Here is a 144179-nt window from a genome sequence, read left to right on the forward strand (position 1 = left end):
CTTGGAACACCACATCCAAATATTCTTCTGGAACACCATCTGAAGCCATTTTTGGATCGACTGGCGGAGATATTTTCACTAGATGGATGTGCATGCGGATCATGAGTAGTTTTGATTGACAGGTTTCTTATATTATAAGTAGTATAAGTCCCACTTAAATTAATTTTTTCGGCCTCACGTGTGATTTGTGCTAAACGCCGATGTGTCTTTTATGTTAAACGGTTTTACATACGGAATTGTCTTGTTTTTAGTAGGATGAGATTTCAACAAAATATTGACTAATATATTTTGATAATTAATTTATTTGAGAGTGTTTAAATCATTTCATTTTGTGATTTCATAAGGTTGATGGAGATTTTTCACTGGTATTGGCGTTGAACCAATTTGGGGATACATCTTTATGGAGTTGTTTTCCTACATGGCATTGGATTGTGTGATTTGGAGTTTTATTGGGTAGCCTCACTTTTCTTTAGTTGAATAATTGTGCTCATTGATCTAGTTGTCTTCTCATATATGTTTGTCTAGTTGATCACCCCTTGATTGTATATTTGATGGCTATGGAGCATGCTATCTCATTAGGATATCCTTTTTATAGATATGTTTATCATTTTTGTGCTACATCTTATTCTTAGATGCTAATTATATCCCCACAAGAAGTTAGGTGAGGGTGTTTGCAAGTAGATGTTTACAGTTTCGGGTTTTTACTAACTTTTGCATGATGATAATGTATTATTAGTGTTAATAGGAGGGATGTTTTAGATGGTCCTCTTATATTGGATGTGTGGTGGGGACATTCTTGATGATTCGATGCTTTAGCATTTTTACTATCCTCTTCTCTTATGATATTGATATGGTTAGATGATATGTATTGTGGTACCCCACTTTTCCTTGGTGGGATTTCCCTAGATGACACAACTTGACGTTGTAACATTTACTAGCATTGCATAGGTGGAAATGTGTTTGATGATGTTAAGATTGTTGTGGATATAGTTGTTACTAAGTTGGAGTTACATGGGGGGTACTACATGCATCTTTGATGGTGAAGCCTCTCCTTATGGTTTAATGAGGTTTTACCATGTTATAGTCCTTTGGTAGCGTGCCCTAAGTTTAAACCTATGTGGAGCTTCTATTTTGTCATTATGTTGTTATCATGATGGGTTTGCTTAGGAGATCTAATTTGTTTCCATGGTACACCACTTATTGGAAACACCTCCCACACTCACCCCTGCACCATACAACTCATTGACATATGTGTTCATGTTGATTTAATTGGTTGGTGATAATTGGGTGGTTTGATTATGATTTTATTGAGCATTAAATTTTGTGCACACATGTTGAGGTTAACCTTTCAATTGTTTAAATGTATTTAATTATCTTGGAGATTAATAGCTTAAAGACCTCACTTGGTAGTAGTTGACACTTGAAAGTGTTATCTAAAGTTTATTTGAGCTTTTATGATGGGGTGCTCCTCTTTAGGGCATAATTTCCAATGATGACATGATTTTTTTTATTGTTAGAGAGGTTGGTGCACTTCTTTGAGGTAAACTTTCTCTTGTTTACATGGTTTTGGCATGGGAATTAATTTCTTCTAACCACCTTTGGCACTTCTTCCTAGAGTGCACTTCACAAGTAGATATTATTTTATTGTTGGGTGGTTAACATAATCACATTGTGGAATTTTCTCAGGTGCACCTCCATAAGTGCTCTATCATCTTTATTGCATGCATATTTAATCGATAAGTTGTCACAAATATTCTACTAGATATTCATCACAAAAGATCTACTAAAATATGTTAGAAAATCTCAAAACCTAAAGTCTAAGGGTTAATTTCTCCTTATATTTATGTATCTATTAATTATTATTTATTGCATATGCCTCGAAATTCTAAATGTGCAGAAAATTGAGAACAATGAGAACAATCACTCACAAACCACAATAATACAAAATATGACCTAGAAAATCATTTCAAGAGAAAATTTGGCTAGAAGTTGTGGTCACTTTTATCTCTCTTTCACTTTATGGAAATGGATGCAAGTACAAAGGAGTAAGACCTATGGCTCATGGGTTACTATGGTATACAAATCCTATTTGTTTACTCTATCCCTATCCACTCTTAGCTACTCTACTCATCTATGGAATAAAATGCACTCGAATGGAATGGAACCCCTTTTCCCCCTAGTGGCTCGGTTATAACACAACTTGATGGCTTACTAGTGGTTAAGTTTGAATCCTTCAATTATTAACTATAGTTATAATATTGACTCCTCTAGAGTATTTTCCATCATGATCATGTGGCTAGGTATAGTTTCATGAATAATGGAAGTGATGTAGGAATTTACAGGGTAAGTTCCACAGAAGAATACCAAAAGGACACCGCTCACAACCAGATCTCAAATCAATACACCAGTATTTTTGACGTGGTTAAAACCCTCAGAGTGCAAGGAGGGAAACAGTCCACGGCCTGTCCCAACGTGGGTACAGACAATTTATTAATCAAAGAATGAAAATTTACATAAGCTTCTCTCATGCACGGATTACCCGAACAATGACCCTCCATGCGCTTTAAATAGAACTCATGGACCAATCGGGTGTCAAGCCACGGATCAAGTGTCGGTAATACCGAGGTGAGAGTGAACCGTCGGATCACTACATATCGTGACCGTCGGATTGTAAGTTACAAAATGTACAACGGTAAAGACACACTTTACCTAACTCTAACCTAACTCTATACTAGACCAAGTTGAACTTAACTATATCCTATGTGTCGGAATATCCTAACATCCCCCCTTAAGAACAACTTGGGATAGGATTGAAGGATTTACAAATATGACACAATAGGAGAAGGAAGGAGGCACTAGAGCCTATCCCCCCTTAGTGACAACTTCCTGAACTCCAAGCATATATCGAAGTTTAGTGAACTTCGCCTCTGTGAGAGCCTTTGTGAAGATGTCTGCAACCTGATCATCTGTTGGACAATATTGCACTTCAAGAACATGGTCATGAATGAGCTTTCTGATGAAGTGCATGTGTAGTTCAATGTGTTTGCTGCGCTGATGCTGGACTGGATCTTTGCATAGCTGAATGGCACTTTGATTATCACACCAAAGTGTGGTTGGATGCTGCTGCTCAAAGCCAAACTCTGATAGGATCTGACGAAGCCACAAGGCTTCCTTACTAGCTTCCACGGCACCACGATACTCTGCTTCTGCTGACGAAAGAGAAATGGCAGCCTGTTTCTTACAAGCCCATGTAATAGGTCCTGAACCAAGAGTGAAGACATAACCGGCAGTAGACTTCCGATCATCAAGGTCACCAGCCCAATCAGAATCAGTGAAACCAACTAACAGAGGAGCTGCTTTGGCACTGTAATGAATCCCAAACTGTACTGTACCTCGAACATAACGAAGTATTCTTTTAGCTGCTTTCCAATGACTTTCACGGGGGTTTTGCATAAAACGAGCAACAAGGCCAACAACAAAGGAAAGATCAGGACGAGTATGGGTTAAATACAAGAGTTTTCCGACAAGTTGACGGTATAAGGTAGCATCAACTTCAGGAGAAGTACAAGAGACTGAAAGTTTGACTCCAGACTGAAAGGGAGAAGGGGCTGGCTTACAGTCTTCCATGTGAAAATGACGAAGAATATCACAAGCATACTTGGACTGGGAAAGGAAAATACCCTCTTGGGATTGCAAGACTTGAAGACCGAGAAAATAGTGTAAGTGTCCTAAGTCTGTCATTTCAAATTTCTTTTTAAGGCTGGACTTCACATGGTTTATAAGGTTGGGATCACTACCAGTAAGAATAAGATCATCAACATAAAGAACAAGGATGATAAGAGAGTTGCCCACTTTCTTGGTGTAGACAGTATTGTCAGAATGACACCTAGAAAAGCCAGATTCTAAAAGAAAGCTATCCATTTTGGCATACCAAGCTCGAGGAGCTTGCTTGAGGCCATAAAGGGATTTCTTAAGTCGACAAACGAGGCTGGAGTCTGTTTGTATGAAGCCAATGGGTTGTTCCATATAGATTTCTTCCTGCAAGTCCCCATGCAAGAAGGCAGATTTAACATCCATTTGATGGACTTCCCATTTTAAAGAGGCAGCAAGGGAAAGAACAAGGCGGATAGAGTTCATTTTGGCAACTGGAGAGAAGGTTTCAGTGTAGTCAATGCCTTCAACCTGTGAAAAGCCCTTAGCAACTAGACGAGCTTTATGTTTATCAACTTTCCCATCTGGTCCATACTTGGTTCTGTAAACCCATTTGCATCTAACAAGTTTGCGTCCCTTTGGTAGAGGAACAAGATCCCATGTATCATTTGTCATCAATGAATGATATTCTTCATTCATAGCTGTTTCCCAATGTGGATGGCCTGAAGCTTCTGCAAAAGTGTCAGGATCATGATTTACTGGAGCTTGAGCCAGTAAAGAAGAGGCTCTTTCAAACTGAGAACGTGTACGTCGCTGATCTGTAGGATCACCGGCAAGATCACCTGCTGCATCCCGAGTAGCACGGACCCATCTTGGAAGTTGAGGATCCTGAGAAGGTGGGGAAGGATTATCATCCTCGCTTTCATCATCAGAAGAAGAAATGTTTTCAAAGATAGAAGAGATAGGAAGAGGTGGCACATCCGCCGGACTAGGCTCGCAGGCCGATTTATTTTCATCAAATTTTACATCTCTTCTAATGATAACATTTTTGGACTTAAATGGAATAAGTCTATAACCTTTTACATCTTCAGAATATCCAACAAAAGTACATTTCTCACTCTTAGGTTCTAAAGCTTTATGCTTTTCATCTGGAATATGGGCCCATGCTTCACTTCCAAACACACGAAAGTGACTTACATCTGGTTTAATGGAACTCCAAGCTTCTTCTGGAGTGATATTCTCTAGAACCTTAGTAGGAGTGCGATTGATTATATAATTTGCACAATTAATTGCTTCGGCCCAAAAACTAAGACTGAGTCCTTTAGATTGCAGCATACAATTAGCCATTTCCTTTAAGGTGCGATTTTTCCTTTCAGCTACACCATTTTGTTGTGGAGTGTATGGAACAGTATGTTGCATTTGAATTCCATTTTCGGTGCAAAAGTTGATGAATGCATTTTTAACATATTCTCCACCATTATCAGTTCTTAGCTTAAGAATTTGATGTCCAGATTGTTTTTCAACGAATGCTTTGAAGGCCAAAAAGGTGGTAAATACTTCGCTCTTGAGTTTTAAGAAGTATACCCAAGTGCGTCTAGAGAAATCATCAATGAAAGTTAAGAAGTACTTGCAGCCAGAGAATGAAGCAACAGGAAGAGGACCACATAAATCACTGTGCACAAGCTGTAAAGGGGCTGAGGCGTGCCAAGAGGCACGTTTGTCAAAACTGTCCCGATGATGTTTTCCGAGTACACATCCGGAACAAACACCATCTTTGCAAGATACCATAGGAAGACCTGTCACCATGTTTTCTTTACATAGATGCTGAAGGGAGCGATAGTTTAAGTGACCATACCGCTCATGCCAAAGTTTGCTCACTTCATCATTATGAGCAACAAATACTGAGGGAAGATGGGATGACCCAAAGTTGTGAAACTTATACAACCTTTTGGAATCATCAGCAAGACCAGTAGCTAGAATCTGTTTAGGATCTTTTAGATCCTTGATTACAACATCATGAGGTGAAAATTCAACAATTTTACCTTCACCTGAATGAGTTATCTGATAGACAGATAGAAGGTTGCAGGATAAGTTTGGAACACATAATACATCATTGAACTGACCATTGTCTAGATGAACAGTTCCAGTCCCTACAACATTAAGAGATCTATCATCACCAACATATATATTTTTGGTGTTACAATCATTTAAAGAAGAAAACATGGCTTGGTTTTTGGCCATGTGACAAGAGGCTCCAGAATCAATGAGCCACTCATGAGAATGAGAAGAAGAAGAAGATACATTTAATGCATAACCAGACTGAGATGATTGACGATGACATGCAGAAAATGCCGTTCCGGAAGTTGAAGTTGAAGTAGGCTCCAGATGGATGTTATGTTTCTTCATTGCGGCTTCCAAGGCTTCCATCTTCTTAAAGCATTTAGATTCTAAGTGGCCATCTCGATTACAAAAGTTACAATGTCTTTCAGTCTTCTTCCATTTGTTTTTATTGGGCTTATCATATTGCTGAAATGATCTTTCATCTTGAGGCTGAGTTGGTTTAGGACCATTCCTTTGAGGATAAGACTTCTTAGGATTCTTTGAATTTGGTTGCTGCTGGGCGGCTAACGCTTTTGTGGAAGAGTTTCCAAGATTAAGAAGACCAAGGTGTAAGAGTTTTTCTTGTTCTCTTATTAAGGAATCACAAAAGGAGTCAAAGGAAGGGGGCTTGTAGTCTTTGCCTTGACAAATGAAAGCTTCCCTGGTAGAATGGAAAGTGGAAACAAATACAGAGTAGGCTGGCCCTAACTTAGTGAGGATGGAATAAATAAGGTTACCATCATCTTTCTTAACTTTAACACCTTCCAAGAGATATCTAAGGTTCTTGAATTTTGACAAGAAATCTTCAATGCAAGAAAAATTATTAGGATCCAAAGTAAGCAGCTCATTTTCAAGTTGATGGGATCTAATTTCATTTTTAATCCCAAAAACTTTAGCAAGTTTTTCTAATGCTTCATGAGGAGTTTCAATTTCTGCAATGTGGAATCTAAGATCAGGAGAAACAGACATTCCTATCAAGCCACGTGCTTGATCTTGTCGATTTTCCCATTTTTCGGCCTTGTCTTCATCTTTGGGTTTCTTCTCTTGGTCTGTGGCTATTCTGAAGAGACCTTTACTTCTAAGTAAATCTCCCATGTAGGCTACCCATTGGAAGTAGTTAGTGCTGTCAAGAATGACTTGGCATGGACTTTCCATTTTTGAAAAACAACTGAAGCTGAAGATGCTGAAAGTAAGTGGTCCAATGGATAGATCTCGAAAAAATAGGCGGTTTTAAAAAAAAACGGCTCTGAAAAAGGCTTCCGGATGAAGAAGTTATGGCTTTTTGAAAAAAAATTGTTGACGTTGCCGGCAAAGTGCGCGAATGTGCGGGAATGAAAAAATCCGCCCCCACAAAATGGAGACTTGAACCCAAGACCTCTACTCTCTTAAAAGGTCTTTGAACCAATTGATCTATACAAAAGATTTGAGAGAGAGAGAGAGAGAGAGAGAGAGAGAGAGAGAGAGAGAGAGAGGGGGGGGGGGGGCCTCGATTTGCGTGCTTGCCTTGGGAAGACTCTTTTCCCCTACAAAACACAAAACACAAAACCCAACACGAATATCCAAAGAAAAACGAACCTTACGGCTCGAAGTTAGCTTTAGCCAAAAAACTAGAAATTTAAAAAAAATCTCAAAGTTAGCTTTTAGCCGAAAAACTAAATATTTTCTCAATGTTTCTGATTTTCCGAGATCACACTAAGGTGCAGGGAAAAGAGCATACGCATGAGAAAAATCCTTTCTTTCTGTTTCTGATTTGCCCAGATCGCACAGAGTCGCAGGGCAAAGAGCATACGCAGAAATGAAAGGTATAGATCCGGGAAAAAAAAAGGCTAAATAAACCGAAACCGAAATAAGCAGAGAGAAAATGACAGTAAACTGCAAAAAAAACACTGTATACCTCCCGATCTGAAAAATGACGCAGCTAGGGCTACCGGAAACCTTTTCGCGTGAAACGAAAGGGGTTCCTCACTGAAACAGATGCTCCGAATGCAACAGAGCAGTCCTCTCGGCCCGAAAGCAGTCAGAAACAGCAGATCTAGGAAACGACAGCCGCATGCAGTTCTACCGGCTTCAGATTTGGATCACCAACGGACGCGGCCCTCAAATAGCTCTGATACCATGTAGGAATTTACAGGGTAAGTTCCACAGAAGAATACCAAAAGGACACCGCTCACAACCAGATCTCAAATCAATACACCAGTATTTTTGACGTGGTTAAAACCCTCAGAGTGCAAGGAGGGAAACAGTCCACGGCCTGTCCCAACGTGGGTACAGACAATTTATTAATCAAAGAATGAAAATTTACATAAGCTTCTCTCATGCACGGATTACCCGAACAATGACCCTCCATGCGCTTTAAATAGAACTCATGGACCAATCGGGTGTCAAGCCACGGATCAAGTGTCGGTAATACCGAGGTGAGAGTGAACCGTCGGATCACTACATATCGTGACCGTCGGATTGTAAGTTACAAAATGTACAACGGTAAAGACACACTTTACCTAACTCTAACCTAACTCTATACTAGACCAAGTTGAACTTAACTATATCCTATGTGTCGGAATATCCTAACAAGTGACATGCCATCCTCTTGAATCATGGAGGTAAAAATAGGAAGGTCAACTTCTGGGTGGCATAAATTTTGCATACAAACTATAACAAAGGCAATTCTTGCATCATTGATAAGGTATATGTGTTTAGAATAGTGCTAGGGGGAGTGTACTTAAGAAATAAAAGTTTACCCCTAGAAAATGTTGTCTTATTCCTCAAGTTTCTTCCAGAAGGTTTCAAACCCTAATTTTCCAAACTTGGACCTATCAATAAAAATGGTTGTGTGAATTGAGTTATCCACTTTTTCAACTCTGAAAGGATTTAGATGGATCAAAAATAATAAAGTGATCCAATACAGATGATACCTCCCTATTTTTGGAGGCTTTTGGTCCCAAACATGTTTTGCTGAATGAGGTAAGGAAATTTATCCTCCATCTTCTCTTAGGTGTACCATTTAGATTTTCCTAGAAGTTTTTCTTTCAACCCAATTGGTGAAGCTCATGCTTCCACTCTCTTGTAGTTCTAGACCTCCTTTTCAAAATGATATCCTTTGTCAACTCTACTTGAGCATCTCATATCTCCTCTAAATGAGGTAGGATATATTCCTCTTCCCGATCTAGCATGGAAGGATCATAGAGTTTCAAGTTCTTTAAATTCATCATTGAGTAAATGCACATGCACGGGGATGCACAATTTACCAAGGTGATACAACAGTTTCCCATACAAATGATAGTTTTCCACCTGTGAACCATCGGTTAGTTTTGCATAAATCTCCTTAAATTCATCATGGTTAGCATATTGTTCAGCGTAACTTTCAAAAGATAACAAAGAATTATGAAAAATAACAGAAACATAAATAGGAGGGCAATATAGCATATCAACCACTTTGTTGCTAGTGCCCTTATTATACTTTATTACCAGATGAAACTGCTGAAGAAAACCCATCCACCTGAAATAACGAGATCTCTGCAACTTGGTTTGTGACTGAAGATACTGCAAGGGCTGATGATCCATATGGATGATTGTCTCCTTGCTGATCAGGTAGTGTTTCCACTTTTTCACACTCTAGACCAAGGTATATAATTCCTTGACATAAGTGGGATAGTTTATCACAGCCTGAGAGAACTTCTCTGAATGGTAACATATCGGCTTATTTTGCTGCATCAGTGAAACTCCCATGGCAAATCTGTTGGCGTCTGTTTCGATCTTGAACGACTGTTGGATTTTGATTTGGTAAGGCCAAGACTGGTGCAGTGTTGATCTTTTCTTTCAATGTTTCGAAGGACTTCAGTTGCTTTCCTGCCCATTGAAAGACATGCTTTACACTTGTCAATGCATGTAAAGGTGCTGCAATAATAGAGAAATTGGCAATAAATCTCCTCTAATACTGTACTGCACCCAAAAAGCTACAAACCTCGGTTACACTAGTAGGCTTAGGCCAATTTACAATTGCTTCAACTTTAGAAGGATATATTTTTAGCTGACCATGATCAACAATATGACCTAGGTAAACCAAAGAGGTTTTCCCAAACTCACAATTTGACAATTTTACATAGAGTTTTCATTTTTCAATACATAAAGCACTTTCTTCACATGACATACATGTTCATTCCAAAATTTACTAAATACAAGGATATCATCTAGATATACAAGAACAATTTTGATCAATGAAAGGCCTAAAGAGATCATTCATGACCCTCATGAAAGTGGATGGAGCATTGCAAAGTCCAAATGGCATCACCATCCATTCGAACAACCCCTGTTTGGTCTTGAAGGCGGTTTTCCACACATCTTGCTCTTGAATTCGGACCTGGTGATAACCACTATGCAAATCCAATTTTGTGAAATAGATAGCATTCTCTAACTGATCTAATAATTCATCAATGTAGGGAAGAGGGTAACGATTTTTCACCGTGATTTTGTTTATTGCTTGATAATCCACGCACATCCTCCATGTGCCATCTTTCTTCGACACTAAGACAATTGGTGAGCCGCATGGAGAAGTGCTTGGTCTGATGACCCCTTGGTTCAATAGTTCCTGCACTTGCTTTTTGATCTCCTCCATCTCAATGGTCGACATCCTGTACATTCCAATATTCGGTAAAGGAGTGTCATGCTACAAATGGATCTCATGTTGGATTTCCCTCTTCGGAGGTAATCCCTTTGGTTCCTGAAACATCTCATCATAGTTAGAAATTAATTCACATAATTCCTTTTTATGCACATGTTCACAACCTTGGAAAGCATCAGATAATTCTACATCCTTTCCCCTTACAATCATAAGCATGCAACCCTTACTGGAATTCACTAACCTCTTCATTTGTCTTGCACTTACAAGGCTGGCATTGATTTTAGTTTGATGAGCCCTTACAATATATTCTACCCCATCTTTTGTGATTTGGTATTTTTTTCATGACGAAAGAAGATTTCCTTTCTATCATATAGATATGGACTCCCTAACACCATGCCACAGATATCCAATGGTATCACATCAAGTTTTACCACATCCACTAACTTAGAAGCGATCACAAATTTAACCTTACACTGCTTACTTACATTCAGTTTTTCTTTATCATGTATCCATCCAAGTGGGTAAGGTTTTGGATGTGGTTTGGTTTCCAAGCCTAGCTTCTTTACCAAGGACTCTGAAATTAAGTTTTCTTGTGATCCGGTGTCAAATAGAGTTTCCACTTTTGTTTGATTTATCATAACTCTAATATGAAATAGCTCAATTCTCTTTCGTTCATTAGGAAGAGATTCATCTATTGAACTAGTGCCTTCATGTGATTTAGAATTAACATGAGGTGTAAGAGTACCTTTTGTTCCTGCTGCTATGATCAATGCTTCATCTCCTGAATCAAATCCAAGGTCTTGCTACATAATTGCCACTATCTTCTGCTTGCCTTTTCCTCCATACTTCTTTGGTCTCTTTTCTAGGTATTGTTTCCAACAATGATCATCGTCATGACCTTCCTTTTTGTAGTGATTGCAACAAGGTATTTCTCCTTCTTCTTTCTTCGTTGATGTCATCCTCTTCTCCTTCCCCTTTCCTTTCACTTTGGGTTTTCCATTTGGAGGTTTAAAAGGTGGTTTCTTAAAATGACCATCTCTTTCATTTTTTCCCTTATTCTCAAGATGAATTGCCTTCACATTGGCGGAGTCAATAGTAGTTGGTTCAAACAATAATAATGAATGTCTAAGGTAACTATGTAATGATCCAATATACTTAGTTACTGATTCAGGTGAGTGAAGTGCAATGTCTAAATTAAGTGCATGTTTTCTAAATTCCTCTATAAAGCTTTGAACATCCTGACCTCTACTTTGCCTTAAGTATTGCCAATCCATTAAGGCTTTTTGTTTATAACCCAAGGGATAGAATTGTTCCTTTAATGCATAAATGAAATTAGGCCATGAGGAAAGAAGATTACCCACACTCTTACTACTTTGCAATTTTCTCTCCCACCAAATGAGAGCGGTGCTACTCAACTGAAGAGAGGCCAGCTGAATCTTTGCCTCGTCCTCTTCGATCTGTTGAATCCTGCAGTAGATTTCAATCTGCCTAATCCAGTTATTAAGATTTTTTGCATTACTTTCACCGTTAAACATGGGAAGATCAAATTTGACATCTAATTTAAAGAAAGGTTTCTTAGATGCATCCCTTGAATTTCTATGATGATGGTGATGAGAGGAAGAGGAACTTTCATTCGTGGAAGGAGAAGGAGGGGGTTCTTCTCCACCATTTCCATGAACTGAACCTTGTTCTTCTGGATTTCTCTCTTCTGCTTTCTCCATCCTTGAAAGCAACTGACAAACATTCTCAGACATTGTATAGAATGTTTTGTGAAAATTGCGCTCCTCTTCATGACGAGCCTCTTCATCTACCATGTTTCTCCTTCAACATGCACACCCGCTTCAGGATCGAAAGACTTTACTTTCCCTTCACCTCTTCGGAGCTTGTTTCATGTTAGCATACAAGCATGCAATTCACATCTAAAAAAGACCTGCTCTAATACCACATGATCCAAAATCTTTTGCTTATAGATGTGTTAAAGAATTACATGCATAAATTGTAGCTTAACATAGAAAAACTTAATGTGCACGTGGGAGAAGAGGAGAAACACATAAAGCATGAAAGAAGACAACAAGACTTGATAATGAAGTTCATCTAACCTGGACTACGTCTCCGAGCCCTGCTCGATCAATGGGGAGGCCTTCATTCATTAAGTGGCATGAGAAAGAAGAGTACAAGCATCAGTTAAAAAAAGGAGCTTTATATCTCCATACTGAAAAATGGCCGAAAAATGCAGAACTCTGATGGAGAAATGATCCGAATTGGATCCATGAAGATTATCAAAGTACCATGACTGTATCAAATCAGGACAGACTTCGAAATTATGAACACAGAGCGATCAGGAAGACCTCTGGACAGTGGTAGTTTGTGGCCAGCAAGGAACAATGAGGACCTCGGTCAAAGTGCACTGACCGAGGCCCATGGAGACTGTGTAGGAGGAAAAATTGGCAGTTGGGATGCCTGGATCGGGAAACAGAGGCAATTTCTGATGTGCGATTAGCGCTTGCCGCTAACCACGCATCGCTGGGCAAAACCCCTCGGGAAGGAAAAGCCCCGAAGCGCTTAGTTGCATGGAAGCTGGGAAACCGTAGGGAAGGCGCTAAGGTGAAAGGGGGGTCCCACGCTCCAAAATCGGTGGTATATCGGAGGCATCCTTGGGCGGTAAGTGGATTTGGCTGAAAATGAGAAATTCCATTCAGTGCACAAGACATGTTCGGCGGATGAGAGAGGAAACTGCCTCTCATCGCGTGCTAATAGTCAAACAAGTCAACCACGCGAAATGAGTGAATATCGTGGGATTAGGAGGCTCTAGATCTGATGGCGGAGATTGCGCCCGATGGAGAAATCCGATGTGACATGGGAATTAAGCCGTGGCATAGAGAAGCGTGAAGTCTAATTTGACCACTGAGTTGGCGGATGAGTCATTCAATAGTGTAACTAAAATACCGAACCGTTGAGGAAGAGCTAGTGCAGTTCATAAGAGGACACGTGGCCACCTCCCTGTGGACGTTGGTGATGATGCAGAGGCAGGGAACTCCAAACGAATAGAAACAGGTGATCCGAAGGGGTGGAAGACGAAGTGAATGGTCAAGGACAAATTGGCTTTAAGCCATGAACATAAAGAGAACATAACGACAAAGACAGAGAGAGTGAGAGCGAAGAAAAGACAGTGAAGCAAGAGGCAGAAAAATAGAGAGCCGAGCTGACTTAAGGCAGCATTGAGCAGACATAAAGCTTGAGAGGTTCAAGCAATCCATTTGAGGATCTTTCGGGAATTGAGTACCACATTGGGCTCCTCCCATTAAAGACCAAAAAGGTCAAGACTTGGAAAGGAAAAGAGTCTGTGCACTCTAGTGGCTTGGGGAATCCAAGAACCACCTACCAAGCATTATCTGTTTCAGGAGACTCAAATTGAGCTCCTCATTGTAATTCTCTACTTTAAAGACACAATAAAAGAAGGCCACCACTGAAAGCTGGACCGGAGACGTAGCCCTAGAGAATAGAGTGAAATCCTTATTAATTTGTTGTGTTCTTGTATTTATTACTATGTTTCTCTTACTATTTTCCATTTTCCAAGTGTCTGTGTATTTTGCAATCTAATCGATCTATTGCCTAACATGACATAGACACACACCAGCACATGAGTCTGTAATACCTTCATTCATTAATTATTTAACTGAGATCACTCAAGTGTGATTTCCAGGTCAAGTGGTATTAGAGCATTAGGTTATTAAGGTTAGACAAGATTGTGTTGGTTTAGCTGTTGAATGCTAACTAGATCAAAGCTCAAATTAGGAGAAGGAGAGTTGGTTGAAACTAATCTTGAAATTGGGAGAGTCTATCCTCGGAAGACAATGTCAGAGGAAGGTTCTATGGGGCCAGACCCTCAATTCATAGATAGTTTCCTAGCCATAAATTCCATGGTAGAAGAAATGTATAGGGACTTTAGAAAACATAAGGATGAAGATTCATCAGGCTCTAAACAAGACAAAGGAGAAGATGAGTCTCACTTCCATGACCATTCAAAAGGAAAAGGGAAAGAGGAAAGCTTTCTCACACCTCCTAACAACCCTGAACACAAAAAGAAATCATCTTTTATCAAACTAGATGTTAAATTTGATCTACCTATATATGATGGAGAGTTGAATGCAGAAAAGTTGGACAATTGGATTAGACAAATTGATGTTTATTGCAGAGTGCAGAATATCGATTCAGACGAGATCAAGATTTAGGTGGAAAGCCTATGCCTTGGAGGCTCTGCCTTGGTTTGGTGGGAAGGCAAAACCCAAGTTGACATGAAAAGACATGTTAAGACTATCTCTGTCTAGAGTGAATCTGTTTCTGGAATCAAAAAGCAGTTCTATCTATTGGCCTACATGCAGCAAGCCATGATGAGTTGGAAAACTCTTCGACAGTTGAAAGGGCAAAGTGTGCAAGGGTACACTCAAGAATTTAGAAAGAGAGCATTGGTTCTAGGAATCTCATTAGACTCACCTGAGACTCTGTTGAAGTACATTGGTGGTCTACACAGATACATGAGGCACACTATCCTCATGTTTAATCCCACTAGTATAGATGAGGTATCTATACAATCTACTCATCTAGAAGCTAGAGGAAAGAATGGAAGTCCAGAAGTTGGGGGATCATCCCAACCCACTGCAAGCAAGAATAAGGAGAAAAGAAAGTAGAAATGGCAAGCAAGGAAGGCTAACATTGCACAGAAGAGCAAGGTTTCATGCACTCACTATAAAAAGGATGGGCATGATGATGAGCACTGTTGGATTCTGCATCCAGAGCTGAGACCTAAGAAGTTCGAGGGTAAGAAGAAGAAGACGGTTGTAGCTATTCAGAAAGATTTGGGGTCGGACTCAGGAGATGAAACAACCATTGCAACCACAGGTATAAGAGGTAAGAACTATGAAGCATCTACTAGTAATTCTTCACAATCTACTATTGATGAAGAAAATGAGAGAAAAAGACATGAGCTTTTCCATATTCGAGTTATTTCCAAACATCAAAAGATTGATACTTTGTTTGATAGTGGCTCACAAGTAAATTTAATTTCTGAAGAAATTGTAAAGAAGTTGGGATTAGTAACTACACCTCACAAGAAACCATACCCATTAGGATGGTTGAATGATAAATCACAACTACAAGTGACTAGACAATGCAAACTCAAGTTTTCTTTTAGGTCAACATTTGTAGATGAGGTTGAGTTAGACATAATTCCTTTGGATATATGTGGAATTGTTTTAGGAAGTCCTTACTTGTATGATAGGAAAGCTATTTTCTATAGAGTTGAGAACAAGTATCTACTTGTTAAAGATGGAATCGAATACTTTGTAAGAGCTCATAAGCTCAAGAATAATTATACTCTCATAAACTCAGGGCAGATGAAAAGAATGATAAATTCATGCAAACAATTCTTACTGATGGTTGTAAAGGAAAAGAAACCTGATAAAACCAATGTATTTGAGGGCTGTAATGATAAACCGCAAGCAGATTTAGAAAAGGTTGTTTCAGAGTATGATACCTTGTTTCAAGAACCTAAAGGTCTGCCACCCAAAAAGGAAATAGTGCATGATATTATTTTGCAGCAAGATGCTCCATTGCCTAACATTGGAATGTACAGGTTGCCCGCTTTAGAGAATGCTGAAATCAAGAAGCAGGTGCAGGAGTTGCTCAAGAAGGGGTTCATTAGACCTGGCACATCAACATGTGGGTCACCAATCGTTTTGGTGAGAAAGAAAGATGGCTCGTGGAGAACATGCATTGATTATCGAGCACTGAATAAGATAACAATAAAAAATCCTTATCCCCTTCCTCGCATAGATGATCTTTTAGATCAATTGAAAGAAGTTGTATATTTCTCCAAGCTAGACTTTCATAGTGGATACCATCAGGTCAGGGTTGCAGAACAAGATGCATGGAAGGCTGCTTTCAAAATAAAGCAGGGATTGTATGAGTGGCTGGTTATGCCTTTTCACTTAACTAATGCTCCTGCTACTTTCATGAGATTAATGAATGATGTACTCAGACCTTTTCTTTTGTTATTGTGTATCTAGATGACATTATGATTTTTAGCAAAACATGGGAAGAACACTTAAAGCATGTTAAGCAGACAATAGATGTTTTGAAAAGAGAAAAAAATCATGTTAAACTCTCAAAATGTGAATTTGGCAAAACATCTCTCAATTATTTGGGTTATATAGTAGGGGGTGGTGAATTGAAGATAGATCCCTCTAAGGTGTGGTGAATTGAAGATAGACCCCTCTAAGGTGGCTGTCATTATAAACTGGACAAAACCCAAATCTGCTACAGAAGTTAGAAGCTTCTTAGGGGCAACACAATATTGGAGGAAGTTCATTTCTAACTTTTCCTTAATTGCAGCTCCCTTACATGCTTTAACAGGATTGAACAAGGTGTTTCAGTGGGGAGGCAAACAACAGAAAGCCTTCAACACCTTGAAAGAAAAGATTAGTACAACACCTGTACTAGCACCACCTGATCTTCAAAGACCATTTGAGATCCAAACAGATGCCAGTGACTATGCCATGGGAGCAGTGTTGACAGAGCATGGTAAACCCATATGTTATCATTCTGAGACATTTAATTCTGCAGTAGCTAACTATCCTACTTATGATAAAGAATTGTATGGATTAGTTCAGAGTGTGAAAAAGTGGAAACATTACTTAATGGGAAAAGAGACAATAATACATATTGACGATCAACCACTTCAATATCTACACGCCCAAACTAATTTGCGGCAATCAAGACACTATAGATGGATGGGTTTTCTACAACAGTTTCATTTAGTCATCAGATATAAAAAGGGCATACATAATAAAATTGCAAATATGTTATCTAGACCCATTATAAATGCATCTACTATGCTTAAGCATAATTTTGTGTTACATGAGAGTTACATTGAACAATATGCTCAAGATATAGACTTCAATGATGTATATGCAACTTTAAGTCAAGGCAAACGAGTAGAAGAATTGGATTATCATGTAAAGGACCGACTCTTATACCATTGTGGGAAGTTATGCATTCCACAAACTGGAAGAGTAAGGATAATTCGAGAAGCACACACTTCTCTAATATCAAGTCACTTTGGGGTAAGTAAAACAGTTGCACAGCTGCAAAGATTTTGTTATTGGCCAAAAATGAATGAGACAATTTCTAGATATGTAAGAGGGTGTACTATGTGTGCTAAAAGCAAACCCAACAATAGAAAACTAGGCTTGTACACTCCATTACCAATTCCTTCTCACCCTTGGGAAAGTGTTTCCATGGATTTTGTTGCAGAACTGCCTAAATCTAGGAAAGGTCATGATTATCTAGATGTTGTTGTGGATAGGTTTAGCAAAATGTGTATTTTGATACCTTGTAATAAACATATTACAACTGAAAAAACTGCAAAATTGTTCTTTGAACATGTATGGGTTCATTTTGGATTACCCACTTCCATTATATCTGATCGAGACACCCGATTTGTGGGGAAGTTTTGGTCAAGTCTGTGGGAACTGATGGACACCAAACTGAAGAAAAGCATAGTGTTTCATCCACAAACTGATGGCCAGATAGAAGTAGTTAATAGGACAGTGATCCAGTTACTTAGAGGATATTGTAGCAAACATCCTAAGCTTTGGGATGAACATTTGTGCTATGTGCAACATGCTTACAACAGAGAAAAACATTCTTCTACACAGAGATCTCCTTTTGAGACCTGTTTCGATTTTCACACCAAGGTCTCCTTTGGATTTTGTCTTTGGTAAAGACACCACAGTTGAGGGACACAGTGATGTGGACAGGGAAACTAGGTTCAATGAACAAATCCAAGAGATCCACCAGGCAGTACAGGAACAACTAGGAAAGAGCCAAGCCAAATACAAGGCAAGACATGACAAGCATTGGATGGAGCATAGTGTCCAAGTTGGTGACCAAGTCTGGTTGTATATCATCCAGGACAGGATGCAAGGTGAAGGTAAAAAGCTAAAGCCTATCAAGTATGGACCTTTCAAGATACTTGAGAGGATTGGTGAGAATGCTTTTCGCCTTGATCTACCAGCTTGCATGCACATCTACTCAGTCGTAAATGCAGATTGCTTGAGATTGTTTGAACCTTCACTAATTGAAGATCCTGAAGAGCAAAGTCAATTCCCTTCTATTGATGACATGCTACTTGAATATCTTAATGAATTGTAGGAAGACACAGTTCTGGACAGGAAGGTGAGGACGACGCACAGGGGAGATGTTGAGTACCTCAGAGTTGGGCTCAAGGGTTCAAAGCCGAGCAGTGAAAAGTGGATAGAGATTGGACAAGTGAGACAATTGTACCCTCACTCAGTCGATGCTTCAAAACCAACTTTTGGTGGTCCAAAAGCTTTTCAGTGGGAAGGTCATGATCTGAATTGGATCCATGAAGATTATCAAAGTACCATGACTGTATCAAATCAGGCCAGACTTCGAAATTATGAACACAGAGCGATCAGGAAGACCTCTGGACAGTGGTAGTTTACAGCTAGCAAGGAATGATGAGGACCTCGGTCAAAGTGCACTGATCGAGGCCCATGGAGACTGCGCAGGAAGAAAAACTGACAGTTGGGAAGCTTGGATCGGGAAACGGAGGCCATTTTTGATGTGCGATTAGAGCTCGCTGGGCAAAACCCCTCGAGAAGGAAAAGCCCTGAATCACTCGGTCGCATGGAAGCTGGGAAACCGTAGAGAAGACGCCAAGGTGAAAGGTCGGTCCCGCGCTCCAAAACTGGTGTTATATCGGAGGCATCCTTGGGAGGTAAGTGGATTTGGCCGAAAATGAGCGATTCCATTCAGTGCAAGATGCATGTCCGGCGAATGAGAGAGAAAACTGCCTCTCATCACGCGCTAACGGTCAAGCAAGTCAACCGCGCGAAATGAGCGCGTGGAATTTGGGAGCTCCAGATCTGACGGTAGAGATTGTGCCCGATGGAGAAATCAGATGTGACAGGGGAACTAAGTCACGACATAGAGAAGTGTGAAGTCCAATTTGACTGCTGAGTTGGCGGATGAGTCATTCAACAGTGTAACTGAAATACCGAACCATTGAGGAAGAGCTAGCGCAATTCGTAAGAGGACATGTGGCCACCTCCCTGTGGACGTTGGCGATGACGTAGAGGTAGGGAACTCCAAACGAACAACATCAGGCGATCGAAAGGGGCAGAAGAGGAAGTGAACGATCAAGGACAAATTGGCTTTAAGCCATGAATAGATAGAGAACATAATGACGAAGAAAGAGAGAGCGAGAGCGAAGAAAAGGCAGTGAAGCAAGAGGCAGAAAAATAGAGAGCCGAGCTGACTTAAAGCAGCATCGAGCAGACAAAAAGCTTGAGAGGTTCAAGCAATCCCTGTGAGGATCTGTCGGGAATCGAGTACCACATTGGGCTCCTCTCATTAAAGATCAGTGAGGTCAAGACTTGGAAAGGAAAAGAGTTGTGCACTCTAGTGGCTTGGGGAATCCAAGAACCACCCTACCAAGCATTATCTGTTTCAGGAGACTCAAATTGAGCTCCTCATTGTAATTCTCTACTTTAAAGAAACAATAAAAGAAAGCCACCACTAAAAGCTGGACCAGAGACATATCCCTGGAGAATAGGGTGAACTCCTTATTAATTTGTTGTGTTCTTGTATTGCTTACTGTGTTTCTCTTATTGTTTTCCATTTTCCAAGTGTCTGTGTATTTTTTAATCTGATCGATCTGTTGCCTAAAATGACATAGACACACACCAACACATGAGTCTGTAATACCTTCATTCATTAATTATTTAACTGCGATCACTCAAGAGTGATTTTCAGATCAAGAAACGGACAATGCCATTGTGTTCGTGGTGTTAAGAAGTGTGGAAACCATATAAAATTTGTCAAATTTTGACAAAGTGAAAATTCAGCCCTCCTGCAAAATTTTGCCTCGAACTCTGTGCACTGCCTCCTCTACCTGGGCGCACTGACAAACTGTGTTTTAGTATAAAATCGATGGTGGATTCTTCAAGGAAATTGTTGTAGGGTAGTTGGTGGAAGGTTTGGTTAATATGGAGGAGGTCGGGCGGTCAAACCCCGCCTCCTCCTTTTTACATACATTGCAAACGTTTTTTTTTTTTTTTTAAGTTAATGGTTGGGTCGGGCCCGCCTTGGGCAGCCCACCCACCATACCCACCTCCGTTTTGGGTGTTGCAATAAATGGTTCGTTGTGGGTTGGGTCCATGCCCCAAGGGCCGCCCACCACCCAACTCCCTCCTTTTAACATATAGTGGTTACGTGGGTTGTGGCTCCGTGGTGTGGGGTGGCGGGGTCATGGCCGCCCACCCCGGTTTTGTTTACATAGTTCCGTGGGAGGGGCCATGGGTAGTGGCTCACCTCTCCACTAATAATATATGTGGTATGGGTTGGGGTGGCATGGTTGGTGGCCCGCCACCCTTTTTTTAATATTTTTTTTGTTATATAAAATAATATGCCCATTTTGAAAATTTCGGTTTTGGATTGAAGGAGTCATTTTAATGAGGCCACGATTTTTCCCAGAATCTAGCCGAAGTTGGCCGGATTCCATTCACCGGAAAAGGCCAAATTGTGTCTTTGTTAAGCCTGCCTAGTCACCAAGAGTCAACCCAACTTTGACTGCTTCTATATCCTTCATCCGGACTCAGATTGGAGTGTCGTTCACAACGTTGGAATTAGGACAATGAGTACTTCAATATGATGTCAAGTTCATCATCTTTCCACCAATTTTAATTTTGAGCTTTTCCCATGCCACTTTATCTGAAGATCCACCTGGATCACTCTAACATTAGATTGAAGACCCACCATGTTCCAAAGATCGATATGAGGAAGTTTGATGGAAAGGATCCCATAACATGGAAACTACATATGGAGAATTATTTCGATCTCCATAATGTGTAAAACACACAAAAGGTATGCATTGCAACTTTACATTTGGAACCAAATCAATTTGTATGGTACCGATGGCTTTTCTCTCGCAAACAAATTATCACCTAGGTATTTTTTACCGAAGAAATAATAGCACATTATGAGGATACAAAAAGAAACACCTTTTTTAGCCAATTGATAAATATCAAACAAAAGGGTTCAATGATGGAGCACATTTAGGACTTCCAAAAATTGTATATAAGGGTAAAAGATATTCTAGAGGAACAGAGGATTGATGCGTTCATAGGGAATTTAAAGGATAACATCCAACATGAGGTTCGCCTTTGGGAACTTGATCCATTAGAGAAGGCATTCAGGTTGGAAAGAAAAATAGAAAGCAAAATTATGGCAACAAGGAAGCCTACCACTCACAACTATAAAGATGGAAGTGTTGTTTCCCCTAGCCTTCCACAACTTACAAGGTTGACACCACAACAATTGGAAGAAAACAGAGCAAAAAGGATTTGTTATAGTTGTGATAGAAAATACACTAAAGGTAATAGTAATAGTACTACAAAGTGAAGTGAGCCTCTCAAGAGAGAATTAATAGTACTACCCTAATGAAGACACACGTGAGAGAGAGTTTCATCTAACATCAAGCGAAATAGTTCACAAGGATGCAATGATCATTATAAGCATAAAAACACATTTCCAACAGGGAGCATTGAAGCAACCGAAATGGTTCAAATAATCTAGTACTTAATGAAAAAAACATGAACCATAAACATTCAAATAATAGTTTTAGAAACATTCAAAATCCATGTGTGAAAACGTGTTGGCTTGAAAAGGCTTCAATATTAAGAAAAAGTCCCAAGATACATATATGCAATGAACACCACTAGCTCCAATAGTGGAGCGTTAGAGCCATTACTTGCTCCCCAAAAGTACTAAATCTGTCTCTCTAATTCCTTATGGGAGAAGCCAAGGTTAAAATTCTTTAAATGAGGAATTAGGATCTATTAATAACTTGAGGAGTGACCTTTCACATCCTCATGAATCTTGACTTTCTAACATCTAATGACCGTTGGACATCTACAAACTTTGGAATTCCAAATGACTTTTGGAATTACATATGACTTTTGATACTACATGTCTTCTTGATTTCCATCACTCTTTAGTTCATACATACCCCTTGGCCTTCCACTTATTAGTAGTTTACAATATTTACAATAATACATCATGATATCCACATCATCATATGATGAAACTAGACATGTCACTATCTTGGATGACTGGGAATGAAAATGACTAATGACATGGATTTTCTCCAGTGGTCACATAGTTGCAACCGTATTTTCTCTTCGTTCATCTTATAATCATGGTGCTTTCACCCTCCAAAGGTTATTCAATCTTGGAGTCTTTAGGGTGCTCCAATCATCAACGTTCAGGTATATTCTTGGTTCTTTTCATGCTTCCTTTTTTCATCCTCTTTGGTCGATATTCCTCATGTATGCTAGCCATGAAGTACCTGAAATACATGTTTCTGCAGTCACTCATGCCGAGCAACCATTAACCTGAAAATATCCTATTCTACCATGTTTTGTGAAAATTTTCATGTTTATGCTTTTCGTTGCACTCAAAGGTGGTTCAAGGCACATGGGCGCACTTTAAAATGGTGAAGGGATAAAGAGGATATGATTCGAGGCTTCAACATGTGCTCATGTGCCCAAAATAAGAAAAAATTCAAAGGCAAGGCGCAAGTTGCAAGTGTGAAGGACGAAGGGGAAGGATTTGTGCTTCCCAAGTGCGTTGTGTGCTTAAGGGAGAGAGGTAGGGTGCATGCCGCACTCCTGAAGGCTAAGGATTTGTGTCTTCGGGGTGTGCTCATGTGCTTAAGAGGCCTCAATAAGAGCACATGACACACTCTTAAAGACTAAAGGCTGGGGCTTCGTGCCTTCAGAGTGCAACAGTGTGCTCAAGAAGTTCAGGAGGGAGCATGGCACATCGAGTAAGGGTGAAGGATTGAGATTTGGGTCTTCAAGGTGTGCCGGTGTGCTCAAGGAGGGTGCACTTCTTCAAGTCGAAGGAATTCTATCAAGGAGGACTTAGTCATTTTGGAGGGCGCAATTCAGAACAAGAAAGGGGATTCATGCTTTGAAAGTGCGCATAGATCGCATGGTGCACTTTTGAATGATGAGGGGCATCCCATCAATGCTTTGGAGTGTGCTTGTTTTCTTTTGGCCTTAATGGGTTCACTTTGAAACCAAAATTTGTCTAAGTTTAGATGAGAGGGCAAGGGGTGAATAAAATGATCTTAGACATAGAATAAAGTGCGACACACACTAAATAATCTATTAAACTTAGAAACTCTTGATCAATAATGAATATGCATCAAAATTCCACTTTTTACATGTTCCCCAAGTACTATTAGTGAAGTGTGTTTGACTGGGACCAGAAAGTGTTGATTTACGACAACAAAGATGTTTCGACCATAATATGCACCAAAAGCTGTTACAATCAATGTAACGACACTTGAGACCTTTGAACGACACTTGAAACACATATAATAACGTGAAAAAACATTTGATGAACAAAGTGACTCTAGATACGACAATGATACTAGGCTCCATAATTCAAATGTAGCGAAATTTTTGAAGGTGTTGTAGCAGTGACAACACTTGGTGATACAGTGGGTGAATTCAACTTATCTGTCGGGGAATAACTTTCAGCTGAGGGTTGGACCTTCAAGAAGTATTGATTTCCTAAGTTTCTCCCTTTCGACATGGTTTTATACATAAAATCTTCACTTTTATCTACATGGTTGGACACGTAGAAAGATACACCATATCACAATGGTTTCAATCTCGGAAAGGGTAATATGCATAACGAGTTTATAATATTCATACTATTGGTTTTCATCTTTGGTGTTGTTTTGTTGCCAACGCACCTAGACAGTACCCCGAAGGAGTTACTTCGGGAGCACAAACATTGCTTTGCTACCAGTGAGCCTAGGTAGTACACTGACAAAGTCACTTGCTTCACCTCCCTATGCAAGAATCCTTTCTCTTCCTTCACCCTTTATTTATTTATTTATTTTAATAGAATTGTGCATTGCCACTTATTATTTTCAATAGGCGGAGGATGGATCCCGACTTATTTAGAGCAGAGGAAGTTTCCCCTTCAAATAAGTATCTTTAGACCTATAATATTAATTTGGCCACATTAGATTTTCACCTTATCCCTTCTCTACTAGATTGGACAAGCATTAACACACAAGTAGACTTATAAAAAGTGGAGCAATTTAGATACCAGTATAAGTAAAAATATAATAGGTTTTCTCAAGGTTTTCCTATTGGACGAATCACGTTTTCCATCTATACTTAGATCAACCTATGGAATTTCCCAAATGAAGAAGGAGAAAAATAGAAAGCCAAGCATTATGGTTGTCACACTTCTCTTTTATTACACTACAAAGCCTCTTGATACATGCACTTTACAAAAGGGTCTTATTTATGTACACTGGCCAACAAAACACACCATGACATGACTACATAACATAAAAACTAGTGATGCGAATAAAATAAAAGAACAAAAAAGAAGAAACTCAAACAATATGTACAAGAAGCACAACTTGTAGTTGCTACTGGAAATAATGTTTCAAGTCTTGATCATTTACGGGAAGAGGGTAAATCTTCCTGTTTGAAGATTTCATATTGAAAGTGTTATGACTGAGCTTCTCTTCAATAAATGATGCTCTAATCCACAAAGGCTGGAAATTTTTGTGTTTACTTTTTTCTTAATGGGGTTTATACCGTTTTAGAACTAGGTCTCCCACGTCAAATCTCTTTTCCCCAACATATTTTCTATCAAACCAACACTTTACATGGTTCTGATGTACGGAAAAACGTTCTTTGTCCTTGTGCCTTCCTTCCTCAATTTTAAGTAATGTATCCATATTTCTTTGAACTAGGAGGTAAGGTTTACCTTATGGCTCTTAAGAGAATTTCAAGGCCAAAAGATATAAATTCAGGGGAAGGATCACTTCTTTTCCGTAAAATATGAAGTAGGTAGAGGTTTTGAGGGAAAGTTTTAGGGTAACACAATCAACCCAAAGAGAATTGGTAAAAGCCTTATGTCAGTTCCTTTTTCCAAAGAAAATGGTCTTCTTGATTATACAAATAAGATTCTTATTTGTTGATTCATCCATACCATTTCCCTAGAGATAATAATTTGATGCATGCTTCAAAACAATCCCATTCTCTAATGAAAATTCATAAATTTTTAACAATGAAAAATATGTTGCATTATCAAAGACAAGTGACGTAGGAATGCCAAACCTAGTTATGATGTTCTGTTGTAAAACGTGGATGACTTCCTGATCATTTACTTGTTTGAGAGGAACTGCTTCCAACCACTAGGTGAAGTAATATGTTGCTATTAGGATATACTTGTGCTACTTCGATGAATGAGGAAAAAATTCTCTGATCACATCAAGGCCCCACTGTTGGAATGACTCTTCAACTACTAATGGTAGCAGTTGGGCGACTGGCCTCTGATCGCATCCTACGCATCTATGACATACTTGGAACTTGCGGACATAAGTGTGAGCATCCTTAAATAGAGTGGGCCAATAAAAACCAACCCTCATAACCTTATGCACTATAGTGTCACCCGCATAGTAGCCACATGTCGGTCCATCATGTAAGTCTTTCAAAACCTTCTTTGTATCCTACGGCTTAAGGCACCTTAGCAGGACACCATTGTGGTGATTATGGAAAAGCACTCCATGAACCAATTGGTAAGATAAATAATTTAAACATATTTCCATTTTTTGTTTGTTTGATAAGTGCGAGGACAAGGTGCCATGCTCCAAAAATTTCCATGGTCTGCATACCAAGGCGCCATAGATGTTGAATGAGGAACATAATAAATATTGTACATTTCGATCTTCTGCTCCCACCCTAAAAGATATTGTTCCAGGGCATCTCTTGCTTTAGAGACTAGCTTACAAAAGCCATGACCTTTTATGGTGTGAACTAGCTTGAATTCCAGATCATACTCTTGAACACAGGTCATTGAGATAGCCCTCTTCTCACCTAGCTATTGTTGCACGAATAGTGTTCTTACTCTTGGATGAGGTACAAATATAGTCGTGCGAACTTTCAATATGTAGGGCCTGAAATAATTAACTGCCTTGTATACCGCATACATTTTTTTATCAATGGTAGGATAATTTAATTCATGTCCTTGTAGACTAGTGCTCATAAAAGAAGTAGGCCATTGATTTCCTTCACTATCCTTTGATTCAACAAAACAAAAATTGAAAAATCCAAACCGAACATATAGAGAAGGAAATCCTTGCCATAATCTGTACTAAAGAGTGTGGGTGGAGGATGATAACCTATTTTATCTGAGTGAAAGCGTCTTTCTCCAATTTGTACCACCTATACACTGCATCTTTCTTAATCATCTCTTGAATGGGTTTGACTATCTTAGCATAATTAAAGATGAATTTCCACAAGAAATTGATTTTCCCTCAGAAATACTGTATGCCCTTCTTAATCACCGAGAACGGGATCTGTGTGATAGCCTTGACCATATCGGGATCAATCATGATTCTGCTCTTTGCTATGATGTGCCCCTGTAAAATCGCTTCGCACAGACCAAAGACACCTTTCTTGGGATTGAGATAAATCCCCTACTTTTGGCACCGCTCGAATATCTGCTTCAGATGATGTACATGATTTGATCGTTTCTTAGAAAACATGGTAACATCATCTAAATAAACAACAACTCTTTGACCTATAAGGCTACGAAAGGCAATGTCGATCACTTTTTGGAAAGCGACAAAAATGAAGTTAAAGAGGAGATATTGCTTATTTTAAACAAAGTGGTGCTGAACCAAAAGGAGATGCAACCTTGTCTCAAGCACATATAAGAGCAGTTGCCTCAAGCCCCTAATCCAAGTGGCTATAACAAGGAATGCCTCAACCCAATTTAGGTGGATGCCTTGGGTTATCCTTAGTTTATATGATTTTTTTACTAAGCTGAGTTGGTCCTTTTGTTTAGGTAGGGATAGAGGTTTAGACATAAAAACCTACTTATGAGGCTTTTTCTAGACTTGTCTAGGTCTAGTTTATTTTTTGTTTTATATTGCAAGCAACTCTATCTATTTATGGCTCATGGATTCAAAACTATGATATTTTTAAAAACATATTCCCAAATATTTTTTTAATGGTATGAATTTCCCCAGTGAAAGATCTGACAGATAGAGCTTGAACTTGCTATATTTTCCTAATATAATAGAAGGTTAACTTACAAAACTAAAAACACCACATAAATTACTATTTTTTCCAAAACTTAACTAGTCACTTTAGTGAAATCCAATTAATACCCTAGTTATAAATATACAAGAACTAATTAATTTGTATACATGACCATCCATTTTGAAGACATGCATCTGATTTAAATATTACCCCATCAAAAAATTAAAATGAATATTATTTACCTTTTTAAATATCAATAAGGAATACTACTTTGTAAGTCCTATGTTGCTCTTAATTTCTTTTTGTCTAGATATTATTTAAAATCGTTTCAATATATCAACATAGGCTTTTGAATTCTCAAGATATTTTTGTAAACTAGATATGTGTTTAGCTATCAAATTTTAACTATAAATTAATGAAAACCTAACTAAATTCCTTTGCCCACTTCATGGAATATATTAATAAATTCTACCTTCCTTCCACTGCAAAAAATTAATATTGCACACATTTACGCCTCAACAATGAGCCTCCATTGTAATAGTTTAATAGTTTCAGTTTCTTAATTGTTAGACTTTTCTACTCACTCCTCATCTTTGTTGGTTAAGATTTTTGTTTAATGAAGTATTTTGGAAACTTAATAAACACTAGTAAACACAGTTTAAACCAACATGTAGCCATTTGATCAAAACTTGAAATTTGCATTTGAAAAAAAAAATTCAATAATTCTATTGTTTTAGTGTCCACATCAATAAAATCTCAACGCTCCATGGTCATTCCCTAAATCTAGAGCCACAACTGCAACCAACTATTGCCTTCCTTTGGAACGATTTTGACAAAAAATGAAGAGAACAAAACATGGAGCAGAGGACTGCTCTTCTTAGTATTACGAATCAATTAAATAAGATTAATATTGGAAACATCACTAATAAATGACTGGAGTGAAACTTGACTTAAATTGGATTAAGTGAAACTGAACTAGGACACTTGCAGGGATGGTTTTGAATCCTAATTGGTGGTTGGAATTAGATTATCCAACACTCCCCCTTAATTACAACCAGATAAAAATTCAATTAAGATACCTGCTGGTCAATGTCACAGCTAGGCTTACAATTTAAAAAATTTGAGATCATTTGGATTTCTTTTTCTTTTCCTTTTCTTCCAGATACTCTAAATTGTTTAACTTTTTCTTTTTGTTGTATGCTTCAAATTTTAGTTTCTTCATTTGCTGGTGCAGGTCTTCCATTGCTCCAAGCTATCGAAGCATGTGTTGGCCTTCTTCAAAAAATGACTTGTATGTGAGATACTGCCACATATTATCTTCTGTAGTGTTCTTTTCATCATCAATCTGCTGCAACATAAGATTATAATAAAATAATATTTCTTTAGGACTCTAATACCTGAAAATTTCATTGATTTTCTCATCATTGATATTGTCTTCAACATTCATTTCTGCAACTTCTATGCAGAGTTTATCAAAGCATGGTGTTGCAATCCATGCTTCAAGTAAATTTATCTGTTCTTCATAATCGTTTTATGTACCTAAAACGAAAAATGGTTCTGTGTACATCTGTGGAACCACATTGCTTCTATTCCTTTTGCTCTGCAATGAGAGCTTTCTTCTATTTCACTTCCTTATCTGTCTCTTCCTTTGTCATTGTTTTCTTTTTGTGGGCTTCCTTCTTTGTCTCTTCCTCTATATCTGTCTTTGTCTTTGTCTCTTCCACTTCTGTGCCAACGTATGCTGCTGCAGACAAGTTATCTTCCACTGACTCAAGTGGGATTTTCTCACCGAATAACATCATGTCTATATGATGTTGTTGCATCACCTTCAACCATTCATCATTAGCCAACAATTATTCATCAAATTTTATATCAGCAATATTAATTGTTGGATTCACCACAGAATTGACTACTCCAATAGCAACTTTACTGTCATCAAAAAGCAACCTCTGTTGCTGGATTCACCAAATTGTTATCAACAAGCTCTGATACTGGAATCACCATACCTTCATCAGCAAGATTCATTGCCAAAATCATCATATTTTCATCATCAAGCTCTAATGCTGGAATCACCAAGTTTTCGTCCACTTGTGACTGTGCATAATGGGGTTGACAAGCATCTACCTCATCCTTCTCTCTTACTTCTCCTACTTCTTGCACAAAATCTTTTACAAAAATATCACAATGTTGAGAGATGATTGGAATATTACACTTTAATCTCCTTTTCCAGAATTAAAAAAAATCTCATTTAACCAAAAAAAATACAACACCCTTACAAACTTTATGTGAAATCCTTTGATTTTATTTTACAAAACCGTTTTTTAACGATACGGAGGTTTTTCGTTTTAAAAAAAAAACTTAATTTTTGTTGTGATTGTAATAAACCTTTCCCTCAAACAAAGAAAATAGTTACTTTTAAAACAAATATGAATGCTATTTTTGCTTTATTTATTAAAAAAGCCTCACGTCTATCCCAAATATGTGTGTCCCAAGTTTCCTCACATATAAAAGGAACTTTGTTTAAAAAATTACCACACCTGCATCCCAATGAGATTCACAACTAAAGATGCATAACTTTTAAAAAAAATGGAGTGGAGTCTTTCCTTTGTAGATTTTTAAGTTAATCACTCTAACACACTAATAAGCTCACATGATTCATTTTTTTTGGCATGTGGTAAAACATAGTTTATGAACTTTTGGGATGCATTAATGTGTGGATAAATATTTGGAAATTGTAATTCTTACTTCTCTCACTTGTAATTCATTTTATCTTGAGTTTGTTTATATTACTTAAAGTTGTTATTATCTAAATTTTCTTAAATTAATGTATGATTGAAATATTCTCTCAACCAAATAATTGTGTGTCTAAAATAATATACCTATCTTGAAACAACACTAAATTTATTTATATGTAACTTTATTTAATGTGAATATTCAATATAGTGTACACGCTCAAATTTTAAGTTGGTAGTGGAGCCCGTATTGGCCTTGGCCCCTTTTTAGCCGAGGGAAATAAAGAATTTGATAAATGTTTGTTTTTCCATTCATTTTTTTTGGTTTGTCCATTCATTCGACGAGTATTTCCACAGCTGTAGAAGTTTTCTGTTCACTATGCTGTTGTGACTTTGGAAGGACCGTCAAGCCACCTGTTAACGAAGTTGACCGAAGAGGCGTATGACTAAGCTATGTGTGGAGGATCATTGTGTGTGTAATAAATTTTTCTAAACCTCTCCATGGATCGCCGAGTTCTGTGGCGTGGCTGTGTGATAACGCTGTGTGGAGGAGCCATTCCTATGTATGTACGAGGAGCCATTCTTATGTATGCGTGAGGAGCCATTCCTATGTATGTACGAGGAGCCATTCTTATGTATGCGTGAGGAGCCATTCTTATGTATGCGTGAGGAGCCATTCTTGTCACTGAAATTTCATTGGTGCACGCACTTGGTGACATCGTCCAATACTGAAACTCTGGTTGATGCTGCTCCCGGGAAATTATGCAAACTGAAAGAAGTGGTAACAATTTTTACGCAGATTGATGGCAACAACTGCATCAGTAGCTGCAACAGCAGCAACATCACCACTCAGAATTTATATTACCATCTAATTATCATGGAAAACTGATTTCAATATTGCAATTCTTAATGCGTAGGAAGTAGGTTCAAGAAGATGTAGAGCTTAACCAGACATGCGGTTCATATTCTCGGAGGTCAACACTTCACTCCTTTGCAGGGTTCGATTTTGGATCATTCACAAACTCGAGGAATCAACATTGAATGTGAGCTCATGAGAAAGAGTTGTTGGAGGAAGATCTTGCATTAAAGGAATTCAAGTTGCACAATATAGTATTCAGCCGATGTAGCAGAGCTTGAGAAAGGCAAGGCTTGCGGTGCATTGAAGGACACCATCAAAGTTGGCTTTGCCAAGGTCAATAGCGATAACGAGGAGTTAGAGGTAGCTGTGGTCAAAGCCACCAATCATGTCGAGTGTCCTCGAAAGGCATGTTAGAAAAAAACTTTCGGGACCTCATTAGCTCGACCTCCAATGGATGTAGCTTACTCTATACATGCTTTTTCCAGGTGACTGGCCAAAACTCATAACTGGTTGCATTAAAGACATTGATAGTTATCCATAGTACATTAAGGGAGGTAGATCCTACAATTAGGGAAGCTCTATTGAACTTCTCATTTGGAGGGCATATTCTTAGTTTATCCAATTTTAAGGATGAGTAAGTAAAGCATGGTTGTTTGTGTGTGCGTGGCTTATTTTATACATGCTTTTTCTAGGTGACTAGCCAAAACTCATAACTGGTTGCATTAAAGACATTGATAGTTATCCATAGTACATTAAGGGAGGTAGATCCTATATTTAGGGAAGCTCTATTGAACTTCTCATTTGGAGGGCATATTTTTCGTTTATCCAATTTTAAGGATGAGTCAAGTAAAGCATGGTTGTTTGTGTATGCTTGGGTAAGAGAAATTTTTTATGATGAAATTATTTGGGAATTAAAATCAATATACATATTGAGATTAGACACCTCAATATGAATTTATTTTGTTAGAATTGGCTACTCTAACAAATGACAGGTTAAGCATGGACTTCCAAGACTTAATTGACAAAGATAAAGATGCCCGAGATGTGAACAATTTTAAAGGAGGAGGTAAAGGATGATGGAAAACTAAGTTAAAGTTTGTGTGAGTTTCTGGAATAGATTCATGATGTATTATGTGCCACATACATTTATTAGTAAGCAAGTCTAAGATGTTTTGTAGTGGTCTTTGTAAAGTATGTACCTGCCAACTCCAGATTTGGAGTGTGTAATGTAAGCATGATGAGGCATGTGTAGCCCCATGAGGTTCATGGTAATCTCAAAACCACTTTGTATTTGCAATGTTGGTTTGTAACCACGTGTGAGAGTGAAGTGGATAGGAATTCCTGTTGGCACGGTTTAGGGTCAACTGAAAAAAACACTTGGCATGGTTGAGGGTGAGACGAGAAAACCCTAGGCCTAGTTAAGTTGGGTCTGTGGTGAGACTTGAGTTGAAAATAATTAATATTATTTTGTATTAATGGAGAAATTGTTACATAGTTGTAACATATCTCCTTAGTTTAGGATTTGTTCCTAGAGTTTAGGAGTGTGGTTGCAACTTCCTGATTTCCAGAGTTGTATTTAATGATGTAATCTTTTCATTGATGGCAATAGAGTGTACGAGAGTGATCTCTCTGTTTTGTGAGTGTAGTCTCCAAGTGCAGGCCACACCTGTGAGCTACATCTCCTTCTTTTCAATTCTGTTCACATTTTATCTTGGTGTCAGAGCTCAGATTAGGTGAGCTTGATCTTTTATCACCTTTGTGGCTGAAGTGCATTTGTAGCTAGCTTGCCTGTGTGGTAGAATTTCCTGTGTGGCTTGAAGTGCCTCTGTGGCCGCGTGTACACAAGAGCTCTGTGCTCAATTGAGCAGGTGGACTGAAGAACACCTGGCTCGGACTCGGATTTTGTTTTTCTTGAGTAGAAGGGGGTTGGCATGGGTTTCTGGCTCGGGAGCGTGCCAGAATTCTAGATTGGCGCGTCTAATCTGTTATTAAGCGCGCCACCGCGCCAGAATACTGGATTGGCGCAGAATTTAAGGGGGAAATCGCGCCAGACATTTTAACTCACACCGATTTTATCTTGGTGCGGGATTTTCGCTCTGGAGAGCGCCAACTCACCTTCAAGGGATCTGCGGGAAGCCTCATCTTCATTTGGCAATTTGCGAGGGGTGCAGATCGGCGAAGTTGCAGATCTATCTGGGAGAGGCAGATCAGATCAATTTTGATCAGATCAATTCTTTGGCTGTATTGAAAACGCTGAATTTGCTCATCGGAGCGGGATTGTCAGACACTGTAGATCGGTGGCAGAGGTGACAGATCGATTTGATAGATATCGTTTTTTGTTGTTGGGTAGATTCATTTTGTAGATCTGATCAGAATGAGTAATACGATGGAATCTTACCTTCACGAGTCTGGTAAACTTGATGGATCTAACTTCACGAATTGGTAGTTTAAGATCCAGACCTTGCTTGAGGGTGTGAATGCTTGGTCCATAGTTACAGGCGATGAGCAGAAGCCGAACGCAGGGCCACAAGAGCAAGATTGGGAAAAATGAGAGAACAAGGCCAAAGTCTTGTTGAAGATGTCCGTGAAGGACAGTGTTATCCCCCATATCAGAGACCGTAAAATGTCCACGGAGATCTGGAGGACCATCAAAAGCTTGTATCAGACCCAAAACACCAGTCGAATTATGGTGCTTAAAAGCAAGCTATTTTCAATGAGGATGGATGAAAGGGAGACTGCTACTGCATTTGTTGCGCGAATTAAAGATGTGAAAGACGGATTGGGGGCCATCGGAGAGACAGTGTCTGACTCTGATCTCTTCTCAATCACACTGAGCGGGATGCGTGATGAATTTAAAATGTTTGTTACTGGATTAACGGCAAGGGAGAAAGCGCCCACATTTGAAGATCTGACAGGGATCTTGCTGCAAGAGGAGGAGCGGCGACAGAACCTGAACCCCCAGAATGATGATCTTACGCTGATGGCGAAATGACAATCATTCAAAGGAAAGTAGTCACGGCAGCAATCAAAGCAGAAAGGAGGAATATCACATAAGAATTCACATTCACATAAAGGTATGCTTGCAAATCATTCTGAAAAGAAATGTTATTATTGTGGAAAGAAGGGTCATATACAGAGTGAATGTTATAAGAAGCAGGCTGATGATGCAAAGAGGAAGCAGGGAAATGCAAAGCACAGAGGATACTTTGTTGAAGAAGAAGATAAAGACTTCAGTCATGAATTTCGACTGTTCATAGTCAACTGTGCCCTTTCAGCATCTAATGAGGACGATATTTGGTATGTCGATTCCGGAGCATCCTCTCACATGACAGGTAAAAAGGAATTTTTGATAGTCTTGAAGAAAGTGTAAATGGATCAAAAATATTCCTAGGAGATGATAGTGGATACGAGATTAAAGGTTATGGGGTGATTTCAGTCAAGTTACCAAATGGAAAAATTAGTCACCTTAAAAATGTTTTATATGTACCTGGAATTAAGAAAAATCTGATATATGTATCCATGATGGCTGATCAAGATATGCAAGTCGAGTTCTTCAACACTCATTGTGTGATAAAGGATTGCAGGATAGAAATAGTTGCAACAGGCATGCGAGTTGGAAGCCTATACAGACTGGATGAAAAAAGTATACCAAAGCAAGCCATGGTTGCAGGAGGATCAACAGCCAAACAACTCTGGCATCAGAGGTTCGGTCACTTGAATTGCAGGACCTCATGTTATTGCAGAAGAAAAGTATGGTTGAGGGGCTCCCTATCTTTCGTAATATTCAGTTAAATTGTGATGGTTGTGCCTTAGCAAAAATGCATAGAGAACAGTTTCCTGTGCATGATAGGAGGAAGGAAACAAATATTTTAGAACTAGTGCACACTGATGTATGCGGACCTATGTAGACAAGGTCGCTAGGAGGAGCATATTATTTTCTGTTATTTACTGATGACTGCACTAGATATTTATGGGTTTATTTTTTGAATAAGAAAAGTCAAACTTTCCAGTGCTTTATAGAATTTAAAACCTTGGTGGAAAAACAATTTGGTAAGAGTATAAAATTCTCCGATCTGATCAAGGGGGAGAATACAGGCTAAGGGAATTCATGAAATTATGCAAATCTCACGGGATTGTTCAGCAGTATACAGTGCCACACACACAACAGCAGAATGGAGTTGCAGAGCACAAAAATAGAACCTTGGTGGAGTGCGCAAGGAGCATGTTACAAGGTAAGGGTCTGTCTAATAGTTTTTGGGCAGAGGCTATTAACACTGCTGTATATTTGAAGAACAAAAGTCCTACCAGGTATCTTGGCTTCAAAACCCCTTTTGAAGCTCTATATGGATTTAAACCAGCAGTAAACCATCTAAGAGTATTTGGGTCAAAAGCATTTGCCCATATACCGAAAGTTGATAGGAAGAAATTAGACCCTAAAGCAGTTAGATGCATCTTTGTTGGTTATGGCATAGAATTTAAAGCATATAAATTATTCAATCCTGAGTCTCGTAAGACATTTGCAAGCAGGGATGTAGTGTTTCATGAACAGGTACAGGAAGGGAAAGATGACGTTGGTGATGACTAGCACATTCCATTGTTGTTGGAGGAAAGCAGCGAGGATGAAAGAGAGCAGGAGCAGAAAGAAGAGCAAAAAGAAGAACAACAAGAAGGTGATAATGCAAGCCAGTTATAGTAGAAGAAAACAAATTTGAGGTAAGTCCCCTACCAAGGAGACCGGGTAGGAAGACTCAATTACCATTAAATTTGAGAGACTATGCTTTGATGTCAAATGTTTTGAACATTGTAGAGCCCACTAATTACAAAGAAGCTAGTCAATTTAAGGAGTGGAGAGCTGCAATGAATGAAGAGATGGAATCAATTCTTAGAAATGACACTTGGGATTTAGTTGAACTGCCTAAGAATAAAACACCCATAGGATGTAAATGGTTGTTTAAACCAAAAATGAATGCAGATGGAAGTATAGAGAAATTAAAAGCTAGGCTGGTTGCAAAAGGATATTCACAGCAGGAAGGTATAGATTTTGATGATACTTTTGCACTTGTAGAAAAGTTAAATACAATCAGAATGCTTATTGCTTTAGCTACTAAATATAATTGGGAGCTACACCAGCTTGATGTCAAATCTTCATTTTTAAATGGTGAATTAAAAGAGGAAATTTACTTAGTATAGCCAGAAGGGTTTGTAAAGCAGGGGCAGGAACATCTTGTTTGCAGATTGAAAAAGGCTTTATATGGTTTAAAACAAGCACCCAGGTCTTGGTATGAAAAGGTTGATTCTTTCTTTTTAGAGCATGGCTTTCATAGAAGTTTAAATGACCCAAATTTGTATACCAAGTACAATAATCAGGGGCAGATTATTTTGATTTCTTTGTATGTGGATGACATGATTATAACAGGAGATGCAAATGATTTAATCAGAGGAATCAAAAGGCTTATGGCACAAGTTTTTGAGATGAAAGATCTCGGAAGCCTTCATTACTGTCTGGGATTAGAAGTATGTAGAGATACTGGGCAAACTTTTCTTACCCAAGGGAAGTATGCCAGAAATCTGTTGGAAAAGTTTGGTATGGATCAGTGTAGATCAGCAGCGACACCTTTGCAGCAGAATCTGAAGTTGAGAAGTGACGATGGAACTAAAGAGGTTGATGCTACAATGTACAGACAACTGGTTGGCAGCTTGATATATCTTACAACAACCAGACCTGACTTGGCATACTCTGTTAGTGTGTTGAGCCAATTCATGTCGAAACCACTTGAAAGTCACTGGGTAGCAGCAAAAAGCGTGTTGAGGTATCTTTGTGGTATTGTTAATTATGGTATTTTATACACTGACGCATCTGATGTTACTCTCGCAGGTTTTTCAGACTCAGACTGGGCAGGTAACTTGGATGATCGGAGGTCCATCACATGTTACGCATTCAACATAGGATCCAGGGTCATAGCATGGAGCAGTAAGAAGCAAAGTACTGTAGCCTTGTCATCGTGTGAAGCTGAGTATCAAGTACTGTGTGCAGCGACGTGTGAAGCGATCAGGTTGAGAAGGCTTCTTAATGATGCAGGAAAAGAACAGAAGAATTCTACTTCCATCAAAAGCGACAACCAGAGCACCATTAAATTGGCACACAATCCAGTGTTCCATAAAAACACCAAACATATAGACACTCAACTCCATTTTATCAGAGAGAAAGTACAATCAAAAGAAATTGTTATTGAATATTGTAAAACTTGTGACAATATGGCTGATATTTTTACAAAGCCTCTTGCACGAGTGAAATTTGAATTGTTTAGAGGGATGTTAGGAGTTCAGGAGAATCCTTTCTCCATTAAGGGGGGAGTTGAAAATAATTAATATTATTTTGTATTAATGGAGAAATGGTTACATAGTTGTAACGTATCTCCTTAGTTTAGGATTTGTTACTAGAGTTTAGGAGTGTGGTTGCAACTTCCTGATTTCCAAAGTTGTATTTAATGATGTAATCTTTTCATTGATGGTAATAGAGTGTATGAGAGTGATCTCTCTATTTTGTGAGTGTAGTCTCCAGGTGCAGGCCACACCTGTGAGCTACATCTCCTTCTTTTCAATTCTGTTCACATTTTATCTACTTGGTGGCTGAATTGAGTGCCTTGGTGGTAGAGTTGAGCCTTCACGGCTGAATTAAGTGCCTTGGTGGTAGAGTTGAGCCTTGGTGGCGATGTTGAGCCTTGGTGGTTGTGTTGAGCCTTCATGGCTGAGTTGAGCCTTGGTGATTGAGAGCCCTTATTGGCATGGTTGAGGGTAATCTGATAAAACCTAGAGCATGGTTATGGGTAATCCGTAAAACTCATGATGATGAAGGGCATCTTAGTAGACTTGTGGTTGCATCGGTTGCATCCATGCATTCCAGTGGATGGTTTCTCCTTTATATGTATGTCGACATATTCTTTTGTTATGTATGACTACAAATAGACTTTTCATATTGAGATCAAGACAAGTAGTCATTAACGGGTTGACTTGGAAATTGTAATTCCTACTTGTCTCAGTTGTGGTTCATTCTATCTATAGGAGTATGTTCCTATTCCTTAGGGTTGTTATTATCTAGATGTTCCTATATTAGTGTGTGGTTGAGATATTCTCTCAACCAAGTGAGTGTGTGTCCAAGATAGTCTACCTCTCTTGAGACAACACTAAATGTATTTATATGTAACCTAATTTGATGTGAATATATAATATAGTGTGCATGCTCAAATTTTAAGTTAAACTTCTTGGATGCGTTACCTTGGATGCAATTGAATCTATTGTTAAAAATCTAGGCCTTCTTCAAAACTAGTTTTCTCTATACTGCTTCTTGGCAGAAGGCTTCCTTAAACTTCTTCAAACTTCTGTTTCTCTCTCAAAGAGTCTTATGAAGGCTCATCTCTTGTCTTAGTTGCTTTCACTTCACTCACGTTGCTACTCTCTTAGGGAGCCTTATGTAAACTAGCTTATCTTCTCTTCTACTACTCTCAAGGAGTATCACACAGGCTAAGCTTTGATGCCATGAAAAAAAATGAAGAGAAAAAAACATGGAGCAGAGGACTGCTCTTCTTAGTATTATGAATGAGTTAAATAAGTTTATATTGGAAACATCACTAATAAATGACTGAAGTGAAACTAAACTAGGACAATTGGAGGGACGATTTTGACACCTAATAAGTGGTTGGAATTAGATTCTCAAACAATTTTTTGGGGTAATTAAAACCATGCTATAACTCCAAACCCATCATAAACAACTTAGCTCACAAGTTTTGAGCTCCACCAACGACATTGATTTCAAAACCGACCCAGACAGTACATGCTCACCCATTTCACAACCCATTCTTAGCCCACTTTGTTTCTTCAGTGTGTTCACACACTCACAATCCATTGTGAAACAACTAAATTAAATAGGAAACAATATTGATTGGATATTTGAAATTACAATTGTAGATTTAGGTGTATTCACAGTTTTGCTTGAAATGGGTAAGAAATTTGAAGGATGGTTAAAATTGTAGAGTTGTTGAGATATCATAATATTTGTGTTATAGATGGTTAATATAGTTATATACTAAAAAATGTTATTTAAACAATTTGAAATTATAATTTTATAAATAATTATATAATTTAATTTTAGTTGATAATGATAACTGATTATATATATATATATATATATATATATATATATATATATAATAATGAAAATTAAAAATCTGATTACATATCAATTAATCAAACAATGTTACATATAAATATATGTAATGTTGTCTTAAGATAGATAGATTATTTTGGACACAGAATCATTTGGTTGAGAGAATATCTCAACCACACAACAATCTAGGAAACATCTAGATCTAAACAACTCCTAAGGAATAGGAACATACTCGTTTACATAGAAAGAATCACAACTGAGACTAGAGAATGTTGAAAAAATAAATAAGAGTGTCAAAACTAACTAAAAGATTGATATGCTTAATAATGCATTTTAAATATCATTTCAAATAAATAAAATGCTAACAATTTGCTTTTGTTGTGTAAAAAACGAGTGAAACTACTTGCAAATGGATTCTAAACAACAAAATTTTAGAGTTCAATCATTATATAAATAAGGATGCTTTTGCTATATAAAGAAATAGTTATATAATATTTATATTATAAAAGCTTTAAATTTTATTTTCAATCATTTAGAAATCATATGAATATATTTAATAAAATATTAAAATTTTAATATCAATTAACATTTAGTGATTTAATTTCTTTTAACATATAGTAAACATGGAGTTAGATCCATGCTGATTTTACAAATAAGAATAATAATAGAAAACAACCTATCAATAAAATATTGATTTATATATATATATATATATTTTCATGTATATAGTATTTTATGTTTTAGAGAAGTAAAATATTATTAAATTTTAAAATAAAATGTTTTGATATTACAAGGAAATTTATTACATATCATCAAAATAGTTATGTCTTTTTCATCTATTGAATTAGATTGATTAAATAAAAAAATATTATCAGTCATATAAATAAAGCGATGATTTTATAGGCATATGGTATTGATAAACCATGGTATTAGCTTATGATATTGTAACAAATCTTATTTATAGATTAATAATCTCTATTGTTAAGAAAATGTATCTTCAAATGGCATATTATCACTAATAGAAGCATTGGTTCTTTTTACCATAATTAAGTACTACAATTTCAAAGAAGATTGTGATTTTTTGTTATTTAAAATGTACTTTTGAATGCATAATGGATTCATCACCTTAAAATATCCTCCAGACACTCAAACATTGCAAATTAAACAACTTCAACTTATGATTCTGAAAAATATCTATATTTTGGACAAAAGTGATTAAAAAATTACAAGAAAATAACTATTTTGTCTATAGTTATAGTTAGATTACGGGATTATGAAATAAGTGTTTTGATACCTATTATAAATTCATGCCCATCAACATTTACTATTCATTTAATGTGTATAGTTGTGTTAGTTTAAAAATACTTCAACATGTTAAATAGTAGTAAAATGATGAGATTATTTTAAAAATCAGCCTAGATCCATCTTAACTCTAGCTCTCTACCAAGGGTTGAGAGGGGTCATATCTCTTTTCACTCTAAAAGAAGTTTGCATATTAAGAGTTTTGATCCCTCTAGTTGCTTGGTAGATCCAGAGTTAAAGATGGATCTAGGTTGGTTTAGTTTGCTCTTTTAAATATGATATAAAGTGACTCCATGAAAATGGGTTATACTTTTGGGCCAAATGTTGAAATGAAAATTCAAAATTTTACTCTTTTATGGAATTGAAGCCTTCAACATTCATATAAGCTTTGTGAATTTCGATTCAGAGTAAAAAGAAAATTTGTGGAAAATTATGTTGTCATAGTGATATTTTTTTGCAAAAAAAATTAGTGTTTTATAATCTGTCAATTTTTATTAAATGAAATGCCTTAATTGCAAATTTTTGAACATCTTAAGAGACATGTGTGTGTTCACGTAGCATAACGTAGTCTAAAATGTATAATTTTTGATATATATATATATATATATATATATATGAATGAACATAATCTACACATAGAAAACTATGTTATTCATATTAAAAAAATATTATTTTATGCAAAATAACATTTTCATTATTATTTTTGGAAGTTGGAAAAGTAATATTTTAATTGCATTTTGCATAGATATGTTCACCTAAGATTTTTTTTTTAACTAGTTAAATAAATTGAAAAACTAAGAGTACCTTTTAAAGAGGGGTCATAAATGAAGATAGTGGTATTCAGTGTTATTTTTTTGAAATTTTTTTGTTGTGTATATTTTATGTTATTGATGTATATTTTCAAATTTTTCCCTTGTGTATATTTTATGCTATTGATTTTTTATTCAACCTCTTTGGAAATGTCCAAAAAAGAATTCAAACATTCAGTTTAAAAGAATTTAGATGAAAAGCATCATATGAATTAAAAAATGTCAAACACATATGCCAAACATTTCATTTAAAAGCATTTAGACGAAAAATATCATATGAATTAAAAATTATCAAACTCATATGTTATTGGATAGAAGAATCCTTCACAAATCCAACATGATCAACTCAACTACTTAAAGATGAATTCCTTCGCAAAAATAAGAAATAGTGTTAAAAAATAAAATTGCAAAATAGTTCCTGAAGCAAGAGCAAGAGAAATGGTCTCTCAACATGTTTAGAGTCTCTTTGATGTATTTATAGTCAAAGTCAAATATAATAAGGCAAAAGCGATTAATATTTATATAATCATATATGCAAGGTTTGGTAAAAAATGAAACATAGTAAAAACTAGTTCAGATATGCTAGAAAAGATAGATATTCGACAGGCGGAGATATTTTCACTACATGGATATGCATGTGGATCATTAGTATCTTTGATTGACGGGTTTCTTATATTTTAAGTAGTATTAAGTTTGAACCATGAAAATTATATGGTGAGATTTCAACCATGAAAATTATTAAAATTATATCGTGAGATTTCAATTATGATATTATTATGTGCGTTTTTATACTAACATATTTAGATAATTTGGTTATTTGGGTGAGATTTCAATTATGATATTATTATGTGCGTTTTTACAAAATATGGACTAATATATTTAGATAATTAGGTTATTTGAGAGTGTTTAAGTTATTTAACTGTTATAGTTTATATTATATTAGGTTTCACTTTGTGATTTCCATAAGCTTATGGATATTTTTGAATGGTATTTTAGCATTAACTAATTTGTGGGGATATATTTTTATGGAATTCTTTTTGTAAATGGTATTTGATTGTGTGATGTACAGATTTGTTCTTCTTGGTTAGATGATTGTGTTAGTTGATTTAGTAGTATTCTTTTTGTATATGTTTATTTAGTTGATCATCCATTGATTGTATATTTGATGGTTATGAAGTATGTTATTTTATTACAATATGATTTTGATATATATGTTTATTGCATTTGTGCTATGTCTTATTATTAAATGGTGATTGTATCCCCACAAGGAGTTAGAAGAGGGTGTTTGCAAGTAGATGTTTAATGTTTGTTGGAATTTCTACTAACTTTTGCATGATGATGATGGATTATTAGTGTCAATAGGAGGGGTGTTTTAGATGGTGTTCTTATGTTGGATGTGTGGTGGGGAAATTCTTGATGATTGGATGTGTTAGCATTTTTAATATCCTCTTCTCTTATGATGTTGATGTGGTTAGATGATAAGGGTGTTTTAGATGTTATTCTTATGTTGGATGTGTGGTGAGGACATTCTCGATGATTAGATGTGTTAGCATTTTTAATATCTTCTTCTCTCATGATCTTGATGTGCTAATAGGATATGTATTGTGGTAGCCCATTTTTCCTTGGTGGGATTTCTCTAAGTGACATGACTTGACATTGTACCATTTACTAGCATTGCCTAGGCGGAAATGTGTTTGATGATGTTAAGACTATTGTGGATATACTTGTTACTAAGTTGGATTTAGATATGTGGTACTACATGCATATTTGATGGTGAAGCCTCTCCCTATGGTTTAATGAGGTTTTACCATGTTATAGTCCTTTGTGTCTAGGTGGAGGTTCTATTTCATCATTATGTTGTTATCATGATGGGTTTTCCTAGGCGATAAGCTTGTTTCCATGGTACAAAACTTATTGGAAACACGCTCCCACTCTCACCCCTCCACCATATAACTCATTGGCACATGTGTTCATGTCGATTTAATTGGATGGTAATAATTAGGAGGTTTGATTATGACTTTTTTTAGCATTAAATTTTGTGCACACATGTTGAGGTTAATTTAATCATTCAATGATTTAATTAATATATTTTATTAGCTTGGAGATTAATAGCTTGAATACCTCACTTGGTAGTTGTTTACACTTGAAAGTGTTATTTGGAGGTTATTTGAGGTTTTATGATGCTCCTCTTTTGGGCATAATTTCCAATGGTGACATGATTGTTTTATTGTTAGAGAGGTCAATGCACTTCTTTAGGGTGAATTTTTTTTCTTGTTTACATGGTTTTTGCATGGGCATTGGTCTCTTCTAACCACCTTTGGCACTTATTCCTAGAATGACTTCATAAGGAGATATTATTTATTGTTGGGTGGTTGAGACTGTCAAATTGCACAATTTTCTTGGGTGCACATCCCCAAGTGCTCTGTCATATTTATTGCATGAATAATTGATCTGCAAGTTGTCATGGATATTGTACTAGATATTCATCACAACAAATCTACTAAAATATGATAGAAAATCTGAAATCTATAGTCCAAGGGTTAATTTCCCCTTACATTTATGTATCTCTTAATTACTCTTTATCATGTATGCATGGAAATTATAAATAAGAAAAAAATTAAAAAAATATAAAACAATCACTCATAAACCACAATTACACAAAATATGACCTAGAAAATTATTTCAACAGAAAACTCAATGAGAAGGTAAGGCCACTCTCCTCTCTCTTTCTCTAAATGGAATTGGATGCAAGTACAAAAGAGTAAGACCTATGGCTTGTGGACTATTATAATATAGAAACCCCTCTTTTTTTCTCTCCCCCTATCCACTCTTAGCTACTCCACTCATCTATGGAATGATATGCACTTGAATAGAATGGAACTGCTTTTCCTCCTAATGGTCAGGTTATAACACAACTTGATAACTTACTAGTAGTTAAGTTTGAATCACTCAATTATTAACTACAATTACAATATTGAATCCTCTAGAGTATTTTCATCATGACCATGTGGCTAGACCCTTTTCCAAGAATAATGGGGGCTAACATGCCATCATCTTGAATCATGGTTTTAAAGATATGAAGTACAAATTCTAAGTCGCATAACTTTTGCATACAAAATTTTGACTAAGGTAATTCTTACATCGTTGGAAAGTTATATGTATCTATAATAGTGCTAGATGGATTGTTATTAAGAAATAAAGTTTTACCCCCAAAACACAGCCTGAACATCTTTCGAAAGGTTATAAACCCTAATTTTGCAAACTGAGACCCATAAACAAAAATGTCATGTGAATTGAGTTCTCCACTTTTTCAACTCTAAAAGCATTATGATGGATGAGAAATAATAAAATGATCCAATATAGATAATACCTCCCCATTCTAGGTTGCTTTTGGTACCTAAAATATTTTACTAAATTAGGTGAGGAAAATTCTCCTCCGTCTTCTCTTAGGCATGCCATTTAGCTTTTCTTGTAAGATTTCATTTCAACCCAATTTGTTGAAGGTCATGCTATCCCCGTCTTGTAGTTCTAGGCCTCTTTTGAAAACCATATCCTTTGTCAACTCTATCTGAGAATATCATAGCAAACCCTCTACATAAGGTAGGACATGTTCCTCTTCTCGGTATAGCCACGAGGGTTGCACTGAATGAAACTCTGACATATCACATCCGTTCGTGGCATATTAAAAAATACCCTTAATTTGACTACATATTAGAAAACACCTCTAAAAATCACATTAAACTCCCGACCAATAGAAACCAAATACACCTTCCCAATTTAGAAAACCCCTACTTCCACTAGATATTCTATGTATCCATATTTTCATTAACATTTTTTATACCCCTTTATATTTTTTCATTAACTTTGAGCTCCATTTCTTATACTTTTCCCATTTCGTCGGCACCTCCGCACGGTCGCCGCATGACTCTCCAACCCTTCATTCACCTCATCGCACAATTGTGTTGTTTGCCCAACTTGGGCGCGCCTCCAGTTGCCACACACGGGCGCCTCCAATCGAGACACATTTCTGTTCACAACCCAACACACCAACAAGCCTTCGTGCACACTTGCACGATGGGCGGGCGCTCACCCGAGTCGCTAAGAAACCCACGCCAAGCCGTCGCACAAAACGGGCGCCACACGTTCACCGTGCACGCCTCAACTGATCACCGGGCACACCTTGCCCAACGCCTTCACCCAACTTCAAGTGCATTTCCAAACCATGCGGCTAAACCAAGAAGTGTGCGTGAGATATGCGCCTTTACCTCCTCTTGTTCCTGCGCACAAGACTACGCACTCTTCTCTTTGTGAAAAGTGATGATCGAATTGTGTTCCTCCAAAATGCTCAAACGTATCTCCAATATATAGCCAATGTAAGGTGGGGTGGTGGCTTGCCCAGCCGACCACCCAACACCCACACTTCATCGCCAAAAGCCCTTCATGAAAGTCGGCCTTCGTTCCAAGTGTGATTGGCCTCCACGCATGTCGTTCCATGCTTCAACCGCTATATAAACCAATGCTCCTTCCATTGAATTTTTATTTGTATTGCAGGTTTCGTCACAAGTATCGTCACACTGCTGCCGCACAACCACCGTGTGAGCCAACTCGCCTCCTGCCCACGTGCGTGCCCGGCTCGCCCGTCGCCCAAACGCGTCGCACATCCGCAGGAGGTTACATCCTCCTCCACCTAAAATCGTTGTCGTCCTTGACAACATATCATCTTGGTAGCCATCCACCAAGATCATCAATATCCATGATGTCAACTCCTCCACATATTGCAACCACCTCTACAACATATGTAGAACCACTGTCTCCACCATGTCTCGCCTCAGCAACCATCTGTCACCAAGATCACCATACCAAGGTATACACCTCATCGGTATGTCATACATCATAGATCATCCCAATCCATGATCATCGATCACCCTGTCACAATCTCCACATGCTGCTCTTTGCCATAGAAGGTTGGTCCCTCCATCTCAAGCTACATGCTTCCTGCAACATCCCGTGTCGACCTCATCATGTGTCATCCTCATGTGAACTGCTGCCATGAAACTCCAACCCAATGCTAACATATCTCTGAACATTCCGGCCCCCATGTCTAAACTAGTTGGGTAGCTAATCCAATTGTCACGCTCAAACCATGAGAATGCACATCCTCATGACACCATCAGTTGTTTCTCAAAACATCCTGTCACATCCTCAACTCGATCAAGAATCCATCTCCATAAATGTAAGCCATGCTCAGGTCCATGAAGTAGTCCTCATCTCATCTGCAACATGATGTCCATGATGTTTGGTGTCAATGTGCTGCATGAAATCAGCCACATCTATCCCAACATCATCCATGTGTGTATCTCCTCCATATGAAGAGATCATCTCATCAATCTCCAACTCTCGGTGTGCCACATCCAGGTCCATGAAGCAACCTCCATCATATCTACAATGTGCCATCCCTTAAGTCTGTCATAGAACCAAGTATACACCTATCTCATCTATCCATGTGCTGCCCCTGATCATAGATCAATCAACTCCCATGTGTTAAAAGTGGTTGAGTCTCGGCTCAACCCAGGCCCAAGTGTTGCCACCAAGGAATCATCATCGTTGTAACTCCATTGCTCCAAAGTGTCTCATATCGATCCTCTACATCAAGTCACTCTTTCAAGCCACACCCATGCATGTACTTGAAAGTATGCACCTGCATCAAAGTCCCCGACCTCAACTCCTCAATGCATCAGATCCTCCAAGTCCACCATATATGAAGTCCCTAAAGGTCACAACAATCTCATGTCATCATGAGCTCCATGAGTCATCTCCAACCAACACTCCAGCAAGCATACAAGTCTCGGCCCAAAGGTCTCTGCAAGATGCCTCAGCTCTCCATGTAGTAGGAATGCTCCATAGTCTGCTCACAACTCCATCCAAGTCCATGGCCTTGTTGTACATAAGTGCACAACCTCTCCATTGGCTCATAAATAATAAGTCTCCATGTCACATCAACAAATCCACCTGCACAACATCCCTGCTTTGGCACTCCTCATTGGATGCCCATAAGTGACACCTCTACAAGTGCTCCTGCATAATGTCCCTGCATAAGACTGCCATGCTCCATGTTTCCAACCTGATGTCCATGACTAAGTTGCCCATGTAGTCCAACCAAGTAGACCCATCACAACAATCAATCATCCTCATCCAAGTCTGCAGTCTTCGGTCTATATCATCATCATCACATCACGAGTCCCTCCCATCATGGCTCCTCCACTGAAGGTTCCACCAAGAGTTGCTCTTGGTCTCGGCCATGAGAAGTCCACCCAAGCATCATCATACCTCAAGTGTGTGCCCTCCAATTTTCCCATGAGTCATGCCGGGCACTTATCCAATTCTCCATGTGGCTAAAGCATGACCCAATCCTCCGTAACGATCATCATGTTCCTCCCTTGTCACGGGCCTTTGTACCTTCTAACATAAGGTCACAAACAACCCCAACAAGTCCTGCAACAGTCAACAATCCTTGCTTCTCCATACAAGGTCTCATCATAGACATCCATGGTAAGATGCTCCCCTACATCGGTAAACTGACTTTGCTCCTCCCTGCATACGGTTCATCTACCAAATGCTCAAGTGAGACACAAGTATCAATACTTACTTCATCATCATGAGGCTCCTCCATATGAGTATCCTCATCCATCCATGTCTACAAACTGCAACGATCCTGGTCCAACTCAATCAATCTCAAGTTCATTCTCCATCGTTGTCACGTCTGCAACATCCTCAATCATCACGGCTTCCTCTTCCTTGTCAGCACAATCTACAACTTCATCTTGCTCTATTGTCTAGCCAAGTTGAAGAAGTTCGTCTTCAACATTTTTTTCCAAGAATTCAAGCCTCTCTCGAATCCGAGGGTTCTCTTCTTTCATCCGCTTCAACCTGTATAAGGTAAGAAAGAGCTTCCCTTCGCATTCTCCCAAACCTGCCATGTCTTTTCGTTCAGCTTGGCCCCAGAACTAAGATTCACCCCTACTAAACCTGTTTTACCATTCAGCAACTTCACCAAGTTCCCTGCAACCATGAACCGGCCCTTGTTCCACTTGTATGTGAAACTAGCTTCCTTCACCTGCAAGTACCTGCTTCCACTGTCATCAACTATCAAGTTTCCAAGTGTACCCACACCTGCACTTTGTCACGAGCAACCTTGCTGTAACACCAGCTCCAACCGAGCTCTGATACCACCTTCACTTCGGTGAAGTTGTGTAGTAGCTTCAACCTTCAATGCCTGAATCAGCTGCTCTGATACCAACTGTCACGCCCCTACACCTGCAGCAGTCTTTCAACCGCTTATAGCGAGATGCGGCACCATCGGACACTTTCTTTTTACCAATATTTATGTTCGTGGACTATGCCTAACATTCCACTTTTCCTACTTAGTTTGCGTTTCGCAACCAAGTATTATTAATGTGTTCCTTTATACCAATGAATACCCATACACATTCGTTATCAACAGCATTATACAAGAGAAATGCACAACAGTATAAAGGGAGGAGCAACTCCCTGCAATATGAGTATGCCCGAATCAATATATTATACAATCTTCACTTTTACAATGTACAAGTTAAATCTTGGGAAACTCCAAATTTACACTTAGTCAATTTTCACAACTTCGGCAAACTCGGTTGCCCAGCTCGTCGGCACCTCCGCACGGTCGCCGCACGACTCTCCAACCCTTCGTTCACCTCGTCGCACAATCGTGTTGTTTGCCCAACTTGGGCGCGCCTCCAAGTCACCACACATGGGCACCTCCAACCGAGACACACTTCCGTTCACAACCCAACACACCAACAAGCCTTTGTGCACACTTGCACGATGGGTGGGCGCTCACCCGAGTCGCCAAGACACCCATGCCAAGCCGTTGCGCAAAACAGGTGCCACGCGTTCACCGTGCACGCCTCAACCGATCACCGGGCACACCTTGCCCAATGCCTTCACCCAACTCCAAGTGCGTTTCCAAACCGTGCGGCTAAACCAAGAAGTGCGCATGAGATATGCACCTTTACCTCCTCTTGTTCCTGGGCACAAGACTACGTACTCTTCTCTTTGTGCGAAGTGATGATCGAATTGTGTTCCTCCAAAATGCTCAAGCGTATCTCCAATATATAGCCAATGTAAGGTGGGGTGGTGGCTTGCCCAGCCGACCACCCAACGCCCACACTTCATCACCAAAAGCCCTTCATGAAAGTCGGCCTTCATTCCAAGTGTGATCGGCCTCCACGCATGTCGTTCCATTGTTCAACCGCTATATAAACCAACGCTCCTTCCATCGCATTTTTATTTGTATCGTAGGTTTCGTCACAAGTATCGTCGCACTGCTGTCACACAACCACCGTGTGAGCCAACTCGCCTCATGCCCGCGTGCGCGCCCAGATCACCCGTCGCCCAAATGCGTCGCACATCCGCAGGAAGTTACAAGTGCACTCAGGTGCAATTAAAAGCATGTTATAGCCACAAACCCATCACAAAAAACTTAACTCACAAGCTCTGAGATCCACCAGCAAAATTGATTTCAAATCCAACCCAGAGAGTACGTTCTTAGTCCGCTTTGTTTCTTCAGTGTGCTCACGCGCTCACAATCCATTGTCAAACAATCATATTGAACAAACAACCATATTGATTGGATATTTGAAACAACGAGATCTCTTACATATAGAAAAATAGTGTTGATTTTTGTAGATTGAGGATGTATTCACAGTTTTTCTTGAAATAGGTAAGAAATTTAAAGGATGGTTAAAATTGTAGAGTCCTGAGATATTATAATCCCGGTGTTGTAGATTCTTGGTTAGTTATATAATCAAAAATGTTATTTAAATGATATGATATTATAAATTTATAAATAAATAATGATAATTGATTTAAAAATAATAATAATATATAAATTTAGTTATTTAATAATAGAAATTTAAAAATTTGATTATATATTAATTAATTAAATAATGTTACATATAAATATATGTAGTGTTTTTTAAGCTAAGTATATTATGTTGGACATATAATCACTTGGTTGAGATAATACCTCAACTACACATCAATCTAGGAAACATCTAGATCTAAACAACTCCTAAGGAAACTGAACAATTCTTTTACATAGAAAGAATCACTACTGAGACAAGTAGGAATTATATTTTCTCAATTACAAATATTATAGTGTATCAACAATTAAACCAAGAAATGTTGAAAACATAAATAGGAGTGTTAAAACCAACTAAAAACTTGATCTAAAATAGTAAAATTGAAATATATATGATGATGCATTTTAAATATCATTTCAAATAAAAAAAGTGCTAACAATTTGCTTTTGCTCTGTAAAACACTAATAAAACTACTTGCAAATGAATTCCAAACAACAAAATTCTAAGTCCAATAATTATATAAATAACAATTTACTTTCGCTGTGTAAAGAAATAGTTATATAACATTTATATTACAAAAAGTTCAAATTTTATTTTTAGTATTTTAGAAAATAATATTTAATTAATTTTTACTAATACTTATAGAATATATTTAATAAAATATTAAAATTTTAATATAAATAAATATTTATTTACAAAAGGGAAAATTTAATTTCTTCTAACATTTAATGATTTAATTTATTTTAGAATTTAATAAACATGGGCAGTTAGATAGGTACATGTTGATCTTAGAAATAAGAATAATAATAGAAAACAACCAATTCAATAAAATATCCAGAAACAATTTTTTTTTGGATATGGTAAAATATCCACAAACATTTCTGTATAGATATGGTCTTTTATGTTTTAGAGAAGTAAAATATTATTAAATTTTAAAATAAAATGTTTTGATATTATAAGGAAATTTATTAATATATTATATTGTGGGTAGATGTTTATTTTAGAATTTTCAAAATTTCAAAATAATTATTAATAATTATTGAGTTAATAGTTGGGATTTAATTTATGTATATATTTTAGTACTATTTACAAATCAAATGTTAATATTTATAATTAAAATAGTTATGCTTTTTTTACCTATTGAATTAGCTCGATTAATGAAAAAAATATTAAGTGTCATATAAATGAGCGATGGTTTTCTAGGCATGTGGTATTGATAAATTATGGTATTAGCTTATGACATTGTAACAAAACTTATTTATAGATTAGTAATCTCCATTGTTAAGAATAATGTATCTTCAAATGGCATAATATCACTAATAAAACATTGGTTCTTTTTACCATAATTAAGTAATACAATTTCAAGCAAGATTGTGATTTTTGGTTATTTAATATACTTTTGAATGCATAAATTGATTCATCGCCTTAAAATATCTCCTAGACACTCAAACATCACAAATTAACCAACTTAAATTTATGGTTCTTAAAAATATCTATCATATTTAGATAAAATTGATCAAACGGGACTATGAAATAAGTGTTTTCATACTTATTATAAATTGATGCCTATCAACATTTACTATTCATTTAATGTATATAGTTGTGCTAGTTTAAAAATAATTGAACATGTTAAATAGTATTAAAAGGATAAGATTATTTTAAAAATTGGCCTAGATCCATGTTAACTCTAGCTCTACCAAAGGGCAAGTGGGGACAAATATCTTTTCACTCTAAAAGAGGTTTGCATCTTAAAATATTTGATCCCCCTTGTTTCTTGGTAGATTGATGCCAGACTAAGCTGACAATACCCACATTATTCAAATTCAATTGCATGTCATATACATGTCCTAGGAATTCTCAAGTTCCATACTTAGAAACCTTCACAAATAAAGGTTTAAGCTCTTAATTAAACTCTTATGCAAAAACATAACATCGAACGAAAACCCACTTTATCAAAGGTTAATTCTTTAAGTGGAAATATCTCATTTAACTATCCACAAGTTACGACTTTGGGTTATTCTTCAACTCTTGCGCTTATCAACCATAGCCTTTGGTTAAAACCCAAACTTAACCGATAATACATTAAACCTGCTCATTTCTATTATAACCCTCATATAATAGAAATACACATAAACTGCACTTAACCTTACCTTTTCATTGATTCACATGACTTTACACATTTCCCGACGCTCAACCTTTATCGTGTTCGACCTCCACCATTGATTTCACTGCTTCAGATCAACGACTATCATGTGATCTACAACCTTAACTCATTCACCCGCCAGAACTCAAAGAAGTTAAATTTCTTTGAATAACTCATCGGGTCCACCCAAAAGATTAACCTGTGCACACTTTTCCGCACAATTACTGTCCAATTAATCACCCGATGAATGTTCTGGATTGTCAAAACTCAACGAGGTCTTAACCTTGTTGTATAAACCTTCATCACATCTGATTTCCAAGTTAACCTCTATGCATGTTAGCACGCGATATCCATCCAATCAATCACCCAACGATCCACTGTGATCTATTCAGACTTCAACTGGATTTAGTCACAATTCATAACTTTCTCAGGTCCGTTTTTTAATTACCACTTACCGCTTTGAGGTCGCACGAGAAATCACTTCCCGCTTATGAAAACCGCACTGTCCTTCTACTAACATGCGGCTTAATATCCATCGCTCATCCTCTTCACTTTATTCTACGTGGCTTAATCTTGATCGTCTATCTCCATCACTCTCATTTGTTGATCCGATTGATCCAACGATTGTGCTCCGCTGCTACGTTCTTTTGTCTATACTGTGTAATAGTCCATTTGTCCGGGTTTCTACTAGTGTTTTTAGTTCTCACCTCCCAGTCTTCAACTATTCTAATTCTGATCTTCAGCTTCGTTCTTTATTATTTCGCTCTTCTACGCTTCTGTTGCGTAGCTCCTTAGTTTTAAAGAACCTTATAGTATACCTTCACTGTAACGTTAAAGTTTCCTCCAACACTATCTTGTAAACCCGATACACTCTTCCCTACACTTTGTCTCTGTGTCTAGCACACCTGCAATCCTATGTTATGCAGAATTACTTCTAATTCACACACAATCTATAATTCCATCAATCAACACACATCAGACACTCAGGAATCTAAATCTTTGTGTATATATAAACGAAGAATTACATCATGAGTCTTTGTCTCTCTCTCGCCTCATTTTATTATCAGTGGCCTTTTCCCTTTCCTTCCCGTAGGCTTATAATCAAACCTATCTAACTCTTGAACTAATTCCTAGTTAGCTAACCCTTTTCTATGCCTTTTAGGCTTACATTTATACAAAAGGATTCTATGACCAATTCCTGGTTTAGATCCATAGCCTTCTCAACAAAATCCTAAAATATCTTCTTTACCTCTAAGGATCCTCTCTAATCCACAAAATCATCAAATAATTCCTAATCTAAGCTTTACAATTAATTCTCAAATCTCTCAATCTCTCAACTATCCTAATTCTCTCATGTTCACCAACGTTCGAGAACATTTACAAATATGCCTCACAATACTCGATGAAATCCTATTCTAGCTTCTCTCATTAAAATCACTTAAAACATTAATAATTACATTAATCTGACACATAGGAATCCAACTTCCTTGAAAACAAAAGACCCATATGTCTACTAAAATACAATGATTTTTCTGAGCCAAATGCTCCTACATCAGATTGAGAGTTAAGATGGATTAGGTTGGTTTAATTTCCTCCTTTAAATAGGATATAGGGTGAATGCATGAAGATGAGTTACATTTTTGGGCCAAATGTTGCGATGAAAATTCAAATTTTTACTCTCTTATGGAATTTTGCAGACATATGTTCACCTAAGATTTTTTTTAACTAGTTAAATCAATTGAAAAACCAAGAATACCTTTTGAAGAGGGCTTGTAAATGAAGACAATGGTATTTTTTGATATTTTTTCGTTGTGTATATTTTATGTTATTGATGTATTTGTTGTGTATATTTTATGTTATTGAGTTTTTATTCAACCCCTTTGGAACTGTCCAAAAAAATTCAAGCATTATGTTTAAAAGAATTTGAATGAAAAACATCATATGAATTAAAAAATATCAAACTCATATGCCATTGGATAAAGGATTCCTTCACCAATCCAACATGATCAACTCCGCCACTTAAGGACAAATTCCGCCCTAAGTTCGCAAGAGTACAAAATGGTGTTGGAGAAGAAAATCTGGAGAAGGGTTGCTAAAGCTGTGATTTTTAGGACCCTAGCAATCAAGAGCTTGAGTTATAAATTCAAATAGCTCCCTTGAGGGTTTAAGGAACCTTTAATGGAGCCATAAAGGTGGCTAAGCTCAGTCCAACCATTGCAAAAATAAAGTTTATATGTATATACTAGTTATGTTATGTTATATGTAATTATGTTACCTATAATTATATAAAGTTATGTTATAGTTATAACTAACTGAATATTAACTAGATATAGCTATATTAACATAAAGGTTTTTTAATGGAACCTTGAGATAATTAATTGATTGAAATACTTAAAAGAGTTGACGATGCAATGATATATGGGTGGTTCCTATTATCACCCCAAGAAACTCTCCTAGGTTGTATCTCAAAGATGCTCGGGAACATTACAAACTCAACTAAAAGTTGGATAAATGGTGGATGAATGAAAGAAATGATGTGCCTATTCAAGCCAGATAACCACTTCTACTATGCTTAACCCCAGACATGGGTGAACACCCTCAGACTACAAGGCTTTAGACCACCAATTACTCACAGTTTTAAGGAAAATGTGATGATGGAGAACACTGATCACACCAGCAGATGCACAAGACCCTGTGATGGCCAGTTGCAACCAGTTTAAAGGTTTGTAAATTTATTTCCTAATGCACAGACATGATGATAGCTCTCTGGAATTAAAACAGCAGAAACCTGCATACAGATTCAATGATACTAGCTAAATTCTAACACAGAGGTGGGATGACAGCCCCTCTAATGCTAAACATCAAAAACACATGAATAAATGTATAACAGGCACAACCTGGAACAAAGAAGAAGAAGTGGGAAGCGAGCAATTAACAACAAGAGAAGCTTGTATTAGCTGAAAATGAATACCAAAAGCTGCAGGTGTCACAACAGTTACAGTCTCCAGAAGTTGAATCTTACACCAAGAATACATTCATCAACCCTCAACCTTCTGTCTTCTGGATATATATAGAGGTTGATTTACAAAAACGGTCTACTAAACTATGCGTGGAGGGGTCTTAATGGACCACCAACCACATTTACAATAAGATATGGTGCTCTGCTAAAATCTGAATGTTTAAATGAACAAAATCGGCCTTTTCTGATGCTCTGCAGTCCTCCTTAGAACAGGTGGCGTACTGACTGATACAAGGCTCCATCATTGATAAATGGTTGAACTACTCAAGGGTGTCCTTTCTGTCCTTCGGCCATTCTGTCTTTAGATGTGGTAGTGTTATAGACATTTTTGGGCACTGCAACCCCAATGATAAATGTCCATAAACTAAGGGCTCCTAAGTCCCTAAAGGTGTTGTTCCAACCCCTAAAAGAACAAGGTCAACTGATTACAGCATCTCCCAGAAGTTCTCCATGAAAAACTACTCAGAACTGGTCAAAACTGGACCATTTCACCTGCTCCATAGCCAAAGTGCGTTTCATCCCACCTGAATACACACAGTAGGTGCGATGCATGTTGAAAAGCCCTTCTATGGGGTGCGATGGGCGAGAAGGGACAAATGGCAGGGTCAATCCGCAAGGTGGAGGAGCATGGAATCTTCCAGAAACTTCTCCTGTGACACTTGCCTCTCTGCATTCGACCAGGGATGAGTAAGAGATCATCAATCTCCAAGTGGAACCAAGAACTATTAGAGAGAAGACACTAATCAAATCTCAAGAGCTGACTCACCTCCCTTGCAGACATATATATATGGATCCCTCATCCCAGAGATCCAGAGGCTGGAATTTTGTATCTTGTAAGGAAGCGTTGTTGGTTTCTTGGTGCAATATCATAGTGTTGGGTGATCTAAGATTTTCATGAGGTGAAGAAGGGATTTCTTGCAGAGAGGATGATGTCGGGTCAGAACAATTGGTTGTAATCCTCTTTTCTCTTTCTTGATTGTCAATAAATCTATTCAAGTTTTCCTCCACATTCTTGTATGATTGATGATTTATGCATTTTTGTGGTCAATATACATCTGGTACTGTATTGTTTATGATAATAGATCTATGTTCTTGGATAGTGTTATGCTGCTTTGATTCTACAGGTACTCTTTGAAGCTGGGTAGACAAGGAAGCGAGTGGCAAAGACCTATCAAAAGAGAGAGGAAACGAGCAAGGAACCAAGTGTAAGACAAAGGTTGGTCTCTTTATTCTTCTCTCATCTATTTCTCATAAAGGAAAATGAAAGTAGTTTTTAGTGTGTTTGTTTCTAAGGTAGCTACTAGCCTTAGTGGGACTAGCAGCTCTGTATAGACACTAGTTTTCCCGATAACAAAATGGCGACTCTGCTGGGGAGCGAGTAGATTGTTTGTTCATCTACAGTTGTTTACTTTATGAACTTACAGATGGAGCCTGAAGTCAAGCCAGCTAGCCTTCGAACTGCATTTTCTATGCAAGTGCAAAGTAGATCAACACTGCTTTAGTCTATCTCCGGGTTTTGTTTATGAATTAAACGATTGATTTACAAGCTCTCTAATTGCCCTCGTGGTGGCTCTAGTAACCTCCTTAGATCTACCCCTGTGATTGATTTACTGATTACCACTTGCTCGGCCTAAATCCCTGAACTGAACTGCAAACTATGACTCAGAATCCAATCAAAGTCTTGTCCCTGGTCCAGCGCACTGTCTGTTCTGTGAACTTCAAATGCATCGCACTTCCCGAGTGTAGTAGGTGCGTTGCATTTCAGTTTCACTGTGTTACAGGTGCGCTGATCAGACAAGGCCTTGTTCCTAAATTTTGGTTTCTGTGTTCACTCTTTTTAGCTCTATTCAGGAGTTTTGCTGCCTATAGTCAGTACACCTCTTTTGAAACCCCTTTCCTTGCTATTATTCTGCCTCCATTGTGCAAAGAACTGTAAATGTTTTTATGTATTTTTGAGTCATTTTCTGTTGGGTCCCTATAATACTAGTGATTACCCCATTACTATTGTAGTTATACCCCTTATTTATATTGTTGTGCCCCTATTACCCCCATATTATTATTTCTGTGCCCCATAGAATCGCTCTATTGTTATTTTTGTGGCTTTATATTATTATTGTTAGGTCGGCTGGATTATATTGTGACTCCTTAGACTCATATATATAGAAAGGAGGTTTTTTCATTTGTATCATCCAAGAATTGTTCATTTATGTAACGTAAAGGAGGTTGCCCCCTCGAAGAGGCTGAATTCTAAGGCGTGGATCTCTCTTTTCTATCTTTTTGTGAGCTGGTTTCATAACATTTGGTATTAGAGCTTTGGATTCTAGGGTTTCGCTGCTCCAAACAGGTCATCGTGGAATTTTCGCTATAACTTATTTTTCTGAGACGTTTCAGAAGTCGCAAAAAAACCCATTTGAGAAGAACTCACGCTTAACCTTGGGTCCAAATTTCAGAGCTTTTTGCGCGATATTTGTGGAGATATGATCTGAGGAAGCTGGTCTTTTTGCAGACTCCTGAATTACATTCAAAACTGGTGACCTGGGGAAAATCGTCATAACTTTCTCTTTGGGGATCGGATTGAAATTTCGTAGGACGGTACAGAAAGTGGACGGACTGTAGTTTCTTGTGTGTGTGTTTCAGATTCAAAGGTTGAAACAGTGACTCGTGGCACATCGTACAAGTTCGCTCTACTGAACCAGTATAAAAGCAAGTCACTGTGGGAGATTTCACATAACTCTTCCTTGGAGAATCCAATTTGACTCAGACTTGTGGCATTGGAAAGAGGACACAGAAGGCTACTACAGGTAGCAATTTCAGAACTGGATGATTCGAAATTACAGAGATACATCAGATTCAATATCAGGCTTCTATAAAGTGAAAAAAGGTGTGTAGTTTTTTTTTTTAAATTTTTGTGTAAGCTTGGTTTAACGGAATTCAAAGGGCATAGTAAAGCATTATTATCGGTAACTGATGCCCCGAGGAAAGAAAATGCAAACACCTAGTAAGGAACCTGAAAGCTCTAGCATGACTCATGAAGAAGAGGAAGAAATGCTACATGATATATCAAAATTACAAGAACAAGTGCAACAAATGTCACGCTCACAAAAGCTAACAGAAGCTAAGATAAGTGGCATGGAATCTAAGATAAATGGAATGGAATCTAAGATAAAGGGCATGGAAGCTAAGATGGAGGATTCGATGGCAGATTTGAAGATAGATTTGAAGACAGACATGGAAGAATTGAAGAAGTTGCTACAAGAAAGGGTCACTAATGGTGAAAAGGTAGTAAAGGAAACTCATGATGAGAACAAAAGAAATGTTAATCATGATTCCATAGACGCTAATGTTGGATCGAAGAATCACCATATTCCAAAAATCGATATGAGGAAGTTTGATGGCAAGGATCCTGCCACATGGATATTACAGATGGAGCAATTCTTCGATCTCAATAATGTGCAAAACGCACAAAAGGTACGTATGACAACTTTATATTTGGAACCAAATCAGTTTGTATGGTATCAATGGCTTTGCTCTCGTAAACAATTTATCACTTGGGCAATTTTTACGGAAGAATTGATAGCACATTATGAAGATACAAAAAGCAACACTTTTTTTAGCCAATTGATAAGTCTCAAACAAAAGGGTTCAGTAATGGAGCACATTGAGGAGTTCCAAAAATTGAACATAAGGGTAAAAGATATTCCAGAGGAGCATAGGATTGATGTGTTCATAGGGTCTTTAAAGGATAATATCCAACATGATGTTTTCCTTTGGGAACCTGATTCATTAGAGAAGGCATTCAGGTTAGCAAGAAAAATGGAAAGCAAAATTATGGCAACTAGGAAGCATACCACTCACAACTATAAAGACGGAAGTGTTGTTGCCCCTAGTCTTCCACAACCTATAAGGTTGACACCACAAAATTGGAAGAAAAAAGAGCAAAAGGGCTTTGTTACAGTTGTGATAGCAAATACACTAAAGGTCATAAGTGTGCTGAGAAGAAATTATTCTACATAGATTGTGAAGAGGAAGAAGAAAAGGAGCAAGAAAGGTCAAAAGAAGAAGATATACTCCAGGAACAAAGCCTAGATGAAGAACAAATAAATCCGACCATATCTTGTAATGCATTGGCGGGAATTACCACTCCTCAAACCATCAAGATAGAAGGACAAATCAAGAAGAAAAAGGTAATAGTGTTGATTGATTCAGGAAGCACCCACAATTTTATTCATTGTAGGGTAGCAAAAGAATTGAATTGCTTCCTATATCCAGCACCAGAGTGTCAAGTGATGATTGCAAATGGAGGAACAATAAATTGCTCTGGAAAGTGCCATAATATCAAGCTATCCATGGGAGAATATGTATTGACTAGCCCAATGCTTTCCATTCCAATGGGAGGTGCTGATGTTGTACTAGGAGTCCAATGGCTACAATCCTTGGGTACAATAGCTTTTAATTTTCAAGAACTTTTCATCAAATTTTCTACAGAAGGAAAGGAAGTTGAATTAAGGGGTATTGCAGGGAAACCAGGAAAGATAATCAGCTCTAATGGCATGACAAAGCTTCTTAAAAAGGAGCAAAGAGGTGTAATTGCACAATTATGTTCGCTAGATGTTTCCACATTGGAATCATCTATTTCTCCAGATCTCCAAAAAGTCCTGGACAATCATTCCAAGGTATTTGAGACTCCCAAAGGTCTCCCACCTATGCGTGATCATGATCATGCTATTCATCTGATTCCAGGAAGTGTTCCTCCAAACATCAGGCCTACAGATATCCCTATGTCCAAAAAAGTGAAATTGAACGTATGGTTGCAGAAATGCTAGAGGCTGGTATAATTCAACCAAGTCAAAGTTCTTTCTCAGCTCCAGTAGTATTGGTGCACAAGAAGGATGGATCATGGCGCATGTGTCCGGATTATAGGGAGCTCAACAAGCTCACTATTAAAGATAAGTTCCCCATTCCTGTTATTGATGAATTACTGGATGAATTGCATGGATCAATTTACTTCACCAAGTTGGATCTTCGTTCGGGATATCATCAAATCAGAATGAAGATTGAAGACATTCCGAAAACGACATTTAGAACTCATGAGGGTCATTATGAATTTTTGGTCATGCCTTTTGGCCTTACCAATGCACCTTCAACATTTCAAGGTTTGATGAATTCAATTTTCAAACCATTCCTTAGAAAATTTGTGTTAGTATTTTTTGATGATATACTAATCTACAACAAGTCTTGGAAGGATCATGTTGAACATGTTGACAGGGTGCTACAACTATTGGAGGAGAAACAATTATATGCAAAAAGATCCAAATGTTTCTTTGGAGTCCAGGAGGTGGAATATTTGGGTCATATTGTATCTCATGAAGGAGTTAAGGTAGACCCTAGCAAAATTAAAGCCATTAAGGAATGGAAAATCCCCACATCCATAAAGCATCTGCGAGGATTTCTTGGGTTGACAGGGTATTATCGCAAGTTTGTTAAGAATTATGGGAGAATAGCAGCACCTCTAACAACATTATTGAAGAAAGATTCATTTTCATGGACTCCGGAAGCAACAAAGGCCTTTGAACATCTTAAAGAGGCAATGTGCCAAGCACCGGTCTTAGCTACACCGGACTTCACAAAAACCTTTATTGTGGAATGTGATGCTTCAGGAAATGGAATTGGTGCTGTTCTAATGCAAGATGAAAGACCCATTGCTTTTGAAAGTCGTCCAATCAAGGGAAAGTTTTTAAGCAAAGCTATTTATGAGAAGGAAATGTTGGCAATACTCCATGCACTTAAGAAATGGCGACCCTACCTAATGGGAAGACACTTCAAGGTAAAAACGGATCATGATAGCCTTAAATACTTTTTAGAACAAAGATTATCCTCTGAAGAGCAACAAAAGTGGGTCACAAAGATGTTGGGTTATGACTTTGAAATCATCTACAAAAAAGGGAAGCAAAATGTGGTGGCAGATGCACTCTCAAGAAAGGATGAGGATGTGGAAGCATTGTTGTGTGCCATTTCTATTATCCAACCAGATTGGATAAACGAAGCAAGGGAGGAATGGAAGAATGACGAAGAAGTGTGGGCACTTATTCGAAAGCTACAACAAGATTCCAGTACTTCTGATACATTTAGCTGGAAAAATGATTCGTTATGGTACAAAGATCGCTTATACCTCTGTAAGAATTCCCAGCTAAAACAAAAGATTCTTATGGAATTGCACACTTCTCCCTTAGGAGGGCACTCAGGATTTTTAAAAACTTACCACAGGGTTAAGAAGGATTTTTTTGGGATGGCCTTAAATCAGATATTCAAAAGTTTGTGGCGGAATGTTTGGTTTGCCAGCAAAATAAAGTTGAAACAATTAAGACACCAGGTCTATTACAACCTTTATCCATTCCAAGCCAACGTTGGGAGGAGGTTTCAATGGATTTTATCACAGGTTTACCCAAGTCTGAGGGAAAGAGTGTCATCATGGTGGTAGTTGACAGACTTACCAAGTATGCACACTTTTGTGCATTATCACATCCATTTAAAGCCAGTACAGTTTCTACTGCATTTATGGAAACATTTCAAAAGCTACATGGAAACCCAAAGATTATTGTAAGTGACAGAGATCCCATTTTCACTGGAAATTTTTGGACAGAATTATTTTCTTGTCTTGGTACTCAGTTAGCTCATAGCTCATCTTATCATCCTCAATCTGATGGGCAAACTGAGATAGTAAACAAATGTTTGGAAGGATATCTTCGTTGCTTTGTATCTGATAAACAGACACAATGGGTCAAATGGTTGCCTCTGGCTGAATGGTGGTATAACACTTCCTTCCATACAGCAACAAAAATGACCCCATTTATGGCACTTTATGGGTATCAACCACCATCCATCACATCATATTTAAGAGAAAATTCTAAGGTTCAGGCAGTGGAACATCACATCGAACATCAACAACAAGTCCTCCAACTCTTAAAGGATAACCTCGTGTTGGCACAAAATAGAATGAAACAACAGGCAGATCAACATCGCAGTGAAAGAAGTTTTGATGTAGGTGATTGGGTATTCCTACGGCTACAACCATATAAGCAAATGTCCCTAAAGCAAGCTAAGAAGGATAATAAATTATCACCAAAGTATTATGGTCCGTACAAGGTGTTGCAAAAGATTGGTACTATGGCATACAAATTGGAGCTTCCTGCAGCTTCTCGATTGCACCCAGTTTTCCATGTTTCATGTTTAAAGAAGGTTATAGGTGACAAGCTCCCAATTCAAACAATATTGCCAGAACTTGACGAGGAAGGAAAAATTATATTGGAACCGGAAGCAGTCACAGAAACAAGAACTCGACAGCTACGAAATCGATCAATTTCAGAGTATCTTATCAAGTGGAAGAACTTATCCGCTGAAGATTCCACATGGGAGGATGAGAATTTTATGCAGAAGTATCCAGAACTACTCAAGCGTTGAGGACAACACTTTTTTGAAGGAGAGGGGCATGTTGGGTCCCTATAATACTAGTGATTACCCCATTACTATTGTAGTTATACCCCTTATTTATATTGTTGTGCCCCTATTACCCCCATATTGTTATTTATGTGCCCCATAGAATCCCTCTATTGTTATTTTTGTGGCTTTATATTATTATTTTTAGGTCGGCTGGATTATATTGTGACTCCTTAGACTCCTATATATAGAAAGGAGGTTTTGTCATTTGTATCATCCAAGAATTGTTCATTTATGTAATGTAAAGGAGGTTGCCTCCTCGAAGAGGCTGAATTCTAAGGCATGGATCTCTCTTTTCTATGTTTTTGTGAGCTGGTTTCATAACAGTTTCAGTTCTCCTTTACAAAGAAGTAGCGTAATCGTATTGTCGTTTCTTGATTTGAAAGTGTCGCAAGTGTCGTTTTCAGTCATAGAAGAGAAGCTGATTGTTCTTGATAGTCGATTACACTGTTACTCTTGTATTTGATTTGAATTAGTAGTTTTTCAAGTGTCGAAAGCAAGTTTTTAATTCAAAATAACAAAGTGTCATCATTGGCCTAATTTTGTTTTGAAAATAAACTTGATTATTAATTGTCGCTTTGAAAAATAATTCAGATTTGTGCTTAGCTTTCTTTTTATAATTCACACATTAAGAAGGCTGAAAACAAATACATGCATGTGCATTTGCATTTAGACTGTTTGTTGGTTTGATTTAGGACAGTGCATATAGTGTGTGCTCTCTACTCTTTGTTGAAAGAGCGCCATCTCTCTTTCCTTAGTAGCTAGGATTTTCATTGCAAAAAGAAGATTAAACGACTGTTTATCATCTTAGATTGCATTTTAGGAATTGTACATATACATCACGTAGTGAACCTGAAAGACAAATTTCTTAAGCAAGATCAACCATAAAATAAATTTAATGAATCTAAAAATGCTTTGGAACCTAACGTACAACATTTAGAAGTCTAGGCTAGAGACATATTCTGGCGTCGTAAAGCCTGGTAACTGTTGTTTTCACTGTTGGTTGGGTGATTCCTCCACTTTGAGACGATAAGTGCCAGTACAGACTTGTGCTCCCACGTACCGTCGAGTATATTTTGGGAGACCACAATAGGCTTAATCCTTTATCCATAGGAAGCCGTGTCTGCCGCCCTATCGATCACAATGCACTGAACATAGCATTCAAGAAGATTGACTGTCATATCGTAAAAAGTATTCTGCAGTTTTGCGATTGGTTTGGTAATCCCTCTGTCTAGATTTCCAGAGCAGACCCTTTCATTCCTTTTAAGACTCCTTAACGGAAAAGGTCCATCTGAGCACTGGTCACTTTAGGCTCATTAAAAATCGAAGGCGACTAGAGTCATATTTTGTTTTTTCTCGACTCTTAAGAATTGAAAAAACAATTTGTGTCAAAGCGTCTAAAATTCATCTAATTCGGAAACATACTTCCCCTTGATTTTTAGTTGATCGAGTAATCCACAATCGTGGAAGAAAGTCAATTGAAACCTCGTCATTCGAGGAGGCTTACGAGTCAATCGTCTTTGTCTCTAGAGTCGAAACTGTTACGGACAAAGCAAACTCATTTAACCGGTTCCAAATCCCCTGGTAAAGTTAGAACAAGTGTTCCAACACCATCGGAGACTCTGGTTACTCCAAACATTTCTGGTATCCCTGCCTTTACAGAAGAAGTTTAGCAGCCACCAAAGGACAGTAGAACTGATCCTAGTGTGAAGGTAAACACTTGTGTTACTGAGCCAGCTCCATCTACAGCTAATTCGGAAGATGTTATTCCCCAAACATCTGTCGCTGAAGATTCTATACCTTCTTCGACACCAGAAATATTTTACGAACCTGACGGTCTACCTCTTCCACCTGGTTTGATTGCTATAGAAGAGATTGTGGAGGATCCTCTATCTAGTACTCCATCGCGATTTAGAGTCGCGATCACTCTATATCCTTCTTCGTCAGAAATTAGTCTACAGCCATCGGAAGCTCCTGTAGAATCGCTAGGATAGACTAGAAATGTCTAAAAAATCGTCGACATCTAGGACTATCTCATCCGACACAGCGACGACAGAACTTCCTGCTGTCACTCCAAAAATGTTCGTCAGCATACCATCTGTCCCAACTAGCTCTCAATCGCTAGACGGGGCCCACTCAAGGGCTATTTCGACAGTATGGTCCGTACCTGTTTGTTCATCCGGAATAGTATTCGGAAACTCTTATGTTGAGTCTCAACAAATTGATCCTTCAGGGTGTCAATTTTGGCAGTCCGGTCCTCAAGGGAAAACAATTACTTTAAGTACCGGATTACTGCCATATGGGGGGCAATATACCCTTTCATTGTCTCCTCCGGGAGGACAACCATATGGGAGTTCACAAAAAAATTCAGGTTATGCTGGAATTACATCTAGCGGTTGGGTGCCGATACTACCTCAACAACCAAGAGTTGTGTATTCAACACAGCAATGTTTACCTATGTCAAATATACCAACTACGGTGGCTATTGTGACGGTGTCACAAGTACAAGCGCTGCCTGTTGTATGCCAACCTCAGGTTTCTTAGGTTGTAATGCAACAACCTATTGTCCCTGCGACTCAACCACAATCGCCGACTAGTGGAATGACATAGGCCCAAACAGGTACAATTACCCCTCATCTTGGTCAAATGGTCAGTATTGGACAACAGCACATGGGTTCGCAACCATGGCTGGTGCAATACCAACAACCGCAATTCCAAAAAGTATACCAAGGATCTGAGCAACAAATCTTTGCAAATAATGGGAAGCCGTATATTCAAAACGGTCAAAATCAACCATTTTACAATGGTTATGCCCACCAACCTTACCAAAGTTACCAACATCAATGCATTATGCTGGTATGCAAAGACCAACTGCTCAGGCAATCCCATCTTATCCTAGGTATGCTTCACCAAACCTGAATCAACAATTACCCTTTGTGGAAACTTTGAAGTTATCGGATCTAAATAGGTTAACAAACGATCCAATTGCATACGCCCCTTGGTGGCCAACGATTCCGCATAAAATTCCGTCAGATATTCCTAAATTTAATGGAAATCCGGGTGAAGACCCATGGAATCATGTGATGACATTTCATCTGTGGTGTTCATCAAACACCCTAAACGATGATTCAATTAGGCTTCGCCTTTTCCAGAGGACGTTAATTGGTCTGGCAACAAAATGGTATATCAAGTTACCCAGAGCTTCATTTGACAACTTCGGTACCCTAGCCACAACCTTTTTAAACCATTTTCAATTATCGATAAGGTATGAAATGGGAACAGAACTTCTTACCAATTTCAAGCAAACAACGGCCACTCACATATCTGATCAGATTCATGAGTGGTGACGTCATCGTAGAATGGTAAAAACGTATGTTCCTGATCAGCTTTTAGCTGAATGGTTTATTAATTCTTTATTACCTTCCATTACAGAAGATGTGGAAAAAGGAGGAGTCGTCACTAAAGAGAAAGTTATTGCTCGTGCGCAATATTTAGACTTGATTTATACTCAGTCTGGCACACTCTACGATAAAATCCCTGATGCTCCCAGACTGGAATTTTCCGTCCCCCCTCCTCCTAAATCGAACAATGAATCTCATGTCGGTAATGGCGTGATTGGTATGACAGACACGAAATCGACAAAGGCTATATCTAAAAAGGCCTGTAAGATTTCCAGTCAAAATGCAAAAGAAGAACTTCTCGCCTCGGAAGTAAATGTCGTCTCGACAGATAAAGGCAAAGAAACCAAGCAACTGGGAGGCAAGAAGAAAAACAAAGGGAAGAAGAAGAAACAGGAGGAATCATCACCTAAAAAATCTTCTGCAAACCCTCCTGGAGATAGGAAACCAAAAAATCCATGTATAATATGTGATGAGGATCATTGGGCAAGAGATTGTCCACATAAAGCTGAACTTAAAAGATTCTTCAAGAATTCAAAAACCTCAGCCGTATTGACTGATCCGTTTACAAATCCAAGAACAAATCTGGTTGCTAGTGAAAATGCTTCCCATCCCAAGTACTGATGTTGTCGGTTTCGAAACAACAAAATGATGCTTTGATATCGACAAGGAACAAAGATTACGGGAATCCACAACTTTCAAACAGCAAGGATAAAGATCAACCTAGTAGTTCGACAACAACTTCGACAGAAGTTGCACTGCCCATCATTCTAGAGCTAACAATAAACCACCAAAGGGAGTAGTACACAAGTCAACATTTAATCCTCGTGCTAGAGTAGCACAACATTATAATATAGTGGAAGATCTGGCCCAATCGCCATCCGCTATGTCGACACTTGAGGTACTGCAAAATTTCCCATCCCAAAAGCAGGCTTTATTATCAGCTATCGGTGGGATAGACCCAAAGGATTCTAATCTTGTGTCCTTTAATCATAAAGGATACGATCCTCAGTTACCAGCTCAACTAGCTTTCCTCATTCAAGTGAAAGCCCTCAACAAAACTGTTCATCGAACAATTAGGGGGCATCTACATGTATTATGTCGATGAGTTGCTGGAAAACTTTAGGATCTCCAACCTTGTCACGATCTTCGACAACATTAAAAGCATTTGACGGATGAACGTATACCCCATATGGTATTCTAAGTAACTTGCAAGTTGAACTAGGAGGGAAAACAGTAGAAATAGATGTTGAAGTAATTGACGGAAACGTCGATTACAACATCCTACTAGGAAGACCATGGATATATGCTATGGCTGCAGTTGTGTCGACCTACTTTAGAAAGATTGCATTTCCTTTTCAAGGAGGAATTACGATCGTCGACCAACAAACATTTCTCCCGAATAGTTCCCAAGTTACGGGAAGCATTCCGATGATCCATGGAAGCCCCCATACGCTTCAAAATATCGGAGTAGGCCTACTAAAAGACCCTATATTAATGGGGACTTTTGCCCTTCCGCCTCCAATCAATCTAGCGGAAGTAGAAACAGTAGGAACTTGCAATATGATATCTTCGATTCAAAAGATCTCAGAAAACGATATAAACATGGATCATACACAGGTATTGCCTCCAAGCACTATAGAAATATTGTAGCAATCAATGTTTTCAGCATGGGAGGTAGACCTGAATCAACACTCATCAAGCGTTTGGATAGATAGGTCTAAGGAATATGGCACCCCTTCAGATCCTTGGTCACAAGTGCATTACACTGACGAAGGAATTGTTCAATCAATGGTAATTGAAGGGGCGCCATGGGAAGATTACCACCATCGTTCCCATCTTCCGGATTGTAAAGAAGATACTCTTGATGACCTTCATCATCCTTCAGTTTTTGATTTCTTATCAAATACTGTAAACATGGTGGATTCCGAGCAAAACTTGTCCAACATTGAAGAGACTATCGCCATAAATATCTCAACCAAAACAGATGTTTTAGAGAATATTTATGTTGGCAAATGTTGTTCTCCTTCAGAACTAGAAATATACAACTCTCTTTTTCGCAAATTCAGAGATGTCTTTGCTTGGTCATATGATGAAATGCCAGGCATTGACTCGAGTATAGTTCTACACGAAATCAAGATGTATCCAGATGTCAAACCAGTACGACAACAGTTACGGCAGGTGCACCCCAAGAAAGCCACTGCCATCAAGGCAGAAGTTGAAAAGCTTCTCCATGTTGGTTTCATTTACCCGGTTCCTCTAACCGATTGGGTATCGAACATTGTTCCTGTTATGAAGAAACAAGGAATGATTAGAGTGTGCGTCGATTATAGGGATGTAAATCAAGCTTGTCCAAAAGGCAACTACCCTACACCCTTTATTGACCAAATAATTGATGAATGCGCCGGATGCGAAATCTTTTCATTCATGGATGGATTCTCCGGGTATAATCAAATAAATATCCGCCCACAGGACTAGTCAAAGACTGCATTTATTTGTCCGTGGGGCACATTTGCATATCGCAGATTACCCTTTGGTTTAAAGAACTGTTACACTAAAAAATGTCACCTTGACTAACTTACAGTTAGTATGGCTCAAATCAACAGTCATGCTACCCTCTTAGGCAAGTCTCATGCCTCTGTTATCCATCTCAAACTCAAAGAAGAGAGAAAGTCTTGTAAAAACTATGTTTATCTCTGGGGTCGCAGGTTCTCTCTAGCCTTACCTGCGGGGACGCGGACCTTGTTCACAAAATATGCGTCCATGGACGCTCTGTATGTTAAGGGACAGGTGCGTCCCTCTGTAAAAGGCAAAATGCGCGAGTTTTATCTTGAAAAAGTTACTTGTGGTTACTTCTAGAACATTCTAGAGGTCGGTTTGATGAAATGGATGCGCCTCCAGTTGGTTCATGTATCTCTATTAAGGGGGAACTTATCCCATCAATAAGGGAGCTATCCCACCCATAGAGGGGGATGATCCCATTGATAGTGGACCTGAATAACCTCTTTACAGCACTATAAATAAAGGCATTGAGCCAGAAGGAGAAGAGGTTGGAGCTATACATTTTCTTTGGGTAAATGCTGCAGGATTTAGGTCTTCCATTAGAGCCTTTGTGAGGAGAGATTGTCTTCACTTGATTCTACTTGGGAGAGGGTGAGCTTTGTCAAAGTAGAGGAAAACCCTTGATGGACCCTGGGAGGAACTTGCACAACACCAAGGCCAGGTTGTAAGAGTTTCTTTGTTTCGTTATTAATACAAACTGGTTTATTATTCTCAATAGCTTGTGTTAATGAGTTATTTCATGTGTTCCTTGGTCTGCATGTTGAATATATGTTTTATTATATGAAATGCAAGTGCTTGGTAATTGTTTGATTGTTTGTGGTTGCAGGAATTGACTTGAAGGAGGAGCTCATCCGGATCGTCAAGAACGGACTTCAACAACAGCGTTTTGGAATAAGGTAAGCCTAAACACTTGTAGTTTTCATGTTGTAAAAGGTGTATTTAGAGAAAGATCACTCCATTTTGTCTTGTTTGTCATTAGAATGTCTTAGACTTCTAGGAAGGTCAGTCGTGTCCGCACCCTTGACAGATTCCGTGTGACAAGAACGCAGGGACAACCTTTCAGAGGGAAATGAATTATGCCTTCCATGACGTCAAAAACATCGTTCAACCATATCTCGACGAACTTCTGGCTCATTCGCGAAAGCAGACCGATCATCCGCAGCATTTGAGAGCGATATTTCTACGTTGTCGACACTACAAAATACGACTCAATCCACACAAATGTGTGTTCTGTGTCAGTTCTGGTCGTTTACTTGGCTTTGTGGTCTCAAAGGATAGGATTCGTCTCGATCCATGTAAGGTTCAGGCAATCATAAATTTGCCTCCACCTTCAAATTTGCTTCAGATTCAGAAACTCCAAGGGAAAGCAAACTTTCTGAGGATGTTGATTCCAAATTACGCCGAACTCGCTAAAGATTATACACGTCTATTGAAAAGGGAAGCGCCCTTCATCTGGGATCAGGTCGTTCAAGCCTCCTTTGATGCTTTAAAAGAATCCCTAATGAAAGCATCATTAATGTACGCTCCTGATTATAAAAAAGACTTTAACCTGTATCTGGCTGTAGCGGATACAACCATCGCAATGGTTTTAGTTCAAGAAGACAACGGAATTGAACATCCTATATATTATTTAAGTAGGAACTTAAATTATACAGAAAGCAAATATTCCTATGTTGAAAAGCTGGCGCTCGTAGCTGTTCAATCGATACAGATATTTTGACACTATGTCCTCTTTCGAAAAACTACCATTCTGTCAGATTGCAACCCCATGACTTATATATTGTCGCGACAGTTGCTGGGGGGAAAATATTCAAAATGGATAGCAATTCTACAAGAGTTTGATCTGGAATTTGTAAAATCCAAATCAAAGAAAGCCCTGGTTTTCGCAGAATTACTATGCGATCTCCCATCGTCGTCCAATGATGAAACATCAGATGAAACAATCGTGGATGAATCTTTGTTTCTGATATCTTCAAGAAATCTGTGGTATGGAGATATAATCATCTATCTCCAAACCAAAAAATATAGGCCTAATACCTCATGCTCCGGACAAAAATGTATTCGATACCAATCAAAATACTACATGATCGTTGGTGATACGCTTTACCATCATGGTGTCGATATAGTTCTGAGGAGGTGCCTCACCCATGAGGAAGCCGAAAAAGTCCTGAATGATTGCCATTCAGGCGCGTGTGGGGGGCATCAATCTGGTTACACTATGGTGGAATTTTTTTTACGAGCAGGATACTTCTGGCCAACAATGTTCAAAGATTGCATAACTGCACTCAGAAGTTGCCATGCCTGTCAAATTTTCGATAGCAAAACCAGAAGACCACCCACAACTCTGCAGCCAATAGTTGCCGTTAGGCCATTCGTCAAATGGGGCATTGATTTCATGACATGTAACCCCACCTTGACTGGGGGGCATGGGTATATCATAGTCACAGTGGACTATTTTACCAAATGGGCCGAGGCGATGCCTATATTAGATAACACTGGTGAAACAACTGCCCTTTTCTTTTTCAATCATGTAGTCACCAGATTCAACGTTCCACATGCTATAGTCACAGATCATGGATCGCATTTTCGCAATCACATGATGGCCGAATTAGCTGCCAAATTAAGGTTGTCTCATGACAGCTCTACTCCATACCACCCACAGGCCAACGGACAAGTTGAAGCAATCAACAAAGTCCTGAAGCGCATATTGCAAAGGATGATTGGAGTCCACAAAAGAAGTTGGCACCTAATCCTATACTCGGCCTTGTGGTCATACCAAACATCGGTAAGGAATGCAACCGGGTTTACACCCTTCCAACAGGTGTATGGCCTAGAAGCAATCTTACCCGTTCAGTGTGAAATCGCGTCCCTCAAACTCGCAATCGACCTTCTCCCCGGAACTTCAGAAGAGGAGGCTTGTTTCTTGGAACTAATCCAATTGGATGAAACTTGTTGTGATGCTGCTTTGGCTAACGAAGCCCATAAGAAACGAGTCAAGGCACAGTTTGACAAGAATGTCAAACCCCGTGTCTTCTCAGAAGGTGACCTGGTCTTACTTTACGACCAAGAATCCAATAAATTGGGAGCAGGTAAATTCAAGTCTTTATGGATGGGCCCCTATATTGTTAAATGTGTATTAGCAAAAGGAGCCTACGAGTTAATGGATTACGATGGAATTCCACTGGGGTAACCCCGTAACGGGTTGTACCTTAAGCGTTACTATGCATGATTTAGTGTGGTAACCCATATGCTTTTGTTACATTTTTTTTTTGCTAAGGGTAATCGTTTTGGTCAAGTAAATCCACTTTTTACATTTGTCGCAGATGTCAAACATATTGGAATCTTTTGTTGTATATGCCGACGAAGCAAGTCATAGTTCGTGGAACCTATCTTCTGCGGCCTGGGTCATTTTTTATCCAAGCGGCGAGTTAGTAAGTTTCAGAGGGGTATGTATTGGTTAATCAACGAATAACATTGCTGAATATAGCGCGTTGATAGAACTTCTCTCTGATGCCATCACACATGGCATACGCTGACTTGTCGTCAGGCTAGACTCACAGCTCGTCATACTACAACTCACTGGTATCTACTCCGTCCGAAATCCAGCTATCTATCGCATGTTCCTAAGGGTCAAGATTTTGGAAAGGAAATTTGATTTTATTCAATATCAACATATTTCCAGAAGCTTAAACAAATTAACTGACTCATTGGCAAATTATTTGTTAGATAGACATTTGCAACATTTATAAAAAGAAGCATTTCATCAATATTTGCATTCGGATCATGTAACTTAACCAAAATAAAACTCCGAACATCAAAAATATATATATAAGTATTTATGGTTTACACATAATGTTCTGTAACCAAGACAAAATTGGTCAAATGACCCAAAACTCAAAACGCTAGGGGGCACCCTAGTCTAATGATGCTGGTGATAACAAGTCACCTCCTCTGAAATCATGCGTAAAAGCCTAGTCCATCGACTTGGCACGCCAGTAGTATGTCGCTACAACCTCAGAGGCGGCTCATCAGTCCTCACATCTAGAATACCGAGAGTGAGGCCCTCAACCTAATCCTGTAATGCTGAAAGAGTCTCGGCCACATCAAGGTCGCGAAGGATAGCCCTTCCCACAGCCTCTCCTGCTGGAGCGGCAGCTGGCACTCTCAGGCATACTACTGGCCGAACGGGACCAACATCTGCATGAGCCCATGAGTTCTGATTAGTCTTGATAGAATAAAGCACAAGTACATTATAAAGAGAAACGATAAATAGAAATATGGTCAAAGAATTTACCAATAACACCCCACTGCTCGCCAGTTGACAGTACCAAATCCGGGTCACCCCGGAAGTCCATACCAGCATATGGATACTTGGAAAAAACCATCTCCTGACGATCGAACCACCCGAAGAAGGTATCAGAAAAGGAAACCTGAGACTGATCAGTATGTCTGGACATATGGTCGACCCATCTCTGCATCCGTGGCTCAGTCGGTGGAGGTAAACCAAGTCAAATATACTGTGGCTGCATCAGCGGGATCTTTTCCAAGGAAAAGGCGGTCAAAATAGAACCATATCCAAAGTTCTTCAATCTTCCATTTTTCACCTTGGTCAATTGTTCTTTCATCACAAAGAGTACTGCATCACACTAGTTGAACACCTTCGGTTCGAGGCATTCTAAGGCATACTGCATATAAGACCGGTTGGCCACATGAAGAGGTGCACTACCAACCATCCTACCAAAGGTGAACAGAATGGTCCTCAGGGACCTGTCAGTGACATCTCGGATGATGATCTTGTCATCTTTACTCGGTTGAGATCCCTCTCTGCAATACCTGCGAATGTAATCTCTCACAGATTCACCCCCACGGGCCGAACCTGATAATGAGATAGGGGCACCCCGCCTCGATAAGCTGGTCAAAAAATAGATGTCCACGACAGTCAAGGGGATGGATTTGCCCCTAATTTGGAACACCTAGCTGGTAGGGTCCCAGGCATCGAGAAAATACTGCAACAAGTTGATTTGTTTCCTCATGCTAGAGATGCGGAAAAACTTGAACAGGCCACAGTTCCGCAGTGCATTTACCGTAACCGGATCATGTAAAGCAAGCATGTCCTCTTCTTCATGCTCACGTTCTTGCCATGTAATAGGCATTTTTCTCCAATAAATCTCTGAAAACAAACAAGAGAAGAGTTAGATCCTGATTTGGTGAGAAACAGGCAAAAATTTCCATTGAAAACTGTGCACAAATTTCCCTCCTTGCACCCATCGCACCCCTAGCAGTGTTCTGGGTGCGTTGCATGCCAACTGTCCAGTGAGTAGGCCAACATGCAACACACCTTTCGATATAGAAAGGGTGCGATGGAGCCCGAGCGAGTTGTCAAACCCCAGAGGCTCAGAAAAACCAGAAATCAGGCTTAGAATGCAAAATGGAAAGGATGAAATGAAAGAGCTCGAGTTTAACTCCTACCGTTATTTCGAGCAGTTTTAACGTGGAATTCAAGCTCGTTAAAAATAAACATAAGCAATGAGCAAGTGTTTCCTCCAGCCTTTAAGCTCATTAAAAAATGAACCAATTTCCGGTAAATAACCATTGTGAATGTATTACTTCAGCCTTTGAAGCCTTGGTTGTGTTCTCATCATCACCTCCACTCTGTATTGGCCGATCATTCACCTCCACTTGATTGTTTAACCCTTTTGAGGAACAACTTCGAAGAGAGATCCTGTTAGCCATCCTTGTGACACTGCCGTGATTGGAAAATTCCAAACCTTACCTGGAATCAGATGCTACCCGAATCTATCACTCGTTCAGCAAAAATGAGTCTCCTTTAAGCTCTTTTCAACTGACTCGTAAAATATGAAAAGATTGCTGAGCCATTGGCCTCTCCAGCTCGTTAAAGTGACCGGAAGTGCTATCCCTCCTTTAGATTTTAATCTTTTTGGACTTGAGGGATTATTACACAAAAAGATCGAGCGCTTGTTTTGTTCGGCTCATTAAAATTACCGAAAATTCATCTCTTTTGTATTATTTTATAATTTTTCGAACTTAAGGGATTAGATGACGAAAAAGGATTTTTGGAGTTTCCTTTACGTCCCTTTTCAGAATCTCTAAAATTGGAAAGGACCGAGTTATCTTTGTCGTTAAACTCGTTAAAACCTAATAGCGACAAACTTGTCCATAACAGACAAGAACGAGTTTCACTATCATTAAGCTCATTAAAACATAGCGATGGGTTTGCCCGAAGGGAAAATTATAGAACAAGCATATGTTATCCTCCTCAAGCTTGACAAAAATAAAGAGGTACTGGTCAAAAATGACTGGGGAAAATTTGGGAAGAAAACTTGAAGAAACTTTGTTGGTAGCAAGTCGCTCTTGAACATGACACTTTCACTTTGCATCTGAGTTGGGTTGGGTTGTTCCATTCACTGGTCACATCACCATGGTTCCATCACACCATCCACATTTGGTGTTAATGCTACCAATCCATCATGTCAGTGTCGCCGATATGTTCAAGAGAAGTCACTCAGAGAATTCACCTGTGTCTCACCCACTATAATACATTTTTGCTGCATTCTTTCATGATCGCCACCCTAAACCTTATATCACGAGATCGTTTTCACCTCCATTAAAATAATTTGCTCCATTTCGTGTCATTGGTGTGGGATTCACTAAGGCCCTCCTATGATGGATTGATTCTTTTCGACATTAGCTCATTATCCAAGAAGTCGATCTAGGAACAACCCTTTTAGTACTTTGAAGCTTGCATGCCTCAATGGCAAGTTTCTCAATTCCGGCGACAGGTTTATATCAATGGCCTTCGACCAAAAGATTTTGCATGGTGTTCGATGCCAAGTCCCTTATTCAAACCACGTGAATTGTACTGCAATACCTTGAGGGTCATCATCATTATCGGTGATTCCTCTCGCACCTGTTAACAGCTTACATCATTGGCTGGTAATCAGGTGATGTCTTTCCATGTTCGACTCCAGAACATCTCTCACGTGGATCGACTTGTACTTTGAGTGAAGATCGAGTGAGATTGAAGACCCTGGATCTAGTTTCATCCATCCGGGCTGCGATATATATTCAGGAAGATAAAAACATCAAATGTACATCATTGCTGCACAGATAATCATCCAATCTAAGGGATGATGGCTCTACCAGAATCATCAGTCTATGCTCAGGCGATTATCTGTCCCATGTACATGAAAATGAATTTATAAAGTTGAGCATGGGAATGCCCGCCTTAGCTAGATCATGAAAATATTATGAAGATAATGTATTGTATTGTATCTTATTACAGGTCTCCTTCCAGCTCGAAAAACTTTGGATTCTCATGATAAAGCATTTCACCCGACATCAAAAGATTAACGACCTCATGCTTTAGGGGGCAACTGTTATAGACATTTTTGGGCACTGCAACCCCAATCATAAATGTCCATAAACTAAGGGCTCCTAAGTCCCTAAAGGTGTTGTTCCAACCCCTAAAAGAACAAGGTCAACTGATTACAACATCTCCCAGAAGTTCTCCATGAAAAACTACTCAGAACTGGTCAAAACTAGACCATTTCACCTACTCCATAGTCAAAGTGCATTGCATCCCACCTGAATACACACATTAGGTGCGATGCATGTCGAAAATCCCTTCTATGGGGTGCGATGGGTGAGAAGGGACAAATGGCAGGGTCAATCTGCAAGGTGGAGGTGCATGGAATCTTCCAGAAACTTCTCCTGTGACACTTGCCTCTTTGCATTCGACCAGGGATGAGTAAGAGATCATCAATCTCCAAGTGGAATCAAGAACTATCAGAGATAAGACACTAATCAAATCTCAAAAGCTGACTCACCTCCCTTGCAGACATATATATATGGATCCCTCATCCCAGAGATCCAGAGGCTGGAATTTTGTATCTTGTAAGGAAGTGATGTTGGTTTCTTGGTGCAATATCATAGTGTTGGGTGATCTAAGCTTTTCATGAGGTGAAGAAGGGCTTTCTTGCTGAGAGGATGATGCTGGGTCAGTACAATTGGTTGATCCTCTTTGCTATTTCTTGATTATCAATAAAGCTATTCTAGTTTTCCTCCACATTCTTGTATGATTGATGATTTATGCATTTGTGTGGTCAATATACATCTGGTCCTGTATTGTTTACGATAATAGATCTATGTTCTTGGATAGTGTTATGCTGCTTTGATTCTACAGGTACTCTTTGAAGCTAGGTAGACAAGGAAGCGAGTGACAAAGACCTATCAGAAGAGAGAGGAAACGAGCAAGGAACCAAGCGCAAGACAGAGGTTGGTCTCTTTATTCTTCTCTCATCTATTTCTCATAAAGGAAAATGAAAGTAGTTTTTAGTGTGTTTGTTTCTAAGGTAGCTACCAACCATAGTGGGACTAGCAACTCTGTATAGACACTAGTTTTCCCGATAACAGGTAGCTAAGGATTTAATGTGTAGATTGCTGGATCGCTATCCCCTTCCTCCTTCGGGCGCACAAGACAACCACAAACATGAAAATTGCATTGAAAACTGGCAGGAGGCAATGGAAGACACAGAGGTGTTATAGGGATCAATAGAAGTCGTTGGATCTGACAAATGGGTTGTTGAGATTGAATTATGAAGGCTATTGGACAAAAACTGGAGTGGACGAATGAGGGTCGTTGGATCGCGTGCGGGCAGATCCAATGACCGATGGGCGTGCGATCTGTACGAGCATTAACAAGCGGGAGGAGGGCAATCAAGAGCTATGAGATCTACCCCTGGTAGATCCAATGGTTATCACACAGCAGAGAAGCGCGAACGTTCAAGAGCGGGGGGAAAGCAGTTTTATGGGCGGGTGGTATTCCCCGCACCGCCTATTGGCGTCAGGTGGTTTCTGTATGTGACGGTGTGATCAAATAATAAAGTGCCGCATGGCAGATTAAAACCGACGCCCCCGCGGGTTAACGCATGCTCAAGTCGCGTGATTGAGGGAAGCATCAACTGTCGGATCTAACGACGAACGACCAGATGGCAGGGAACAAGCGTGAAGTTTAATGCGCGGGCCGGGGCGATGGGGACCATTGAATCGGGACGATCAACGGTCGCGATTTCAAAAGCGACAGAGGGTTAAAATGGCGCGGGTTCATGTTTTAAGCGCGCGAACTAAATAAACATGGTTTAAGTGGGTTTTTTGGAATAAAGCAGAAAAACGGGTTTAAGGGGAAAAAATGGATTCACACTGAGTTTCAAAAGAAAACAGGGAAAAAAGGGGAAAGAAAAAGTTCTGTAGGAGAATGGAGGAAAGCGTGGAATGAAGATTTTGCAGAGAAACAGAGACAGCGAAGGTTAAGAGGATGTGAGGAAACCAAAGGAGAAAGAGGAGAAATCACTGTTGCATGCTCCCCTTCGGCACAAACCAGCCACCAAACCTGAATTTAACCTTTAAACACTGAAGCTATAGTCAAGCTAACACTGGCTCCTTATGGGGATGAGATCATCCCTGTGAGGTCTCAAGAAATGCATACCAAAGCCTTCATTTTAAATCAGTTTCAAAAACTATGCCTAGTATCCATTGGGCATGGAGTCAAACCAAGTGTATGCTAAATTATGGAAGAGAAACTGCTTACAATCATTAAGGCTTGAAAATTGAAAACTTAAAAAATTGCCCATTTACTGGGCCACCAAAATTTTTTCTCCTGCTCTCGACTGGTTCATCATAAATCAGAAAAAGAGGATTTATTTGATCCTTTACCTTAAAAAGTTTAGGACATTTGAGCTTGATAGGTAGATAGGGATCAAATTTCATTTCCCTTTTGTGTATTTTCCTCCTTGAATGTTCTACATGGGAGCCTTTGTACACCTACTAAATAATCGTGTTTGATGTGTACTTCTCTATGTCATTTGAGGTCTACACAACTAATATGAATGATGTACCAATAATTTCATGTGTAGGGGACATAGAAATATTATCTACTCCTGAATTTTTCTTTGAACAATCCTCATCCAAGGAGGAGTCCCAAAACTGTACATCTTCTTCCTCTGTCATCTGATAGGCTGCCATTTCACTCTGTCTGGAGGTCACCTGAGCAGGTTTCAGAATATTAAGACTGAGATGATCAGCTTCAGCCTTGAGCATTGAATTTTTTTCTGCCTCAGTGTTCAAGGGGAAACTTTGAGGGATTTTTACTTGAGCAGACAGAGGGACAACAGATTATGGGGAGCTTTCTTCTCCCTTCTTGATTACTGAGTTAGGGATGATAGCAGGCTGGCTAATTTGCAGATATGCATAGCCATGTGAAGATTATTAGGCTTTGGGCACCAATTCTTCTAGGAAAGTAGGACCTGCTACTGGCTGCTTCTGTTGATAAGCTTGTTGTTCTGCAGGTACAATAAACTGACAAGCAGGGCCTCTTGATAATGCTTTTTTGTAGGCAGCTCTAGTTAGGAAAGGAGTACCTTCCAAACCATGTACCTCCTCCTCTTCATCAGGATTCTCTTCTTCCATGATTATATTTTTACAAAGGGTCTTCACCCTTTTACTTCATTCGTGGCTTTACTTCGTTGCAAAATCTGCAAATGCTCATTTGCTCCTCTATATAGATTTGGAGTTGAAAAAGAAATGGAACAATGAGCTCCTGCTTCCTCAAAATACTGCTCAGCCTTAAGTTTGGAAACTTCAGAGGCTGATGCCTCAATCATCTTGGCTAATTCATCTATTTTAGGATCATAGGATGATGAGGATTCACCTCCTTGACTTCTCCTCTCGGCATCACCTTCAAGTCTCTCTGCAGCAATGATGTTTGCATCTACTTCAAAGGCTGCAGTTTGCATATCAGTCAAAGAAGCACATCTTCTTTCTCTTAACAACAAGCAGAAGTGAGAGTCGAAAGAATTAGAATAAGTGAGGATAGCAGAAGCAGGGGTAGGTCTTACTTCAGCTGGCATTCTACTGTACATATGATTGAATTTGATGTTGAAATCGGATAGCAGCTCACCATCTTCTCTCTGCAAGTTCCCAAATTCATCATGATAAAAGAGAAGATCTTTATTATTCCCCCAGTGCTTTAAAAATACATCATCTAGGGCCTCAATGTCTGCAATAGACCGAGGGGGTAATTCTATAAAACATTTTATAGCTTTCCCATCTAGGCTTTGGACAAAAGCCCTCATCCAGACATCCTCTTCATTAATATCTAGATTATCAGCATAACAATAAAACAATTCGAGGTGATCTTTTGCTGATACTCCTTCTTTACCAGTAAACTTTGGCATAAATTCTTGATAATCTCCTACAGGCATGGCATTCAAAGGGGTAGGCAAGACTAAGGGTCCATACCTAGCAGCAACAATTCATTCTATCTTTGTAAGAGCTTGCTGACCTGCCATGGCTAGGGTATATGAAAGGATACTGATAGACTGAGTGGTATGAATCAATGAAAAGAATGACAGAAACAGAGGAATATGATGGATAGCATGGATGCTTCTTTCAACTGAGGTCCGAAAGGGAAATGAATAACAAGGAGCTGTATGAATCTCTGAAGGTATTTCTACACTAGCAGAGATACATAAAAATTCCAAGGCTTACCTGATCCTGATGCTCCTTACTGCAATATTTTCTTGTGCTGAATGATCTTCTCAGGATCAGGTACTGGTTCAGCTGGTGATTTCTGAAGATATCTCTGAACATACCTCACCAACTATGCCAGAACTTCAATGTGGAGTTGCCAAAGGTTGGTCTTCCTCCAATGGAGTCATCAGATAGATGATTACAACCAGAAACTGTGTTCAAACCTTGTCTATCATCAAAGCTTGAAGATGTGTCATTCTCCCAGGGAATCTGAGCTTCAATTCTCCTCTCCCCGGCAACGACGCCAATTAATGTTATCACCCCAAGAAACTCTCCTAGGTTGTATCTCAGAGATGTTGGGGAACATTACAAACTCAACTAAAAATTGGATAAATGGTGGATGAATGAAAGAAATGTTGTGCCTATTCAAGCCAGATAACCACTTCTACTATGCTTAACCCCAGACATGGGTGAACACCCCCAGACTACAAGGCTTTAGACCACCAATTACTCACAGTTTTAAGGAAAATGTGATGATGGAGAACACTGATCACACCAGCAGATGTACAGGACCCTGTGATGGCCAGTTGCAACTAGTTTAAAGGTCTGTAAATCTATTTCCTAATGCATAGACAAGATGACAGCTCTCTGGCATTAAAACAATAGAAACCTGCATACAGATTCAATGATACTAGCTAAATTCTAACACAGAGGTGGGATGACAACCCCTCTAATGCTAAACATCAACAACACATGAATAAATGTATAATAGGCACAACCTGGAACAAAGAGGAAGAAGTGGAAAGTGAGAAATTAACAGCAAGAGAAGCTTGCATTAGCTGAAAATGAAGACTAGAAGCTGCAAGTGTCACAGTAGTTACAATCTCCAGAAGTTGAATCTTACACCAAGAATACATTCATCAACCCTCAACCTTCTGTCTTCTGGATATATATAGAGGTTGATTTACAAAAACAGTCTGCTAAACTATGCGTGGAGGGGTCTTAATGGACCACCAACCGTATTGACAATCAGATATGGTGCTCTGATGAAATCTGAATGTTTAAATGAACAAAATCGGCCTTTTCTGATGCTCTGCAGTCCTCCTTAGAACAGGTGGCATACTGACTGATACAAGGCTCCATCACTGATAAATGGTTGAACTGCTTGAGGGTGTCCTTTTTTTCCTTCGGCCATTCTGTCTTTAAATGTGGTAGTTGAGGATTTAATGTGCAGATTGCTAGATCACGGTCTCCTTCCTCCTTTGGGCGCACAGGACAGCCACAAACACGAAAATTGCATTGAAAACTGGCGGGAGGCAATGGAAGACACAGAGGCATTACAGGGATCAATAGCAGTCGTTGGATCTGACAAATGGACGACCGAGATCGAATTACGAGGGCTATCGGACAAAAACTAGAGCGGACGAATGAGGGTCGTTGGATCGCAGGCGGGCAGATCCAACGGCTGACGGGCGTGCGAGATGCACGAGCATTAACAAGAAGGAGGAGGGCAATCGAGAGCCGTTAGATCTGCCCCTGGTAGATCCAATGGTTATCGCATGGAAGAGAAGCGCGAAGGTTAAAAAGCGGGGGGAAAGCAGTTTTACGGTGGGGGGAGGGGGGGCAGTATTCCCTGCACCGCCTATCGGCGTCGGGTGGTTTTCATATGTGATGGTGTGATAAGTGCCGCGTGGCAGATTAAAACCACCGGCCCCGCAGGTTAACGTGTGCGCAAGTCGCGCGATCGGGGGAAGCGTCAGCTGTCGGATCTAACGATGGACGACTGGATGGCAGGGAACGAGCGTGAAGTTTAACGTGCAGGCTAGGGCGACGGGGACCGTTGGATCGGGACAATCAACGGTCGCGATTTCAAAAGCAACAGAGGGTTAAAATGGCACGGGTTCATGTTTGAAGCGCCCAAACTAAATAAACATGGTTTATGCGGGGTTTTGGGAACAAAGTAGAAACAAGGGGTTTAAGGGGAAAAAATGGATTCACACTGAGTTTCGAAAGAAAACAGGGAAAAACAGGGAAAGAAAAAGTTCTGTAGGAGAATGGAGGAAAGCGTGGAATGAAGATTTTGTAGAGAAACAGAGATAGCGGCGGTTAAGAGGATGTGAGGAAACCAAAGGAGAAAGAGGAGAAATGACTGTTGCATGCTCCCCTTTGGCAAAAACCAGCCACCAAACCTGAATTTAACCTTTAAACACTCAAGTTGTAGTAGAGCTAATAGTTCCCAAAACATTCCATATATAGAATTTTTATTATAATATGGATGAATTTAGAATTCAAATAATTTATTTTTAAAATCATTGTAATAATATACATGTTGATTACTCTAAAAGACACTTTGCACAAGGTAATATGAAACATTACCTTTTTTATTATTTTTATTTTCACAAAGTTAAAATATTTACATTTCAGAATAATATCAAAATCCTCGATGCGACGGAAAGACCATTTTGAAAACCTCTGCTTCACCCGCGCAGCAGCCCCTGGTGTGATCTGAGTACTCTCTCCATCGCCATGGCCCTGGGAGGGGGCCATGAGGCCCCTCCTCCTTCGCCTCCTCCACTAGAGATCCTTGCATTCAGGAAGCTGATCGTCGATAGTAGTAAATGCCCAACAAGGGAAACTCAGCGCAAGCTTGTAAAGAAACTTGACAGCATCCCCACAGTCACCCTGCCCGTTAAAGATTCTTGCAGATCATTTTTGAAATTAGTTGAAAGATGGCTCATTGGTCAATTTACAGGGCTATGGCCTTCCCCCAAGGCTATTGAGGCATGGGTACAGAGGAAATGACGACCACTAATAAAGGAATGCATCAGAAGTTTCCTAGTTAGTAAGGGCTTTTTTTAATTTTTTTTGATTCAGTATAAGATAGAAATATCATATTTAGGAATGGACCATATTTCATGGGTCCTCAGGGTTTGTATATAAACTCATGGTCACCAGATTTCGATCCGACACAAGGTGTGCCGTCAGCAGTTCCAGTGTGGGTGCACCTCCCTCATCTTCCACTGCATTGCTGGAATCCGAAGTCACTAGAAATGATTGGTAACACCCTGGGAAAATATATAGACAGAGCATAGAGAAGGGATCAGTATTCATGTGCAAGAATATACGTTGAAGTTGTCTTGGAAATAGGGTTACCTGAAGCCATAAAGTTAACAATAGCAGGCTGGTCTTATATCAAAGAGTTAGACTACGAGTAGCTACCATTCAAATACAGAAATTACCATGAATATGGGCATTTCGCAAGACATTTCAAAAAAAGAGAGGAGGAGGAAGATCTAGAGAAGTCGAAAGGAGAAAAATGGATCTAGGTGCAGAAACCAGTCCAGGCCAAGGTGAGTAACAAGAATAAAGGGAAATAGGTACTGATGGCGTCTAGAACTCCCTTAATAGGAATGGTTCAAACAGAACGAAGAGGAGAACAGCCAAAGACAACAACCTCAATAAACCCGTTCGAAACCCTCAACACTTCAATCAAAATTCCGGAAACAGAGACTGAGGAGATTGAACACCAGGTTCCTTCACTCGAAGAAGAAAAGAAGAACATAGAAGTAACCCAACTTGACATCCCAGCAGGAGCCTCCTCCTCACCTACATATGCAGAAATGACAAGGAAAAAACCCCCAGAAACCTTTGGGTCATTGGAAGACAAGACATTCGAGAGACCCTCTAAAAGAGTTGGAAGGAAATCTCATAAGGAAGCTAGGGAAGAAGAGGCAGAGAGGAAAAAAATGCAAGTCAACCAATCCACCATTGAGATGTCTATCAGGAGAAACACCAGAACAAGGCCCTCTAAGGGGGGATCAACTCACTCCAATCCCGTTAAATAATGAAACTAGTCCCTTGGAATCGCAGAGGCTTGGGGAACCCTTAGAAAGCTGAAGCAGGCAAAGATCTTTTGAAAATAGAAACTCCCGAGATCATAATGCTTCGAAAGCCTAATATTGAAGGGGAAACCCTTCTTGAGATCAACAAATTAAAATGGGGAAAAAATGCAGGAAAGGCCATTAGTGCAAGAGGTTCCTCTGGTGGCCTAGCAACATTGTGGTCGGATGAAAAGTATCAACTAGAAAGCTCCTTTGAGACCCAACATTGGATATTCACTGAACTTCAGCACCTCTCTAGTAAGCTCTCCATCTCTCTCTTCAACCTTTATGTTCCAGTCCACCTTATAGAGAAGAAAGAATGCTGGCAGACCTTGTCTGATTTCTTAGACATTTACTCCCCTCAGAGTATAATAGTGGCTAGAGATCTCAACCTCGTCATTGATCCAAAAGAAAAGAGAGGTGGAAATAGTGGCAAGGACCAAATGCTCCCATGGATCTTCTTGACTTCAAATTGAAGAAAGGTCTTTACACCTGGACAAACAATAGAGCTAGGGCAGAACACATCTCTACTCGCTTAGATTTCTTCCTAGCGTAGAGAACTTTGTTGTTAGGAAAAAGGCTGATCTCCTCAAAAATTCTCCCAAAGCTAGCCTCAGATCACAAACCTATTCTCTTACAGCTGGAAGAGGAAGAAAATTTGGGCCCTATCCCCTTTAGATTCCACCCGCTTTGGTCAGGGAAAGAAGGGTTCATGGAAATTGTTTTGGAGGCATGGTCCATACCCGTGACAGGATCTCGCAGCTTCGTATGGGAGAAAAAACTAAAAATAACCAAGAGAGCTCTGAAAAAATGGATTAAAGAACCCTTAAATTCTCCTACCAACAACAGAAAGGAGACAGATTAGTTTTTATCATATCTACAAATGGATTTGAAAAGTAAGGAGATCTCTGCTTCAGTTTTTATCAAATCTGCAAATGGATTTGAAAAGTAAGGAGATCTCTGCTTTATTTTTTATCAAATCTTCAAATGGATTTGAAAAGTAAGGAGATCTCTGCTTTAGATTTAGAAAAAGAACAAGCTGCCCAAATCAAATCATTTCGCGCTTTCCGCCGCTTAAGTCTCGTAGCTTGTGGCTTAAAGCTGGAGACTGAAATACCTCTTTCTTCCATAGGCAATATAGAGCCGGCTATCTCGAAATCATATCTCTGAAATCACTTTCTCAGATGGAACTGTGCTCAAAGGTGAAGAACAACTAAAAAAGGCAGTAGAAGATCATTTCCAGAATCTGTATAAAAAGGATGGGAATGGGAGATTTTATATTTGGTAAGTAAGGAGGACAACACTAGTATTACAAAACCTTTCTCTGAGGAATAAATCTGTAAAGTAATATGGTCCATGTAACTAGACAAGGCACCCGGACGTGACGACTTCTCAATTCATTTTTATAGAATTTACTGGGAAATAATAAAAACTGATCTTCTGAGGATGATTAAAGCTTTTAATCAAAAATCCAAAGTGGGAGGCAGTACTAACTCTACCTTCCTTGCATTAATACCAAAAGAAGTGAATCTGGGCACTTTTGACATGTTTAGGCCAATCTCGCTCTGCAATGCATCATACAAAATACTGACAAAATTGCTGGAAAACAGAATCAAGCCATTACTTGGGAAACTCATGTCTCCCACCAAGGAGGCTTTGTCAAAGGGAGACACATACTAGACAATGTAATACAGGCGCAAGAAGTCATACACTCCAGCTACTTTTGGCAGGATCAAGGTATGCTCATAAAGCTCGACATGGCAAATGCATTCGACCGAGTAAATCTTTCTTTCATGTACAAAGTCATCCTTTCCTTTGGTTTCAGCTCTAACTTTGTCAATTTAATTAAAGCTTGTATTGAAAAGCCATGGATAACACCTTTAGTTAATGGTAGGCCAACAAACTATTTTCAAGCTTCGAGGGGAATAAGGCAAGGCTGCCCCCTCTCCCCTTTCTCATACATACTGATGGCAAACTCGTTAAGTAGAAAACTGACAGCTAAAGAGAAAGAAGGGACAACTCTAGGAGTGAGGTTGATGAAAGGGCTAGAGCCTCTCAACCATGCATTATTTGCAGATGATTCTCTTCTTCTGGGTGGAGGCTCCATCAAAATAGCCAAAGCTTACAATAGAATCCTTCAAAAATAATGTAGCATATTAGGAGGTCTTATAAATAAAAGGAAAAGTGAAATATATGGGTGGAATGTGGATCAACAAGCAATTCGGAGAATAGCCTACTCCTTAGGCTTTTTGGGATATGCTTCTTGGGATAAAATCAAATATCTCAGGTTACCAATAACCCTGGGCTCTAACAAATTATCGTTGTGGAAAGAGGTAATAAACAAAATTAAGTCCAAGATTATAGCTTGGGGAGGGCAATGGCTCACAAATGCAGGAAAACACATCTTTATAAAATCTATTTTTCCCTCCCTGCCAATCTATCAGGTCTCCTTTCTGCTGGCTCCAAAGAAGATCACAGAATAGATCTCCAGAATGATCAGGGATTTTCTGTGGAGAGGAGGAAGAGGAAATCAAAGAAAATTCCATTTAGTGAATTGGGATACAGTTAAACATTTCATCTATGAAGGAGGTATGCAAATAAGAGACCTAGACCTTGCCAATCTAGCTCTTGGAGGCAAAATACTCTGGACCCTCTTCTCAAACAGCAAACACCTTGTCAGTCAGGTCATAAAAAAAATATCTAAAAGGCTCAACGCTAAGAAACATTCAGATAGATAACAGCATCAAAGGGACGTCAATATGGCACCTCTGTCGCCGGGGGCTCGAGTTCTTTCAAAATCACTTGTATCACATCCCAGGCAATGAAAAAACACGATGTTGTGGCAAGACAACATAATGGGATAGTTGCCTCTTAGCAAAAATGAAGAAATCAAAGAAATCAGGGACTTCCTCATGCAGCATGGAATCCTCACCGTGGTAGATATTTTTACTTGGGACGACTCCAAAAAATGGAGAAATTGGGAAATTCCACGAGTTCTTGAACAACTACGCAGTCAAAAGACTCTCTAGGAAGAAGCGCTAACGGGCCTGACATTGGTTCACATGCGTTCGACGGATAAATGGGGATGGGGAAAGACTGGAATTTGCAAGGTAAGGCGTGGATTTGCCTCTCTTCAAGCACAACAAGCTTTGAGCCACACGACATCAAGGACAACTCTAGGAGTCAGGTTGACGAAAGGGCTAGAGCCTCTCAACCATGCATTCTTTGCAGATGATTCTCTTCTTCTGGGTGGAGCCTCCATCAAGATAGCCAAAGTTTACAGTAGAATCCTTCAAAAATAATGTAGCATATTAGGAGGTCTTATAAATAAAAGGAAAAGTGCAATATATGGGTGGAATGTGGATCAAAAAACAATTCGGAGAATAGCCTACTCCTTAGGCTTTTTGGGTTATGCTTCTTGGGATAAAATCAAATATCTCAGGTTACCAATAGCCCCGGGCTCTAACAAATTATCGCTGTGGAAAGAGGTAATAAACAAAATTAAGTCCAACATTACAGCATGGGGAGGGCAATGGCTCACCAATGCTAGCAAACACATCTTTATAAAATCTATTTTTCCTCCCTGCCAATCTATCAGGTCTCCTTTCTGCTGGCTCCAAAGAAGATCATAGAACATATCTCCAGAATGATCAGGGATTTCCTGTGGAGAGGAGGAAGAGGAAATCAAAGAAAATTCCATTTAGTGAATTGGGATACAGTTAAACATCCCATTTATGAAGGAGGTATGCAAATAAGAGACCTAGACCTTGCCAATCTAGCTCTTGGAGGAAAAATACTTTGGACCCTCTTCTCAAACAGAAAACACCCTGCCAATTAGGTCATAAAAAAAATATCTAAAAGGCTCAACGCTAAGAAACATTAAGATATATAACAGCATGAAAGGGACGTCGATATGGCACCTCTGCCGCTGGGGGCTCGAGTTCTTTCAAAATCGCTTGTATCACATCCTAGGCAATGAAAAAACACGATGTTGTGGCAAGACACCATAATGGGACAGTTGCCTCTTAGCAAAAATGAAGAAATCAAAGAAATCAGGGACTTCCTCATGCAGTAAGGAATCCTCACCTTGGTAGATATTTCGACTTGGGACGACTCCAAAAAATGGAGAAATTGGGAAATTTCACGAGTTCTTAAACAACTACACAGTCAAAAGACTCTCCTGGAAGAAGCACTAACGGGCCTAACACTGGTTCACATGCGTTCGATGGATAAATGGGGATGGGGAAAGACTGGAATTTACAAGGTAAGGCGTGGATTTGCCTCTCTTCAAGCACAACAAGCTTTGAGCCACACTACATCAGTGTGGAAACATATTTGGGATCCTCTTGGGCTTCCCAAAATAAACTTCTTCACCTAGGTTTTAATGCATGGGAAAGTGCTCACTAGCGACAATCTGAGTAAAAGAAGCATTCGCTGGCCATATTGGTGTTCTCTCTGCTACAAAGCTCAGGAAAGCATGGGCATGTGTTCATGGATTGCACTTTTGCTCAAGAAGTCTGGGACTGCATCCTCCAAGTTCTCAATGTCTCTGCCCCATCGCAAGTCAAAATAGCTAACCTTTTCAGCACGTGGAGAATGCAATATCCTCACAGGACCCAAAGAAAGATAGCTTGGAATAGAATCTGGAAAGAAGTTCCCAAATACGTCTGCTAGAAAATATGGCTCGCCAGAAATGATAAGATCTTCAACAACATTTCGAATTCCCCATTGAAGGTGGCAGCAAAAGCAAAAGCACTACTCCTCGAGACTGTGGCCAATCACCCCCTTAAAAATGATAACACGCTTCTCCTTGAAGAAAATAAATGGATGGGAACATATATTTTTCGAGACAGGATAAAGAACACCACTTGCCCCAGTAAAACTCTTGTATGGAGATTACGAGAAACAGACTCAGATTTTCAAGATTGGTGGAGGAAACAGGGTAAAACAACAATCTTTTTTGATGGTGCCTCCAAAGGCAATCCAGGGATAGCAGGAGCAGGTGGAGTGATCTACTCCTCGGAGGGAATTTGAGAAGATAGCTTCAGTTGGGGCCTTGGATAGAGAACCAACAACCAGGCAGAAATCCTTGGGTTGCTAAAAGCCTGTCAGATAGCATGTGAAAAAGGCAATAAGGAAATACACTTATTTGGGTACTCAGAAATTTTGATAGAGATATTAAACTCGTAGGACCACTTCAACAATCCAACGCTCAACAAGATACTTCAATGGATGAGATATGAGATCCAAGATTTCTCCTCCTACCTTCTTTTTTATATTATACATGGCTCAAATAAGGAAGCAGACGCAAAAGAAAACCAGGTATGCCTTCTACCACAAGGAGCTTTCAGAAAGAATGATAAAGAATCTACATGGATCCCGATCCCATAATCTAGAGTAAATCTACACCTATGTAAGGAAAGGATAGTTGCAACTAAAAATATTTCTGAATATTGTAATGATCCCTGTTTTTGGCCTTGGCCCTAGTTAAAAAAAAATTATATTACATTATGTTACATATCTCTACTATAATGGATTAGAAAATTAATTAATAACTCTCCAATTATTATTGAAATATCTCAATCAAATATCTAAAAAAATCAATCCTTATAATTCAAGAAATAATAACCAATCAATCACAAATAATTTTATGCAATATACTTTTCTCATATTCCTTTGCTCACATGAACAAAAATCAAACAATCAATAGCTTGTCCAAAGAAAGAGCAAGAGAAATGATTTGTCAACATGTTTATAGTCTCTTTGATGTATTTATAGTCAAAGTCAAATATAATAAGGCAAAAGCAATTAGTATTTATATAATCATATATGCCACGTTTGGTATAAAATGAAACATAGTAAAAACTAGTTCATATATTCTAGAAAAGATATATATTCAATTTTTTTTAAATATTTATATGATCATTATTTTCTTTTAGGCTAAAGGTACAAAAAAAAATGTTTTAAAAACAAAAACAAAATATTTATTTTAATATTTATATCTTTATGAGTTTTATGTTTTTTTAAATCCCTCTAGGCTTGGAAATGGATGAAACATAGCGGACGTAAGTTGTAATTTGGAAGTCAGAAAACAAGCGATTTTTCTGAGAATTCCGGGAGCCATAATGCTTTTTACGGGTTTTAAATCAGTAAAGTTATACCGTTCCAAAACTAGCGAGAATTCCCTGAGCAAAAAACTAGCATTTTGAATAAGCCCTGATGCTTTCCTTTTCAGTATTTAAACAAAACCTAATCCCTAAATATTTCTAGGTCTTCAATATCATTTACGTACTACGCACAATAATGACCACCGATAGTTCGATTTCATTAGCTTTTGGAGAATAAACAAGTGCCATTCTTTAACAGACCATAAATACAAATTATTTTTATTGGAAAAAAGAGCCCGCAGATGCAGTACTGCCCAGATTTTACAAAAATTAATAAATAGTTTGTTTAAAAATATTTATTTTGAACTATAATATATGTAATTTTACATATAATTAATCTATAGTTTTCCAATCGAGATAGAGTGTGTCTTCTAATACATCCACTCATACAGGACCTCACACAATCTTGCCCCTTGATCAACTCCTTAAAACAAATAAAGTTATCATCATTTCTAGCGAGAAGCAGCCATCGTTGTAATGTAGCGAAGCAACTGCCTAACATGTGTACTATATTTGTTTGCAGTTTAGCTTTGAAGAAAATCTGCAAAAACATTTATCTCTCTTTCTATCAGTTTCCTATAACGACCGGTTTTCAGAAGTTCCGCTGTAATAATTAAACCGAATCGAACATGAGATGATTTGAATCTCACCCCTGCGACAACATGTTCCACCATTCCAACAATATCGTTGACTATGTCCAACTGTTGAAGCCTTTTCTTCTGCTCCACATACTTATAAACTTCAGATTCTTCTGCCTTCACTAAGGCTTCAATTAATTCTAACCCTCGGTTATGTGCTTTACAAATACAATGTGCCCCTATGTGTGGGGAAGAAAGTAGATGTTCTTCATAATGGGAAATGCAGGGTATTACAACTTTCATAACAACGTCCACGTAGTTGTCAAAATGGAGCAATTGTTAAAAAATATTTAGTAAATTTAATTTTTGGAGAGGGGCAGAGGTCTCTGACTCTCGTGAAGCTACTTTCGCTATCCATAGCAGAACTGATTTCGTGAAGCTACTTTCGCTATCCATAGCAGAACTGATTTCGTGCAGCTATCTTTGCCCATGGCTAGGCTATTTCACAGACTTGGATTTCGCGCACAGCCAGCGATTTCATAGACTTACTAATAATATTTATTTATCACAAAAATGACAAAGTAAGTTTGGAGTTACACAATAAAAACTTAGTATTGTATTCTAAAACATGAAAATACATTCACATGAGGTTGAGGTTCAATTACTAAGTAAAAATTAAAATTTCAGGTGGAATAACACACAGTAAAATACTGTAATTGTTGTTTTTATGTGGAATAACACACAGTAAAATATAATTGTTGTTTTCACGCACCCACCAAAATTTGATCCACCATTTTCTCCCTAGAGACTTGGGCTCTCTTTTTCTCTAACCTCTTATTCTCTAATCTATTCCAAAATGACTTTTACATTCATATATAACTCAACATACAATTTTACATTTAATTCATGATAGAACAAAATTAATATGATGTTGTTGTTGAGTGTGATCAGAATTGCGCAGGTGTTTCTTAATTGTGAGCAATATTTGCTGAATAAATGCGTGCTCATATCTATTTACCAAAGTACATTCACTGCTTTAAATTCCTTGTTGCGTTTCAAAATGGTTCGCGCCTAACTTCAGTCCTTGCACCTTCAAACAGAGACGCAACCCGCAAAAATACTTTTGACAAGTATCGTTGCTGTCGGGTTGTTTATTGCGGTGGTTGAGATTATTATTTCCAACACTCCCCCTTAATCACAATTGTCGCCATTTGCAATTTCCAAACAGTTTTTGAGATAAACAAAACTTTTACATGCCAATAGCTTTGTGAAGATGTCAGCAAAATGTTCCTGTGATTTGCAGCGCTGCAACACACTTTCATCATTGTTAATCAACTCTCTAATAAAATGATATTTAACATCAATATGTTTGGTCCTCTTGTGGAAGACAAAATTATTTGACAATGAAATTGCTGAGGTGTTGTTGCAGAAAATAGTTGTTGCGCCCTCTTGGTCATGACGAAGATCCCTCAACATCCTTCTCATCCAAACTTCCTGACACGCTGCTGCTATTTCTATGACATATTCAGCTTCTGTTGTTGATAGTGACACTATTGGCTACTTCTTGGAGGCTCATGAAATAGCTTTGAAACCCAAATGAAAAACATATCTTGATGTGCTCTTTCTATCATCGACACTGCCTGCCCAATCACTGTCAGTGTAACCAACCAGCCTGAAATCACTTGTTGTTGTGTATAAAACACCATACTGTTTTGTCCCATTGACATACCTCAGGATCTTTTTCGCCGCTTGTCAATGTGTCTCCATGAACCTTGACACCAAACTTACTACATACACTATATATGGCCTAGTTGCTGTCAAATACATCAAGCTGCCTATCATGCTTTTGTATAATGTTGGATTGATATTGCGACTGCAATCTTCTTTGCTCAACTTCAACCCTATGACAGTTGGAGTTGGTGCGGACTTGCTTTTCAACATTTTAAACCTCTCCAAAATTTCTGCCACATAGTTTGCTTGAGAGATAAAAATGCTATTTTTTGTTTGCTTCACTTCGCTCTCTTTGATGTAGAGAGTAGGCTCACCGTCATATTTGTCGAAACCATTTTCCAACAAGTAAGCATCTATCCTCTTGTACCATGCGTACGGTTCTTGCTTCAACCCATAAAGAGCTCTCCTCAATCGATATACTTTGTCTTCTTGGCCTTCAATCTCGTAACTAGGTGGTTGCGTGACATACACTTCCTCTTTCAACACTCCATTCAAGAACATTGATTTTACATCCATTTGATACTCTCCATTTGTGCTGCACGACAATCGCCACAACTACGCACACTGTGTCCATCCATACGACTAGCATGAACATCTCCACGTAATCTCTTCCATGATGCTGCTTGTATCCTTTGACAACTAGCCTTGCTTTGTTCCTTTCAATATTTCCCTCAATGTTTCTTTTGGTCTTATAGACCCACTTCACTCAAATAACATGTTTTCCTTTCGGAAGGCTCACTAACTCCCATGTGTCATTCCTTTTTATTGCTTCTATTTCTTCCTCCATTAACGCAACCCATTTTTCTTCTTTGACTGCATCTTCAAAGTGGATTGGGTCATCTACATGACAAAATAATGCAAATAAGGAATTTAGACTTGCGCTACTATCAACTTCATCTTGCTTATAAGTTTCATTTAAATTTACGAATTTTGGTCCTCTTGTGCTTGCTGAAGATGGGATTGACATGTCACTTGGTGTTGCACTTTGTGGTGTGCTTGGAGAAACACTTTCTTGGCTGCACGAAACTATCATATTATTTGTTGATGGCGTTGCTTGCTCCCTACTTTGCTGCGCTTGAATAGGAGTAGAGGGAGTCAGTGTTGAGGAATTACTTGTTGTTGTTAATTCCTCTTTGTCCTCATGTGGTATACATGCTTTGACATTGATTGTCTTCTCTAAACTTCCATCCCATGCTTCCTCTTCTATCAACTGCACATCTATGTTGATTATGACCTTCTTGGTTGATGGATTGTAGAGCTTGTATGCTTGGAATTCATCATTGTATCCAACAAATATACATTTCTCCCCCTTGCTGTCCAACTTCTTCTTTAACTCATCCGGGACATGTGCATATGCCACACATCCAAAAAATCTCATGTGAGTGACATTTTGTTTTCTTCCATTCCATGCCTCTTCAAGAACAATGTTCTCGACGCTTTTGGTTGGACATCTATTCAAGATATATGTTGCACAAGTGACAAATTCAGCCCAATAGTCATTTGGCAAATGCTTTGCCTTCAACATACTCCTTCCCATCTCCATAATGGTCTTATTCTTCCTATTCTGCCACACCATTTCGCTGCAGTGTATATCTTGTGGTAAATTTCTTGTGATTTCCATGCTCCATGCAAAATCAAAGGAATTCATTTGAGATGTATTCGCCACATCTGTCAATCCTAAGGACTTTGATGTAGTGTCCACTTTGCTTTTCAACAAGAGCCTTGTATTGGCGAAAGCACTCAAACACTTCACTTTTCTGTTTTAGGAGAGAACCGTGTCTTCCTTGTGTAGTCATCTATGAAGGTCAATACATAGTCACTGCCACCAATTGATGGTGTCTTCATTGGTCCACATAAATCTGAGTGGACAATTCCTAAAGGTGCCTTTGCCCTCACCAACTTTCTCGCCGGAAATGTCTCTCTATGTTGCTTTCCCAAGATACATCCTTCACATATGCTCTTTGGTTTTTATATGAGTGGTAAACCCTTCACCGTGTCTTTCTTATGCAACAAATTCAAACCTCTAAAGTTGAGATGTCCAAATCTTAAGTGCCATAACCAGTGTTCATTTTTTACTTCTGCTTGAAAGTTTACTTGTATGACAACTACTTCTTTTCTTCCATCTTCTTGTGAGTTCATAGATAGTTGTGCTTGTGCACCTTCTTTTTGCAAATTTGATATTATTTTTAGGGGAAACATTCTATTGTTTGTCATCTGAACCTTTGCAATCAACTCTCTACTTGGAGGCCTATGCAAAATTGTGCACACATCATTTTTGAAGACATTGTAGCCTTTCTGCATGAGTTGTCCAACACTCATGAGATTATGTTTCAGACCGGGGACAAAGTAAACATCTGAGATGTATTTCTTCTCCCCCTTCTTTGTTAGGATATTAACTCTTCCTTTTCCGATGACAGAGACTTTGCTATCAGTCCCTATTGTCACTTCAGATTTCACACTTTCATCTAGATCAAAAAACATTTCTATGTTTCTTGTGATGTGGTTGCTAGACCCTGAATCTAGATAACATATATCACTCTGTTTTTCTTGTGCTACATTACAAGCTAAAAACATGCTATCATGGTTATGATTTTCTCTTGGGAAATTTACACTTGGTTTATTACTAGTGTCATATTTCTTCTTTCTACATTCATTTACATAATGACCATACTTGTTACAGTAATGACATTGAACTTGAGATTTATCATACCTCTAACCTTGTGCTTGATTTTAGCTTAGGTCTTGATTTGGAATTTGATTGCTGCCTCTTCCATTTGAGCTTGAAGGGCCGCTTCTTCCACCTCTGTGTGGGCTTCTTCCTCTTCCTATAGCATATGATCTTCCTCTGCCTCGACCTTGACCAAATGATACTTGTGTCTTGAAGGCATGCTCCAATGAGGAGCTTGCTGCTCTATTCAGTTTATGTTCATGAGAAATCAGTGATGCATTAAGCTCATCCACTGAGAACTGTGAGAGATCCTTTGTCTCTTCTATGACCACAACAATGGCCTCAAACCTTGCTAGAAAGCTTCTCAAAACTTTCTCAACTATTCTTATTTTCTCAAGTGTCTCACTATGAGACGTGATTTGAGTGACGAACCCACTTACATGTGTAAAAAACGAGTCTATATTCTCAGACTCTTTCATACAAAGTGTTTCAAAATCTCTCCTCAACATTTCCAGCTTTGTTGTCTTGACTTTTTCCATGCCTTGGTAGGCTGTTTGAATGGTGTCCCATGCTTGCTTGGACTTCGTTGCTACTGCAACCCTTGGGAAAATACTTTCATGAACTACTTGGAAAATATAAAATAGGGCTTTTGAATCCGTCTTCATGTTGTCCCTTAACAAATCTTTTTCTTGTTGAGATAAGTCATTATATGTTGTTGTATCCGCTGATTTTTGAAAATCATTCTCCACCAAATCCAAAATGTCTTGAGAAGAAAACAAGGCCTTCATGGTAATAGCCCAATAATCATAATTTTTGCCATTAAACTGAGGTATTTGAGGATTATTCAAGCTTGTGCTTGATGTTGCCATTTCTAAGGGTAGAGAAAAAAACTTTCTACATGTTGGTAAATATGCTAAAAAACAATCCGTGCTCAAAACAATTTTCACTCTTAGTAAAAACACTTGTTTTTACACTAACAAAGTTTAATCCGCTCTGATACCATGTTAAAAAATAATTTTCACAGACTTGGATTCCGTGCATAGCGGAGCTATTTTAGAGACTTATGAATAATATTTACTCACAGAAAAAATGAAAAAGTAGGTTTGGAGCAACACAATAAAGACTTAGTATTATATTCTAAAACATTAAAATACATTCACACAAGGATGTGGCTCATTCACTAAGTAAAAAATAAAATTTCATGCGGAATAACTTCATGATAGAAAGAAATTAATATGATGTTGTTGTTGAGTGTGATCAGAATCGCACAGGGGTTTCTGGAGTGTGGGAAATATTTGATAAATAAATTCTTGCCCATATCTATTTACCAAAGTACATTCACTGCTTTAAATTCCTTGTTGCATTTTAGAATGGTTTGCGCTTGGGTTCAGTCCTTCCATCTTCAAACACTGCAAAATAAGTCTAACAAATTGTTTACTGTGGTGATTGGGATTATTATTTCCAAGATCTTTCAGGATGGTCATCCCATTGTAGAGATCTTCCTTTGTGGAGCCCTAACAATTTGAGAGTAATTTGGATGACACAAGAACGTATTGTTGTTTCCTTGTTCACAAGTATAAAATCGATATTCTGATAAAAGATTTGATAGTAAATTTTTAGGACCATACTCTGGATTTTCAAATACTTTGATTTTCCAAGATAAGCCAAAATATGTACAAACACCAACACCAGTATTGAGTTTTCAGGTATTGTCTCCAAATCCCTGAGTCTGAAGCCGACGATATCAACTATCCTGGCCATTTCTCTACACATTTCCTTCGTTTATTCAATTAAATAGTAGGAACTTTACAGCTGTGCATTGACCACCTTGAACAAGAATTGGTATCCCTGTATTGACGAAAACAAATCCCTGTTAGATTCCCCGTACTCGCAATATAGACGGATCAGGTTGAGCTTCTGCCGCAGGACCTTCCAATCAGCTTCTTCTTTTTTTTCGTTCTCCTTTTGAGAAATATAAGGATAATGGTACACCAAATCCTTCAGCAGACGTCTCATTTCACTCTGGTTTAAGATTTTAGTATAATCGGTAATTACTTCAAGGCCTGGGATTCTGTTTTGGGTGGCGTATTGGTGCATCTGTTATCTCAATTCAGTTTGGGGACTGGCATTCTTGATGTGGAAGGGGTGGCGGGTATATGGGTTGATGGCCTCGTGTTTTGTCACCCAAATTGTCTCTAGTGTCCTGCAGTTGTATAGCAACTGAGTAGGGTCTTCAACAAGCGAGAATCGAATGGGATTGTAAGGAAATTCTTGGAACACCAAATCCAAATATTCTTCCGAAACACCATCTTAAGCCATTTTGGAGATACTTTCAATAGATGGACACGCAGATGGATCATTAGTAGTTATGACTGACGGGTTTCTTATATTAGAAGTAGTATAAGTTCCACTAATATTTATTTTTTCAGCCTCAGGTGTGATTTGTGCTAAACGCCGATGTGTCTTCTATGTTAAACATTTTTACATCCGGAATCATCTTGTTTTTAGTAGGATGAGATTTCAACAAATATTGACTAATATGTTTTAGTAATTAATTTATTTGAGAGTGTTTAAATTATTTCATTTTGTGGTTTCATAAGGTTGATTGAGATTTTTGGCTGGTATTAGCATTGAACTATTTTGGGGATACATCTTCATGGAGTTATTTCCCTACTTGGCATTGGATTGCGTGATTGAGAGTTTTGGTTGGGTAGCCTCACTTTTTTTATTTGAATGATTGTTTTCATTTATCTAGTGGTCTTCTCACATATGCTTGCTTAGTTGATCACCTCTTGATTGTATATTTGATAGTTATGGAGTATGCTATCTCATTATGACATCCTTTTTGTAGATATTGTTTATTGCTTTTGTGCTACATCTTATTCTTAGATGCTGATTATATCCCCACAAGAAGGGGTGTTTGCACGTAGATGTTTAATGTTTGTTGGGGTTTCTACTAACTTTTGCATGATGATAATGTATCATTAGTGTCAATAGGAGGGGTGCTTTAGATGGCCGTATATGTGGTGGGGACATTCTTGATGATCCGATGGGTTATCATTTTTACTGCCGTCTTCTCTTATGAGCTTGATATGGTTAGATGATATGTATTGTGGTAACCCACTTTTCCTTGCTTGGATTTCCCTAGGTGACACAACTTGACATTGTAACATTTACTAGCATTGCCTAGGTGGAAATGTCTTTGATGTTGTTAAGATTGTTGTGGGTATAGTTGTTACTGAGTTGCAGTTACATGCGGGGTACTACATGAATCTTTGATGGTGAAGCCTCTACCTATGGTTTAATGAGGTTTTACAATGTTATAGTCCTTTGGTGGTGTGCCCTAAGTTTAAACCTAAGTGGAGCTTGTATCTTGTCATTATGTTGTTATCATGATGGGTTTTCTTAGGAGATATAATTTGTTTCCATGGTACACCACATATTGGAAACACCTCCCACACTCACCCTTGCAATATACAACTCATTGACATATGTGTTCATGTTGATTTAATTGGTTGGTGATAATTGGGTGGTTTGATTATGATTTTATTGAGCATTAAATTTTGTGCACACATGTTGAGGTTAACCATTCAATTGTTTACTTAATGTATTTTATTATATTGGAGATTAATAGCTTAAAGGCCTCACTTGATAGTTGTTCACACTTGAAAGTGTTATTTGGAGGTTATTTGAGGTTTTATGATGTAGTGCTCCTCTTTTGGGCATAATTTCCAATGATGATATGATTTTTTTTTTATTGTTAGAGAGGTTGGTGCACTTCTTTAAGGTAATCTTTCTCTTGTTTACAAGGTTTTGTCATGGTAGTTAATCTGTTCTAACCACCTTTGACACTTCTTCCTAGAGTGCACTTCACAAGTAGATACTATTTTATTGCTGGGTGGTTGAGATAGTTGCATTGTGCAATTTTCTCACATGCACCTCCCCAAGTGTTGTATCATCTTTATTGCATGGATATTTGATCCATAAGTTGTCGTGGATATTCTACTCAAAAGATCTACTAAAATATGTTAGAAAATCCAAAATCTAAAGTCTAAGGGTTAATTTATCCTTAGATTTATCTATCTCTTAATTACTATTTATTGCATATGCCCCAAAATTCTAATATGCAAAAAATTGAGAACAAAGAGAACAATCACTCACAAACCAAAATAATACAAAATATGACCTAGAAAATCATTTCAAGAGAAAATTCAGCTAGAAGTTGTGGTCAGTTTTATCTCTATTTCACTTTATGGAAATGGATCGAAGTACAAAGGAGTAAGACCTATGGCTCATGGGTTACTATGGTATACAAACCCTATTTGTTTTCTCTCTCCCTATCCACTCTTAGCTACTCTACTCATCTATGAGAACAAAATGCACTCAAATGGAATGGAACCCCTTTTCCTCCTATTGGCTCGTTTATAACACAACTTGATAGCTTACTATTAGTTAAGTTTGAATCCTTCAATTCTTAACTACAATTATAATATTGACTCCTATAGAGTATTTTGCATCATAATCATGTGGCTAGGTATATTTTCATGATTAATGAGGGTGACATGCCATCCTCTTGAATCATGGTGGTAAAAATAGGAAGGTCAACTTCTGGGTGGCATAACTTTTGCATACAAACTCTAACTAAAGCAATTCTTGCATCATTAGTAAGGTATATGTGTTTAGAATAGTGTTAGGGGAAGTGTACTTAAGAAATAAAAGTTTTCCCCTAGAAAATGTTGTTTTATGCCTCAAGTTGCTTCCAAAAGATTTCAGACTCGAATTTTCCGAACTTGGACCTATCAATAAAATTGGTTGTGTGAATTGAGTTATCCACTTTTTAAACTTTGAAAGAATTAAGATGGATGATAAATAATAGAGTGATCTAATGTAGGTTTTAACCCCATATAGAAATAACCTGCATACAAATTCTAAAAATAGAAAATAAACAATGGCGAGAGCATAACACACACAGCAAATATACGTAGATATTTTCCCCTGGATCCCAATACTGAGACTACCAGATTGATTTTTGATTATGTTCCTTTCAATGTTACAATACATATACATACATGTTGAAGCATCCATAAACCCCAATCCATTAACCCTGGATTAGAACATAACCGTAGTTCCCTTGAATGGATCTACAAAATACCATCGACCGAAAACCATCGCGCCCAAAACCATGTGTGAAATCCATGCACAAAACCATAGGTAGGTCCTCCCACCTAATATAGGGTCCCACTGCTAGTCATGGAAAGAATATAACACAACCCAACATCCAATACAGATGATGCCTCCCTATTTTTTGGAGGCTTTTGGTCCCTAAAATGTTTTACTGAATGAGGTGAGGAAATCTCTCCTCCATCTTCTCTTAGGTGTACCATTTAGCTTTCCCTTGAAGTTTTCCTTTCAACCCAATTGCTAAAGCTCATGCTACCCCTCTCTTTTAGTTCTAGACCTTCTTTTCAAAATGATATACCTTGTAAACTCTACCTGAGCATCTCATACCTCCTCTACATAAGGTAGGACATATCCCTCTTCCCGATCTAGCATGGAAGGATCATAGAGTTTCAAGTTCTTTAAATTCACCATTCAATAAATGCACATGCATGGGGATAGACTAAGTCTATCGGAATTCTCTTCAAACTTTTCTAGTATCTAAAATGGACGATATCGTCGAGGCTTGATTTTCTTACCAGGACACTATAGTCGTTCCTTGTTCAATTGTAACCATATTGTTACTCCAAACTTGAATGAATTATTTGTTTTGTGGAAATCATTTCCGGCGTTGTATTTTTATTATGACTTCAGCAATGTCTCTTGTACTTATATATGTATTTTCCTAATCTTCTAAAAAAAATCTTCCCTTTAGGCATCACGTATAAGATCCTTCCTCACTCCTTCTTGCTACCATATGTAATATCCAAAGGTGAAGGAGGAAAATATCCAGAAAGAGTTTTAAATGGGAACTTTCTAGTAAAAGTGTGGACTGGTCTATTATAAAAGTGTTGTATATACTCCAAAATTTCATCCCAAGACTTCAAATGTTTATGATTTTAACCCCTCAAAAGTTCCACCAAGTCATATGGACTACTATTTTCCCATTTTTCCATGGATGGAATGCCATATACCTATTCAACTTTATGTCCATCTTCTCCCACAATGTAGTCCAAAATTCGTTGATAAATATTGTTCCTTATCTAAAATGATGCTCTTTGTTATCCCATAGTGCACCAAGACTTGTCCAAATAATAAGTTCACTGCTTCTTACCTTTTGATGGTCCTCTTATAGGGCATTAGAACACACATCTTGTTGAAAATATCAGCTACCATGAACAGGTAGTCATGTCCATTCTCGGTTGTTGGTATGACTCCCACAAAGTCCATGGAAATTCTTTCCTAAGGATAATTGAAAATAGGTATGGGATGTTATCTTCATTGTTTCCTATTTCTAGGATTGTTATTACAAAAAAGCATGCACCCTCTTATGAACCTAGCTACCACTTCTTGCATCTTAGGCCAATAAACATACCTCTACAAGTTGGTCATTGTCTTATAATGTAGGAGCATCCCTCATGATTTTTTTCCTTCTAATATGATGAAATATTTCCTTCAGAATATATTTCTAGTCTTGGGGATCTATTATTTAGGTGAAGTGTCCCAAGAGGATAAATGTAATTAATTGATAGTATAAGGCAACACAAGTCTTCTAGAACTAGGACACTTGCAAGAATCACCAAGAAATGTTTGTTACAACTCCATATTTCCTCGTGGAGATATTTTTGTCTAGAAAGGAGAGTCATAAAAGGAGGGAAGACCCGATGTTTGGAAGCTCTCAAGCCTCTATAATGCTACTTTCTATGTAAATGATTGAAAACCAAATATAATAGAAAACCCGTGTGTTTTTTTGGTTAATAATGTGATTAATCTATGTGTGTTGACGCCTATGAAAAGGAAAAAGGGTTAGAATTTTGTCACACGGAATCTGTCAAGGGTGCGGACACGACTGACCTTCCTAGAAGTCTAAGACATTCTAATGACAAACAAGACAAAATGGAGTGATCTTTCTCTAAATACACCTTTTACAACATGAAAACTACAAGTGTTTAGGCTTACCTTATTCCAAAACGCTGTTGTTGAAGTCCGTTCTTGACGATCCGGATGAGCTCCTCCTTCAAGTCAATTCCTGCAACCACAAACAATCAAACAATTACCAAGCACTTGCATTTCATATAATAAAACATATATTCAACATGCAGACCAAGGAACACATGAAATAACTCATTAACACAAGCTATTGAGAAAAATAAACCAGTTTGTATTAATAACGAAACAAAGAAACTCTTACAACCTGGCCTTGGTGTTGTGCAAGTTCCTCCCAGGGTCCATCAAGGGTTTTCCTCTACTTTGACAAAGCTCACCCTCTCCCAAGTAGAATCAAGTGAAGACAATCTCTCCTCACAAAGGCTCTAATGGAAGACCTAAATCCTGCAGCATTTACCCAAAGAAAATGTATAGCTCCAACCTCCCCTCCTTCTGGCTCAATGCCTTTATTTATAGTGCTGTAAAGAGGTTATTCAGGTCCACTATCAATGGGATCATCCCCCTCTATGGGTGGGATAGCTCCCTTATTGATGGGATAAGTTCCCCCTTAATAGAGATACATGAACCAACTGGAGGCGCATCCATTTCATCAAACCGACCTCTAGAATGTTCTAGAAGTAACCACAAGTAACTTTTTCAAGATAAAACTCGCGCATTTTGCCTTTTACAGAGGGACGCACCTGTCCCTTAACATACAGAGCGTCCATGGACGCATATTTTGTGAACATGGTCAGCGTCCCCGCAGGTAAGGCTAGAGAGAACCTGCGACCCCAGAGATAAACATGATTTTTACAAGACTTTCTCTCTTCTTTGAGTTTGAGATGGATAACAGAGGCATGAGACTTGCCTAAGAGGGTAGCATGACTTGTTGATTTGAGCCATACTAACTGTAAGTAGTCAAGGTGACATTTTTTAGTGTAACAGATTGCCCCCTAAAGTGCGAAGCCTGGAATAGAATAGGGTTTTGTAATTCTAGGAAGGGTGAAGCGCTTTATCATTTCAAGGATTGCCTTGTGGATGGCCTGGTTGGAACCTGCAATTTTCAACACAAAATACATGGATAAGATTATATCATCACTGAGGTAGGCATTCCCATACTCAGATTCAAAACTTTAACTAATGGACTAACTATTCTGATACAGGAATGATCTTGCAGTACATCATTTTTATAGACTTTTGTAGACACAGTATGGACGCAGCCATCTGTTTATGATAAGTCTACATAGACAATGAATACAAAACTCCTCGCAGCCTGGATGGTAGAAACTAGATCCAGGGTCTTCACTTCTACTTCCCGAATTGGTACGATTCTAGCCATGTGATTAAATGATTCGATGTCGAACATGGTAGAAACCACTTGATTACCAGTCAATGATGTAAACTGTTAACAAGCGTGAGAGAAACCACCAGTAATGTCAATGGTCCTCAAAGTACCAAGCACAACCCGTGAAATGTGAATAGATGTTTTGATGTCGAACACTTCACGGAATCCTCTGATCGAAAGTCAATGATGTAAACTGACGTCAAAGGCGAGAAACCTGCCATTGATGCATGCAGACTTCAAGGTACTGTCGATTCCTAAGTCATCTTTCTAGATAATGTGTCGATGTCGATAGAAAGCGACCCGTTGCAGGCAAGCCCGCAACACGAAATCATTGTTCAAGTTGAAGAAATGTTGCTGTAAGGACTGACTCAGGGATGGTCAAATGGATGACAAGTATTTTGCAGATGAAAGTTTTGCTTGCAGACCTCTTGAACACATAACGACACAACAGATGGTTTGGTGACGAATAACTCAAAGTTGATCCCTGAACCCGGTTAAAGATTTTCAAAGTGATTTAGTCAACTGTGAGGTAAAAGATTTCCCAACCCAGGTGAATGAAAAGTGTCGTGTTCAAGAGCGGTAATAAAGTTTCTTCTGAGGCAAAAGGTGACAAATAGGTTCATTCTTCTCTTTTTTCCCCCACCATTTCTGGCAAGTACCTCTTTATTTTTAACAAGCTTGAGGAGGATAACATATGCTTGATTATAAGCTCATCCTTCGGACGAGTCCAACCTAGTTTAAATTCGAACCCTAGGAAGGAGTGGTTCGTTCCTGTTTGTAATTGAACAGGTCCTCTACTGTAAAAGTTTAACGAGCCCAGTATAGGAGAAACTCGGCGTTTTTCATTTTTAGAGAGTCTGAAAAACTTAAGGAAACTCCACGTTGAACTTTTTCGTATATTTGTGTCCCTCAAGCCCGAAAAAGTATAAAATAATACCTGGGGGAACCGCTTGATCTTGCGACCAAGGAGTACTTTCATAATAGTATCGTTGACCTGAAAAGTAAAAAGCGATCAAAGACACGTCGTTTTATTTCCTTATCGAGTTTGAAACGACAAAAACCCGGCAATCTTTTCCTGATTTTGCGGTCAGAAAAGAGCTAAAAGGGGACCGTCTTTTAATTCCGTTTTAACGAGTGAAAAAGAAACACTCGGCGATCTTTTCATGTTTTAGGAGTCAGAAAAGGGCTTAAAAGATGACTCTGAAATTTTGTTTGTGAAAAATTACAATTTCCCTCGAAATCCCTTCGTCCTGCACAAAAGCGACACATTACTCATACCTGTTTAAAATAGGCAAAAATACATTTGAAAACATCTTTTCATGGTAAAAAATGAACTAATTCATCCAAAAAACCTATAAAAAGACCTTTTACCATGTCATTTTTACCGTTTCACTGTTGAGGTTGAAAAAGGAGCTTTTGACAAGAAACTTCCCGTGGTTGCTGCGGAAAATCTGACCGTCGGAATCGAACGCCGCTTCACCGAGGTATTTTACACATCCCACTCTTCATTTTTATCCGTTTAGTTTTTTGTTTTCGGTCTCTGTTTCATTTTTGGGGGGGTTTTGGGTTCAAAATGCGCCCCTCGGCGGACGCAGGTGCCCTTCGGGTGACCCGCGTCCCCCGACTTTTTCTCACACGGGAAAAAGGTCGGGAGACGCAGTCCACCTTCAGGCGAGCTGCGTCCGGACGCCCTGTGCTATAAAGCCGGGGTGCGTCTTCCGCAAAGGGCGCATTTCAAAACCCTAACTCTCTCAAAAAACCACCAAATTTTCTCAAATTAATTTCTAATTGACTCTTTTGATGTGCAGGACCTTAAACATGTTAGACTGGAGAGAGAGAGAGCACGTAGAGGACGATGAAGCTGCGATTAACCACCAACCCTCTCTGGATGCCTTAAGAACATGTGGATTGTACAAATATTGGACCATACCGGGCATGAGGGGCCAGGTAAGATTTTTGGAATGGCTGGTTGAGCGATGGAACGTTCAAGATCAATGTTTTTACATTGGAGGGCACCAGCTCGAGATAGAGCCCTCGGATGTATACTTTCTCACTGGCTTGCCAAACAGAGGTGAGCAACTCAACCTTGCGGGGACCAGGCCGGGTGGCCAATCCCTTGATGATCTCCGCGAGGAGTGGTGCAGACCAGGGACTCGCCATAAAAAAGGCGTGGAGATAAAGCACATCGCTCTGGCGGAACTTAGAGTTATTGCATTTACGGTCACTAGGATTTGTGGCGCGGCCGCCTTGCACATTGCCTCCGGATCCCAAATGCGGATGGCAGTTGACTGTTACCAAGGCACCATCTTCAACTGGTGCGAAGCTGTGTCGGCTCATATGAAGAGCCAACTAACCAAGGCAAAGAACGGACGACTAAAGACTTTTGGATATGGGCCTCTAGTCGTGAGCTTTGCCTTGGAGAGAGTTCCTATGCTGATCCCTCAGCAACTCACTGTTGATGACTTGGGTCCTCGGGAGCCAAAGCTTGTTCGATGGGTTGCGGTGATGGCCCGGCATCCTGACGAGGGTGCTGCAGTGGTTCGATTCTCAGACAGTTACTTCGACTGGCTAGAGGGCCAGCTTTTTGTGATACAAGACTTTCCATATGCCGGAATGGATTTCAGAGGTGATCCGGACATGGTTCTTCCACAGGGAGAACAATGGGATGACAGAGGTACTTTCATTTTCACAAGTTTTCTAATTATGTATTTTTTATTTTTCATATATATCGTCTCAAAGTAACAGTAAAATTTTAAAAATGCAGATGTTGGACCACAGCGTCCAGCCAATCTCCGGCCTTACGACAGACGACATCCAGCTGCACCGGCACCGGCCCTACAGGATGCGACAGCAGAAGTACTAGCCGATTTGGAGCATGATCTAGAGCGTCTCACGGCAGATATACCTGAGACTACTATGGATGATATTCCAATGAGGCTTCAGCGCTTCGTGGTCGCGGTCCCTGGACCGTTTAGGAGATTTCTGCGCAAGATAGCCCGCGCAGTGGTGTCGTACAGAGAGCACCACCAGTGATTGACTAGTCACTTTTGTAGTCACATGTGACATTTTTGACTTTTTGCACTATCATTTTGCCGATCATAAGGTGTGTTAAACCTATGATCGAAGACGATGTATATATTTTTGGACACACTTCTATCTATATCTATATATCACTATTACCGGCTTATCTTGTTTAACATGTATGATGAAATGTCTTTAAATTTACTTGCATGATTATTATAAATGTCTGTCCAACACTCGAGAAGCAATTGCATCTGCTAATGTATTCAAAGACCTTGGAATATGTTGATATTCAATGTAATCAAATTCACGTTCCAAGAGACGCACTCTCAAAAACAACCTTAATAACACAGGATTTCTAATGGCATAAACTCTATTAAGCTGTAATACAACAAGTTCAGAATCTAACCTCACTATCAAACGTCGAATTCCAAATGAAATAGATTCGGATAATAATTCAACCACTGCACTGTATTCTGCAATGTTATTCGTTGTTTGACCGAGGCTTACCCCATGCATAGAAACTAACTCGTCAGAGGGCGAATAGATAACCCAAGCTGCGGAAGAGATATTCCGTGTACTACGACAAGCACCATCAGCAAATCCAATGTATGTTTGGAGAGGCGTCGACATCTACAATATCAAGAGTAAAACCAAGATGAGCCAAAATAATGACGAAAAACCACACTTGCTAAGCTAAGCACACTGACTAAACTAACACACTTGCTAGCTAGAAAGGAAATCTAACCTATCTAAAAATTTCTCCATCCATCATTTTAAGCATAATACCTCTTTAGGTAAAGTCCATTTCTGGGTTTGCCCAAAGAGTCCCCATCAAAATCAACTAACTCATAAGCCCCTTTTGCTAGCTTTCGCTTTACAATGTAGGGCCCATGCCACATGGGAACGAATTTTCCAGCACCTAGCTTATCGTTAGCTTGATCATATAATAGTACTAGGTCTCCTTCCGAAAAACTTCGAGGGGTTACATTTTTATCGTACTGAGCTTTCATTCGTTTCGCGTGAGTCTCGATAGCTAAAGTAGCGTCACGTCGAGTCTCATCTAATTTAGCTAAGTATAACAACCGTTTCTCCTCTTCGGAAGTAGCTGGAAGTAATTCGACAGCCATTTGAAGTGATGGGATTTCGCACTCAATAGGTAACACAGCTTCTAAGCCATAAACTAGCTGAAAAGGGGTGAAACCTGTTGAATTTTTCACTGAAGTTCGATATGCCCATAGCGCCGAAAATAACATGTTATGCCAATTCGTTCGATGGATACCAATGATCCGTCGAATCATGATGACTAGAACTTTGTTGATTGACTCAACCAAACCGTTGGCTTGCGGATAATAAGGTGTAGAGCTATCGTGGCGCAAACCAAGCTGGCTTGTAAGTTCAGTCATCATGACATTTCGAAAATGGCTTCCATGGTCCGTAATGATTGCTTGTGGGACACCAAACCTAGTTATGATATGATTGAATACGAAAAGTGCAGCTGTCTTGCCGCTTGCGTCGAATGTAGGCATCGCCTCGGCCCACTTAGTAAAATAATCAACCGCAAGGATGATATACGCATGCCCCCCGGCCGAGTGAGGGTTACAAGTAATAAAGTCAATGCCCCATTTGGCGAATGGACCAGCGGCAATTATAGGGTGGAGAGGAGCAGGTGGAGCGCGCATCTTGCGATCAAACACTTGACAGTTGTGGCATTTTCTGACGGCAAGGATACAATCTTTAAACATAGACGGCCAGAAATAGCCAGCGCGCAACACCTTCTGAGCTGTGGCATACCCAGACATATGACCGCCACATGCTCCAGAGTGACAATCATTCAAAACTCTCTCAGCCTCATCGTGAGTTAAACAACGTCGAAAAACTAAGTCTGCCCCCAGGCGATAAAGTGTATCTCCAATAATTCTGTATTGCTGGGATTGAAACCGAATTTTTCGACGGTTTTCCTTGGAAGCTTCAGGCCGAAAGGTTTGGGTTTGGAGATAGATGATTATATCCCCATACCACGGATCTACAGTGCTAATAAGAAACAAAGATTCGTCCGCAATGGACTCCTCTGCCACAGTCTCTGTGTCAGCACTCGGGAAATCACACATCAATTCCGCGAAGACTAAAGATTTCTTAGACTTGGACTTCTCAAACTCCAAGTCGAACTCTTGCAGGATGACGATCCATTTAGAGTACTTGCCCCCTAGCAGTTGTTTTGTCAAAATATAAATCATAGGGTTGCAATCCGAAATAACAGTAGTTTTGCGGAGAAGAATGTAGTGACGAAAACGCTGGACAGCTTGAACGGCTGCCAGGGCCAATTTCTCCACATGTGAATATTTTAACTCAGTTGGATTTAAGGTTCTGCTAAGGTAATATATCACATGCTCTGCCTTGAATTCATCTTCTTGAACTAACACCATTCCAATGGTGGAATGCGAAGCTGCGAGGTATAAGAAGTAGTCCTGGTTGTAGTTGGGAGGATGCAATAACGGTGCATGGGTCAACGCGTGTTTCAGTGCATCAAAAGATTGTTGAGCAATCTCGTCCCAAAAGAATTGTACGTTCTGTTTCAACAACCGTGTAAAACCTTTAGTGACCTCGGCGTAGTTAGGGATGAATCGGCGTAAAAAGTTCGCTTTCCCTTGCAAACTTTGGAGTTGGCGCAAACTCGAAGGAGGAGGCAATTGGATGATAGCCTCGACTTTCGAGGGATCGACGCGAATGCCGGTTTTGGAAACAACAAATCCCAGCAATCGACCTGTTTCTATACAGAAAACACACTTGTGGGGATTCAACCGAATTCGATAATGCCTACACCTCATAAAGATTGCTCGTAAATGGACAAGGTGATCAGCTCGGTGTAAAGAATGAGCAGGCAAATCATCGAGATAGGGTTGCACAATGTGCTTGATGTCATGAAATGCATAAGACATGGCCCGTTGAAAAGTAGCACCGGCATTCTTAAGGCCAAAAGGTAATTTGCAATAAGCAAATGTCCCCCATGGACAAATGAATGCCGTTTTTGGTTGATCGGCAGGTAGAATATTGATTTGATTATACCCTGAGAAACCATCCATGAAGGAAAACATCTCACTTCCGGCACAATCATCAATAATTTGATCGATATAAGGCGTAGGATAGTTGTCTTTTGGACAAGCTCGATTGATATCCCTATAATCGATACAGATTCTTATTGTTCCTTGTTTTTTATTGACGGGAACAATATTCGATACCCAATCCGTTAACGGGATCGGATAAATGAAACCTGCTTTCAACAGCTTTTCGACTTCGGCTTTGATTGCAGCTGCTTTTCGAGGGTGAATCTGACGCAACCGTTGCCGAATGGGTTTAGCATCCGGGTAGGTTTTGATTTCATGAACAACAATGGCAGGATCAATCCCGGCATTTCTTCGTAAGACCAGGCAAACACGTCGCGGAATTCTTGGAATAGGGCCTTGTAAGTTTGGATTTCTTCTTCAGTACATGCGGCACCTATATGAATGTTCTCCTCGATTCCGGGCTTCACTGAAATATCAATGGGAATAGTACGAGAAATATTCCCTAAATTCAGCTCTGAATCAGAATGTTTCGTTGGATCCTGAGCGTCTTTGACATATTCAGCGGTAAAGATAGATGAAAAATCATTTTCAAATGCATCATCCTTAGGTAAAAACGAAGATCTGTGATGGAGATCTTCCCATGGTAGATCATCTACACTTAGGATTTCGCGAAGTTGTTCGTCAGATGACACTTCTTCGGGAAACGTTATCCGTTCTAAGGGTGAGGTGAAAAGTGACTCTTCACTGACCACATTCATTTGGTCGGTTGAATGAAAGTCGGTAAAAGACATAAGAGCTTCATAAGCAATCTCATACGGACTCAACGGCATAACATCACCGAGTGAGTCTAGCTCAGAGTCAGAGGGAACATACCAAGGATCATCATAAATAATGTTTTCTGACGTGATCATATGAATTGTTGCGAACGAAGGGTCTGCATTGAGTGGAGGGAGAGGAAAAGTTCCCAGTAAACCGGAATCCTTAACTAAACCTACACCAATGTCCCTATAAGGGATTGTCGTTTTACCAACATGCTGGATAGTTTCTAAAGAGGTTGGGTCGGATGAAAAGTATGTCAGCTGATCAATAGTCACGATCTTACCGTTATGTGGAAACTTAATGACTCTGAAGACCGATGAAACGACCGCTGTCATAGCATATGACCAACTTCGACCCAAAAGAAGGTTGTAGTCTAGAGGGGCATCAACCACTTCCACATCCAGACTAACGGTTTTACCTTCGACCCCTATAGGCAATTCTTGTAGAATACCAAACGGACGGAACCCACGGCCATCAAAGGCCTTAAGGATGGTGGGGGATTGGTTCAACGAAGGAGAACCAAGCGATCTCCAACATTGAATCGACATAATACACGTAGAAGCTCCCTCATCAATCACAGTCCGATGAATAGGCCTGTTTTTGACTATCACTGGAATTTGGAAAGCCATTTGATGGGGGAGACGCGGTGTACTACTTTCTAGATCAAAGATCATTAGGTTCGGGTCCTGAACATCGACAGCTCCAATAGCCGACAAAAGCAATTTTCGTTGCGCTGGACATGATTGCAGCACTTCGAGTGCCGACATTGCTGAAGGTGAAACAGCTAAGTCTTCAACAATGTTGTAATTCTGGGCTGCTCTCGCATGTGGATTGAAAGCAGACCTTCGAAGTACACCCTTGGCGGGCGGCTTAATCACTAAGTCTGGGTTAGGTTTTTCGATCTGTAGTGGATCGGAACCAGGAGCTGAGGTTGATGGGTTAGAGTGAGAAGATTCTGCTTCTTTACCATCAACAGGAGCCTTACTACCATAATCTTGCGATCGAGTCGCAATCCTGACATGAGACATCATCAAAATGGGTTCTTCACTGGCATTCGAAGAAGAACCTATCATCTTATTTTCCTGCTCGGGAAATGGATTCTTTAACACAGCAGGAGTCGGAGAACCTTTAACTATTTTCACTACCTCGGCCCGATGAGGGCAGTCTCTCGTAAAATGATCTTCTTCACAAATGAGACAAGGATAACGAGGTTTGCGCTTTTCGTCATTGGTTTCCGACTTTTCCGTTTTCTCCTTTGGAGCCTTGTCTGCTTTAGCCTTCTTCTTTCCTTTCTTCTTTCCACCGTTTTTGGATTTGGCCGTAGATGACTCTACAGCGTGAATGTCGGCGGTAAGTTCAGGAGGAGAAGACTCTCCTGTCGGAGAATCAGGCAAAGTGATAATTGGAGTATTGGAGGTCTTGGAAGACTTCTTCTTACTCTTCGTAGTCACGATACCGATCATACCATCAGCGGCATGAGATCCCGAAGGAGCAGCAGCGATTTGGTTTGACTTTGGAAGATCCGGAATTTTCTCGTGTAACGTACCCGACTGAGTGTAAACTAAGTCAAGGTATTGTGCCTGAGCAATGACTTGCTCCTCAGTAACTACGCCGGCCTTAGCTACATCTTCAGTAATTCTTGGTAATAATGATTTTACAAACCATTCAGCTAAAATTTGGTCCGGGATAAAAACTTTCACTAATCTTCTTCGACGTCTCCACTCATGGATGTGATCAGAAATGTACGTGGATGTCGATTGTTTTAGCGAAGTTAATAATTCTGTACCATTATCGTATCTGACTGGTAACTGAAAATGAGTTAAGAATGAAGTAGCTAACTGGCTAAAGTTGTAAAAAGAAGCCCGTGGCAACTCAATGTACCACTTGGCTGCGAGACCAATGAGTGTACGCTGGAAAAGACGTAAGCGGATAGAATCATCTGAGATGGAATTTGATGCACACCAGAGGTGGTAAGTCATCACGTGATTAGACGGATCCTCTCCAGACTTACCTTCGAACTTGGGTATATCGCTGGGCAACTTATTTGGCATTGGCGGCCAGAACGGAAGATATTGAATTGGATCGTTCGTTAGGCGCGTCAAGTCGGGTAAATCTAAAGTCGCAATAAATGGTAACTGCCGGTTAGGATCTCTAAAACTCTGAGTCACAATACCAGCCCCAGGAGGAGGATATCCAGGATAACTAGGAACAGGATTCGCATTGGGGATATTATATCCTCCTGGAAAACCAGGATTAACCGGACCGTACTGGGGTTGTTGAGGTGGTTGATAAGTGTACCCAGGATACGGTTGATACTGGTAAACCGGTTGTTGGGCAGCTTGCCCAGGTTGATACTGTCCCTGGTACGGAGGTTGAACAAATTGAGGTTGAGTAGTAACAACCGTACTTGTACCAGGTTGACCTGCAGGCATCTGGACTGTGGTTTGAACCGTGGGTCCAGACAACGGTACAGATGTCTGAGGAGCGGTTACAGGGACAGTAGAAACCGGAGCTGCCGATACTCCAGAAGTAAGCATGGTAGATGAAGCGGTAGTTGCTGCAGCCGTGTGAGGTGGAGTACTCGGTGCAATTGGCGGCTGAGTAACTACAGAAGTTACAGGGGTCTGAACACTTGACTGGACAGGTTGCGGTTGCTGGGGTGGACCAGGAACTGCAGGTTGTCCTGCTTGAGGTACCGACTGTATACTTGGTTGCGACATCTGTTGACCCTGTGACGGATCCCATGTTAACATTCCAGGGTATTGACTCGTAACAGGTTGAGGATACTGAGATCCATAGCCGTATTGAGGATAGGGTTGATAACTGTAAGGTGTAGTCCCATATGATTGCCCTTGAGGTGGTTGATAACCTTGACCAGGGTATTGACCCGTAGGTTGATAACCTTGAGGTAAATACGAATACTGGGGTTGACCTTGACCTTGAGGTTGGTATCCTTGAGGTTGATACCCTTGGGGTTGATACCCTTGGGGTTGCCATCCTTGAGGTTGCCATCCTTGAGGTTGATACTGATACTGAGGTTGACTTTGGGGTACATATTGAGGCTGGGGTTGATACCCTTGGGGTTGATACCCTTGAGGTTGCCCCCCAGTCACAAATGAAGTACCTTGAGGTTGCCCCCCAGGCATTAACGAAGGTTGCCCCCCAGGCGGTAATTGGCCACCTTGAGGTTGGTTAATGGGAGTTGAACCTGACATCATATAAACTTCACCTATACTCAATGGTACATTACCACTGTTTCCAACTAATAACCCATGATCAACAGGTTGAGGAGATGCTCCCGCAAAGGTACCAGAAAGTGATTGATACCCAGTAGGAACAGAAGGACCGCCATGTAAAAATGATTCAGGACTTTGTGAAAACACAGATGACTGACCAGACATATTTACAGGAGAATGAATTCCTCTAGGTGGAACCGGAGTACGAGGTGTAGAAAAACCTACTGAGTTGTCTAAAAAATTGGTTAATGCAAGGTACCAAGATTCACTTCTAGGAGGACTGTAAAAGATGGATTCACGCTCCCTTAGATCAAGGGTAATTAGATCTTCAGAATCAGAAACGCCTATTTCTTCCTCTGGAACAAGTTCTTCTATAGCAATTAATCCAACAGGAAGATTTTCGGTGATAATTCTTTCTATTCTTGGTGAATCAGGAACACTAGGAGTTGGAGTAACAGGTTCTGAAATTTCAGGTTCTTCGCCTGTTTCACTGGCAGATGAAAAACTACCAGCAAGCTCGGAAACTGTAACAGCTTCGGGATTGTAACCTGTTTCTAATCTTTGGTAATCTGGATGGACTACCAAGGAAGATTCTCCTTCTTCAGGTGAACCTACTCTACTGCCACTAGGAGGAGTTACAAGGACCTTTAAACCCTCTAAATAACTGGGGTCGTCTCGAGGAGGTGAACCCCTAAGTTCACGGGATCTTCTCAACAATTCGGCCACAGAAACAACTTCAGGAGACTGGCCCGCAATCGACGGGACCTTCTCGGTAATTCCGCCACAATTAAAGATTTTAACTACAACACACGAAATCAAAGTAAAAAATTTCAAATCAAACCACCTAAAGTCTTCTAAAGAACCAATCAAATTTGAAGCACACGCCTAAATAATCTAGAGCGTCAAACCACACACAAACAGTAGTCTTCCGGACCAAAAGCGCTAGTTGGTGATTAGGCCCAACCTCGCAGGATTCAGTACAGAAATAGTGGGTGGAACAGTTACCCCGGCAACCTGCTTAATGAATAGACTGGACCAAGTTCCTCCACTTTAACCGTCTCGAAGTGAAGCGAACCCCCCAGAAAATCCAAGTGAGTATAACCGACGTCTGCTCCAGGTACAGTGGGACCTTCCCTCCACCGTCACCTTGGGTAGAATCCTAGATATTATGGCCACTAAGGTTACCAATCACAACAATTACACCTGGGGGAACAGTCTAAACTCCGACAGCACGCAAGGGCAGAGTAGCAAGCTCCAATCCCCTTACCGGCTCCTTGACAACAATCCAAGGTTTACCGATAAGTGACCCCTGGCTCCTCGACAATGGTTAATCCGAGGTTTACCGTTTGTAATACGTACTGCCTGGCGTCGTTCCCAACGAGGGAGGAATGATCCCCTCACTGGTTCGGACACGAGCTCGTGTTTCTCCTTTAAGAGGAGCTTTCCCAGAATGTAACTGAAACAATTGGATTTGTTCTACTCAAGATAGACTATCTGTTTGGTTTTGTAGTCTTGGAGAGTTAAGTACTCACCTACTCCAAGACCCTAGCCTAAGCTATGTTGGTGCTTCAGAGCCCTAGAAAAATAAAGATTACTAGATTGATTTTAATTTAAGCGTTACTTTTAAGGTTGTTTCTTAAGTCAAAAGGTGATGGAAGTGAAACTAGTGGTGTGTTGACTCGACTCGAAACCACTACAAAATGCACCTAAAATGATTTATCCACTACTTTACTTTTTCGATGAATTGCTTAACTAAAAAGTTGAGAGAATGCAATCTTTATAAAAGCAACTTCTTAATTGAAGACAATCAAAGAAACAATTCGTTTTTCTTTTCCAAGCATAAAAACATAACTTCTCTTTACATGCACGAAAAAACTCTTTTCTTCTTTTGAAAACAAAAAGCTACTTGAAACAAGACTTTTTAAGAAGATGTTTTTGTATTTTTCTTTTAATAAAGCAAATAAATCTAATATAACCAAAAATCAATCTTAACAACTCTTAAAATCTATGAAAATGCACTCATAAGCAAACTAAAGGCAAATTTACTCTAAGCAATCTTAACGAGGCCAAAACTAACAATGATTATTTCTAAGGTGTTTTACTTGATCACAATCAAATCAAGGACTAGCTTATTGCAGAACCAAAAACTAGTCAAAACAAAATTCTAATCTTTTTGTCCTTTTTGAAAATGGAAATCAATACTTTAAAAACAAGCAATTCGAAATTTGACCCAAAACAACTCAAATGACAAGTTGCTCAAACAAGGAGACTTTACGACAGGCTCAACTTCTAAGAAGGTTGACTAACCAGAGATATCTAAGGCTGGACAACTTTCTAAGCTCAAAGTCACTACAAAGCCTTTCCAAAAATCAAACCCTAGGTCTAAACTTCGTTGAAAACCACTAAAACACTCAAAGCTCACAAAACCAGTTCAGGTGAGAATTCTTGACAGGGTACTAAAGGATCTGGGCAGAAAACACTAAGAAAAAACAAAATCTAAAAGTAATTTAAGGCAAAAATGGAATTTTCTTAACTTTTACAGGAAGACGCAGGCCACCCGTTGTCACAGGTGCGGCCCCGCACTGTGCAGTCGACAACAGCGCGTCCAAGGACGCACTGTGCAGCACACAGAGACTGCGTCCTTCTGGAAAAAGGAAGAAAAACTAAAGCCAACTAAATCTAAAGCTAAGCCACCCAAATACTAATTCTCACAGTCAAAAACCAGAAAATAAAAATGATTTTCTCAAAGCAAAGTTCATATAAAGGAAAAGACTCTCTCATTAATGGATTCCCCAGCGGAGTCGCCAATTTGTCACACGGAATCTGTCAAGGGTGCGGACACGACTGACCTTCCTAGAAGTCTAAGACATTCTAATGACAAACAAGACAAAATGGAGTGATCTTTCTCTAAATACACCTTTTACAACATGAAAACTACAAGTGTTTAGGCTTACCTTATTCCAAAACGCTGTTGTTGAAGTCCGTTCTTGACGATCCGGATGAGCTCCTCCTTCAAGTCAATTCCTGCAACCACAAACAATCAAACAATTACCAAGCACTTGCATTTCATATAATAAAACATATATTCAACATGCAGACCAAGGAACACATGAAATAACTCATTAACACAAGCTATTGAGAAAAATAAACCAGTTTGTATTAATAACGAAACAAAGAAACTCTTACAACCTGGCCTTGGTGTTGTGCAAGTTCCTCCCAGGGTCCATCAAGGGTTTTCCTCTACTTTGACAAAGCTCACCCTCTCCCAAGTAGAATCAAGTGAAGACAATCTCTCCTCACAAAGGCTCTAATGGAAGACCTAAATCCTGCAGCATTTACCCAAAGAAAATGTATAGCTCCAACCTCCTCTCCTTCTGGCTCAATGCCTTTATTTATAGTGCTGTAAAGAGGTTATTCAGGTCCACTATCAATGGGATCATCCCCCTCTATGGGTGGGATAGCTCCCTTATTGATGGGATAAGTTCCCCCTTAATAGAGATACATGAACCAACTGGAGGCGCATCCATTTCATCAAACCGACCTCTAGAATGTTCTAGAAGTAACCACAAGTAACTTTTTCAAGATAAAACTCGCGCATTTTGCCTTTTACAGAGGGACGCACCTGTCCCTTAACATACAGAGCGTCCATGGACGCATATTTTGTGAACATGGTCAGCGTCCCCGCAGGTAAGGCTAGAGAGAACCTGCGACCCCAGAGATAAACATGATTTTTACAAGACTTTCTCTCTTCTTTGAGTTTGAGATGGATAACAGAGGCATGAGACTTGCCTAAGAGGGTAGCATGACTTGTTGATTTGAGCCATACTAACTGTAAGTAGTCAAGGTGACATTTTTTAGTGTAACAAATTTGCTGTAGGTTTACATTCACATAAGTAGATAGAGTGAACTAAGTGGCTAGAATCCTTCGTGAGCGTCAAAGTTACATGAAAAGGGACTCCTGTAGCTGAAAGTTGATGTCTTGGGAATTTAATAAACCAGGTTGAGTTGATAAGATGGAGTGAGAGAAAAGGAAGCACTAAGTTAGGTGCATTAGCATTTTGGCATGAATTCGTAGGCATTAAAAAAAAAACAAGGAACATATAGTTAGCACAAGGTTCCAACGGGACTAAAACCCTAATTGCAGATCCCCCCTCCTTGTTGACATTAGGAACCACTCCCTTGAAATCAACGAGAGTTGTCGATCCTGCTATTCATAATCTGTGTCATTCGATTGATGAGGTGGGACCTCGACTTGGAAATGCAAGTGGAAACCCCCAACTCTATTGACTAATGTGAGATGTATCATGAGGTGAATTTTTTAATGCCCATCGATGTCTAAGAGCCATTTAATTTATATGTATGCGATAGTCATTAGGTAGATGGTAGGGATTAAACTCCATGGAATATTCTAAAACATGGGATATTCTAAAACATTCTTAGTAGCAGTCACAAATCAAAGGTTGAGGTTATCTTAATAATAGTTATTCCCTTTTATTTAAATTCATTAGTTAAGAAAATGTCATGATTTTTTGGACATGTGGTATTAGGAAGCCATGATATTGTAACAATATCTATTTAATGATAATGATCTTCGTGATTAAGAATAATTTTATATGTTTTTCAAAATGTATATGTGTTATCATATTTATTATTTTATGATTAAAATTAATAATAGTAATTTAAAGCAAAGTTATATTTTATGTAATTTTTATGTCTTTTTTTTAACCATAACAATCTAACGTTTATTTTTTACGTTTTCTAATGAGAATGAGAATTTTATATTTAGATGAAATTTTGTGTATGCATAACAACAAAGCCATCAGGTAGTTCATATCTATATCCTCAAAAAATCCATGAGCCCTCTTATGCAATAGAAATACATGTTTTTCAAGGGGACTCCAAAATGGACAATAAATAATAGGATTTTGTATGTATATACATTACAAAACTAACCTAATAAAAAAAAAGATTACATGCCATACTATAAGTGATTGATAGTGTAGTCCTTCATAAAAGTGTAATTTCAATCTATTTAGATATGAGGAATAGGAGAAGGCTTGATTTGGCCATTGATTTTTAAATCTCCCATTCTTACTTTATGACAGGCTTCCAAATAAGACATAAATTAAGGCCCATCTGACCATCCTTCAACACATTAAACCTCTGCTTTTGCATTAGATGACATATTTTTAACTTTAATATGTTCATTAGGAAGGTTTATAGATAATTGCATATTTGTGCCTAATATAATTTATTTTTGTAGAATATTATGAGAATATTAGGAAGGTTATGAAGATTTGGAGAAGGTGATAATCTAGGGACTTTCTCCCTACTATAGGAGGACCAAGATTGGATAATAAATCAACAAGATATTATGAAATTATGGAGCTCCATTGGTTGAGAAAATATAGGAATGTGTTCCTTGTCATTTAATGCAAATTCCTAGTGTTGGGAACCATATCCACTATTTGCGCGATTTTGGAGGGGGAAATTCCTCCTTTCAAGGAGAATTCCTCCCCATAAATTTGTATAAGTTCCAATTATAATTTTCCTCTAGGGGCATGTATTTCTTAGTCTTCTTGTGGAGAAAACTTGTTATTTAGTAGTCCACATTTATTTCTAGTTAGGATGTACTTGGATTGATTCAAATAATGAATTTTGGTGCCATTTTTAGCTTCTAAAGCTTGGTTTCATTCATAGGACTCTGTGTTTCCTTGGGCTTGGCCATCCGAGGAGGCTCAAATCCATCTTTTATAATTTGTTTATTTCCTCTGAATATCTTTTTGACTTTCATCTTTTACTTATGCATTTACTATTCATGCTTCTTTTGTTGTAGGTTACATTCTTTAAATGATTGAAGTGAGTTGTTTTACAGGTTATTTACAGATTCACAAACATGAATCATTCTTAGAATATCTTTGAAAATTCATATTCATCATTGAACTACTTGTATTAGTGTACTAATTTAGAAATCTAGAATTTCTGGAAATGCCTTATAGCAAAATAGTAGTAATTTTATGCTATTTTTAGAACGTACTAATGAAATTCCTTTGAGTTGATTCTACTTGTATTGGATCATAAAAACATTCAAGTTAATAACAAAATTTATCCCATAGCATTTTCACTTGATTAGTTTAGGAATTTGGTAGGTTAACTAGATCACTAGTTCTTGAATTTATAGTTTTTAGAATAATAATTTTTTGCTATTTTTTAGCACGTGTTAACAGGGGTATTTTGGAGTGATTCCAATTGGAATGGAGCATTAAAACATTTTACTTAATAACACAATTTTTTACATTCCATTTGAATTTGATTTGCTGGGCATTCGATAAGTTATCTCCTCTTGTAACAAAACAAGGCATCCTAGAGCACTCGTGTAACACGTAAACTTGACTAGATTTGCTCCAAAATATTGGTTTTTGTCTCTTAGAATTGAATAATGACCCCTAGGCTCTAAATCATGATTGGGGAAGAATAAACACCTCTTAGGACTTGTCATCTTACAAATTAGATTAGGCCTATTTCTTTGAATTCGTTATCACTTAGAGAAAACCCTCACTGCAAGAAAAAATCTAAGGAAACCTCAAACCACTTCAAGGTTGAAAGTTGGAACTTCAACTTGGAGAGGGATCTCACCCTAACAATCAACTACCCAAGGCCGCAATAGTAGAAGGTTTGCAATACGTCCTATGTCCAGATTTATTTAAGAAAAATAGAGGTTGGTTGGACTGTAGGAAAATTTCACCATTGGGCATGGATTTAGACCCAATCAAATTTATATAATCACAGGTTTAGTGAGAAAACATCACAAAATGGAGAAAGAGAGAATTCCTTTGCAAATTTTTAGGAAGTTGGAGGATAGCAAAGGAAATCAATGTGATATTTATGTGAAAAAAAGAAAGTATTTAAATATCTAAATATAAAGAAAAGGGAGCACATAAATATGAATTCTAGTTTCAAAACACATGGAAGAAAATATTAAAAAGCAAGAGGCAAAAAGGGAATTGTGACACGAGAATTTCTGCAAACTGCTCACATAGTGTTGAGCCTAATAATTGCTTCTTTTTGACACCCTTTTCCACCTATCTTATTCTTCTTTGACCATCATAATCACTCAATGGTCATCAAATCAAAGGATTTATGACATGACAGGTATATAATTGTCTTGTATTTCATAATTTGTTAATGTTATTTATTATTAGTCTAATAATTGCTTTAGTTACAGAATTGGGATGATTCTGCAACTAATGTCTAATTCTGCAGCCAAGTCCATGGTTCGATAAGTTTCAAGGCGCCAAGTGGAGAGTGAAATATATGGAAAGGTGGCGATCAATGCACTGAATAAGTCCCTCCTACCTTCATGAACCAGATTTATAAAATAAGCTTCGAGTTACATGGTCAATGATAAAGTCAACTCTATTAGCTATAACGGGCGAGCGAGGAATGAGATATACGCCTCATGATTTTATTTGTTAATAGAAAATCGTGAGCATATTTTGTTATGTTACCTTTTCATAGTTAATTTTAGCATTCCATTAGAAAGCTTAGGCATAGAGCTCTTAACAGTTAATGATACAGGGTTTATAAAAATACCTCGTAGCAGACAAAAACACATTGATTTTTATATGCACATTGAATATTTAAAACTCTATTTTTAATTGAGATTATGAAGAAAAATTTCATTTCCATGTGTGGTTTACTATTTGATAGATAACATGAAATACTTGATTCTCGTGGAGGGCCCCCTCGAGCAGTAAGGATTTTTATTCATCTTCAACAGATAGGATTTATGTATAATTTCATAATTTTTCTGAGTAGATGCATTTTTAATCTCTTTGAGATTCACATTATAATTGTTTTACTAGTAATCTATTTTGTTTATATATGCACATGAACTAAGCTTAACATTAGTGATAGCAATGATATGATTCATACTTAGACAATACTTTATTTTCCTTACAGAACAAAGGATTTGTTTGTAGACAGAATTAGATGTTATATTTCAAGCATGAGTGATTTATAAGCAAGGAGAAAGTGTGAATATATTTAAGTAGAGTTTTAATTTATTTTTGTTTTCTTGCAAGAGTGTGTTATATTGATAAATGAGTTGATTCTTACAAATCATATTTTAGATATATAGCAAAATGTGTGTATTTTATGAATTGAATTTAATTTTACGAGTGTGAGATTGATTTATAAGTATGAGATTTTTATTGGTTGTGTGGATTTCATAATTAGATATAATTTTTATAAGAGTGCAATTAAATTGAATTTACAATAGGTGTGGGATTGTTTTAATTATATGTAGAGTTGTGAGATTTTCTTTTGAAGTAGAGTGTGATCATATTAGTTTCTAGGAATAATTGCTTTGCTCATGTGCATTTCAATAACTTAATTTAGAATTTATATTTCAATAACTCAAATTAATTTATAATTGGTGTGAATAACCAAGGATTTCTAGCACATACAATTCACTTAAACTCTATCAACTTACTAGCATTGGATGATAATTTATGCAAGTAATTTAAGGTTAATTAGATTACCAAACACATAGACTGCTTTATTATAATTTGATCACACAATACATAAAAAGACTATCTTTCAAAAGTTCCAACCCTTTCTCATTCTTTAGAAACTATATTTATAGGAAAGACTATAACTTACAACCTATTTTGAGTATCTACTTAATTATAGTCTTCCAAAAATAAAAGTGTATGTGTCAAATATATGCATATAAAACATATTCCAAGCCTATATGTATTTGACGATCATTTTGTTGCTGAAGCTAGGGTTTCCCAAGTCGAATTTTATGAGGTGGCATCCAAGTGAGTTGATTAGGAATTTTTATAAAAATAGAAAAGATTAATTCTGGTGAATTCTTGAAAATTAGGCTTCAAGGATCAATTTGAATCTCTCAAATCATGACACATATGTAAAAAATGAGAAACATATTTGTTAATGGGTCCATTTTCGACAAAATCCTCTTCCATATTAGGAAAATTTGTTTCCAGATGCTCATAAATCAAGCCTGAAGTTACTTCCTTTTATAGCAAAAAAATAGAGTAAAACTGGGTTTTTTGCTGACATCTGCTTAGTCAACGCTCATTTAATAAATGATTGTTCAACTGTTGACATGTGCTTTATCAACACATTATTTGGACATAAAACAAAATTTAAATCTTTCTTTTTGGCACTGATACCTTGAATGTCAGTGCATTTTTTAAATTTTCAAAAATAAAATAACGATGACACTCTCATTGTCAATGCTATAACCCCTATTTATTACAAATTTGCGTTGAAACTCTCGTTATCGAAGTTTTAAAAATTATCAACTGAAATTGTCATAACAACTGGATTCACGGGGATGTTGTTGACCATAGTGGCAACAAGAACCCTTATAGACTAGAGGCCTGATCCATTGGGTTGATCCCAACTCAACAACTACAACTTGGAATAGAAATCAAACTGCAACTGTAAATTGAAACTAGAATTATTCATGCTACAAACTGAAATTTAAAACTACTAAAAACTGAAACTAAAAGCTACTACAAAACATGCTTAGAGTGCTGAGCTTATTGGCACACCAACCTATCCTGAGACACTGGATTTGTTTTGAATCAAATGACACTAAAATTCCAATGCAATTGATCAAGTAGCTGCTACAGTAATGTATCTTTTTTACTATGTTTCAAAAAATCAAAAACTAGAAAATATAACAACAATGACAACTGATAATGGAATTGGTTTTAACATTGAAAATATGATTGAGAATGTAGTCTCAAAAATTCCTCCATATAAATAGTTATAGGATCTCTAAAATCATAAAAACCACATCTTGTCTCATGATCTAAGTATGAGGAAAGGGAAGATCAATGTCAAATTTTGAAGGATGAAATAGTCTCATTAATAAATAAACTTAGAAATTTGTAGGAGGCAAAAAGAAATGAAGAAGATGCAACAATTAAAGAGCTCAGAGAAAGAACCAACTATTATGAAGGACTAGAAGCATAAATCATCTCTCTAAAAAATGATCTTGAGAATGCAAACAAATGATATGAGGAGAATATTCAACTATTTGATGAACAAAAAAATGAGCTTAAGAAGGACATCATTGAGTTGAGAACTCGATTGGAAAAGACCAGAGGTGAAAATGAGTTTGAGGTAAGTATTCTAGAAGGTAAGCTAGTGGAAAAGGATAAGAAATTGAGATTTCAATATAGTACTAAGATTTTGGATAAAATTATTAGTAGTTAAAGGTATCCCACCATTAAATCTGGTCTTGGATTTAATGAAACTATTAAAGGAGAATCTATTCCATAGGATTGTGCAAGGAACTTGAAGGACAACAATGCAAAGTCTGAAATTCTTGATAAAGAGATAATAAGTCAACTAGACCAACAACCAAGGAAAGTGAATTTTCAAAAGAAATCATTTTCTCCTAACTATAGAAGTATCAATCAATTCTATCCTCTGGCCAATGATGTTGAATGTTTTATTTGTCATAAATTTGGACATATTGCTGTCAAAATGCAGAAGCAGATTCATAGGAAGATCATCAATGCCCAAATACTTAGGATTCTTTAAGGGACATTGTTTTTCTTGCAACATATTTGGTCACAAAGCTATTGATTTCAACAAGAGGAATATGAAACATAAATATTATGATTCCTCTACTCCCTTTTCTGGTCATGTAAAATGTTATACTTGTAACATTTTATAGGCAAGTAAAATATGGCTCCCAGCTTCACAAAAATAGCTGATGGCTCAGTTCTGTCCACTTTTGGAGGGAAAGCTCCTGCCCATATCATCAGTGAAGCCCCAGCTCCCACTGTCCAAGTGGTCCAGGCCTCATTCGATGAGGCTTTGAAGTTTTCCGAAAGTGCCCTAATTTTCCGGTTCAATGGTTTTTGGCCATGGCTGACAGCTCTCCACAATTGGATCTCGGAGGTATGAAAACCTGTCATTTCTGATGAAATTAATATCTACCCCTATGTTAGGGGTTTCTTTATAGTAGATTTTGAAAATCTTGAAAGCAGACAATGTATTCTAGATTCCGACCCTTGGTTTTGGGAAAAATCAGGCCTATTCATGAAGCCATGGAACCCATCATTTGATCCCTCAATAGCAGTCATAACCTCAGCACCAGTTTGGGTGAGATTGCCAAGCCTACCCTTGCATCTCTAGAATCTCTCCTCACTAAAAGCCATTGGAAATGCAATTGGGAAATTTTATTGCAGGTGCCCAGAAATAGAGGAATATGCCAGAACCACCTATGCATGCATCTGTGTGGAAATGGAATTCAGTGCCGAATTCGCAGCTGAAATAAACCTAACAAGTAAAGACTATGTGTGGAACCAGAAACTCGATTATGAAGTGTCCTCTTCAGATGTTGATCCTGCTTTGAGAGAGGCCATCTAGCCAAAAATTGCCCAAAAGCCTCCCAGAAAAATTCTGCTAGAAAAAACCACCACAAATCTACATGGTGGGAAGGAGCACAAAAAGAACACTACACTGTCATCAAAGAAGAATACTCTAGAGAAAACTCTGAATCACAAGAAATTGGGGAAGAAAGAAACAACTCTCAAGACAAGCAGGGAAAAAGCCCTACCCAACAACAAAAAAGTGAACTCGACAACCCCTCAAGCATCAACAGTTATGAGGATTCGAATATCGCACAAAATAAATCTTCATTTAACAGCAAAGCAAATCTCCTAGACCAAACTTCTTCTCTGACTATCTTCAAAAGGACGAACACAATAGATTGCGAAACTAAGACATCAATGTCCCAAGAACCAGAAGAGATGAAGGAGATGCAAGATAAAGGAAGTTGGAAGACAGTAGAGAAAAATAAGAAAGCTACAACACCAATCTCGCCAAGAAAGACAAGGAGCCAGATAATTAAAAACTAAGAAAATTATAGGTCTGATAGACCAATTTGGTCTGAGTGGACGTTAACCATCATCATCATCATCATCAACAAGTTTGGGCATAAGGTCACTGATTGCAGGTCCAAAGGTTGTAATGAAAGAAAAATATGGGATATGTTCCACAAATTCAAGCACATGGTTCGAACTTGCAAGAATATTTGGAGGTGTTAACACCCAGGTTGTTCCCTATGAATCCCAAGGGAATACGGCCGGGGTAACCACTAACCAATCTTTGGACTACAGTCTCTAGGCAAACTGTAATCAGAGAGGGCTCTCTCTTTTTGATTTGTCTCTGTTTTGATAGTATCTTAGGCTAGCTATTATGCTCAGGTTTTCGGTTTGTGTTTTGGTTGAAGGACTTCTTTCAGTGCTTAAGATGTAGTGTTCTGACAGTAGTATATCATTGGGCAATGGAGTCTAGAGCTGTGAAATGATTGAAATGCTTCGGTGAGAATCTTCAGACCACAGGGCCTATTGGGTATCTTCAACAAACAAGATTTAAACTTAGGTGGTGATGTATGGTCAGCCAACGGAAAGCAATTAAGAATTCTCCATCAAACTGGTGGTGTGAAAGTGAAACATGTGGCTCAGGAGCAAAGCTGAATTCCTGAAACAAAGGTCACTGTGAAAGATATATTCTGATAGTGTAGCAATTAAGAATTACACTTATCCAGATTATAGCTAAAGAAAACATTCATAAACAACATAGATTGAGCTCAGGGTATTGCATGAATAAATCCTGAAGGCTATTCTTTTTCTCTGTTGTTAAACATCTAAAGATTGGAAACATATATGGATTGTAAAAGATTGAAACATATAACGCAGAGAGTTACATAAACTTATTGTATTGCGAAGTACACAGGAATCCTGCTGTCTCAACAAACACCAGAACGCATTCAACAGTTCAGAACTTTGAGAAATTCCATCACTTTGTTTATTAAACTCTGAAAGGATTACAGCATAAGAACTTCTTCAAGAGAAATCAACAACAACCCCTGCAATCGTGTGCGAGGGGCAAATATATACAAACAATTTTACAAAATATCTAAGGCGTTGCATCATCTGAGAAATAAATATTTCATTAACTTTGTACAGAACAGCAGATAAGAAGTTATTGCTGTCTTTAATACAACATAAATGCATCTTTCTATCTGTCAGAAGATATTTTGGCTTTTGGAAGCCAACAAGTCGGTTGGAGTGATCCGCTTTAATGATAAAAAATGCGCTTTAGGAGCTGTTCTGCTGTAGCTTTTCGGCCTGGACACCTGTAGCTTCTCGTCTTGCTTTGCTGGCCGTAAGTTGTGCTGAGTTGGCTCAGCTTTCATCCTTAATGCATGCTGATTCTTTTTAAACTGTCCTGTGCATGACAATTTTGTATTCTCTATGAACAAAATTTATTAAATGGTTTCCTGTTTATAAAATCTTCTGTATTGCATTTGTCCACCATTCTTGTGTAGGTAGTTGATGCCTGAGAATTGCATCCATAGTCTCCTCTGCCTCTGTATACTTATAAAAATTGGGAGCTACTTCAAACAGGTGATTAATCTCATTCATTATAAAAAATAAACTTTCTACTCTGTTGTAGATAGTCTGTCCTGTGGCTGGCCCTGTTTCCTCTGAGCTGCTGGGCTTTTCATTGATTTGGCTTGTGGCAAATGCATTGACTCTCTTGGCGTACTGCTCATGTGTGAACAGTCTCCCTGCGCTGTTCAGTAAGCTAGGGAGCCCTCTGTTTTGCAGTACCTGGAATTTGTCCATAAACCTTTTTACCTCAGTCTGCATGTCTTGGGTTCTTCTCTCTAATGTCTGCACCAAGTTTCTCAGTGTAAGAACCCTTTTGATTAACTGAATGGTCTCAGTTCTTCTTGAAATTCCCATGTTAGCCAACTGAGTACTTGTTCTATTGTTGAGCACATTAATCATCCTGGTAGCAACTTCAGGCATATTGCCTAGAGCAGCCCTTGATCTATGAATTTCAGTCTGTGCTTTTGGAATGAGCTCTAACTGCTCATGGATTGTCTCGATATACTGCCATTGGTCAGTAATAGACTGGCCAATATTAGCCCATAGCATTGCTTTAAGCCCAGCCACAACCTTATCTAACTTGAGCTCATTTTCTAGCTCTTTGATCCTGTCTTTGAGGGCTTTTACCTCCCTGCCCTTCTCTGCCACAGCCTGCTTGGATTTGTCATATCTATCATTCACTTTGGCCAATTTATCCCTGGTCTCATTCAGCTCTGTCATTTGAGCTTCCAGGGCCTGGATCTCATTCCTCAGCTTTTGCATGTCCAAGCTTGGGGCCTGCTCTGTTGGTGGAGGTGTTGAAGTAGATGGTGCTGCTTGTTCAGTCTGTTGAGGAGGAGGAACAGTAGTTGGAGCAGCTTCCTCAAGGTTAATGATTTGAGGAGGAGGTTGGGAGGTCTGCCCTTCTTCCCTTTGTTTGAGAGTTGCTTGTAATGCTGCCTGTGCAGCCTCTGATTCTCCCAGCTGTTCTTGTGTCTGGATGAGCTGCTTATAGAGAGACACCAGCAAAGCTGTGGCATCTTTATCATGCCTCTGTTGGGCCACTTCATCTGTTTGAGGGTGAATTGTGGCTGGGAGTTTGAACTTTCTCCTTAGAGCTGCCATATCTGCATCCCTCAGCTTCAATATCTCTTGTATGCCCTTGATATCTTTGGGATCATGCCCAATCTCTATGATTATATCTTCTAGGGCCCTGATCCTGTTGTCCTTTGCTTGAGAGGAGGCCCTCTCCAACTCAAGCTGAGCAGCTGTATTATTTAGGCTATTTTCTAGCCTGTAGTTGTCCAAGGTTTTGTCTGCCAATGAAGCATAGACCATCTCACCTGTTTGTTTATGCAATTCAATTTTGTCCATTGGGTGGATGTCCTTGGCCAGGACCTCAAGATTGGTCCTCAGGTAATCTGAAGGGGACTGTGGCTGCAAAGTAGTTGGCGTGAAGTGACTCATGATCATCTTGCCCTCATTTACATCAAAGGCAGACATCAGTCGCTGCTGGTTGGTGGGAGCCATTTTCAATAAATGGTTATACAACTGTATTTTTATGGGGTCACTTCTCCTCTTTATGTTTATGAACTGCTGTTTAATGCTCAGTTCACCCTCTCTCTGCTGGCTAGAGGAGCTGACTTCCCCTCCCACTGTTCTCTCTTGTTCCTGCTAGAAGGAACTTGCAGATGCCTCCATACTGGGTAGGCCCATACCCAAAGATTGCCCTATAGGCATCTCTTCCTCTGAAAGGGGATTTATCCTGTGCCTTTTCTCACCATGGCTTATTGATGTAGTTAAGGGAGTCTCTCTATCCCTTTTTCTGCTTACATCCTCCCTTTGTGGAGTTTGGAGGACTGAGGCTTCATTAGCAGCTTCTTGCCTAGGAGGCACCATGTTTTGAGCCTGCTGCTCAGTGAGAATTGGGGCCTCAACTGCCCCTTCTTGCTGTGTGGGCTGCTCTTTGTCCTGCTGCCCTTCTCTTTGCTGTGAATCCTGTTGTTGTTGTTGTTGTTCTACCTGCTGCTGTTGCTGTACCTCCTCATGAGGTGGTTGTTCTGGTTCCATTTCTTTCTCCTTTCCTTTGGCAGAGGCTTGCTTAGTAGTTTTGGCCGCTTGCTGATTTGCTGTGGAGGAAGATGCAGCTGTTCCCACTTGAATGCTTGGAAGAGTAAACACCTGTGCAGAAAGCTCCAAGTCAGCCATCTTTAGAAGATTTCTACATGCTCTTTCATTCAGCTCTTCTTGTGTAATAGGCTCTTCTAGGGTTCCTCTCCTCCATTTTACTTGGTTTGCATGTTTTTCAATGTGAGGAATCTTCACATGATCATAGCCAGATAGCTTATATTTGAGCCTTCTCAAAGTGATGAAGTGGTTGGGGTCATAAGGTTTCCAAAGGAAACTGGTTTGAAGGCCGAGGGACTCAAGCATCCTGTCTGCTTCTCTCCAACCTTCCTCCCTCTGGTTATAGACAAAGTGGCCAAGTTGGTTCCTGACTTTCAACTGTGCCTTCTTGCCTTTTCCTGAAAAGTGAAGCACATCAACATTGCCAAACTGCCTGAAGTATTCTAGGGCAAACAGCCTCATAGGCACATATCTGGGCAGTCTGTATGGGGGTAACTCACAACCATATATTCTAATGACTGTGTGATGTTGGTAAAAATACCAATCCCCAATGCTGTATGCTTTTGACAAGTGAAGGAGTCTTTGCATCTCATCGGTTAATCTTGGAGGAGGTGAGCCCAGAAGCAGAGTCATGGCTGGATGGATGAAAAGATCTATGAACTCACAGTAAGTGTATGGAGAATTGTGTCTACGGTGGAAAGCAGAGGTCCAATACACTACTGACCTCGGATTGCCTTGTGCATCCTCTCTTTTCAAGGAAAAAGAGAATTTCTCATGTTGGTGGTATAAAATCAAGTGGAAAATGTAGGAGGTTTATTTGAACACCCTTTCCCTTGATAGGTTCATCAATTGCTCATGAATTTTGTCTGATATGTAAGTAGCATAGTCATAGCAGATTGGAGTTTTGCCAGGAGAGAACATGAGCATCATCAGCAGCACATTTTCATCTACATACTCAATTGAGTCATACCCCAAAATGGGACTGATCATATCAACAAGGTCCCTGCCCAATTGGTTGAGGTAAACATGACAAATGAGAGGGTATTTCACAGTATCAGAATCAATAAATACTTGGTTTAGTTTGATGATTTGGGCATCTGTCATTTTGGCTCCCTGCCTTATCAGGTCAACTAGTGATAGAGGAACCAATTTCTTCTCTGTTTTGAACTGCAGCATCTCTTTGATGGCCTCAGGGGTAATATAGAAAACAACTGTGCCTGAAGGGTCAAGCACAGCCCTCTGGGTGGCATCATAACCATCAGCACATAGGTGAATTAGGTCAGGAAATTGATTGACCTGAGGGAGCTTGAAGATTGGGAGGAAGGAATCCCAAATGCCCAATATATTTGTTCCAGTCTCATGTTTGATTTTTAGTTCATTTAGCAGGTGAATGTGGAACTTGCTCTGGCTTAGCATTTCCTCTGAGATTTTATAATCCAAATCTGCTAATGCCTTCCACTCCAATTCTCTCTGAGGGGCGTTCAAAGGGGCAACATTCAACGCTATTGGAGCCACTGGTGGGTCCATGATTTCTCCTAGGATTATGGATGGAGTTGCTATGCAGAGCAACACAAAAGAGTTTTCTTCAACGGAAAAATGTGAATTGTATGGAATAGAGGGTAAGTGAAGCAGCTGCAGCAATTGAAATACTACTTGAAGTGCAAATAAGACCAATGTGTGGTCTCAATCTGTCTTTTTTAGCAGGTAAGTACAGTTTTAGTAAGTCGTTTCGCGATTGCGCGAACAGAGTACAGTTTTTAATGAAAATGTGTGCAAACAAGGCTCAGCTGGTGCTTTTCGAGCTCATAGTTGTAAATGGGGGCTAAGCACAAGGATTTTTCCAGTGAATTATAAGTTTCGGTGTCTCTTAAGCTTTTCGAGGGAATTCACAGACACATTAGGCACATGAAGGATTTACAGAGGTAAATACCTGGCAAACAGCAAGCAACAGTCACGAATCTATGTATAGATGACGCGTCGGAGGTCTCCAAATCGATTTCAGCAAGGTGGTGCAAGTTTGGACGTGAAGAAACCATGCAGCGAAAGCAACAGCGAATTTGCAAAAAGTATGAAAAAACGCGAAAATTGGCCTAAATATGGATTTTTGGCATATTGGCGCCTTTTTGGATGACGTCAGCATGACGTCATCAGGTGGGGTCAAGGTCGGATGACGTCAGCATGACATCATCGGGTGATGTGGCGAGCTAGGATTGGTCCACGGGGATGATGCGGTGGAACACACGTTGGCGCAGTGGCGGACAAAGATGCTGACGTGACGGCAGGGTGGCAATGACGTGGGTCTGACGTGGGTTTGACGTTTGTCGGGCGGATTGACCAAAACCATACGCGGTTAGCGGTTTCATATCGCACTGCTATAGATATGGAGGTGGTATTTGTCAGGCGTACCTCTGATATGCTGTGGGGGTGACGCGTGGAGGAGGCCTAACGTCACCCTCTGACAGATATTGGAAGGTATCCGTCAGACGTCGGGGCCGCTCCGATATGAATCAGGGCCATCGGATTAGAAGCGCTCGATCAGACGGCTGACGGGTTGATGAGATGATCGGTCGATACAATAGTGGAAATGGATTAAAATAATATATTTTTGGGGTCTGCGCCCGGCGGAAAAACTTTTGGGATATGGTGTGTAGTAATGTTTTCCAATGAAAAAATAATGCGGCCCCGACACTTTGGATAAGCGAACAAAGTGGGCTTTGTGTTATTTTACACTTTAAAGCAGGTATGGGTAGAAAAAGGTCTTTTATAGGGTTTTCTTTAGCAAATGAAGGTTTTACTGGGCCAAATGAATTGCAGAAGAGGGGAAGAGGGTTAGGCTTAGGTTTATCAAAGTGACCAGATGTCATTTGATCCCTGACAGAGGACTTATTGGCTATAATGCCAAGGGGAGGGATATTTATACGATGTTTTGGGGTTTATACACCATGGTGTTATAATACTACGGAAAGGGTAAGATAGGGGATATATAATAGAATTAGTGGTTAATATGGATGAAAGGAGTGGATGAGGGGAGATAATGCTAAGTTTATTCGAAAAACACTTATCTTAAGGAGTAGATCAAAATGAAAAGATTTTTACACAAGAAATGTGGCTTTTAAAAACATAAGAACCAGCATAAGAAAACCAATTCCTCCATGAATCTCAACTGATGAGGGGATGTTAGTAATGAATGGAACAAGGGGAAAATTGGGAAGTTAGACATGCATTCTTTGCTTTGCTGCAACCTGATAGAGAAGAAGGATTCCTGAATCCATTGACCTTGCTTTGTGAAATAGGTCAACACACCTTTGATTGTAAGTAATGGCACTTCTGCAACCACATCTGCCTACCCATCTATTTGCCTAGCATTTTTTTATTTCTTCTTGGAGGGTGCACTTAGGCTTGCAAACCCTTCTTTTCCTTTTCTTTTCTCTGGCTTTTTTCCTTTTGATGTTCTATCTAATTCTACCCTTATTTCTTCCAAGGTCCCAGATTAAGCAGTTGGGAGCCTTACTTTCTCTACCTAAAACTACTTGTCTGCCAAGATTAAACAGTTTGGACAGACTTCTTTCTCTATTCTACAACTGAAAATTTAAAACATGGCATGGTCCAGATTAGGCTGTTGAACCATCCATCAAGATTGTGTCCACATCAAGATATCAGCACACCTTGACTCCTCATGGAAATATGGGATCTTTGCATCATCAAAGCAGAGCATATTTGGACCTTTTCAGTGTCAATCATGAAATATGAAACCTATTGGTATAGGTAGCTAACAGTGGCTCCACACGGGGATGGTTTTTCATTTGAAAGACCAAGAACAGTAGGTCAGATTGCCTTGCCCCTTACCTGCTTTTACCAAACTTGAAGTATGCTGCTTTGAAATGCCAAAATTGTGTACTTTCCTTCCTTGGTAGATATCTGAACCTATTTTACCTTTTGCTGGTAGTTAATAAAACTTGAGAAACTGCATTTTTACATCTTAACACAAAATAATATATACATCTGGATATGTACAAGGGAAACTCAGGCTGCACTTATGGATGGTAGTCAAAATAGTGCTTCAGCATCCTACCATTCACATGACCTTCATCCAAGTCAGTTTCACTTAGACTTTTAAGGAAATAAGTATTGTTTCCTTGCACTGCTTGGACAGCAAATGGTCCTCTCCAAAGGGAATCAAATTTTCCATGTTTTCCCTTATCCTCTCTTCTTGAATCCCACTTGAGGACTTTGTCACCGATGTTGAAATCTTCTGCCTTGGTTCTTCTGTCAAAGGCCTTCTTTAATTTTTCTTGTAGAACTTGAACTCTGCTGAAAAGTTGGTCTCTAGTTTGCTGTAAACATATTATTTGATTGATTCTTCTTTGCATATCATTTGGTTCAGCTTGGCTTTCTTGAAGAAGTTTCATAACAGGCACCCCTAGTGATGAAGGAAATTTGGCTTCTAATCCATAAACAACCTCATATGGGCTGGTCCCAATTGATCTCTTGGTTGTTAGTCTATCTGCCCATAAGGCATTGACCAGCTTCTTGTGCCAATTCTTTTTATTTTCTTCCAGCACCTTCTTTATGATGCTTACTAGGCTTTTATTTGATGATTCGGCAAGGCCATTTCCTTGGGGATAGTATGCAGTAGAATGGCCCAAGGTAATGTGGAATTTGTGGCAGAAATTCACCATCTTTTTAGATCTGAAAGCAACAGCATTGTCTATTATTGTTTTGTCAGGGCAGCCAAATCTAGCCAATATGTTGTTCTCCAAGAACTGAATGATTATTGAATCATTTGCCTGTCTGCATGGAACAGCTTCAATCCACTTAGTGAAGTAGTCTGTAGCTGTTAGAATCCACCTGTGTTGTCCTGAGGATGAGGGATGAATTTCCCCAATGAAATCCAAGCCCCATTGTTGGAACGGTCTCTCTGTAGCAATGGGCCTTAAGGGAAGTGGCAGTAGCTGTCTCTTTCCCTCAAACACTTGACATTTATGACATGAGGTGGTAAATTTCTTGACATCAGAGAACATAGTGGGCCAGTAGTAACCAGCTCTCAGTATTTTATCCACAGTGGACTTCCAATATAAGTGTCCACCACAGTCACCTGCATGAAATTCTTTCATGATATTGTTAGTTTCATTTTCAATTAAGAAGTTCAGTAGTATCCCTTCATGGTTTTTCCAAATCAAATTTCCATCCATCACACAAAATCTTGAGGCTTTCATTTTTAAGAACCTACATTTAGTTCTGGACAATCCTGGGGGAGCACACAGGTTTTGTAACACATAACATATATCAGAGTACCAAGGGGATTGTTCAAAGGCTACATTGATATTTGGAGTCGCCAGCTCCGGCTCACTGTCCAGCTGGTTGATGTCTAAGGCTTGGAAGTTGGCTTCTGTCATTAGTTTGGCCAAACCTTGCCCCTTTATTAGCTTTGTAGGTTTTATCTCAATATCAAATTCCAAAATGCTGGCAATCCACTTTCCTCTTCTGCCCTCTAAATTTTCTTGGGTGAGAATGTCTTTGACAATGGGACTAGGTACATAAGCTATAACATGTGAATAGAGGATATAAATCCTAAAGTCTTTGATAGCCTTGACCAAAGCATAAGCTTGTTTCTCCATGATTTGATATTTTAAAGGTGCATCTCTAAGAGCTCTGCTAAAGAAAGCAATTGGCTTCTCATTTCCTTGGTCATCTTTCTGTAACAAGACAGCAGCAATTGTGTGTTGGGAAGCAAAAGAAAATATGATAAATTCCCTATCAAATTGAGGATTTGTTAGGACTGGGGCTTGGGTGAGGGCCAGTTTTATTCCTTCAAAGGCTTGGTTTGCTTCAACTGTCCATTTCACTTTTGAATCTTTCTTTAGCATATTATTCAGTAATCTGATTAGTTCTGCTAAGTTTGGGATAAACCTTCTCAAGAAATTGATTTTTCCCAAAATCCCCTGCAGTTCTTTGATATTTCTTGGGTGGGGCATTTGTAAGATGGCTTGTATCCTATCTGGATCAATTCTTATGCCATCCTTTGAAATGATGTGTCCTAACAGCTTACCCTCTTCCAAACCAAATAGAGACTTCTTGGGATTCAAGGAAATTCCATATTTCCTGTAGGTTAAGAAAATCTGCCTTAAGTGTTTCAAATGTTCTTGGTCAGATTTTGAGAAAGGTGTGAGGTCATCTAAGTAAATGACTAAAAATTCATGAATATCCTTTGCAAAAGCAATATCCATTGCTCTTTGAAATGTTGCTCCTGCATTTTTCAATCCAAAAGGCATTTTTACATATTTGAAAGTTCCCCATGGGGTTGTAAATGCAGTTTTGTCTTGATCATTAGGGTGTACCAGGATTTGATTAAAGCCTGAGAATCCATCAAGTAATGAGATCCTTGAGGCCCCTACCACTCTTTGGAGAATGTGATCCATCTTGGGTAAGGGATAGTTGTCTTTGAGGGATACTTGGTTTAGATTTCTTAGATCCACACAAAGCCTTATTTCACCAGTTTTCTTTCTTGTAGGGACCAAATTTGAAATCCAATCAGAAAACCTGATTGGTGCTATGATGCCTGCTTTGAACATTTTTTGCACCTCTTGTTCCATTGCTGGGAGAAGCATAGGATTGATTCTCCTCAATTTTTGTTTAAAGGGTTTTTGATCAGGCTTGAGAGGGATAATATGCTAGATAACAGAGGTATCATAGGACTTCAGATCCGCATAACTCCATGCAAAGACATCCTGGAATTCTTTAAAGAGGTCGATGTATTTAGGCTTTTGATTAGGAGGTAAAGATGCAGACAATTTTATTATTTTGGGCTTGTCAATGGTGCCAATGTTGCATTCTTCAATGGCTGCATTTAAGGGCTGCATTTTTGGTTTTCTAGGAATATCATTTGAATCAAAGATGTCCTCTAGTGGAGTTAGGCCTGTTGGCAGAAAATTGTCTTTCAGCTCTATGATTTCAGCTTCAGCATTGGCCACTTCTTCACAACTGATTTGTTGAAGTTGCTGAATGTTTTCCTTATTGAAGATAGTTGGATTTAGCATTTGTTTTGCTGTTTTGGGTGACATTGGGTGGTTAGTTCTTTCAAACTGTATTTGTGATTGACTTGCTTTTTCAAGTATTTGTGATTGAATTGATTTTTCAAGTATTTGTGATTGACTTGCTTTTTCAGTGTCAATATTTAATCCTGCAAATTCTTGTTGCAAGGTCAAGAAGTTGTTTATTTGTGCATCATCCTCAAATACCTGCCAGTCTTTGACATTGTTTGGAACAGAAGGTCTGTGTTTTACCTCAGCTGTGATACAGTGGTTGGGCTCAAAAGGTAGTTTACAGGTACTTGCAAATGTGGCCAAACTGTGAGCATGAAGATTATGGGTCCTAGAAATTTTGTTGATTTTGAAGTCAGGGAAAAAGCCTAGTATTTCAGCCACAGCAGACCTATAAGACCTTAATCTTTTGTCATTTGTGACAAAATTTCCCTTCACTTGTTGAATAACTAAATTTGAATCTCCCATGATTGAAACCCTGGCAGCTTTCAAGAATTTTGCTAGCTTGAGGCCTAGTAAAATAGCTTCATATTCTGCCATGTTATTAGTACATCTGAAGTTTAATCTATACGCTCTGCCTTCTGCATGACTGTTTTCTTTATTGTGTACCCAAACTCCAGCTCCTGCCCCTAATTTGTTGAATGAGCCATCAAATTCAATGAACCATAGAATATCTTGTTGTGAAGGAGATTTGATGGTCTGTTCATGGGCTGGCAATGTGAGTTGAAGTTTTGGTTTGCCCTCTTGTTTGTCTTCTAGGGCAGTCTCTTCACTTGATGGAATCAATGTGACTTCTAGAGCAGCAACTTGGCTTAGTGATGGTTGGACCATTGTTTCTTGGGTAGCAGTTTGTTCATTAGTGTCTTCCTCTTGTATGAGTGTCTTGGTTTCAATAACATTATTTGAAAGAGTTGTGTTGTCATTGAAGAGAATGTATGAGTCTACGTCTGAATGGACAGCATATATGGGAAAGTTTTGAGGCTTTTCTTCACTGCTGACCATGTATTTCATGAGTGTTTCCCTGTATAGTCTTTTTGGTTGCCCAAAAACAGAAATGGTGGCATATGACATGTCTAATTGTAGGGAACCTTGGATTTTAGCTCCCCACGATCTTGATAACAACATCCCATATTTGGGTGGGATGTCAGCAACTACAACATCCATTAGAATTGTTTTGTTTGGGTATTGAACCAGAGACACACATAAATCTTTTATGAGACCTAAACACTTGACTTGGCTGGAGTCAAAGGAAAACAGGTCCTTGTATGGTCTTGTTATATCTAGATTTAATCTCTCCATGACTGCTTTTGGCATGAGGTTGTGAGAGGAACCTGAGTCAAACATTGCATTATGCAGTATTTTATCATGAATATGTAAGCTGACATAAAAAGGTAATATCCCTATGACTACCGTCTTTCCATCCACTTCTGGGCCAAACAGTAATTCTGGGGTGTCATCCAACACATTGACATCATCTTTGCTGCTAGTGAGTTGAAGGGACTTCTTGATCTGTTGTTTATAAATGTCATGCTTAGCTAGTTCTGAGAGAGGAACTGCTATCTTTAGTTTGCCCATTTCAGTTTCTAGGTCAAACGGTTTTTCAGAATGGGTCTTAGGGTTATGGATAACAGTCCTTTCCTTGTTCACTAACTCTTCTTCTTGATTCTTATCTTGATTTTGGGACTTGTCCTTTTTACCCATCTCTTGAGGAGTAATATTTAAATTAGAGTGAGAGGATGAAGTAGCCATAGGCTGCTCTTTTAAGGACAATGGTTCAGTGATCTCTTCAATAGTTATTTCTTCTGCTGGTGGATTTGTTTTGTCATTAGGCTCTGTGACTATGGCTCGTTTAGGCTGCTGATTATCCTTTATCTTTTCAGGCTGATTTACATTCATAGTTCTGCTCCTTAGCTTGTATTGCTTATGGACTTCATAAACAACAGTGTCATAGCCTTGTTTAAAGTCAAAGGATTCACCTGATTTGATTGGGAACAACTTGATTACCTCATCCTCATGGTCTTCTTGTGTCAAAAAAACTTGACTTTCACCATCCAGACCCATTAAATTAATCTGAGAGTCTTCATTGGGTTCACTTGATGTGGAAGTTTCAGCATAGTTTTCTTGGAAAGGGGGTCTTATGTCTTGGTCAGCACTGGTCTTGCCAATGTTTGGGTTTTGAGTTCTCCTAAAATTTGGATTCCTAGGAGGGTTGTTTTGTGGTGCTTCCCATGATGATTTTCTCTCAACCGATTCCACTCTATCCCCCAATCTCTTCTTACCGGTGAGTATTGCATCCAGTTTTTGATCAAAGGCTGATGGTTCTTCTTTGAAAGCAGTCCTCTTTTCCAACCTTTCTCTATTTCTTTTGGCAATCAGGTTAGCTTCCACTGTGACAGCAACCCTTTGGGCCTCTGCAAGGGTTTGAGGGTCTCTTTCCTTTAACTGATAGGCCATGTCAAGGTCAAAACCATCAGGGAATTTGTACAAAGCTAAATCAGGAGGGGGTCTTAAATTTTGTGGGATTACGTTATATACATTGTTAAATCTTGCACAATACTCCAAAACGGTCTCTTGGGGACCTCTTTTGATAGTGTCATATTCCCCAAGTATGTGCAGAGGATCCTTCTTTTTCTCCCATTTGTTAGTAAAGGCTTGATACAGCTCATCAGGAGTTGTGATGGAATTTGCATTCAAGGATCTAAACCTAGTTCTTACATCCCCAGTTAGGCTTTGATCAAACATCCTCATTCTCACACTGTCATCATCTATTTCATAGGTCTCAAAATGGTCTTGCATCCTTTTGGCGTGCTGAACAGCTGTCAAAGGGCCATTAGAGTCAAAATACGAGATTTTGGTTTGGTAGTCTTGGGGTAGAGCTGCAGCATTAGCTGGTATTTGCAAGGGTGCATACCTGTTAGCCATATTCACGGGGTTTAAGGGGTTGACAGGGATGAATGGGACCGGGGTGACTGGTATAACAGGGTTAATGGGAGGGATAGAAACTAGGATGTTGGTTAAAGGAGTATGTGCAGTGGATGAAGGTGTGAAAGGAGGGCTGTGAGATGTAGAAGGGGAACTGGGGGAATCAAGGGTAGATCGAAACAGAACCTTGATTGGAGTTGGAACAAGGTTTGGATAACCTGTTTCAGGAGTTGAATCAGCAAGAGTTTGTTGTCCCTGCTGCTTCCTGATGATCCTAGGGATTATATTAGGATTTTCAAAAACAGATGGTGGTTCTGGGTCAGGGTTTGACCTAGTATGTCTGGTTTTCTTTTTAGGAGCCATTTTCTAAACTTCTTTTGGTGTTTTGCAGGATATTTTGTGTCTACAGAGGCCAGACAAGATTTTGAACTTACTGTATATCTTCCAAAGCTAGCAGCAAAGGGAATGAGCAGCTTTCAAGAAATAAACAGAGATTAGAAAATCTTGAGGAATTCCCCAGTGTGAGTCGCCAATTATGTTAACACCCAGGTTGTTCCCTATGACTCCCAAGGGAATACGGCCGGGGTAACCACTAACCAATCTTTGGACTACAGTCTCTAGCCAAACTGTAATCAGAGAGGGCTCTCTCTTTTTGATTTGTCATTGTTTTGATAGTATTTTAGGCTAGCTATTATGCTCAGGTTTTCAGTTTGTGTTTTGGTTGAAGGACTTCTTTCAGTGCTTAAGATGTAGTGTTCTGACAGTAGTATATCATTGGGTAATGGAGTCTCGAGCTGTGAAATGATTGAAATGCTTCGGTGAGAATCTTCAGACCGCAGGGCCTATTGGGTATCTTCAACAAACAAGATTTAAACTTAGGTGGTGATGTATGGTCAGCCAACGGAAAGCAATTAAGAATTCTCCATCAAACTGGTGGTGTGAAAGTGAAACATGTTGCTCAGGAGCAAACCTGAATTCCTGAAACAAAGGTCACTGTGAAAGATATATTCTGATAGTGTAGCAATTAAGAATTACACTTATCAAGATTATAGCTGAAGAAAACATTCATAAACAACATAGATTGAGCTCAGGGTATTGCATGAATAAATCCTGAAGGCTATTCTTTTTCTTTGTTGCTAAATATTTAAAGATTGGAAACATATATGGATTGTAAAAGATTGAAACACATAACGCAGAGAGTTACAGAAACTTATTGTATTGCGAAGTACACAGGAATCCTGCAGTCTCAACAAACACCAGAACGCATTCAACAGTTCAGAACTTTGAGAAATTCCATCACTTTCTTTATTAAACTCTGAAAGGATTACAGCATAAGAACTTCTTCAAGAGAAATCAACAACAACCCCTACAAGCTTGTGCGAGGGTCAAATATATACAAACAGTTTTACAAAATATCTAAGGCATTGAGTCATCTGAGAAATAAATATTTCATTAACTTTGTACAGAACAACAGATAATAAGTTATTGTTGTCTTTAATACAACATAAATGCATCTTTCTATCTGTCAGAAGATATTTTGGCTCTTGGAAGCCAACGAGTCGGTTGGAGTGATTCGCTTTAATGATAAAAAATGCGCTTTAGGAGCTGTTCTGCTGTAGCTTTTCGGCCTGGACACCTGTAGCTTCTCGTCTTTCTTTGCTGGCCATAAGTTGTGCTGATTTGGCTTAGCTTTCATCCTTAATGCATGCTGATTCTTTTTAAACTGTCCTGTGCATGACAATTTTGTATTCTTTATGAACAAAATTTATGAAATGGCTTCCTGTTTATAAAATCTTCTGTATTGCATTTGTCCACCATTCTTGTGTAGGTAGTTGATGCCTGAGAATTGCATCCATAGTCTCCTCTGCCTCTGTATACTTATAAAAATTGGGAGCTACTTCAAACAGGTGATTAATCTCATTCATTATAAAAAATAAACTTTCTACTCTGTTGTAGATAGTCTGTCCTATGGCTGGCCCTGTTTCCTCTGAGCTGCTGGGCTTTTCATTGATTTGGCTTGTGGCAAATGCATTGACTCTCTTAGCGTACTGCTCATGTGTGAATAGTCTCCCTGCGCTGTTCAGTAAGCTAGGGAGCCCTCTATTTTGCAGTACCTGGAATTTTTCCATAAACCTTTTTACCTCAGTTTGCATGTCTTGGGTTCTTCTCTCTAATGTCTGCACCAAGTTTCTCAGTGTAAGAACCCTTTTGATTAACTGAATGGTCTCAGTTCTGTTTGAAATTCCCATGTTAGCCAACTGAGTACTTGTTCTATTGTTGAGCACATTAATCATCCTGGTGGCAACTTCAGGCATATTGCCTAGAGCAGCCCTTGATCTATGAATTTCAGTCTGTGCTTTTGGAATGAGCTCTAACTGCTCATGGATTGTCTCGATATACTGCCATTGGTCAGTAATAGACTGGCCAATATTAGCCCATAGCATTGCTTTAAGCCCAGCCACAACCTTATCTAACTTGAGCTCATTTTCTAGCTCTTTGATCCTGTCTTTGAGGGCTTTTACCTCCCTGCCCTTCTCTACCACAGCCTGCTTGGATTTGTCATATCTATCATTCACTTTGGCCAATTTATCCCTGGTCTCATTCAGCTCTGTCATTTGAGCTTCCAGGGCCTGGATCTCATTCCTCAGCTTTTGCATGTCCAAGCTTGGGGCCTGCTCTGTTGGTGGAGGTGCTGAAGTAGATGGTGCTGCTTGTTCAGTCTGTTGAGGAGGAGGAACAATAGTTGGAGCAGCTTCCTCAAGGTTAATGATTTGAGGAGGAGGTGAGGAGGTCTGCCCTTCTTTCCTTAGTTTGAGAGTTGCTTGTAATGCTGCCTGTGCAGCCTCTGATTCTCCCAGTTGTTCTTGTGTCTAGATGAGCTGCTTATAGAGAGACACCAGCAAAGCTGTGGCATCTTTATCATGCCTCTGTTGGGCCACTTCATCTGTTTGAGGGTGAATTGTGGCTGGGAGTTTGAACTTTCTCCTTAGAGCTGCCATATCTGCATCCCTCAGCTTCAATATCTCTTGTATGCCCTTGATATCTTTGGGATCATGCTCAATCTCTATGATTATATCTTCTAGAGCCCTGATCCTATTGTCCTTTGCTTGAGAGGAGGCCCTCTCCAACTCAAGCTGAGCAGCTGTATTATTTAGGCTATTTTCTAGCCTGTAGTTGTCCAAGGTTTTGTCTGCCAATGAAGCATAGACCATCTCACCTGTTTGTTTATGCAATTCAATTTTGTCCATTGGGTGGATGTCCTTGGCCAGGACCTCAAGATTGGTCCTCAGGTAATCTGAAGGGGACTGTGGCTGCAAAGTAGTTGGCGTGAAGTGACTCATGATCATCTTGCCCTCATTTACATCAAAGGCAGACATTAGTCGCTGCTGGTTGGTGGGAGCCATTTTCAATAAATGGTTATACAGCTGTATTTTTATGGGGTCACTTCTCCTCTTTATGTCTATGAACTGTTGTTTAATGCTCAGTTCACCCTCTCTCTGCTGGCTAGAGGAGCTGACTTCCCCTCCCACTGTTCTCTCTTGTTCCTGTTGGAAGGAACTTGCAGATGCCTCCATACTGGGTAGGCCCATACCCAAAGATTGCCCTATAGGCATCTCTTCCTCTGAAAGGGGATTTATCCTGTGCCTTTTCTCACCATGGCTTATTGATGTAGTTAAGGGAGTCTCTCTATCCCTTTTTCTGCTTACATCCTCCCTTTGTGGAGTTTGGAGGACTGAGGTTTCATTAGCAGCTTCTTGCCTAGGAGGCACCATGTTTTGAGCCTGCTGCTCAGTGAGAATTGGGGCCTCAACTGCCCCTTCTTGCTGTGTGGGCTGCTCTTTGTCCTGCTGCCCTTCTCTTTGCTGTGAATCCTGTTGTTGTTGTTGTTCTACCTGCTGCTGTTGCTGTACCTCCTCATGAGGTGGCTGTTCTGGTTCCATTTCTTTCTCCTTTCCTTTGGCAGAGGCTTGCTCAGTAGCTTTGGCCGCTTGCTGATTTGCTGTGGAGGAAGATGCAGCTGTTCCCACTTGAATGCTTGGAAGAGTAAACACCTGTGCAGAAAGCTCCAAGTCAGCCATCTTTAGAAGATTTCTACGTGCTCTTTCATTCAGCTCTTCTTGTGTAATAGGCTCTTCTAGGGTTCCTCTCCTCCATTTTACTTGGTTTGCATGTTTTTCAATGTGAGGAATCTTCACATGATCATAGCCAGATAGCTTATATTTGAGCCTTCTCAAAGTGATGAAGTGGTTGGGGTCATAAGGTTTCCAAAGGAAACTGATTTGAAGGCTGAGGGACTCAAGCATCCTGTCTGCTTCTCTCCAACCTTCCTCCCTCTGGTTATAGACAAAGTGGCCAAGTTGGTTCCTGACTTTCAACTGTGCCTTCTTGCCTTTTCCTGAAAAGTGAAGCACATCAACATTGCCAAACTGCCTGAAGTATTCTAGGGCAAACAACCTCATAGGCACATATCTGGGCAGTCTGTATGGGGGTAACTCACAGCCATATATTCTAATGACTGTGTGATGTTGGTAAAAATACCAATCCCCAATGCTGTATGCTTTTGACAAGTGAAGGAGTCTTTGCATCTCATCGGTTAATC

This window comes from Pinus tabuliformis, chromosome 7, assembly GCF_031772625.1.
Source record: "Pinus tabuliformis cultivar Carrire ecotype Pingquan chromosome 7, CPIR1, whole genome shotgun sequence".
Taxonomy (NCBI): domain Eukaryota; kingdom Viridiplantae; phylum Streptophyta; class Pinopsida; order Pinales; family Pinaceae; genus Pinus; species Pinus tabuliformis.